Source organism: Rhamphochromis sp. 'chilingali', assembly GCF_963969265.1.
Source record: "Rhamphochromis sp. 'chilingali' genome assembly, chromosome: 13".
In the NCBI taxonomy this organism is placed as follows: Eukaryota; Metazoa; Chordata; class Actinopteri; order Cichliformes; family Cichlidae; genus Rhamphochromis; species Rhamphochromis sp. 'chilingali'.
The window spans coordinates 4,567,908-4,712,086 of record NC_137940.1 but is presented as its reverse complement, the minus strand read 5'-3'; the positions used below and the strand labels follow the sequence as shown (position 1 = coordinate 4,712,086).

Genomic DNA, 144,179 nt, shown 5'->3' with positions numbered 1-144,179 from the left:
TTCACAGCACGTGCTGGGCTCTCCAAATCACGGACAAACAGGATCCCACATTCTTGATTTTTAGTTCGCAAACACTTGTTGTAATGACTAACTGCTCCTGACATTTTGGAGATGTTAGCTCTTTATACAGTAAAGTTAGAGTGGGATACAAATAATATCAGGCTGATCCTGCCACGATTTGTTCCCCCTGTCTAAATCACGGACAAACAGTATCCCACAGCTGTTTATGTTTTTAAACCTATTTTGCACAGAGAGGCATTTTTTGAAATGGCATGTAAAATAATTATACCGTGACGCCTCTGCCTTTCTAAATAGGGGGACAGTAACTGCGTGTTTATCTGTAAGCGTGTAAAACCTGAAGATAGAGACAAAATACTGTTAATCTGACTATCTGCCATTCTGCAATTCCTCTCATGTAAACAATAACGTGGCGCACAGCTGACGTGAAAAAAGGCACATACCTTTGATGTTGAGTGATGAACTCTGTACTCCTCGTCCACACGTAAACGCAAAAAAAGAGTTTTGAAAAATCTCCGTTTTCAGTGATTCGAAACGCCGTTTACACGTGGACGAAACAGCTGCGTTTTCAAAAATACCCGTGTAGGTGCGGACGTAGCATAAAAGAGTTTATTTTCTTGCTACCTGCAGATTACTTGTATTTGCTTAATTGTTTACTAAATGTTTGAGGTGTGAAATGAACCGCAATTGAGCAAAATATGGGTGTGTGTGGTTGGAGGATGTGTTAGTGCGTGCGTGTGTGTTTTTGTTTGTCACGCTCAATTATATTTACAAACTAATCTGCATCACCAAGACAAACCAGTAGAAGCATGGCTACCGGCCAAAGGACTACAAAGTACTCAACCTTGGAACTTTCAGTAGAGGTGAATCACAAACTAGCCTGAATGATCAACTAGGAACCCACACTAATGAGCCTTGAAGTGATTTGGTATGAGAGCCATGGGATAAGATGGGGTGTGAGAGAACAGGTGTGTGTGTGGATGGCAGAGTATGACAGGCAGTGTGGGAAGTGAACGTTTTCCACCACACAACTGGTGATAGTTGCCATGAGAACCGACAGGGGCAGATGGTGCCCAAATGGTGCCTGGACCAGATTCACACACATGCAAGCATAGACGCATATATGATTGCCTGGGGTTCAATGTAAAGATGTCATTTATTTAACACTCATTTATATCTGTGTTGTGTGTTTTCTAATCATTTAAGCATAACATACTTGATGAGCCAGTGATGAGTTTAAACTCATGTACTCACATGTTCTCTTTAGTTTGATGCTTCTGGTTTAAACTCCAAAGAAAATACTCCGGCTTACTTCCACTAGCTTCTCCTTGGCACCAGCAGTTACAGGCATGATTTAAGTACACGCATGCATGCACATTTCCAGGCATTATGCAGATGCAGCTAAATGTAACTTTGCAGAGATGGATGCTTTCATGTTCATGTTGTCAGGGTCAATGTTCCCTATAATTTTTCATGTGTCTGAGCAAACACACAAACTCTCTGAGCGGTCGCTTGGACCACAGTGAGCAACATTAGACGTGTGCCCTGTCGTCACGCCAACATTGAATCCATCCAAGTTACATGTTTTATAAAAATAATCAAATTACAGCATTTACATTTACGTTAGACTACTTTTAATTAACTGCTTTAGCCCACTTACAATGAAAATTAAAAAAAAAATCATGTTCATGACCTGTGTAGCATGTTAACACTATTGGAAGTAAAAATAACTTGAACTCCAATTTTGAAAACACAACTTTCTTTCTTTTTTCTTTTTTTTTTAAATAAAGCTCTGACTTGTATTATGAGTCTGAGTCTGTGGTCTGGGAGAGAGTCTGTAACTCTCTGTCTGCAAAATACAGGATATAATGACCAGTGTTGGGTAATTAATTATATAGTTACTTCTTCAAAAAAGTAACTGAGTTTTGCAAACAACAAAGTATTTTGCAGCTGTTTACCTAAAAATGCAGCCAAGGCATTTCAAACTATTTCAAACTATTTACAGAACAATCAGCTGTTCTGCATCAAATCTGATGCCACACAAATTATTTGTGCCGCTCCACAAAATAATTTCTGTCCACTATGAGATGAAGGAGAACAACAGCCTGATACCTGCAGGCCTGACAACAGGAGATGTATCACTGCTGTAACACCTGTAACATTCAGCAGTCGCCTCATTGTTCTGACACACACAACAAAATTATTGACTACACTACACACTAACTACACAAGATTTGTGCTAAACGTCGCAAATCTCTCACATCTCAAAACACCGGCGTCACTCCTAAAACGTCCCCCCTCCCTAAACAACTAAATGCCATGTTTTGATTGGAAAGGGTGGGGATTTTTGGTTTTGTTTTTGCTCACAGGTGGGGAGTGCTTTTGAGCGTTTTCCTTATAAAACTCAGTTTTTACCGTTTCTTCCCGCAGTAAATATAAACAACGATAGTATTCAGGAAGAAAACCAAACATTGCAGATATTATCATAACTCTGGTTTTACGTGGCCGATCAACACAATTTAAAAACTGGTATAAAGTCCACACTTCTTCCGTCAATTGTTCTGTCTGTCCTGCTCACATCTCCAATGGTTGTAGTCGTTGTCATTAACGTGGCTTCACTCCTCATCAGCCGCTTTGCTAAAACACCGGTGTCGCACATAAGGACGCTGTCGTAGCCTGTCAACAACGTTGATTAGCTGCGTATATACGAATGTGAATTGCGTGATTGGCTGGACTATGGGATAAGGTGGCATCGTTTTAATCCCATACTGGAGCAGCCAGTCACTTACTGACTAACACTGCAAAACAATTGTTAACGTATTTACTTTCATTTCAATTCAGGTTAGATTTTTGGTTTTTGTGCGCAACGCAGATTTTTTTTCTGCGCAGAGACCGTGCCAGCAGTGCACAATTGCGCACTCACGCAGCTTAGAGGGAACATTGGTCAGTGTTACAAGCACCGTGCTCACTGATTTATGGGTTTCTCTGTTTTTGTACAGAAAACATTGGTGTGACTGTCGGCACATTTCCTATCACTAACCTTGGTGATATTTATGTTTTTCTTATTATTCAGAAATACATAAACAAGCTATGGTCCACATAGTTGCTCTGTAGTGTGTACACAGGGGGGCTAAGTGGGGTCTTTATTGTGATGCACTGCTAAGAATTCTTACAGAGACCAAGTGTGTTTAAAGTGTACTACTTATTAAAATGAAAGCGATAATTACACTGGAGGAATGAACGCAGACACGAATGTCAACAGAAATACTGGAGGACTACTTAGCCACTTTATTCCAACAAAGGTAAGTAAAAGTACACACTGTTTGTGTTAATTACCAGAAGTAGAAATAGACCAACATACCTTTATGTTCTCATGAGATTGACTGACTGTTAAAAACATAAATATATAGCTAACCTTCTACGTGCCTTACTGTATGTCACTTATAACTGTGGAAGTCTCATAAGGCTGGATCTTGAATTCCTCTTCCCCTCAGTGCAATCTCTCTCAGTCACTTTGAATCTGTGTATTTTTATCTTCGCACAGTAGAAGTCTCTGGCTTAATTAGAAATGACTCCTAGTAAAATATGTATTTCAGTAACTCCAAAGCTTTGCCTGTAAGCCCATTGCATAATTCTCTGTCTTTGCTTTTGATGTGTGAGAGAGTCCAGAGCCACAGCTGAGCCTCAGGGCTTTGGCTCCACAAGTGTGGCAATTGATTTGGCCCAATATGCAAGGTCAGGCTGTGAAATAACACACACATACACACACTCACAGAACTAGAAATGTCAAGAATGAGCAAAAAAGACACGAACAAGGAAGGGACACGAACTTTCTGTCTTTTTGCGGTTGTATGCAGACTGAAAAGAAAATAACAAACAGGATAAAATATTAGAATAAAAAGTAAACAGTCAGATTTTAACTGGAGGGAGGCTGCAACACTATTTTTATGGCTTTTGTTCCACCACAGTGAATTGAATCCAATTTTAATAAAATTGTCTTTCTTCTCTACTTATAGTGTTAACTAGTATCCATTTATTACAAGGGCAGATTTTTATCTGCATCTATACATAGCTCCAGGTTGGACTTTTCAAGTATGGTGACAATATAGTATGGCAATTTATATTAGGATGATTAGGGCATTTTTTTTCAAGTTTTATTATTTGTGTATGTCATGTTATGTTATTTTTTAAATTATTCATTTATTTTATGTTTTTTATTGATTTTATTTTATTTTTGCTTTTTGAACAGTGTGGAAGCAGACAAAGGAGGTATGAGAAAGAAAGAGAGAGATCCCAGAGGCTTGCCCCAGGATAACTTCATTATTACAACATCTGGATTTTTTTTTCTTTATCATTTTGTCTAGTTTGCTTAAAGCAAATGCTCATCTGGGAGGAAAGAAATTTGTGCCTTGTTAGAAATGATTGTCATTGAAACTGATGAGATGATGAGAAAAAACTCGTTCAAATTCAATTAAAATTCTTATCTTGTTTGCTTAAATGTGCCATATTCATCATATTCATATGAGAGTCTCTGTTGACTGTAGTAACTGTATGTGATCCATCTAAATTTCATTGAAATGTGTGCTTGTGTGTGTTTATGAGGAATGATCAAAAAGTTTGAACTTTCGAGCTTTAGTCAGCAGGAATCTGGTCTAGGTGTGAATTAGATAGTTCGCAGGTGTTTGCGTGTTTCCTTGTACACGTGAAACATGTACGTACACATAGGTTATTGTATATAACTAGTGTTGCATGTACACACAATCCCCCTCTCACTCTTGTGAGCACTGTTTCTTTGTTGCTTGCGCACACACACACTCACACTCAGTTGGGTTGCCATCTGTTCTCACCAGTCAAGCTGTCTTGGCAGCCCCTCAGGCCTGGGACGCCATCAATGACTCTTCCTCTTCATCTCTGCCTCTATTACATGTTCACACAGGCACACACAAACCATGTAGAGGCCAAAAGACCAAGAGGATGTTATCACTGAGCTAATAACCATCATTAAACCAAACTCATAATCAAACTCCTGAGTCATTAAAACTGGAAAAAGGGGGACGGATTCTAAACAAACAGGTACATTTCTGCAGAAGTGGTTCTTCTTGTTAATAGTGCTGCAGCCTCATTGCATGTGGCACAACATAGTGTGACTCAAATAAACAACAAATAAAGAAATCAGACAGCTTTGATTCCCTAGTAAACCTCACAAACATGGACCACCGAGCAGATAATCCATAAGCTGTAAAGGAAATGGAATTTAGAAGTACTTCATCTAACATGACACTAGGGCTACTTAGTATTTGTCACTGATGGAGAAGAATAGGAACAACCCCTTTTTTAATACTGTAGCCAGCTCACAGCAATCAAAGCTCTGTTGAGCCTTGTGCTACTTTAGTTCGCAGTAATCTGTTAATAAATGTATTTTTAAATAAAATTTAACCAATCTTTCTAGCACCTTGTTGAACCTATTAAGACAGAAGGTAAAAAGGTAGTAGCAAGGTGTTTTGTTAGGTCTAGATGAAAAAAACGTATGTAATCATTTGGACGGAGGACTTGCTGCTGCAGCTCAGACTTCAAAGTACACGGAGGATGATCAACAAGGGGCACGGAGAGGGTGCATGACAGTACAACGAGACAACGGACAGAGGAAAACACAGGGAATAACGGCTGGGACTAATCTGACATAACAAGACAAAGGAGAAGCAAAACTGAAAACAATGAACACAGGACGCAAGACTATCAAAGTAAAACAGGAAACGCAAGACAGGCACGGAGTACAAACTGCGACATAGTGACCCTATTGAGTGGGGAGACAGGGAACATAGAGACGTGGGACACGGGAAAGGCACAGAGTAGACATTGGAAATACACAAATATAGAAACCAGGATAACTAGATGTAACACAGAACACAGGGGAGGCACATTAACAAAAACCAGAAATACTAAAGGAGCTAAAAATCTAACAGATCAGACCACGAGAAACGGCTAGATCACAGAACACTAAATAATCAAAAACATAAACACTGGCTCGCTAGACCCAGGACCATGACAGGTATAGACATAAATATGGGAATTATAGTTCATTGCCCTACATTTTTTTATTAAAGAGTTGATTTATTTAATGGGACATATTCATGTACTCAACAGCCAACTAGGTCAACCTACCCGGGGCTAGGGTGTATGCCGGACCATTGTAAAGATTTAAAGAATAATTGTTTTGATTATCAGTGACTCCATTTAAGTCTGTTTTTCTCTTCCAGTGTTCATCGATGATTATAGAATTAATAACTGACCTGTATTACTTGGTAGAACTTTTCTCTTCACAAATCTCCATTAAAACACATGAATACTGGCAGCGTTGGTGCTCATAGAATGAAATTGAACAGCAATATCAAATTGTTAATAATAAGAACAAGTCGGCTAATTAGAGGCAGATGCTGCTTTAGTTTGGAGCTAATATATCATGATGTGAAACAAGTTCTCAGTGCTTCATTTATTTTTTGTTACATGAACATAATGCAGACAAAATGAGAGGCCGGGCGTCATTCATCATTTAGGTGCTGCCACAGATTAAAGCACAGGGGAACAGACAGACACACACGCAAAGTCAACTTCTCAAAAAGAAAGTGTGTGTGTGTGTGTGTGTGTGTGTGTGTGTGTGTGTGTGTGTGTGTGTGTGTGTGTGTGTGTGTGTGTGTGTGTGTGTGAGGGAGAGAAAGGAGGAGAGAAATCAAAGAGTATGCCTCGGTGTTTTGATGTTATTGTCATATAGAAGAGAGTCCCACGCTCTGTATGACACTCTGCATGAACCCAGAGCTTACAACACACACATAAAAACACACGCATACACACACACACACACACTTGTGCCCTCTTAGCAGCAATGCACACACAAGCTCAAGCACACACTTACTGCCAGCAGCACAGCACATTTCAGTGGCTAACACTGGGTTTTAAAGTGTGTTTTTGTATTCAGCAATAAAAGGCTGCAGAACTGTGACACACATGATTGATTAGTTGGACAGATTCCCACAGGTCAGACACCACCACAGTAAAGAGATTTCACGCCGTGGCTCTGTGGAAATTTTTTTTCCTTTGATTTTTATCATTATGATTGTATTTGCTCCCTCATGAATGTATTAAATTGGACCAGCGATAGCTCTGTTGAACAAGATTAGGCGGCAGAGGAGGGGAGAAGGTGAGAGGTGTGATGAGAATGTTTGTTCTGGGAAACCCACAAGAGTTCCTGTACAAATGCCAGATCTAAAATGTTTAGCTACAGCAAACAGGGTGTCACCTGTGTACAAGATGCATGTAAACTCTGAGCTCTGCGTGAGATTTTGTAGCGACAGTTTAGCAATTGTTTGTCTCATTGGCTGTGGAGTGATTTGCCCTTATCTGCTGCCGCTTTTCATTTTGCGCCTTATCTCACAACAGCAGCCATGAATAAAAGTAGTTGACAACATTTTTTCTTGGTTTTTTGCAGATTTTAATTAGCTGTATTGACTGGCAAGGAGGTAAAATTGGCCGTTGTTAAATGTAGATGTATTTGGTGTCTGTGTGTGATTTCTAGCAGTTTTTACACTCTGAGATGTTCTTCTTCTTCCTAGCGGTTTATATCCCGCGACGCAGGGTCCGCCATCTTGCATGCCTTCCTCCACTTCTTCCTATCAAGGACGTCTTCTGGTGTAACATTCACAGCCTTCATATCATAGCGTATGCTTCTTCCTGCTCCTTTTTGAACATGCAAGTTATTTGGAGTTGCGGTTGCTCGTTTTCCTTTTGTTTTGCTTTGTTCATTTGTCTCTTTTAATTCTATTTTGTTGTACTTTTTCAACATGTTCAAAATAAAGATTCAATCAATCAATCAATCATCCTTGATTCGGTCCATTACATTACATGTTACATAAACAAATTCACTATTAGCAACCACACAATTTCTGCTTTCACATTAATAAAAAAGTTTAAAGTGTTAACTAAACTTGAATAAAGATAAAGAAACAACTGCATTTCAAAGGGTAGGACTCGCATGTTAAAATAAGACCCTGTACATGTAAAGTAACGACTGCAACAATAAATGCAACATTTAAGATTGTGTTTTGTGATAGAGCCCTTAAGTAATCATTTCCTTTTTCTCACACTCTTCTTCCATCACTATTGTAACGCACATAAGATAATGATTCTTATCATCCTAATCCTCTCTGCCCTTCATGTCATTCTCTCCTCTCATGCCTGTGATGACTTTTCCGCTCCACCCGTTATTCATTTTCACCATTGTCCTTTTTTGTTCCATCACATTGCTTATCCTCTTTCTCTGCACCACCATCTTCCTGCCTGTTCCCGTCAGCACTCTTTGTGTTTTCTGTAATCCTCTTCTGCCTGAAAGTGGAAAGTGGCTGCAGGCCTTTTGATGGCCAATGGATAACTCCTACCTCGTGCATAAGATAAGCTGAAAATGTTTGTGCATGTAAAGTTTTCATTGTTAGGTGAGGAGAGTTTGTTTTTTAATTATTATTACTCTGCTGGTTCAATGTCACAATAATATTTCAATAATAAATACAATGTGGCACTTTTTATCTGTGTCAAGGTCAGGGTCATATATCCTTACCTCATCCCTTTTATTCATATTATCTTTCTCTTTTCTTCCATTTTTACTTTTATTCTGCTTAACAGACAACTTTGCTTCTATTCTATTCCTACAAGAAGAATGATGATATGCAGAGTTTTGGAGCACGGATTAGCCATATACACTCTAGATCTAAATAAGCTAAACCATAAATATGTTGAGCATTGTGAAAAGTTTTCCCATTAGTTTTGTGATCTTAGGTTATCCAGAAAATAACATGTCATGTCGTTTTGATATTAACAGCAAGAACAAAATAATCTGTTCTTGTTTGATTTTGAATGATTAGTGATTTCTAGCATTTTCTGTTTTCAAGTCATTGTCTAGCTTCGACCCTTAACTTAAGTTTATTTATGTATCTGTGGTTCCTGGTTCTAACTTCCTGTCTTATTTTGATAGTTACTTTTGTGTGTTCCTGTTTTGATTATGTGCACCTGTGTCTAGTTTCCCTGATTATCCTTTAGTGCGTCGTGTGTCCAAACAATGCTGACTTCCCTGTCTTGTTTTTTTGACTGGGTGTACCTTTAACACCCAGTCATTCTGCCTGAATTCTGTTGTTTCTTTTAGATTTTTATTTGTTTTTTTTGTTTGTTGGGTTATTTTCAACTTTCTAACAAAAAAGGTGTGTTTTTCTTTACACTCCCTTCCTACTGAGTCCTCATCCTATAGTTCTCTGACACAGCCAAGTGGCCGAATATCTGTTCCTGTCAATAAATTTGGACTTTTTCAGGGGGTTTTTTGATTTGTTTTTTTGTGATAAATGAATATTTTAGGAGAAAATAGGAAGAAAATTGTAAGGCAAAAGAAGCGCATTTAATGGAAATCATTTTTTCATGTAGTTATGCCAGTAAAACTCAGGTTGCAGGAAGGGCAACAAAATAAAACACTGAAATCATTTTTTCATTCAGTGGCTCTCACAATATCTCTCTACCAACCAGTGTCTGTTGTCTATAAAAGCATCATATATGCACTTGTTAAGTTTCCTAATAGTCTTCAAGTTGTTATTAAGAACTTATTTTAAGCATCTAAAATAAACACATTCATTTTGTAAAATATTTTCATCATACAAACTGTGTTGATATCTTGAGCTTGATCTGTAGTAACGCAATTAAGAAGAAACATAATCTTAATAATGAATAATACAGAGAGTAAGAATACACAGAGAATACAGAAAGTAATGTAGACAAGAAGCAGAATGTAGTATGATACAGAAAATCTAAAGTATAAGTACATTAAACCTGTACTTCAGTAATTTACTTATTGTAAAGTATATCCTTCTGGTCTTCTGAATTAATGTCTCCTCTGTGTGAGTGACTGAAAAACAGGTATCATCACTATAGGATGGGACAGAATTTGGCACCCTCAGCTGTCACCAAATTTCATGTTGTTTTCTGGATGTTCTCCAAGGATATAATATGATATGATATAGGATATATTCCAGGACTTGTATTGCTTACTGATAATCAAAATTGTATTTTTTCTCCTTCCTTTAAAAAAATAAAAGGACAGCCCAAATGGGAGACTTATAAGCTGCATTATAAGAAGCTACATGGATGAGTCTACAAGGTCTCGACTGAAAGAACAGGGAAAAGACGCAGAAGTTTTCTTAGACTGGGTTTTTGTTTGTTTTATGAGCATCTGCTCTTGACATGGCTGACCTCTCACTCTGTCCCTTTTTTTGTGGACCTCATTACTCTCTCTGTCTCACTCTCCAAACATACACAGCAGAGTCCAGGCTGGGTTTCTGGACCTCATTAGTTTTCCAATTAGCTGCTGTCATCTGTCAACTGTCCTCCTGGGCCCTGTTTCAGGAAGCCGGTTTAGTGGAAAAACTGAGTAAGTATACCCTGAGTTAACGAAAACTCTGGGTTTTCGGTTTCACAAAGCGAGTTCAGCTGCAGCCTGAGTGAGTCACTATGACGACACACTCCGTGAAGCTAACCTGCCCCCTAGCAGGTTTACTACAACTAACCCTGACTGTCTCCGCCCCTTTGTCGGAAACCTGACAGTAGGAAGTGTCGGACATGGCGTGCCACTTCCTTGAAGAGCCAGTAGATCGTGAAGCCCAAATTCTCCGCAGAGCTCTCCGCCGGGAGAGAGTGATCAGAGCGCGTTTGGACATTTTATCATTTCCTGATGATTTTCTGTGCGAACGTTACCGTTTCTCAGCACAATCTATAATTTATTTGGATAACATCCTCAGGCCATATATTACGCATGTGACACATCGCGGACATGCTCTCAGTTCATTGCATATTATTTGTATTGCACTTCGGTTTCTTGCAAACGGGAGCTTTCTGTATAATATTGGTGACGCTGAGCACGTTTCCAAGGCTACCGTCTGTCGGGCAGTCAGGAATGTTACAGTTGCACTGAAACGTCTCCTGTACTCGTCTGTGGTGTTCCCCGGTCATAGACCCACAAGATTTATCAAAGAGGGATGCCACAAAATTGCAGGTATCAGGATGACCAAAACTTAATGTATGATGTGGTGATACTTGGACTACTACTTAAATTGCACATTTATTTTCAGGGTTCCCAGGCGTGATTGGCTGTATAGATGGCACTCACATTCCAATCATTGCTCCTTCAGTAAATGAAGGAGACTATGTGAACAGGAAGTCTTTCCACAGCATTAATGTGCAGGTACATAGTTCCCTGTAGCATTTCAAACTAACAAATTATTTCATTATAGTAATGGATGCTAATTTGTGTTCTCTGCACTGTGAAGATCATATGTGATGCTGCCAACATTATCACAAATGTGGAAGCCAAGTGGCCAGGCTCTGTCCATGACTCACAAATATTCCGTGAATGTACACTGAGCACAAAATTTGGACATGGTGAGTTGAGAATACTTTAAAATATATAAAGACCAATTGCTTCAGGGACATTTGAACTGAAGTGTACCCTTCTGTCTTAGGAGAGTTCACTGGCTACTTGCTTGGTGATAGGGGGTATCCATGTTTACCCTATTTGCTTACCCCTTACCCTGACCCTGAACCGGGCCCACAGCAGCGATATAATCTGGCTAATTGCAGGACAAGAGCCAGAATTGAAATGACTATCGGAATGCTTAAGGCCCGGTTCCAGTGCCTGCAAAGACTCAGGGTCACCCCAGAAAGGGCATGTGACATTATTGTGGCATGTGTGATTCTTCACAACATTGCCACAATTAGAGGAGAACACTGTCCTTCTGAACCAAACATCAGCAGTGATCCAAACCATGAACATCCTGACCCTCCCACGGACATACAAGATGGAAGAGCAGTCAGAGACACCATATGTCACAATCATTTCCTTTGACCCATCACCTCAACATGTTGAAAGAAGAATAAACAGATTTTTTGTTCAACTGGCTTTATTGGTCGCCTGTATTTCCTGTACACAAAGTATTAAAAGATGTAAACCTCATAAAGTGTCTCTGTTGCTTCCTCCTCTGTAACAGCTGTCAATGTTTCTTCATTATTTTCCTGTAGTAAAGAAATAAACAACATTGCTGTTCTACTGTAAACTCATATAATCTGTGGAGTATTACTCACAACTGCATGTTGGTCTGGCTCAACAGGAGGCTGCACCAGATGCAGTACACCACCACCATCAACTGATAGAATATGAGGTTTATACAGGTCACTTATAACTTACAAGGGACCAAATGGCAATTAACAAACATACCAAGCACCTTACACTTCATTGTCATTATGCTCTCAAAGACAACCAAGACTGAGGGAAGGCAAAATCAGTCGGAAAATAACTTCACTACAAAATAATTCATTATGGTAAAAAGTTTATCAAATGAATGTGTCGCACTGCAAAGGTGACTGTGAAGAAAGGATGTATGCACATCATGTATTATTTTGAATTTACCCCTTATGTAGGCACTTGTGTCTTGCGGGGTTATTGACTCAGAGGATGTCCCCGCAGAGATGCCTTCAGCCACAGGGCGCCCACTGTTTTGGCTGAGGGCCAACTGCTCAGCCTCTGTGAGTGGTGGTGGTGGAGGACCCCCACCTGTTTTTCGGGCCTCCGCTTTTTTTCTGTTGGCTATAACGGGCCACATTTGAGCATACAGAGTAAGCAAATATGTACTTGTAATGTGCTCAGATAATTTCAATAAGTGCTTACAGAAAGAAAATTAATGTAGCCTCTAACTGCAATTGATTTACATGGGACAAACAGACCAAGCACTATGGCTCATAATACAATTACACCTTACCTGTTTGGACTATATTTTTATATTTCATTTTTACTTGCTGCCAGGCACGTTTGGGGCCTGTTGGGTTGCACCTGCGCTCACATCACATCACAAAATAAAATGTATAAAATAACAAATAAAATAACATATGATAAAATAACGTGTTAAATGGGTGGAAATCCCTAGATCAATGTTTATATTAACACTCATGCATTGACTCTGTCGGCTATATTTTGCCATGCATGCTCCCTTTCTTTTGCAGCTGTGGCTGTGTTACTTTTTTCCGCGGAATTTGCATGTTATCGGCATATGCTGCCATCAGAATTTCGGCCTCAAGCGCTGTGAAATACATTGACCGCGCCTTCTTTCCCTCCGTCTCCATGGTGACTCGCTTAATCTGTGCTCCGCTTATCAGGGCTTTATGTATCCTCGTCCGCGCGCTTCACTTGGGGTTAAAGCAGCTCCGCGTTGACTGAACTAATTGTTATCAGCCTTTCTGAAACGGAATATTCCGAGTTGGACAGTTCGGGGTTACTCAACCGTGAGTGTCGTTTTTCACTCTGAGTTTTCCAAACCGGCTTCCTGAAACAGGGCCCTGGTTACTTGGGGCTCCATGACACCACAGCCAATTCTCTGAATTCTCTGCCCTGATTCGTCTCACTGGGAACAGGTGGACTTCCTGCTTTTTCCTTTTTTTTTCTTTGTTTGTTTGTTTGTTTGTGTCTGTTTGTTTTAGAGAAAAGGAACGACCTTAAGTGCCAATGCTCCTCCTAAAGTTAGAAAACACACTAACGGAAAATAGAAGTGACACTAGTTTAACACAGCTTTGCAGCAAATAATCTATTAACCTAAAAAAGATTATTATTCATTTAAGTAAAATGACACTAAATTCAAAATAAACAAAAGCACAAAGCTGATATTCAGATTGCATGTCCACAGAGACACTTTTGATGTCCTTTTGAAGAGAAATGTTCAAAGCTTTATCCCCTCACTGTTTCAGTGCAAAACGATCAGACTGATATATTTGCTGTACAGCTGTATTTTGGATGGATGTCTTTAATGGAAAAGACTTTGCTGCTCTGTTACTTCCCAGTTCTTTTCTGCTCCTAATGACTGAATGTGGATCAAAGGGGAAATTTTGAACTCAAAACACTGTCATTAGTTTGAACAGGTTGTGTTATTACACTGCAGTTCAGATAAAACATGCACCAATGCCCACTTTATTAGGTACACATTTGACTTGAGGATTTGGGGACATATTGACATGACAGCATCATGCAGTTGCTGCAGATTTGTTGTGAAACATGATGTGAATTTGCTGTTCCCAAACATGCTCTACTGGTTTGAGCTAATAAGCTGCATTGACAAGCAGCTGAATTATCTATTTATCGCTCTAGTGAGGCTCCTGCTTAGTTGGAGGTTTGACTATAAGAAGTTTGTCTTCCTCATAAAAACTTTTCAGCACCACCTATACTAGAGGGAAGCCTTTTAAGCTAATGTTGCCACACCATTCTTTAAAATTCATCAATTAATTGGCGCTGGCCTGCTGCAAAACATCTTAGCCTTCCACAAGATGTTCTTCTGTTTTTGGGAGATCCAAACCCTGCTCTCTCTCTCTCTGTCTCACTATCCAGTATACTCCGGAACAGATGTAGACACACCTGCACCACAGCTTATTTCTCTCCTGATGCAAAACAAACCCTCCTCCGAGCTTACCCTTTGAGCTCCTAAACGTTCGTAGCCTCGGGACCTGCTGTTAAAGCTCCCAGATAAAAACACACACACACTCACACACCAGCTACTGAGCTGCTATAATATATGCACATGATAAATAATCTACAGTATATAGACAGGTTTCACTGGCACTGGAGGATTTGGTCTGTTAATGCTTCTTGTGTTTTATTTGAATGTTGATTTGTGGAGCACAGAGGTTTAGAGGTTAGCTCTGTTGTCTCACATTAAGGAGGTTCTTGTTTTGAGAACTTTGACTGTTCTAGGCAGACCAGCACACTGAGGGAAAAGACTATCACTCCCCCATCAATTTGTATTGATGAGAGGGGGGTAGCTAATCTTGTTAGACACACTAAAAGCAGGAGTCCTGGACCTGACAACATCTGTGGACAGGTACTGAGAACTTGAGCTGATCAGCTGAGTGGGATTTTTCACCATATCTTCTCACTTTCTTTAGAGCTACAGACAGTACCTGAGATTTGGAAACATGCGATCATTGTTCCTGTTGCTAAGGGCAGTTCTCCTAAGGTACTGAATGATTTTAGGCCTGTGGCTCGGACTTCTTTAGTGATGAAGTCATTTGAGAAGATAATTAAGAAGGAGATTTTAATGTATGTTGAACACCATCTTGACCCCTTCCAGTTCGCCTGTAGAGCAGGGAGAGGTGTGGAGGACGCTGTTGTCACACTCCTGCATCTCTTGTATAAGCATCTTGAGGCCCCCCACACCATTGAAAATGAAATTTATGATCTGCTGTGTTGCTGGAGCCTTACTTTGTTGAGATGTGCTTCCAGAGATCCAGCTTCCTTCCTCAATCCAAAACCATGCATATCTGGTCTATTTGTGCTTTAAAATAAATGTCAATGTAAATGGTTGACCGACTCTATCTGCACAGTTTGACTTGGTAATGCACTTCTTACTTACTTTGGATCAACATATATCGAAATGATTTCTTTCACATTTAAAATAACTTTCTTTTTGTGCTGTCATAATTATTATTTATCACTTATAACTCACTTATGTATCACTCGCAGTGTGTCAGTTTCACAGATATTGAAGGGAGCACAGAGAGGAGGAGAGCTGCAGAGTGTTAACATAAGTTAACAGCATGAAGTGAAATGACAGCTCTCTATCTCGCACTCTGTTTCTCTCCCCAGGGCGCTGCCATCTGGCCCTGCCGCCGCCACCAGTCACACACCCAGATTGCGTGTTCATTTCCATTTGTGCACAATATTACATTTTGTGAAAAAAAAATCCATTTTCATCAATGTTTTAAAAGCATCTCTACAGTGAAGTTATATTTATTTCAAAAAGGAAAGTTTGGGGGGGACCTTTTTTATTTTTACAGACAAAAATGTATATTTGCTCTTTGGTATATTTTTTTCCCTTTCCTGTATATAGTATATCAAATACAACATCAAGTCCAGTTTTCATGGTTTCTTTGTAGCTTAACTTTTGGCCCATCCTTAAGTTTTTTTGTTTGCTTGCTTGTTTTACTGTCGGGCTCTGTCCTTAATCACAGAAGCATGCATGTGTATCACATTACTGCTTCTCTATCAGCACAAAACAGACCTAATTATAGCAGTGTGTGGCAACGGCCCAGACAAAAGCCATTGTGTTATTTGTGTGTATGTGTGCATGTTTGAGCATGAATCTGTGCTGTGAAACCAGAGTAGATTACTTTTAATGCGTGCCAGTGGCAGAACCAGCGCTATGTTTCTGTCAGCAATGAAGCACCATGGTGTTTCTGGGTGTTTGTCTATAAATGCCAGAGGAAAGGTCAGCTAAAAGTTGTGACTATCTCATATGACCAGAATTAAATAAATATTTAAATGAAAGAAGCAAACACAGAGCTGGTTTTATAGAGGGGATGTCGGTGCACCATGTTTAATGCCTTGTATCAAAGTCCCAGAGTTTGGTGATGTGCTCGAGACTCATTCCCTTCCATTTTAGTGCCATTGTCATGTTTTCCTTTGTCTTTAAAATCTTGTTTAATGTTCACATAAGTTGCCATTTTGCTTATTTTCTTTTTTAGGCATTAATCATTTCTTTGCACTTGACAGCATCAGATTACTATGCAAGTCATTCACATACAGGAAACTGATTATAATAGTTCCTTATTTTAAATTAGGCACATGAAGAAGACTTTAAATCATCTGTTTTGTTTTTTTTATTTAATTTTATTGTGTTTTTATGATTTTATTTATTTATTTATTTATTTAGTTCACAGAATCCCAGGAACATTTATATTTTCTCAGAAAGTAAGATAGAGAAAGAAAATCATCACATGATAGATTATATTAAGCTACAGAAGCACAGGGAAGAGTGGTGAGCCCTTAAGCACCGTCACAAATTATTCATCCTTTTGCTAATATACACAAATACCCCATGCTGGAATGTTTACTCTTTAAGGATTTGAAGTGCAACAGCATGTCGAGCAAATTTTCCCAAAATGTTTTCGTTGACATCACAAGAAGGTTAGTCTCGTAGCATTTGCTCAGCACGTCAGTGTCATATCTAACCACCTCATTTCAAGTTGGATGATGAATTACATAACTGGTTCTCCGGCTCTTATAAGTGTTGTTATTCCATTAAGAGTCAGGCTGTTGTCACCACGTGGAAAGGGATTTATAGTTAAATGATGACACAAATCCCCACATTTATCTGCACTGCTTCTTCTAAAGTATTGCTTCATGGGGAGTTTTTTTCTGTTTGACTTCTACTCTTATCTTTTGTCGTGTGTTTTTATTATTTTTTTTCCTGGATGTTGAATGGCACAAAATCCACTAGGATTTATAAATGCAGATGAGGAAGCTGGGACAAGCACAGCCTGCAAAAGTGTTGCTGAGCTTCTGGTTTGGCGCCTGCCTGCCGACATCAGGTTGTTCTTTTAAAAAGTCAGGCTTGCAGTTTGGGGCCAGTAGAGGAAAAAAGTTTTTTTAAAAAGGATGTTTCAAAAATATAGGACTTGCTTTGTAGTCTATTGATGGATTACAGAGCAGCTGTCAAAGCCCATTCGAGACTCTTTCATTCATTCAAACTCAAACAGACAGCTCCATCTCCACCTTCATTTGCAGTATTTGTTTTGGATTATTTTTCAAGCTGTGCATACATACACATTTCCCCTGCACAGTTTGACCACACACTGTGTTTCTAATAGTCCGGAAAAGGAGTTTAAAAAAGCAGAACATGCCTGTAATTTTAGGCAAACCACAGAATGCGGGGAAAAAAGAAATATCTATCAAAATGCATCTGCCATGAATAGAGAATGATGACTTTCAGATGCTCTGTTTGGCCAGAGCTTTACATTTAATAATTCCACAGCTGTTTTTATTCTGTAAGAGATGTGAGAGCAAAGTAGAAATATGGTTGCTAAATAATTATTTACTGATTACTGTTATCATCATTCAAATAAATTTGGATCTTTTTGTCAGGTTAGTTTGAACTGCAGTTTTACATCATAATACATCATAATCTGATTTAACAGAATTATTATTAATGTGCAGAAGTATTGAGACAGCCTTCATTATTTTACATTTTGCACTAAAGGAGCCTGACTTTCTTGTAATTTTGTGAAGTGGTCTAAAGCAACAGTTCAGCAGGCTTTCTAAAGGCTTTTTCCAGTCCTTGTACGTGATCATTTTCAGGGGAGGATTTCTTTTTGTTTGTTAAGATTGTCATGGTCCTGGGTTTGTTTCCACAGCTTCCTGAGGTTTTTTTGGGCTTTCTAATTTAGTTAATCTCAATATTATGTGATTCCAGGTTTGTGTTGTATTTAGGTTGTTTCTTATTTTTGTACTACTTAGTGAATTTTGTCTTGTTCTTGGTCGTCGCCTTAGTTTTATTCCTTCCTTAATGTTTCTCTTTCCCTCGTGTCAGTTCCTTCTGCCTTTTGTACTTTCCCATTGATATTTCCCTTTCTGTTTCCTGTGTCTCTTCCCCGTCTTTGGTCCTTTTGTGAAATCAGTCTGTTGTTTCCCCCTCTGTCTTGCTAGTTGTGTCCCCACATCTGGGTGGTCTCAGTGTCCTGTCTCTATTTTCTGTTTAGTTCTGTCAAGTTAGTATGCCTTTTGGCCACTGTGTTAGTTACTTCCTGTTTTACTTTGTTAGGTCCTTGTCCTGTATATGCCACATTCAGTTTAACGTCACCTGTCTATTTAGTTAGATTCTGTTCACCTGTTGCGTTTTCTCGTGTCATCTCTTGTGTATATGTTGTCTCTGCCTCCATTTTTCCTTTGTAGCAATCTCCCTTGTTTTGCAGTGCTGTGTGTTGAATGTTTCCCGCAATGAGTGAAACCACACTGAATGCCACATTGCATTCTTTTGGTGAAGCTATGAAATAAAAAGCTTGTGCGATTCGTCCTTGAAGAAGAAACTGGAAAGAAAGAGGGCAAAAGAAGAAGTGGCTTTAACTGTCTGGAGAGCTATTCCTGGTGAAATTACTGATTTAATTTCTTTAATCACTTAAAGAAGTTAAAAGAAAGCTTGTCTGAGAAATTCTATGTTGAAGAACAAAGATATTTATACCAAATTTTGTTTTTCAAGCTTATTAGAAGCTTTTGTGTTGTGTATTTTCATGTTTGAGCGTTTCAGTAAATCACTGCATATATTTCCTATTTTCCAGCCAAAATATAAAGGAATGAGGGTGTGGCTCAAGACTTTTGCACAGTGCTATAGATCTTGAAAGGGCACCAAGGCTTGAGATGAGGTTCACTTTATTTCTCAGTTGTTTGTGTGTGATTATGTGTGCTGCATATACTTTTTGATAAGCTCTTTTGTTTCTACATCAAAACAAACCTGTCCGCTGTTATGCTTTGTGTGTGTGAGATGCATGGCTATTTTTCCATCTTTCACCTGTCTTTGTTTTCAGTCTCATTCATATTCTCCACTGATTCTCCACTTGTCTGTGATTTTTCTTTCTGGCATATTTCCGGTTTATTCTTTCTGGTAGTTTTTAATCGTCTTCAGTGTAGCCAAAGCAAATACATCCAGACAACCACAAGTCCCTTTTCACCTCTCAGTGGATTTTCTGTCTACCTCAGATTTTAATATATATTAAATGAAAGCCTGTTTTCCTAGCAGCAGGCGTTTTATTTTACTCCCTGTAATTTGACTTTAACTGATAGAAAATGAAGAAACTTTTTTGACTTGATTTAGATTAGACATTATTGTGATGGATGCAGGGAAATCCGGCCATTTAGACACTACGTGTTTCCTTTAGTTTATAACCAGGTACTGGAATCTTTCACTTACCGTACAGTCTTTGAATCTCCTCTTTACAATATTATTTTTATGTAATTTGGTGTTAATTGCCTCTGTCCTCAATTAAATGTTTTACTTTGATTTTTGTTCTGAGTGTCTTTGCATCATTGCTCATTTACTGACTATTTAATCATTACCAGAGGAAATGTTAATTCGAGGTTACAGCTGAGCACTGTGTGGTAGCTTGGGATACTAATTAACTAGACTCGTATGTTCCCTACAACTATACATCAAAGTACTTTGTTGGCTAAGAGGGCAAGCTCTACAGGATCGCAGCAAACTAACTGACAGTGCTTTGTTTTAAAAGGATGCTTCACATGAGCCGATGGGAATACAAACTGATGCTGGGCCCAGTGTAGCTTTAAATGATTAGTAATTAAGGTCTGGATGCTTTGAAGCAGGACGATTAGATTTCCAAGATCATTTGGTTCAAATAAGTAAAAAAAATAAAAATGTGGGGGGAAAAAACCCTGAACAAAGAAACTCTTAAAAATTGCCTTCGATTTAACACCTCTGTTTAATCTACAACGAGGCAATGAGCTTAAATGTTTCCTTTTTTCTCCCAAACTGGACATGACTGACTGACAGAGAATTGCAATTGATTCTGTGCGTTCTTTTGGATTAGATCACTTTCTTAACCAATTGACGTCGATAAACAATCAAGCTTTACAAGATGGTTTTCAAAGATTCCTCCTATCAGCTTTCAGGCAAACAGAATCTGGCTTTGATTAAAGCACAAAACAAAAAAAACTCATTCCTTTCAACTAAGTTTACAGCCGGTGTCTGCTTCTTTTTTTTTTTTTTTTTTTGCTTTTTTTGGGGGGGCACTTTGTGCATGTCTATGTATCACAAATGTATGTGACCAGACGTAACCAGAAAACTTTGATATTCACGCTCTTCTTTCCATCATTGCCCTTCCTTTAAAGGAGTCAGAACTCTGAGTCTCTGTCACTTTATTAGGTACACCTTCCTACTACCTTGTTGCCTTCAGAATGGCCTCAATTCTTCTTGGTATAAATTCAACAAGATGCTGACATTCCTCAGTGATTTTACTCAATATTGTCATGATGCATCATCCAGCTACTGGAGATTTGGGAGTTCTCCAGCCATCAGAAGGTGGATGCACTGTGGTCATAAAGGGATGAATGTGGTTTGGAGCAATGCTCTTGTAGGATGTGGCATTTAAATTTTGCAGTTGGTGCTAAGGGGCCACCACACCATTACACAGCTTTTGGTGAACCTATGTAGTTTCAGTTTCCTGTTCTTAGCAGACAGGAGTGACACCATGTGTGGTCTTCTACTGCTGTGGACCATCTGCTTCAAGTTTTGGCGTGTTGTATGGCCAGAGACACTCTAACGAGCGGTTATTTGACCTACTGTTGCCTTCCTATCAGCTTGAGGCACTCGTGTCATTTTCCTCTGACCTCGTCCTTGGATATCCAAAAGTTGATTCTGTTCATCTGGACGTAGCATTTTCAGTGGGAGAAACGTTTCGTCACTCATCCAAGTGACTTCTTGTGACGAAACGTTTCTCCCACTGAAAACGCTACGTCCAGATGAACAGAATCAACTTTTGGAGATTTACTTACCTGGATGATTGAGTATGCATCAAGACCTTGTGCTTGGATATTTTCCCTTTTTTTTAAGACCATTCGTTGTAACACCTAGCAATTGTTGTGTGGGAAAAATCCCAATTGGACCAGCCCATTGTATGAACAAATACACCACTTTAACCAATCGTCTGCCTAAATACAATATTTATCTCAACATATTTAACAATATTTTGCAATTTATCAAATATAAATCAAAAATCTAAAAAAGACCAATTTTTTTCTTGAATGACGTCTGTGAAATGAATCTCAGCACTTTTGTTTTCCACAACAACACATTTTATGGTCCAAAATACCTGATTTTGAAATAACTAAAGCAAAAAAAAGGTAGCTAAACCAATGACAAGCTTCAAGTTTCACGATGTGATAAGGAATGCTGTTTCCTTTTACCACTGTGATTGTTGACAAGACATCCTGACATGGAATGAGAAGGCGAATCACTAAAATAGAAAACATTTGTAGAAAAGACACTAACAAGGAGGAGGCGAAGGTCTGAGCAGACTGCCAAACGGCATGAGAAAAAATTTGTGGTATTTCCACTATAGTCGCTGCTGGAGGGGGTAAAGATGAGGACAGGCTCAGCACAGTGCACGTGAGCCTGCGTGGGGTGTGCTTAGAGATAATTGACACGTTTTCAGGCAATAATCTATAAGCAGCGTGTGCAGGCATGAACATGTGAGCTTGATGATCGTGCACACAAAGCTGAGATCTCCTGGGACTGAAGAGAAGCTAATAAATGTGGATGCGCATGAAGAAAGGATGGATGAAAGCGGCCCTGATCTACTTTCTGCTGGAGGAAAGGCGATAAGGCTCTTTATGCTAGAAATGCTACTAATATACCGTATGCGTGTGAATATATAAGCCAGATTTGAGCACTATTGAAATTTAATTTACTTCATTTAAAATACTACAATAACAGATTTTCACGCTGTAAAATCTTTTTGAAGCACAGGTGCCTCCAATTTGCTTTAATTTCCCCTGAGATATTTCTAAAACTTGTTTCAAATCCAGCTGCTTAACATGACTGAAAATAAATAATGACAGAGTGTTTGTCAAGTTTTGTTGTTCATCTGAGGATATATTTACCTCGAAAAATTTCAAGACCTAATAAGAATAGATGATTTTTATTTTGTCCTGTAAAACCTTGTGCAACCATGCTTAAGTGAGTGAAAAATTTAGAAGGTTTTGAATTTTCTGAGGAACGCAGTGGAGCACACATCATTATGATAATGGCCAATTTTTTTGAAATGCCAGGATATTTTCTGAAATCATGTGGGAAACACTGACAATGAAACACCTAAATGGCTCTGAGAGTAGAAGGAAAAAGAGTCTCTAGACTCGCAAACACACAGTTTTCACTTGTCTATTTTGTTGCCTATTGTAAGTGACCTTTACTGCACTATAAGTAAATACGTTATCTTTATTCTGCCTGGGGCAGATTAATAGATCTGTGCTCCACACGCACTGCACAAATTCACTATTACAAAGTAAATGACTCAGAAGACCTCTCTGGCATACAAAGTATCTGGTGTTGACAGATGCTTAGAGATACTATGGTAATGAGTGTTCGTCGTGTACGATTCTTAAGTCTTTTCAGGAATACTGCCCAAGAAAATGGCACGTTGCATAATTATTTCCTGAAGCATGGGCTTTTTGTTTAGAAATCTTAGTAAATAACTCCTTGCACGCAAGCATGTGCGTGCATGTCAAGTTGTTTCAGCAACAGGCAGTTAGAAGATACCCTTTGGCATTTGTTAACCCAATAGAGCTGATCTATTCAGATTTAGGTGAGTGCAAGGATAAGGACTAGTAAAAGACCTTAAATGGAAATGGCTTTTATAGTGTTTTCACCACAGTGACATTTTACAGTCAAATACATGTTTACTTGTAAGTCCATGAGTCACTGATTCTCTTTCTTCTTTTAGCTTAACATAATGATATATAGAAATGCACAAATGCATGTTTTGCACTAGCATTCAAAAACGTACCTGTGATTATTAAATATTTTACAGACGTTAAATTGCATGTTGCACTCATGCTCTTATATCTTGCACAGGTGTTTATGCCTCACTAAAATGTTCTTACTCTCCACTTACGTGAGACAAACAAAGAATTTCTGCATAGTGGAACTGTAATTAACTTAATTTCGTCACAGACACGCTAACTGCTGGGTGGAAATTTTCCACTGCCAACCACATCAAGTTTAAAGTATGAAAGTCAACTGTATTATCAACCTGACTACAAATGTGTGTTAAAGCCAGTGACTGGGCTTACCTTATATGTTTTCAACATTTTCTGCTTTATATCTCTAATACTGATTATATGAAAGTGATTCAGCAAATTTGAGCTTACAACATGAATTGCACAACTTTCAAAGTAAAAGATTTTGGAGAACTTATCAACACCCGTGCACCTGCCTGACTAACAGAGCGTGTGAAAACACCTTGCTCATCTCAGTTGAACTATGTCCTGAGGAACATGTAGGCTGCTGTGTGGAGGCATTTTTTGTCCAGTTAGGACATGCCATCATTATGAAGATATTCTAACTTAAGGAGTGTCTTGGTTTAGGCATGATTGTGTTTTTCCATGTTTGTTTTTTTCTTTGATAACGAATTGCATTTAACCAAGCAGATCTTCACAACAGGCCGTCTGGTTTCAGAGATCTGTGTGCATTTATCAAGCCGTGGAAGCAACATTTGACAACATTATTAAAGATATACTTTACTGTTAATGTCCCATTGTACTGCTTGTAGTTGCAGCTCACTGATTACTGACTGAGGGCATCTGTGTGAACGTATGGGCTGAATCTTGGTGCTCATATTCATACATTTATTTGTATTTCTTTTAAATAAAACTTTTGGCATTTAGAAACATTTTCATATTTTGCTTGAATTTGTCCCCGTGGGGAATTTTGTTTTGGGGAAAACATCAGCACTAAACATAATAAACAGCATACATAAAAGTGATTGTCCTCTTATTTTCAATGAAAAACTGTGGTACCATAAACAATACACTGAAAATATGAGGAAGAAGTATTCGTAGCTAACAAGTTCTAAATCAGTCCAAATGGCTGAAACCTTTTATTGCACTACCATTAAACAGTGAAATGCTCTAAAATAGTTGCACAAAGTGCCATATTCTCCAGGCATACACCAGCTGACATAAGAGCTCAGGCTGTGACGTACACCGTGTATGTAATTTTGAATTTGTGCATGTTTTCCCCCATCTCTCTGATGGGAAATGAAACCTCAGATCTCGTCACTAAGAGGATTACTTGAGAGGAAAAGACTGATATCTGCAAATCACTATTCAGGGAATGTACAGTGTGCTCATAAATCCTTCTTTTATTTTTCTCCTCTGGGCACAGGATGACTTTTGGATGTAAATTTTCTCAAGGTTTTTTTTTCTATTTAATTTTTTTTATTGCATTGAGTTTAAAGACCATAATTTGTAAATGTGCAGATTGCAAGTATGCACAGAGTATGCATAGAGTGCACAGGTGTCCAGCATGCACATCTTGTTTATGGGGTAAAACTGTATTTCTTTATTGTAGGTTAAAAAAGTAAGTAAATAAAAATCAATATTGTTCAAACTTTTTTTGGTTGGATGCATAAATGGCCACAGTAGTGGCTTGTTTTTAAAATACCATTCTGCTGCCATACATATCGACTAAGACATCATGTTGCTGTTAATCTGCGTCTAAAAGTTGCCCCTCAGCAAATCAGCTTTTTTCCTAAGGATTTATTTTTTTTAAATTTTTGCAAATTGGCTGGTGGTGGTTAAAATGTAGTCGGCCAAAATTATAAGAAACATTATCAATAATAGCTGTTAATGAAGACAGCAAATGTGCTACATGGCACTTTATGTATGTGACAACTTTGACTTCCAGTTGCTGTCTTCCATCTACTGCTGCTATATTTTATGCCTGAAGCTGGCACCAGATAAGCCAGCTAAGCTGTATTGTTTTGACTCACCCTAAACGCTCCACAATGAAGTTGCTGCTAATGGGATCTCAGATTTCTGTTTGGGTTTGTGTCAGTTTTCGGTTTTGCCATCTGGAGCCAGGCTGTCCTGGACTCTCCCGATAGTTTTAACAACCTCTTCTGACTCCCAGCTCATCACATACTGATGCTTGGTCAGGATCCATGGGCGTCAGACTGTGACAGACTGAGCACCTCTTTAGCATCATTTTTCAGCTTGCATGATAGTGCGGTAGAGTTTGGGTCTCTTGACAAGTCAAAAAATGTGAGGAGACTGTGGGCAAAACGGGCCCATAGGTGTTGTTACTGTCGCTGTAAAGATAACCATGCTAAACAAGGATATGTCACAGGTGCAAGAGTGTGTGTGTGTCTGTGTGTGTGTGTCTACCAAAGATTAGTCATGTAATTCCTTGCCTACTTTATTTTATTTGAAGAAATTAAACTATTACCTGCCTCCCAAGTGATACCTCTTCTAAGTTTTTTTCATTTTTCCTTTTCTTCATCATGTGGAAAATCAACACTGAATTAAGAACTGATTCTTATTCCGTGTGTTTGTGTTTCATTTGGTCACAGACGAAAGTTGAGCTTGCTGAGGTGGTTCTAGCATTTAAGTAAGCTGCCTTGCCGTGTTTGGAGTATTTTCAACAAGGAGATGGCCCTTCGTCAGATTCAGGACACACTGGAGAGGTTATGCTTCTCTGTTGCCTTGGGACCACCTTGAAGTTCCCCTGGAATAGCTGGAGGAGGTGGCTAAAGTAAGGGAGGTCTGAGAATGGACAGATGCATCCATTGATGCATGCTTGGATGCTCACATGACAGTCCAGAATAAATGGGGTCCTATGGAGCAATCCAAATATGTAACGCTGTGGGGGTAAATGTTTTTACTGGCAATTTTCATTGTGTTGTCAATAGAAAAGGTCGAGATAACAGGTGCCATTTTTAGATTGTTGGAGGTGTTACTGTGAATTGGCTCCATTCTCAGGAGAACAATGTGGAATTTGACCAGCAGTAAGCAGAAATTTACTTTGTCAAGCGATTTAAAAACATCTACTAGTATGGTTCATTAATAAGAAATAATCCTTTAAAACAAAAATACAGTAGAACTTTTGTGTCACAATATTAAATGATTACACAAATGCATAGTGTATAAACAGTGTAATGTCATTGTCACAGTCTGTCCATGCTTGTGTTTTCACAGATGCCTCAGAAAAGCACATTAGGTCTTGTCTGGCTCCAGCAGCAGCCCGTGGTGCCCTTTCATGGGACAGCAGCCCAGGATGGATCATGCTGTCGTCTCCCCAGTGTTTGAAGTCTTCTTTCACCTTGCCTCGTCTTCCCACAGGCGGTTGGGGTGTCTTTGAAATTAAGCAGTGATGCATCTAAGGTGCCTTCTGTTAGAATTCATGGTTTTTGAAACCACCATGTACAGTAGATGGATCAAACACAGAGATCGCACAGAGCAGAGGTATGGTGCGCAGTATAACACCAAAGAGGAAAACATGATGTATGACTGCATCCACAAGCATCAAAACTCTATTTACTTTGACCTTAGCCTCAAACCCTTTAAGGGGGTGTATCTCAGTACATGATAGGCAGATACACCTGCAGTTGTATCTGGTCAGGGCAGGACACCATTATGACACAGGAGGTTTTTTTCAGTTTTTCATCATTTCAACATTGAATTCAGTGGGTTGAAGCTGACCTGTATGTCCTGCTATAAAATTCGCATGCAAGAATCTTTGCAGAATTACTCAGAACCGCATGTTCGTGTGGGTCGAGTTCCTCAGCTTCCTGACGTGTCAGTTCCTCGAGTGTGCGTACAAATGTATGCAAAGATAAGATAGCAAATGACTCCAGTGGAAATAAAAACCCACGCAGTAAGCAGCTAAAAGTGTGCCTTGAAAAACTATGCGTGCCGAGTGGGTGTGAGACAATCCTGGCATACGTCAGTTGTTCTGAACAGTTGTCACGGGTGGAAATAAAAAGACGCTTTGTTCAACTTTGCATTATTTTCCAGCATGTCTGATGCCACATGAAAGCATCCGAGTGACGCAGATTTAGAGATTCATATTCAACTATTATAGCTATTCCAAAGAAGAAATACCAGAGCACTGACTCCACACAGAAGATAAATGTTTGGTGCTTCCTTCCCATTCTTCAGTCGTCTTTGTAGTTTTCTTTGCCCTCTAATGACTCATGAACAAACACGATTGTGAACGTCAGCGATGGAAGAAAACGCTGCATTGTTGTTGCTACTCTTGCTCATCAAATGTGCAGTGATGCAACTTATTCCTAACAATCTGCAGTGGGGCTGACATCCATCGGTATTCTTTGCAGCTCGTGGGTTCATATATGGGTTCAGCAAAGGAGTGTTTACATCAGGTGACATTTTAACCAGATGAAAATCTTTTATCTTACAAGACAGTGAAAATAATGCAACCTTGACACATTTTCAGTAAAAAACTAGTGATGTTCTTTGATTTATTTTATTCACTTAATCTTGGTTTACCTTCTACAATATAATTTCCCTGATGTTAAACCCACTTCTTCTCTGCTGTTTCTTGTGTTTTTCTACACATGTTCTTTTTATTCATCGTCTCTTTTTTCTTCTTTTTTTTTTACATCTGTGAAGTGAAGCCAACCAGTGGTGGGATAAGCGTAAATTTGTCCCTAGTGTTGAAAAATGTCCAACTCTTGGATGCATTTTCTACATAATTCACGCTGCCTGGAGTAAATCAGTGTCTGTTTACATCTCCTCAAAAGCTTGGATTTCAGAGGCAGCGTGTCAATGTGCAGAAGCGTACACAAGTGACAAGCGTTTTCTCTGGATGGCACAGAACTGGCAATCCATCCTATTCAGTTTAACATGCTTCAATTTGAGCAATATGTTTTCAGTCATTTCTAGACTTTTTAGCGTTACTGCAGGGACATTTGCAAAGAAAAAATGAAGGTTTGGGAATAAATAACGGTAACAGCTGGACTTCCTTGTGGAAATCAACCAGAGACTGAATGTGCACAAAGCATACACATTTTGCACGCACACTCGATCTCAGCGAGGGAGCTGAAGCTTAATTTATTTTTCTCTCATGTCTGTCAATCACTGATTTATTTTATTTTACAGTAATTGTTGTCAACAACTACACATTTCTTCCTGCTGGTGTTTCATGAAAAACAGTTTCACTCTTCACTAAAAGTGTAGCCTGCGATCTATCAGCCCCAATACAGGGAGTGCAGAATTATTAGGCAAGTTGTATTTTTGAGGAATAATGTTATTATTGAACAACAACCATGTTCTCAATGAACCCAAAAAACACATTAATATCAAAGCTGAATGTTTTTGGAAGTAGTTTTTAGTTTGTTTTTAGTTTTAGCTATTTTAGGGGGATATCTGTGTGTGCAGGTGACTATTACTGTGCATAATTATTAGGCAACTTAACAAAAAACAAATATACACCCATTTCAATTATTTATTTTTACCAGTGAAACCAATATAACATCTCCACATTCACAAATATACATTTCTGACATTCAAAAACAAAACAAAAACAAATCAGCGACCAATATAGCCACCTTTCTTTGCAAGGACACTCAAAAGCCTGCCATCCATGGATTCTGTCAGTGTTTTGATCTGTTCACCATCAACATTGCGTGCAGCAGCAACCACAGCCTCCCAGACACTGTTCAGAGAGGTGTACTGTTTTCCCTCCTTGTAAATCTCACATTTGATGATGGACCACAGGTTCTCAATGGGGTTCAGATCAGGTGAACAAGGAGGCCATGTCATTAGTTTTTCTTTTTTTATATCCTTTCTTGCCAGCCACGCTGTGGAGTACTTGGACGCGTGTGATGGAGCATTGTCCTGCATGAAAATCATGTTTTTCTTGAAGGATGCAGACTTCTTCCTGTACCACTGCTTGAAGAAGGTGTCTTCCAGAAACTGGCAGTAGGACTGGGAGTTGAGCTTGACTCCATCCTCAACCCGAAAAGGCCCCACAAGCTCATCTTTGATGATACCAGCCCAAACCAGTACTCCACCTCCACCTTGCTGGCGTCTGAGTCGGACTGGAGCTCTCTGCCCTTTACCAATCCAGCCACGGGCCCATCCATCTGGCCCATCAAGACTCACTCTCATTTCATCAGTCCATAAAACCTTAGAAAAACCAGTCTTGAGATATTTCTTGGCCCAGTCTTGACGTTTCAGCTTGTGTGTCTTGTTCAGTGGTGGTCGTCTTTCAGCCTTTCTTACCTTGGCCATGTCTCTGAGTATTGCACACCTTGTGCTTTTGGGCACTCCAGTGATGTTGCAGCTCTGAAATATGGCCAAACTGGTGGCAAGTGGCATCTTGGCAGCTGCACGCTTGACTTTTCTCAGTTCATGGGCAGTTATTTTGCGCCTTGGTTTTTCCACACGATTCTTGCGACCCTGTTGACTATTTTGAATGAAACGCTTGATTGTTCGATGATCACGCTTCAGAAGCTTTGCAATTTTGAGACTGCTGCATCCCTCTGCAAGATATCTCACTATTTTTGACTTTTCTGAGCCTGTCAAGTCCTTCTTTTGACCCATTTTGCCAAAGGAAAGGACGTTGCCTAATAATTATGCACACCTGATATAGGGTGTTGATGTCATTAGACCACACCCCTTCTCATTACAGAGATGCACATCACCTAATATGCTTAATTGACAGTAGGCTTTAGAGCCTATACAGCTTGGAGTAAGACAACATGCATGAAGAGGATGATGTGGACAAAATACTCATTTGCCTAATAATTCTGCACTCCCTGTACATGGATTCACCGGGGAAAATCGACCTGGTTGCAGATATTAGAAACAAGGCCAAATGATCTGGTTAAAGAGCAAACAGGACAGAGGGAAGAGCGTGTCAGTACATTTGTGTGTGTGTGTGTGTGTGTGTGTGTGTGTGTGTGTGTGTGTGTGTGTGTGTGTGTGTGTGTGTGTGTGTGTGTGTGTGTGTGTGTGTGTGTGTGTGTGTGTGTGTCACTGCCGGTAGCACTATTAGGCCAGTGGACATCTGCCTGGCCCGTGTTTGTAATCCCAAGTAGCCTGAGCCTAACAACTACATAATGAGGGTACAAAGCAGCTGGTCTCTGTGTTGATGCGTGAGTGCGCCCTTGCCTTAAAATGTGAACACAATCATTAGGTGTGTGTGTGTGTGTTTTAACAGATAGTCTGGACACAAAGCTGCTTTTATGGACTGGGGGAAAAAAGTGCCCCGTTCCCTGCTGAGAGGGCTCAGTCTCAGTACAAAAGTCTGTGTGTGTGCATTTGCACTTAAAGCATAGTGTCGGAAGAAACGCAACCATTTGGATGCTGTGGTGTTTGTAGCCAAGCCAGAGTGCTGATGACAGCATTTCTCATTTGAAGTGTTTAGAAGCAGTTTTGCTTGCATGTCTTAGATAAAAATTGTGTGCGTGTGTGTGTGTGTGTGTGTGTGTGTGTGTGTTAGAATTTGGCATTTCACTCACGAATAGTTTCCACTGCAGGTCAGCAGCAGTTGTTTGGATGCTGGTCAGGTTTGTGTGCCAGCTGACATGCATACTCTCACACACTGCGCTTAGGCTAAAGGTGGCTGTGTTTCGTAAAATTCTCAGCACAGCAAGCGGTGCTGGGGTTGCTGGAAAAGTCAAGTATGTATGTGAGCTGTATGCATGTCCATGGCTGTGTGTGCACATGCATTTCTCTGTTTCAGTGAATGAGTGATGTGTGTGAAGTGAGTGTGTGGGAGTTTTGCATCGTGTGTAACTACCACCTGCTGCTCAGTCCTGATGGAAAAGGCCATAGATTGCAATTTCCCTTGAAACAATATAGAATCAAAACTTGACCTTTACCTTTTTGCATACATAGATTTGCAAGTGGACAAGTACATAAATGTAATTGGAAGCAACTAGTAGGTTAAACCATAGTTTAAAACCCATCTGCTTGTCATTTTTATTGGTTATTTTCGGTATGTAACATGAATCATGCTAAACGGGATTTAGAACTTTTTCTCTTTGCACCACATTGTCTGCCTTCATCTCACCCTATCCCACCATCCTCATCTGTCACACCACCCTGCAGCATGTCCTCCTTCACTGCATCCATGTCTTGCTCTTTTCCTCATGCTTGGCAGCTCTATAATCAATATCCCTCCATTGCACCTTGAATCTCCAAATCACTTAACCAGAGCTTTCATTCTGATGTACTCATTTCTAATCCTCTCCATTCTGGTCACTCCCAGCGAAACTGAGCATTTCCAGCTATACCTTCTGTCTTTTTGTCAGTGCTACCATGTCCAAACCATACATCATAGCAGTTCTTACTACCATTTTGTAAACCTTCCCTTTTACCCATGCTACTATACATCTGTCACAAAGTGCCCAGACATTTGCCTTCACCATTTCACCTCCTCCTTTACCTCTCTTGTGCACTGTCCATTGCTCTGAATGATTGATTTCAGGTGTTTAAAGTCATCCACCTTCACTACCTCTCCTCCTCAGATCTTCATAGTTACACCTGTCTCCCTGTCATTTGCACATATGTATTCTGTTGTGCTTCTGAAAACTCTCATGTCTCTTCTTTCCACAGCATACCTCCACCTCTCTGGGTCGTCTTCCACCTGATCCCTACTCTCATCACCAGAGATGGGCAGTAACGCGTTACTTGTAACCCTAACCCTAAACCCTAACCCCCTGTTTGCTTGATGCATAAAGTTAAAAGATTAAAACTGATAAAACAAGTAAAAAAAAAAAGACTTTTCCATTTGATTACATTTTGTATGATGGATTATGCAGGAAAAAGTAGAATTGGGCTGAAAGATCTATTGTTTTATTACCTATTCAGGTTGTAAATCGTGTTTTTAAAAAGTAACTAAGTAACTAAGCAATTACTTTTGAAAATAAGTAATCAGTAAAGTAATGGGATTACTTTTGGGGGGAAGTAATCAGTAATTAGTTACTGATTACTTTTTTCAAGTAACTTGACCAACACTGCTCATCACAGATCACAAAGTCTTCTGCAAACATGATAGCCCATGGAGCCTGCTTCCTGACCTGATGTGTGAACCCCCACATTAAACCCATCTGTCAGTCCAATCACACACCTCCCCACTGTCTTGCTGTCATCATGCACGTCTGGTACCACCCTCGCATACTTCTCTGCCACACCTGACTTCCTCATTTCTCATTTGGTCAGGGTTTGTAGACACTGGGTGACTGGTCCTCACGTTCTCCAGACCTGAAACCAAGAGAGAACCTCTGAGATATTATGTATTGGTGCATCTGATGCTGCCAAATAATAGCACAAAATGTCTAGAATCTCACTGATGCCCTGATCCAGGTCTGGGAGGATATCTTTCAGGGCATTATCCACCATCAAATGACTATCAAGAATATTTTAATATTTTATTCATTATCTAATGTTTAAGTGTTGCATTATTTATTTTAATTAAAACAAAACCTGAAAGCTTCTGCTATAAAGTCTCTAATGTAGACACTGGATGATTTCAGCAAATAAAATTTGTTAATTCAACAAAAAATAAATAAATACATAAATAAATAAAACAACTAAGGAAATAACAGATGACACCATTTAAAGTGAGTGTAGTCTCTTCATAAAGTGAAATTAGACCCTCCACCCCACCTCCTGCTTTGTGTGCCCTGCTTTACTGGCCTGTGTGAACCAGTTCATTAATGGCGTTGCGTGAGTGGAAGGAGTTAAGTCATATAGACAAAAGCAGATACTGTAACTGTGTATCCTACCCGCCACTGCAGGCAACAACATTGCTTTCTTTTGTTGTCTGTGGCATTTCACCAAGTCCAGAGTTGAATTTGCGAGAAGCTGGATGACGGAGAGAATCACTCAGTTCCGGGAGAGACAAGAAGCTTATCTGTGGCTTAACACATTAAAAGGAAGGCTCAGGTGTCAGTGTACTTGTATCCCTCCATGAGTGAGTAAACTTACCTGCATGCTTTGTCTAAGCATATATGTGTGAGTTACACACGTGTTTGACAGGTCCTGAGTGAGATCATTGTGTGACGCATGCACCTTAAGATCACTATGATCAGATTCAACAAGAACAAACAGAAATTATTCATTGTTGATGAACAAAATGCAAATGCAGTCGCATGCAGCTTAGCCACAGAAGGCAAGCATTCGAAACAGGATCAGATATTTTCTGAGGCAGATTTGGAAGATGTTAGGAAATCACATAAAGAAAGTTTAGTCGTATAGAGACTTGGCACAGTTAAGTCCCATCCAGACAGGAGAAGAAAACAGTTCATGGCCTTGGTAGACTTTGTACCACATCAAAGTGCCTCCTTGTGAATTCTCCAAGTGAAAAAACACAGAGGAAGCTGCAGTGTGGTGAGATGAACTGACTACAGTGTAAAAAGACCCAGAAGTAAGTTTTTAAAAGCTGCCACACTGAAAAAAACGTAAGCATCAAATGAACTGAAGTCCAGTCCAAATATCCAGATGTTAATTAAGCTGCATTTTGACTTTATTTATTATAATGGAATGTGGATGGTTTAAAGAGTTGATCACAGCAGCTTACTAAAAAAGAAAGCTAACACAGGCCCTCTAACAGCTGAGTGGACATAGAGCTGAACTAATCATCTGTCTGAGTGAGATGTGATATTTTTAGCCAGATAAAGTTCATGTTTCAGCCCTCAGCTTCATATTGTGGTGTTTTTCCCTCAGTGGACATGACTTTCTGTGTAGGACCCATATGCCTCTGTCTGTTTGTTAAAGTTGCCAACTGAGCTCCCAGTGGCACCAGGAGATTGGCTGGCAACTGCCTGTCAACTACCAGTTGCTAGGGAAAAGGGAGTATTCCCCGACTGGGTGCAAGTGGTTGCTGGCAGCCACTGTGAAATTAATGGAAACCAGTCAGTCCCCTAAACACTGGTCAAAAAAATAAAAAATAAATGTGTACTCCCCGACCAGTGGTTGCTGGAGGATCCTTGCTGTTGCTGGGTAAAATTAGTTGCAGTGAGGTACACTTTGTTACACTGAAAACCTCCTTTTAATTGTTCTGGTTGCTAGCCCCGAAATCACCTGTAGTTTGTATGGAAGACACGGTCTTGCTGTCCCAACAACTACTGTGAAGAGTGCAACACAAACTGGAAACGGTGACCGTTGGTCTTCAAAGTAAAAGCTGAGCCTTTTGAAACATAACTTTTGAGAGTAAGTCACAGGTTTTACACTGAAGGCGAAAGTTCTCCGTTTTTGGAGTCGGCGTTTTACATACAACTACAATCGACTCATGCAATCTGCTCCCATGGAGGCAATCACAAGGAGATTTTTGGTGAACCACCCAGTAACAACCAGCAACCACTCACCAAGCAGTCAGGGAATAAGCATTTTTTGACCAGAAAATGCAAGCAGGGTCACTGCCCAGTATCTGAACGTGTAGGGCTAAGGCCCAGGTCGTTATGTGCAAGCCTTTTGTGTGGATATCTGGATAGTTTTTACTGATTACTAAAATATTATTACAAAGATATGAAAGATGTTTTTGTATCTTTTGTCTAAAGTTTACTCATTTATAAAGAAGCTTCATTTTAGCTTTTAAAGTTCATGTTGCTTAACATGAACTACAGATTCCCATAAATGGACACATTATTTCATTCCATTGTTACAAAGTTCATTGTTTTCTATTCTTTGTTCGTCATTAAAATTTCAAATTAAATAATTTTCAGAAAATACACGACAATCACATCTTAATGTTCTAACGTGGGTAATTGTATCCATGCCTTTACCAAGCTTTACCAACACCACAATGTATGTCCTTAAGCTCCAGAGCAAGTAGCTTTTCTTTGTGTGAGGTCTGTGGTGTCCCTTTACATGGCATGTGAATTATTCAGGAGTCTGGTCACGTTTCCAAGAGTGCCCCGCCTCATTTCGTGCCAGCATTAGCATGGTGACCTACATCATGGTCTCAGCCTTAATGTACAGCCTAGAATGAATATTAAATCTGCCAGTGTTGTTCACCTGTTGCACCACCAGCATGTTCTCAAATAGCACAAATCACAGGCCAAAATAAATAAACCAAACCACTGCAGAATTTGTTGGTTAAGAAGATATTTTTTATCTCTTGTTTTTACTTAACATACAGTATATGTCTGTGCATCTGGGGCAACTGGATTTTATTTTTTTGGGTATTAGTTTCCAGAAGGGATAACTAACTCTTGACAAAGCGCTTCCCTTTGTTTTTTAAATATCAGGAATATAACAAATTGTTGCAGATATCATTTCTGAGATGATACTATGTTATTTATAGCATAACTATGAGCTACTGTGAGTTATTTGCAACCAAATGGAGTCAGATTTTAAGTTAAGCACAATTTTCTTATAAAACTTTAAATACACCTCACTAGACTTATTTGCTCTTGTGGTAATAGCAGCTAGGTAATCAGATTAATCCTTAAAAAAGAGGCTGTATGCAGGATTATTGACATGTCAAAATCAGTGACTTCCTGGCGAAACCGCCCCTCACCAAGGCAAGAATGATCAATGATAGCTAAGATCAAGATCAACAATGGGAGGATACTAACGTGTCAACACAGCCAGTGAGGCCATTTCATAGAATCACTTTTACAGCTTAACTTCTCATATCAGCACATTTTAACAGCACATACATCCATTTAAAATGTAATTATCAACAATTACAATACAATAAATGCAACAACCAGATGGTTGTTTTGTCTCTCTGTGTTGGCCCTGTGATGGACCTGGAATAGGCTCCGTCGCCTGTGACTCTGATAAGGATACGTGGAAGAGACTGGATGAATGGATTGAAATACAGCAACTGTCCAGATTTTTTTTTAACTACTTAATGCTACATTTAAAAAGCTGTAATGATGTACATCTACATGACAGCTGTTTTTGTATCAGCAGACAATGCAAATGACCAAAAAACAAATTAGATTGACAATTTTTCTGTCTCAGTATAATAAATGCCTTAGTCTGGCCACTCCTGTCAGAACTGTCTGCCTCCACCACTGACAATCACACTTTTATTTCTTCTTTTTTCCCCGTTAATATACCACGAACCTGAAACAACCTTTTTTATTTCTCAGACTATAACCAAACACTGACATAGTTTGATATTCAGCTGAACTTCCTGGAAGCATTTTTAACAGAAGAAATGTTTGAGCTTGAGCTCAAAGCATTAGCTTCTGACGTATGACATTTAAGCTCCTCCAAAGGTAACAAGAGACTCTGGCATGTTTGGCTACAAGCATGAAATTGCTTGAAAATGCTTTCTTTGTCACTGAGGGGTCATTTTAAACACAGTCCCAGACACACCAAGACTTACACTCTCAGTTTTATTCCAGCATAGTCACATGGTGCTAAAACACTGGAGGATATTCGTTTCTCTGGATTACTTGATAATAAGTGGAGGGGGTAACTATTCCTCACATTACAAAATTATATAGTATGATCTGACTGAAAAAGTTCCTCATGCAAAACACCGTTTTATTCCTTGAGAAGGAATAGAGAGATTATGTTGTCTGGCAATTGCCAGTGATGGCTCTTTGGGGAGTTTTGAAAGAAACTGGAACTTTTGAGAACCTGAGGAGAACTTTGTGTCACAAATTCACCTACTTTACAGGTACATGGAGAGGAAATGGACCAGTAAAGAAAAAAAAAACCTCCAGTACTACCTTTCACTTACACTTAAGTAATGCATTTCAGCTTTTGGGCTTCATCGTGGTCATCGTAAAAATATATACATTTTAATTAAGATTGCTATTGGGTGGAAACAAGCATATCCAGTTGTGTGGCAAAATACACCAGGTGATTTAGTGTATGACGGTCATTTTGAATGTGATATGCTTCCTTTTGCCAGGCAGTCCGAGTATTTCAGGATGGGATTTTATCACACAACCACCTCTAGGGTTTACAAAGAATGGTCAAAAAGAGAGAAAATATCCACCTCACTGTGTCAAAGAATGGCAAGACTGCTTTAAGCTGATAGGAAGGCAACAATAACTTAAATACCCGTTCATTACCACTAAGAAATGCAGAAGAGAAGATCTGAACACACATGTTGAACCCTGACGCAGACAAAACAGCAGAAGACCACACCGGGTGTCATTGCTGTCAGCTAAGAACAAGAAACTGAGGCTATAACTCACCAAATTGGACAAGATGAGAAGAAACGCTGTGTGACATGCTGGTGGTGTAATGGTGTGAGCCATATTTTCTTAGCACACTTTACACCCCTTAGAATTACCTGGTGATCATTTAAATGCACCAACCTTCCTGTATAATTGATTTGATGACTATTTCAATCCCTTTATGACTAGAGTGTACCAATCTCCTGACGACTGCTTCCCGCAGGACAACATGCCACATCATAAAACTTAGATCATCTCATGCTGGTTTTTTGAACACGACAATGAGTTTAGTGTACTGAAATGGCTTCCACAGTCGCCAGATTGCAATCCAATAGAGCACCTCTGGGATGGGAGGGTCACATATTGGATATGGAGCCAACAAATCGGCAGTAATTGTGTGATGCTATGGACCAAAATCTCTTGCTGAATCTATGCCACAGGTTTAAAGCTGTTCTGAAGGCAAAAGTGGGTCAAACTGAGGAATAGTGAAATTTGCCTAGTGTTTTCTTTCCCCTTTGGGTACAAACAAGGACTTATTAATTAAGGAGTTTTTATAGTGACTGTTAAATTCTTAGTATTCCATTAGATTTTTTTTTCTTTTTATCATAATGTCTATTTTTTATGATGTATTTCATAAGGTGTTTCACTGCTTTTCCTTTTTTTGGCAGAAGACAAAAGACCCAGCCGTGTAGGTGTTTCCTTGGCTGATATGTTCATGGACTCTTTTGGTTAGTTCTTGGGGAAAAAACTGGACACAAACTCAGAGGAGCTTGGGAACGATGTGACCTTCAGCTTTCACACGGGAAGCTAACACAGCTGTTCTTCTGTGAGGTACACTGTGTAATGAGCACCTGGATATTATGATTTCCTGAGTCAGAGAAAATTTGAAGTAATTTTATTTGATTTTTTTTTACATAGCTGGGATTACCTCACCAAAATTACTTTCTAATCATGAATAATCATTGTGAATCATAAGTACAGGACATAGACACAGCCTAAAAAAGGAGCACCACAGCTCTCTGCTGATGGATATAATTCAGAAATTGGATCCAATAATGATGGACTTGAGCCACCATAAACCCCCATTATCATAGAACATATAAAATCATTTTCAAGTCAGATAGAAAAATAAGCAGTGATACTGTTCTACTGCAATTTGTATGCAAAAGTGTTTTTACATGAATATATGCATGTTGGAGAGAGGACAAAAGAGTAAAACAACTGTGAAGATTTATTACTTTCAGCCCTAGTTTCTGTTGTTATACATGGAGCATTATCCACAGGTTTTTCCCAAATGAATGTAATTTTAAGCAACTGAATTTGTACACATCTCAGTACTGGGGTTAGAAAATGACATTTGCACGCTTTCATATTTTTCTAATTATGTTGATGCACCTTCCTGCGGAGACCTGGTGGAGGATAATAAAAACCACGGGTCACTTATTGCCTTAATGTTCTCATGTACGAACGTGACATGACGAGCCAAACGGGGTCAATTAAATACGAGGGAGGAGGTGCAATAAACCTGTTGTGGTTTCACAAAGTATTTACATTTCTTCATTTCAGAGGACATTAGCGAAATTGCATCTCAATAACTACATTAGCATCAGACACTAACTGCTGTTTAGAGGAACTGGACTGCACACTGTGCTGGCCACATGTAGGCATCTTCAGGTGTGTGTGTGTTTTATCTCTGGAAGAAGTGTTGATAATCTCGAGACACATACAACCTAGATAACTGCTGCTGCTTCCCCGCAGGTTTCAGCCAGTTACATTTTTAGTTCTTTGATTTGTTCCTCTCTGTTTCTACCAGCATGATCTGAGTAGTTCCAGTCTGCATCAGCTCAGATAATTCTGATATCATTTTCACTGTGCAGCTTCTCCACAGTTATCAGCAGAAATTTCCAGTGGTTAGGGAGACATTTTTGTTTGCCTTATTATACAAAGATTTATACCTGAAGTTAGCACAAACTTTAGAAAAAAACATCCCTTCCAGCAAACTAAACACACAGAAGAATTTCTATCTTGCATGAACACAAAGTCAATAGGAAAACTAGTGAAAATCAGCCAAACAGCACTTTGTGATTCTACAATGTAAACAGACACTAAGGCTCTGCCTGCTTTCCTGAGGTCAACATACACTCAGCCTTAGCATCACTATGGATTCTTCACTTCTGGCTTTGTGTTAGTATGTTGTCTTTGCAGATACTTGCACAGGGTCCATGCCTTGTTATCAGCAGCTGTTCCTAGCCTGCCCACAGTTTGCACTTTATCATCATTCTTCACATTCTTGGCTTTTCAGGCAATAAAAACAAATTGCTCCACAATTTTTATCCTGTACATGGATTCATTTGACTAGAACAAATTAGCAGGGCTTTAAAGGGCTTGGAAGGAAAAGACAGTTTGAGTTTCTTGAAAACATTTCACCTCTCATCCAAGAAGTTTCTTCAGCTCTAAAACCAATCTGTGCAGAGTCCCAGATTTTAAGACCTAGTAGGAGTTGTCCCTTAAGAGGGTTGTTGAGCCACTATTGATCATGTGCCTTTTTCTTCTATTCACTCATCAAGCAGATTGTTCAAGAATGACTGTAACTCAAATAATGTCACAGTTGTATATCACCATGAGGCATGTTAAAGGCCAGTAACATAAACCCTAGATTGTCGTGTTTTTGCAAAATACAGGCTCAAGGAGCAGACTCGGGGCACATTTGGCAGGTTTTTAGTGTTTACTGACAAAGAAAGAATAGTGAAGGGATTTTATAGGATGGGTGTCAGCAGCACTGCAGCTTCACACTCCTGAGCTCTGTCAGGGGAGAAAATATGGAGTTAGCAATTGCCCAAGAGATGAGTATGAATTGTAAGAAGAATCCTGATGGTTCTCAATCATCTTATCAGTCTTATTCGTGTGCAGGGTTAAGAATCTTGGAGCGAGTTGGTGGGCAGCTGGTGGAATTCCAGGAGTTGATGCCGAGAGCAGGAAGGCAGGTGACCAGGTGAGTCCTTCCTTTGATAGGTTATGGAGAGCTGGTTTTGGAGTTGGTATGATTAACCTGATATTTCCACATGCAGCAGGTGAGTTGGTTTCCAGGAAAGCAAGGTTTTCCAGGAGGTACCTGAGTAGGCAACTATGAGTATCGAAGAGTGCACTAAGGAGCAAAAGCAAATGATTACTAGGAGCAGGTAACACAGGTGGCCTAATCTTCACCATACTGGCCATGAGAGTTTGGAAAAGAACTGCAACCTGAAGTCTGGATATCCTTCATACTTGATCATTCGATTACCAGATGTGAGACAGGTGTGAAATAGCTCAAAGGAGAAACTTAACGAAACAGAAAAGCATGCTTGTCCAATAGCTGAATACCTTCAGAAACTCTGACCACATTTTTCCAAGATAAGATTGGGGCAGGCGCTGTTTAACACCGTCACTGCTACTTTGAGCCTTGCTCTTCTTTCCAGCTTTCCTTCATTCACTAGACAATTTACATTTTAAAAAAACACTCCAGGTGCAACCTGAACATGTCAAAGAACCCATACTTGTGTCTTTTTTTGTGAAGACAGACAAATCAAAGCCTTTATTTAACATACAAACAATATCTCACCTCTCCACCTCTCTTTTGTACACCAGCCATCTTCTCGTTCAGCTTTGTCCGCAAAATCTTGTGGTTAAATTCAAACATGTTCTGTCTTATCCGCATTAAACAAGGTGGTGTATTGAAGTTATTCTTCATTCAAAACATATTTTTAATAGATTTTTAAACATGAAACCTCCTGACCAGGTGTTTTGACGAACAAAGTGGTTCATGTTAGGACAGCACAGGTTTCCCGTTGCACAGGGAACACATGGATAACATCTCTCCCACATTTGTTTATTGAACTGTCCTTCTGACTTGGAAACGGGAGGAGGGAGAAAAGGGAACACGAGAAAAAAAGTAAAGACATGAACAAGACAAGACATGAAGTAAACAGATATGTATTATATTATAAGGTGATTAAAGGTTTAGATTTTTATACAATGAATCTAAGCATATATATTGAAAAACCTTTATTTAACCAGTCTTGATACTCTAAGAAACTCTTTTGCAAGATAGGCACACTCTTCACTTCATTGTGATAATTACAGAGTTTTTCTATTTTCAGCAAGTAATTTTCCAAGAAGGATTTAACTGGGAAACAAATGGAAAACTCATTTCTTATTATATATGATGAATTAGATCCATTTCAATGATCTATGAGTCATTTGTTATTTTACACCTTTAATTTGGGTACAGGTTTTTGTGTAAATTTTTCGGGTAGGTTTGAAGTCCTCAGATATTTTCAGCTCTGAGGTATCCAAGGATTTCAGATTCTTATAGGTTAAATAACATGTTGTCAGCAGAGAAGTTATTGTTTCAGACAATTTGCTTGTCTTTAGACCCAGACTGCCTGTTTCTCAACACAGGAGGGTAGACAGTGAGGCGACACTGTCAGCAGAACCAAATAAGGCAGATACACTGTTTGGTAACACGATGAAGTAAAGTTTCATGCTCCCTTCGCTTGATGTAAAGTCGAGTTTAGTTCCAACTTCAAGATGAGTCATGATGGTTTTTTGTGGACTGGACATTTTCGCAAACACTGATTGTATTTTCTCCTTTGGCTGCAATCCTGTCACATTCATATCGGTACTGACGGTGTATAGTTACACTTTGCATTGAGTTGTTTTACAAGATTAGACCTTCAGATTTATATTATATCATCACACCAAGGCTGGTTGCGCTAAGATTAATCATTACCGTGGCTTAGATTCGAGGAGAAATTCTGCAGATTTTATGCATGATTACTTCAGTTGTCAGTGGCAGCACTGTGAGAACAGGTGTCTATGAGCCAGAGATTAGGAGAGAATGAGGTTAGACTTTATTAATATACATTTTAACAGAAAACCTGGTTTACAAATTGGAAAAAAAGAGGGGGGAAGAGAAAACAAGATATTTTGTATCTAAAAGTGTTACAGAGTTGCATAATGGAGATTATAGGATGTTGCAATTTTTGATCTTGAGCCATACTAAGGAATATCTTCCTGCCTCAGCAGGAAAAGCAAGTGGGGAGGTGGGGTGAACTACATCTACAATTAGCTTTAATTATTTTTGTTGTTTTTTGTTTTGTATTTTAAAGCAGCAAAGTCATATTGCTATATTTGGGGAGAATATAATTGGTATGAATATATTTATCTTCTTCTTGTTTATCTGTTTAACTCAGTCTCACACTGAGACTGGATTTATTTGTTAGACCGCTAAGATACTGTACTTAAAGCTAGTTTCAGTTCCCGTGATTATATCACATTAGAACTACAGATTCAGCTTACTCTGGTTTATGAAGGCTGAGCTTTGTCCGCTCAATGAAATATAACCCTGCTGCCTCACTCAGGATAAATCATTTTTCTGTTTTTATTTTATCTAGGGGTTTATGATTTGTTCCTTAGATTTATTTATCTGTTTTTGTTGGAAGTTTACACAGTTATGACAGAAACCTGGAAAACATCAAGCCTGGACAGGTTTGAAGCTGCAAGCCAAGAGATGAATTATTAGTGCTTGGGGTTTATAATGACTGTGTTAGAAATACCAAATCACATTACCCAGCGGTAGCCTCCTCCATTTGTTATGACTGCATGTGAGTGAATGAGTGAATGAAAGTAGGTTTTCCCTAGTTAGAAATCTGACTTTACAGCTGATGGCTGTCAGGTATAGACATTGAACATGTACACAAACTCATTGACTTGAGTAGTGGCGTACAAATGTGATTTACTGAAACATGTGTTGGTCAAACAGGAAAGCATTTTGTTAAACTTGATCAAGTGGAGTTCCAGACTGAATCTATGAAGGCTGAGATCACAGGCTATAAAACTGGGTTATGATTGGTGTAAAATCTAACTTTGATCTGAAAGTCTAGATTTGATGTCACTTTGTTTTGTACTGGTTACGTAGAGATATTGCAATTCAGCATATAGGTTTTAATTTTTACTGGCTAGAGGAGAAATATCACATTGCAGTTTTCAAAATAGCTTCAAAATGTAATTGATTTTTGTTTGGGGTTTTTTTTTTTTTGGGGGGGGGGGGGGGGGGGGGGGTTACATTCCCGCAATTTTTAATTGCTCTGCTTTTGTATCTGTGTATCTATGTCAATGTACATTTTTAATAGAAAGGTTAGCTATGGCATTGGTCATTTTGCCCCTGACGCCAGAGACAGTTAAAGTCTTGCATGATGTTTTGGGCATGTCAGAATTGCTATCCAGACCCAGATAATCAGCCCTGGATGGATGGATGGCTGGATGGATTGCTTTTACATATCAGTTGTATTTTTGTTTTGTTTTTGTAAAAGTAATCAGTATAGTATTATATAATCAGTATATTATCAGTATAATTAGTACAATATAAAAAAAAATAAGGATGGACGTAGCTGTTAAATGTGAAGCCAACTTGCAAATATTTGCATTATTTTTAATGGCCACAAGGGGGTGATACCTGTGACATCTGGTTCCATAGAAGTCTATAGGAAAATGGCCTGCTGACTTGAGCTCTGTAAGCACTTTACTATCAAGTTTATGGACTCTGTCACTAATTTGAATAAAAAAATAAATAATAATAAATAATCTTCATGCTCACCGGTCAACATAATATGACCAAGATTTATAAAATTAAATCTTGGTCATATTATGTTGACCGGTGAGCATGAAGATTCACAGTCAGATGCAAAATCAGTTTTAAAACAGAAAGATGGTGACAGCGAAAATGCCCATGTGGAGGCTTCAAAACAGGACTTCAGATACCAATGGTTAACACGGTAGCTACATCCATCTTTGATATTGACCGTGATTTTTTTGGTTGCTATGGCAACATCTCTACTCTGAGGAGTGTCAAAAATATAGGTGGTGCAAGATGGAAAAAAAATCTGCTAACTAAAATGCATTAAATTCAATGTCATGTTTGTAAAAAGAAAAAAATGGGGGGGGGGGCAAAATATGTCCATATACATCCTTAAGACTGGGCAGAATATCAGGAAATGAAATGTCTGTGACCCATGTAAGTACAATTGATTGATTGATTGATTGATTGATTGGTAATTTATTTCAACATGTGAACAATATACAAGTACATTTAGAAAAGAAAATAAGAGAGAAAAAAATACTATACAAATTACATACAAAAAAACATTCTGATTGATTTACATGTTGAAAGGGAGTTGGAAGAAGCACACACTTATTTAATCCCACCCCTTTGCCATAAATTATCAGTTAATATTTAGTCAGCTTCCTTACTGATATCATTTGTAATAAAAATGGTGAACAGATTTCTGATATACTATATACTATAATATCACAGCATGAGTTTTGTGTTTGTTTGTTTGTTTGTTTGTTTTTAAATAGAGACATTCACTTGTGAGTGATGTTTTAGAACTGACCTTGATATGATGTAACACCAACATAAGCCATGACCAGTGTCATTAAATACCTCATAATAGGACATGTCCTGGGAAAGAACATGTGATTTTTCCATGGTGAATTGAATACAAGTTCGAGCAAGTGCATGACAGTTTGGTTGAATTTTCCCACTCACCTACCATTCCTGTCACTGGGGACCTCAGTACATATTTAGCCTACACACCAAATTTGCATTATTACTGTCAGATAATTTTTTCATCCTTTCAAGTTCTATTTTTCTTTGTCTGTCTTTGTGATACAGAATTTCCACTAAAATACTTACTCCCACTGTGACCTCTCACGTACCCTCACCATTGTGGCTTCAGGCGAAAGATTTCGCTGCAGTACTCACATACTTCTCTGCAGAAATATGTCAAAACAGATGAGCAGTCTTTCTGTCTCTCTGCTATGCACTAATGGCCTAGTCTGTTTATGTGCCAAGTGACATTAATTTAAGCAATTCCAAATGCACTTTTATGGAAAGACAGTACACACCTGCTAGATGCTCTCCCAGCCCCTAAAAGAATTTACAGACTTTTATATTCGTGGAAGGCTTCTCTTGTAAAAGCCATGCAAATTCAAACAACCTGAAACAGATGGTGTGCTTGTCTTGCCTCTGTTCTTTTTCATGTCTCAGCAGGTCATTTTATGTCATTGAGGCATAAGCTATTCATAAAATTCACTTAAGCTTAGGACTGTATTAGGAAGGACAAACTCTACAAAAGCAATAATTCAGTTTGAGAATGTTTTGGAAATGTCTGCAGTGTTAGAGTTATTGAATAAGCTCGGGCTATTTTAGGTCAAGCCTCAAAGAGTGCAGATCGAGATTCACTTATGACTTCCACATTATATTAAGGGGACAGTCGGTGAATGGACTGCGCTTTACATTCATTTGTTTTGTTGCTGTGGTTGTTTTACTCCAAAGGATAATGTGAAATTTTTCATACACATTCACATGACTGGCTGCCATGTGGACACTGAGCAGCCAGTTGGATGCAACTTGATCCCTTCAGGTAAAGATTAGAAGATAATCCTTTATTTATCAAAGATCAGGGGAATTTTTTCACTTGGAACAGTATTTTCATTCAGTTACATTTTATTTATATAGCACCAAATCACAGTCTCCTCATGGTGCTTTGTATTGTAAGGTTAAGTCCCTATATTATAAACAATCATGGAACCCAGTTTGAGCAAACACTTGGCAACAATGGGAAGGAAAAACTCCCTTTTAAGACAGAGATTATTAATAACCAATAAAAGTACCACTTTTCACAGCTATGATGCATTTTTTTTGTTATGCAATTAAGGAGAAATCTACCAGATTGTTTTGTGCCTGAAACAGCAAGAATGTGCTTTTCATATAGTAGTAAAAGAGATGTATGTTTTCACATTTCTGTCAAAAACAGATACACGCTCTCATTTGTTCATTAACCAGCATGTTCATAAACCTAAGGGAGAGTCCAACCCTTCAGGCGAAGCTTGTATCAGTGATCTCATTCTTTCGGTCACTACCCACACCTCATGGCCATAGATGACCCAGAGGGGCCTTCCATCTTTTTCCAGCTGAGAAGCATGCCCTGAGACACGGACCTGACAGCTTTCATTCCTACTGCTTCTTGCTTGCCTGCAAACCACCCCACAGTGAGCTGGAGGACACCTGCTGATGAAGCCACAAGAACCACATCATCAAAAGCAGAGAGATGATCCTGAGGCCACAAGACCAGAAATCTTCAGCTGCTTGGCTGAGCCTAAAATCTCTGTGCATAAAAGTTATGTATCGAATCGGTGACAAAAAGCAGCCCTGGTGGAGCCCAGCTCTCATCAGGAACTGATCAGACCTATTGCAATATGAGTGAGTGAAACTCTCCCCACAGTTATACAGGTACATGTCCACCATTCTATAACAAGCACAACAGCTTATTACCTCATTTGTAGTGTGATAGGATGACAGCAAACAAAAAAAACACCCTGTACAGTTTAAAACACATGTTCCCAAGTTTTTAAACAGCTGTAGAGCTTAACAGCTGATACACAGGCAGATGTGCTGAACCTGAAAAGTTTCTGTGCTTTTTGGTTACAGACAGAAGCCTGCATTTAACTGAGACACTCAGCTCCCAACAACATAAACATATTCTGTGTCTGTGTCTCTGTCTACCTCTTTCTCTCCTTCTCCCTCTTTAACTACATATCATTCCAATCTAAACAGCTTCTACACTATATCCACCTTCTGCTATGTTTAATCTTTGGGTAAAACTTTACAGTTTTCCTGCGGATTAGCTCTGCATTTACAGCGCTGCCAGGTTCATTAAACGCCAATGGACACAGTGCAACTTAGTATCACAGACAAATGTTTACAATCTAGCAAGCAGTACAGTTCTGTGTAAATACATGTGGTCCTTCAGTCCAGTCCAAAGAACTGAAGAGAGGGCCACAGCTGCAGGCAGGCAGTGAAGCTGGAGGATTTTGACAGCCACTTTCAGAAAACAGCTGTCTTACTTGATCAAGTGAAGAAAAGTTTTCTCTACTCTGAAAACAAATGTCAGAATATGAAGTGTTTACTTCTAAAATGACACATGATTTTTTTTGCTGTCTTAAAGAAAACAGTTGATGCGATCATGAGAAGAAATACAACATATAAATGTTGAATTATTATGGGGTTTTTTTTCACAAATTTAGTCTTTTTTTAAAAAAAACGAATTTAACAGCAACGGTGTCCAGCTGGGGCTTTTCTGTTTAGAGTGTGAATTGCACTGATGTGGATGTGCTATGTAGCGTTCTTCTGATATTGCTGTGGAGCTACACCAGACAGAAGAAAGGCTGGCAACAACTGCTTGAAGGCTTTCCATAGTTTATTACTGTTTTTGTTTTGTTTTTTTGAGCCAACTGCTATGTAGCATCTGTGGAAAATTTGGTCCACTAATTACATTTTCTATTACCATGCTCTCTGCTTCACTGCCAATGCTGCCAGTGTTCATTTTATGTGAATACAAAGATCAAATGTTGATATATTGTCAGTGTTTTTAATTATGTTCTGGTTAGTAATCATTAGCTAAACTTCAAAACATATTTCTCCAAAGCATCATCAACATCAGCTTATTAAGGCTGACAAATGATGTTATTTTCTTTTTAAGACAGATTCAGTTTGGCTAAAGTCCTCCTGTATTTTTAACTGCTGCCTTCACTTCCTTTCTTTCTTTCTTGTAGCTAAAATGATCTAATGGATGAAGACAACTCATGTCCAAGTTATTTTCAGTCATTACAGCTGAAGACTGAAACAGACAGCTGACCATTGTCTTTTATCCTGAGATCAAAAAACGGGATAGATTCACACAGCTGTAGGGGTCACGTACATCCTAATCTGTCACAGTCCACTGAAAATGATAGCTGGCATCTTGTCCCGCTGCTGTTCGTGAAGGGAACAAAGAAGAAACTGTGGTAATATTAAGACAGGTTCACAGCTGATTTGCACACTGTTTTGGCGGTGCGCGCGTGTAATCCTGCAGCATGCGACAGATGTACATGCTGCGAGAACTCGTGTAGATACACACCCACAAATATGGTCATGCAGACATGAACAAATGCACGCACACAGGTACATCGTGCGGACAGACAGTTCATGGCTGCTGGTTTGAGTTATGACAGAATCTGATTGCATCAGTGCAAGGGGCAAAGAGGTGAGCACAAGTGGGAAGTGAGTATGGGAAACACGCACACACACACAAATCTTATTACGCTGGATGGTGATGAATGTGGTTTAATCCTGTGGTTAGAGTGTTCCAGGTGGGAGGGGTCAGACCTTCTTCTCAGGGCTATCTCTTACAGGCCAAAGGTTCAGCCTGATGGCATCCCCAGATACAATGAGTGCATTTATTCATATGCAGGGAACAGAATAAGCCCAAAAAGCATTCACAGAAACAATATCAGCTTTGAATTTCACTGAGTGACATCCAAAAAAACGCAAGAAGGACAGAAAATAATTTGACTTTTAGAAAGTGACAAATGTGATCAGACATGAGGTTGTAAGACTTTCATTACGTTTTCGTGACAATGGCTTTTGAAACGAATCAGTCCAGTTTTCTTTCTAGATGCTGACGTCAGGCGAGGGAAATCCAGCTTTTTTAATGTTTTCTCTAAACTGATCAATATTTATTATGTTATAGGTTATATCTGATTGAGGAAAAAATAATGAGAAAAATAATATACTCCACGATTTCAATGTGCGTGTATGCTTAAAAAAATTCACAGTCTTCTATCAGCAAATGAATTGAATCTCTTGAGCATATATATTCTTAAACATGTGATTTTTACCGGTCAGTTTTTAGCCAACAACACGGATTTTTTTTTTCTTCAATTTAAGTCTCTGATCCTTAAATGTTGCCTTCACTGACCCACAATGTGTGTTGGGTAACGTATTTTCGTACACGTCAGCCTTCAATTTCACTGTCCTGTCAGCGAGGAGGAACTTTTCCTTTGTCTTGGCTCTGTTGTTGCTGTCATTGTGGCGTTTTTCTTCATTCCACCAAGTTTTCTGTCTGTCAGCCTGAAATCAGGACAAGAGACGAACAGACCAGCAGACGTCATCCTTCCAGATTTTGGTGAACAATACGTGCACTTTTGGTTTTTTTTTCTGCCCTCCCTCCCTTTCCACGTTCTCCACTTCTCCCTCGCAGGACACAACAAGTGTTTGATTCGCTGTCTGGTCGTGCATATTAATGAGAATGGGATAGCGGGCAGCTTTTAAAAGAGCTGCTGCCTGCCTCTCCACAGCAAGCGACGGGGAGAGAGAGACCTAAACGAGTGATTGGAGATTCATCCAAGCGCTCGGGACGCACAGACGGAGTTGCACAATCAGTGCTCCAAAGGGACCCCAAAAAGCTGAAATCCCCATTGCTCTTCACGTCTGCCTCCCAGTAGTGGATGCTATCTACATATCGAAAGACTTTTTGTTGATATTTCAGTATTTACTGCTTTGCAAGGCTCGGGTTTTGAGGAACTTCTTTTTTTTTTTTTTAAATCTTTTTGGACTTGTGAAGACATGCGTGGGTGCACGACGGTGCTGCTTTTGTTAGTGGTGGCCTTATGCTGCCTGAGCGCAGAAGGTAAACACTTTTTTCCTGTTTATCTTAGTTAAAGTTTGTCATTTTTCAAAATGGGCTGTGCGGCGCTTAAGCTGTGATAACTGAACAATTATCGGTAGGTCGAAAATAGGTGGGAGGTGAAAGCAAACGCCTGGTGTGTTGTGTTGTGTTCGTGAAAGGAAAGATTGAGGAATCAACTCATGCTGTGCAGTTTGTTTGAAACCAGAGTCAACAGCTGAAATCAACTTTGCTGAAGGGACTCAGTGGTGCGTTTGCTTGCATGCCTGTGCTCCAAAAATGAATTTAGGTCGGCATAAACAGTGTGTTAGCAGTAGTGTGCACTCAATTAGGCACTTTGTTTGTTTCCTAGTATCCATAAACACTGAGATCTTGGAGCTGAACTGTAATAATGAATACCACTCTGGTGTAAGAAATCTGCTGTTATGATGAGCCTTATGTTGGCAAGCGTCCTTGCACCCTGAACAGCCCCCTGGGACATACAGCGTCTGGCAAGACAAGCGAAGCCACCCTTATGTAACTAAATTAACAGTAAAATATTCCAATTTTAGTTTTTACATAATTATTTAAAATGCATTTTTCTTTCTGTATCATAGTTTCATTCTCCTTTCGTGTCTGCAGCTGTCAAACTTTATGGGAAAACTTTGTCTGACTTTTTGTATAACGTCTTTCCCACCATATAGATATGAAAGTGAACATATACATCATTTGAGAACAGGTTTAACGGGCATCTCTTTCAGTTCAGTGTGTAAAGTGGTGAAGCTGTTTGCCTTTGACAATATAGTAACACCAGTGTTTGCCCATTTTTATTGGCCTTTGTTGTCTGATATGTTGGTGCTCAGTCGCGCTCCACTGTGGGGGCTTGTGACAGATTTAGTGCCTGGCGGTCTGGACAGATAGCAGATGATGGATGAGGGAAACCTTGGACTATCCAGGTCATCACCTCCCATCACAAATATACAGCCCAGCAAAACTAATTTCCTCTGTGTAATATATTCACTACTACAGCTAGAAAACTTGCCCTGAACAGGCATCATTTTAAGTTGATCAGAAGATGATGGACAGACATTATTAAATATATATGTATGCTTCAGAAGTAAGATGACATGTAGCTTTAATTAAAGAGGTGCATAGACTCTCCCTTAGTGCTTGTAGTGCAGGAATTTTATAAAATTAGTGTCTGATAGAGAAGCAACATGATAGTGAGATAAATACAGGATAGCTGAAGTCTCAAGTTCTTCGTGCAAGGCAGTAAGACCTTTAGGAACCCATGCATCGTCTGAGCTTAACGGGATAAATGCAGCATGTTTAATTTTGCTGATGTGCAGTGAACAATCAGCAATAGCATAAAACTCGTACAGTGTGGAATTCAAGCCAATTTCCTCTCTACACAGATGTTTCCATTTTAGTCATGCTTAATATAAAAAGGGGTCTAACTGCATGCCAAATTATATTTCTATTTTAATGTGCCTTTGACTGTGACTTAAGTAAAAGCATGGAATTTCAGCTGTGTGTTGCCAGATATAAATATAGAAACAGATAACACCCACTTGTCCTTTGAATTATAATTCAAAGATAAAGCGGGAATACTTCGTTGTGATTCCACGCCAGTTTGCCGTCAGATTGCAAAGAATTAACTTCCCTGTCAGTTAAATACCTGTCAGTCTGACTGGCAGTAATTGAGCTTGCATGACAAGTTTATTAGATTTGTGTCTTAGCAGTGTAATGTGTGCATTATATTTCTCAACAGCTTACAAGTGCAGGTGCACCAGAAAAGGGCCCAAGATCCGATACAAGGATGTACAGAAGCTGGAGATCAAACCCAAACACCCGTTCTGCCAGGAGAAGATGATATTGTGAGTCAGACTCTGATTCTCTTTCAGTGTGTCACTCTCCATATGTCATTTCTGCATTTTCTCGTTTCTCTCTCTGCTTTTTTCCTCAGTTCTTATTCCTACTTTACATTCTTCTTTTTGCTTAATCCCTTGACATTTTCCTACCTGCTTACCTGTGTTCCCTGTTTTTCCCCCTTTCCTCTGGTTATTCATCCCCTTTTTCTTCCAGCGTGTACTCTGCACATGCTTTGAATACAAATCATACAATTAGCAGATTACCAGCATATTTAAAGCCGTTCCTGAAGCATAATGATACTCCAACATACTGTTAACATATTCAGCTGCCGCGCTCACATTTTGAGAACACCCTTTCGTTGGTGCCTAAAACACTCTGAAAGATTTGCAGCGCGATAAACTGATAATTTAATTACTCCCTGTAGACAGGAGGTGGGGATGATTTATTACCTGAAAAGGAGGGGATGAAGAAAGCAGCGATTTCCAGGACATTCCACAATGTTCAATTACTCAAGCATGAACATTTCCAGACTTTTATTTGTAAATTCAGACATCATGGGCAGTGTGAGATGTAAGCATCACATAATGATGCAGTCCATTAATCTATCTATTAATCTATTAAAGTCTAGTTAATGTAAGAATAATGTAATGTTTCTGTGTTCAAAAGACTATTTGTACTTAAACAATAAAAAATGGGCTAAATCACAGATCAGTGCTTGATCTTTCTGCCTCTCTCTGCCATCAGACATTTAACCTTTCAGGTCAAAGTTCAAGCACACATACAGCTAATATGCTCATTTTGAGCTACTGAGGAATGCACCATGAACTGATTCTTCTCCTATGAATTATATTTCAAAAGAAGTAACCTGTAGCGCTTTAAGACAGACACTCTCACCTGAAATTTATAAATACATTCATATTATGCGTACAGTCTGTACTACATGATTTCAGTTGATGTGAATGAAGCCCCACACAAGCCAATAAAAAACTATAAAACGCTGTGTGCGTTTCATTTTTTTTAAGTTTTTGCTTCAAAGCTAAATGAAGGCACAGCAGATGGGGATGTTATGTCAGCCTCCTGGGACTCTGCTTGGTGTTCAATGCACAATCTCTGCTGCCACCTGCTGCCACATTACAATATAACACAGAGGACACAGGCTGTGTGATGTGTGGACAGATTTTTATGCTCAAAGTGTATTCTACTTTTTACAAAAGGTTTGAGATAATATCCAACCATTTAAGTCAGTTTATCATATCAATTGATTTTAAACAGAAAACTAGGTCCTCTTATCTCACAATTTGCTGCTTTTATAGCAATTTTAATTAAGTAAAATTGATTATTAAGTTTTAAGTTTGCTGTTGTTCTGTTTTTGTTTTATCATTAATAATTTATTTAAGCTCCAAGTACATTTATACTATTAAAATCATTCATCTTATTACAGATGCCCTTCCGAAATGAGTACTTTATGGTAATCGGTTGTTGTTGAGTACAGCAAAGAAATTATAATATTTGAAAATTTTAGTGTGTTAATCAGTGTTTCAAATTTCATTTGAAAATTTCACCTTTCAAGTGCTGAATAGTTACAAAATAGCTGTTAGATGTTGTCTCCATCTATCCGAACGTTATATTTTTATGAATGTGATGTGCTCTTGAACGCCTCAAGGGAATTTCTTAAAAATTGAGCCAAATGTTAGCTTAGCTGATTACATTTTGAGGGTCAGAGGTTATGGTCACTCTAACCTCACAAAAAACATTTTGGGGCTTAACTCAAGAATTTACACTGTAAATACTAATAAATTTAACACTCTGTAAAAGTCATCACTCATGATAAAGGCTGAAAAGGGCTATTTGAATTCATGACTCCTACCTTACATATTTTATACATGAACTGCAACGTAACTGGCTGGCGGAGGAATACAGCTGCAAAGCGGAGGGATGATGTATAGTCACACATCAAGTCAGTCAAGAAATAAATTGTGTGTGCATTCCAAAAGAACAAACCTGTCAGAAGCATTATATTGTATTTGGTCTGCATCACCTCACAGGTCTGTTTTTCTGTGAGGGTGTTACGCGCCACACAGTCATCATTCAAGGTTGCTCTATTAGCATGAGATGGGGCCCACCAGCCGTTAGTGCCTGGTGAAAAATGAGTCTCAGCAGGCTCCGGAAAGCAACAGAAAGAAAGAGAGTGGGAGAGAAATGAGCAAGAGAGTCCCCACTTTGGTCGTTTGGCTTACAGCGCTTAGTTTGGCATTCTCAGCAGCCACTCCTAACCACAAACATGCACAACCTAGGAGCCCCATATACCATCTCCCTATTCCTACCTGTCCTCTCAATTTTCTGTCTTTTCCCTGGACTTCATTCATCTTCACCTTCCTTTTTCTAATGTCCTTATAACTCACGGAAGTTTTCAGTCAGTGGCTGTGCTTCAGCTACCTAGGTGAATGATAATGAGTCGGAACCAAAGCTCAAACGATCACGGTAATTAGGTTAAATGCAATATACACAGGAAGTTTCATGTTCTATCCATCAAACACACTCAGAACTCAGTTCTTCCAAAAGAAAGAACACAGAGCTATCTAACTAAGGCATCAATTGTGAAACAAAGGGACAACCAAATGGGCAGGAAAATAGAGGCAAAACTCTTTAATCTAATCTTTATAACCACTGAATACAGCCTTCGAATCAAAAGTCAAGTTCCTTTGCAGTCAAGTCATTTAGCATTCATGGTTTGCTGAGCCTTTGAGTGTGTCACTGGATAGTGAGGCCCCCTAGCATGGTGGGTCTTTTGTTTTTTTATATTTACCACGCTCGCTTCTTTCATCTGAATACGCCACATACAGGCAGTCTGTCTCTGTCGTTGCCAAAAGCAGAGCATAACAGACAGATGAACTGATTCAATGAGCTTAGATGTCACATTTTTAAGTGGCAGCTCCATAATATTGCTTCATTGCCAAAAAAGCTGGCAAAGCTGTGCAAGCGGATCTTTTGAATTCGGAGGGCATTCAGCTGTGGAAATGTTATTGGAGGCAGCTTAGAATAGCCACTAAAATTTGGGGCAAAAACATGTCAGATGTCTTACTCCTTAACCAGTCTCTATTCAGCAGACTCAGACTGGCTTTCAGATGGTTTGACTTGCTCACAACAGTGTTTTTACTCCAATGAAGTTGTGCCTTGAGTTCTTAAGCTGAACTTAACCCTCCAAGTCAAACTGAAAACTTTCATTGTGAAATGTTCTTATTTTACTCACTAGCCATTTTTGTTGTCATGATATGATAGCAGTCAGATTCCGGTAAGTGCTTGGCCTTTAGGGCCACTATATTATTTTTTTCATAAGTGATGTAGTCATTGAAATGTTAAAAGCGATCTTACTGAATAGCTGGCAGCCACATGTGCAAAAATAACTTTTTGCACATTTTAAAAATCTTTTTTAATTTTTATAGGAATAAATAAGAGTGTTCAAGAGTACATGTGTACTTGATACAGACTGGAAAACCTACATGTCATGTTTTGTGTTTTTTAAAATCAGTATTTAACCTTTGCTTCTTCTCGGCTCCTGTTCTCAGTGTGACAATGGAGAATGTGTCTCGGTTCAAGGGGCAGGAGTACTGTCTTCATCCCAAACTTCAGAGCACTAAGAACCTGGTCAAATGGTTCCGCATCTGGAAGGACAAGCACAGGTAATAGCCTAACACCAAAATAAATAAATAAATAAAAATCAGGTGATGTTAGTTAAAAGTACAGTCAGTCGTGTTGTTAGGTTATTTAATGTGTAATTATATATTTCAGCAAATTGATTTTCACAAACCGAAACATCTAAACATTTTACAAACTTAGAATCAATTAATTCATAGTACACAGAACAAACACGTGGCCTAGATAAATAAATAAATAAATAAGACTAGATAAAATGTCATCCTCTTCCTGTATCTGAACGAAACCGTGCATGAACACATTTATTTATTCCAAATACTGTCACATTTACTTATGGTAGCAGAGTAGACACGTGACCTTCCCATCCCTGGACAGATGATAACAACCTGAATAAAAAAAACAACAGCAGCTGGGTATAAGCTAACATTATGCCAGCTAATGTTAGGCTCGAGTGCCCTGAAAATCACATTTCCTTCTGTTTATCAGAGACAAAGTGTCGCTAAGAGTCCCAGTCCAAAAATGTTAGATCCATGTTGTCAGCTGAGGTGAAAGCAGAATGACAGCCTACACTCACTACAGATAAACAGCAGCTAGAATTGTTTGTCCTATGGAGGCCACCATAGCAAGGATTTTACTCTTGCATTGGTAGGCGTAACAAAACAGAATTAAGTTGAGCGTGATCTGCATTCTACTGACATCTAGTGGTCATCTATCAGGTTCACATGAGAAAAAATTATATAAATACGTAAGTCAGACAGAGTTAGCTTAGTCAAACCCATAAACTATCGGTGTTACAGTTAAGGTCCACAAGTGTACTTTTTTTAGCTTCTATGTCCAATTTGCTGCCTTTCATGGGAGATAGAGTTTGTGCAGTTACATAAATGTACCAGTTTATATACCTAAACATAAAACACTGACGTAACAGAGATAACATATGCTGTTATGGAAACTTAACCCCTTTTAGAGATTTGTTAAAGTAAATAAAAGTAAGAATCTGAAGAACATTTCATGTATTTACAATATCGCACAGCTCCATAACTTATATATATTGTCAAATGTTTACAAAACTTCACAAACAACATTTGATGTAACTAATGGTTATTTGACTTACTTCTGCATTGCTATCATCTAAAAGCAGTCAGGCTATTCTTTTCTGACAAGCCAGTATTTCCTAGAGAACTGTTACTGAATGTTTCCCTTTGGATTAGCCTCTACAGACCCTGAGATGGTTTTGTGGGAAAATCCCAGTAGATCAGCAGTTTCTGAGCTAGTTAAACCAGCCCGCACCAGCACTAACAATTATCTTCCCCATTTTAATGCTCAGTTTGAGCATTATAAGGTTATTTTGGACATGTCTACATGCCTAAATTCAGTGAATTGCTGCCATGTGATTGGCTGATTAGATATTATTAGATATGCATTAACAATCACCTAAACAGGCGTACCTAATAAAGCATTATCACCATTATTATTACCATGTTATATATCTTCTTTGTCATTTCATTAAGAAGCAATGCATAAACCACTCATAAACATATGCACATAAAGTTTTTCAAGTTTTATCCCTGACTCCGGGCTGAAACCATATCCAGTGGCTATCAATAAAGATGTGATGCTTTATTGATTTGTTTTGTTAAAACTAGTCTTTTTAACTTCAGAGGTCAGAGTCAGGTCTTAGACAAAAGTCCTCTGGACGTATTTTTTCAAAAACAGCATTTCTAAGGGACACTGTTGGTTACAGAAGCATTAAAGTCATGTTCGTACTACATGTAAACATTTGATCGCTACTCAAACAGAGACACCTTTTTTAGGAGGCTGAAAAAAAACCTACATTGTTTGCAACCAAAGGAGCAAATCTCGTAAGAGATATATGTTTGTTTTCCACAGGGTGTATGAAGCATAACACCGTCGCTCTCAACACAAGGATCGTGTGAGACAAACAAAGGACACCAACTCCACCAGGACTACATTTGTGAAGTACAAGATGTAATCTGCATTGAAGCTGTACTTCTACTTCTTCTGCCTGAGATCTGTCAAGCGCATCAAGAGATATCTACAATTTGTACATAGGCTGGTGGGCTCGCTTTAGTTGGCCATCAGTGTAGTTACAGTCACTCACCACTCCAGTCTTTGCCACTGTAGTTATATTTGTCAAATTGTGGACAACGCCATCTGTGTTCAAACAGTTGTATGGTTGTTATTCAAAGGGGCTTCTGTTTTGTTTTGGCTTTGGTGAAAAATGTGCAAGAAAAAGAAATTCTGAGGAAAGGCAAATATTTCTCTTAAAAATACAGTGTATTGGTGTTTAATCATTGCAGTTTCCACTTTTCCGTATCCTATTCAGTATGACAGGTATATTTATATAATCAGCGTATAAGGTTTGGCTACAAGGGCGCAGTTGAAATAATGGGATAAAGGTTCTCCATAAATTAGATTCTCTGTATCTGTAGAGGAGAGTCAGTCAGTGTGTGATTATATTTTATACAGAAGTTGTTTTTATTCAGACAGATTATGGAGGTCCGACAGTCAGTGTGTGTGTGTGTGTGTGTGTGTGTGTGTGTGTGTGTGTGTGTGTGTGTGTGTGTGTGTGTGTGTGTGTGTGTGTGTGTGTGAGTGTTTTAACTGTTTCCATCTTAATAAAAATTCATCTTCAGAGGGACAACTGAATCAATTTTTTTGCAAACTGTTCTCATACTTAACCTGCAGAGTGCACATTCAATAAATATAAAAAAATCAAACAGGTCATCTGTGCCATCACTGCTACAGTCTGTTTATTGGAAATTGTCCAAATAAGTCATTACTAAGGACACTAAGAATATAAGAATCCTAGCTGTTTATGACGAATGACTATATGTTTCCATATTTTCACACTGGTTGAAATATTTTTTTAACTGACCTACATATCGTGGCATCCATAAAAATATGAGGCAGGCCGGCGATAGCACCAGTAGACAGCATCTTGATTTTAAAACCTATTTAAACTCTTTAACGCCTGCTGAAAATATAAAATAATAATAATTAGAATAATTTTAGGAAATATTTGTCAGACAGAAGTAAAATGTGCTCTGGGCTTTACTGCACCTACAACAGTAAAGCAAAAGGAAATTACAGTGACATTATCAATAGTTTCAAACTCTGCCCAGTGAAATAGTCTGGCTTACTGGTGTGTTTTTTACTAGTTTATGGACAATAAGGAAGCTCAGTGGCACAAAAGAATGATCTATAGCAAGATTTGGTTACATAGAAAAAAGTTTCTTTTGTATGTCTTCTTTTTGTTGTATGATTTATATATATATATATATATATATATATATATATATATATATATATATATATATATATATATATATATATATATATATATTGATGGAGGAAATGTTGGCTGTTATCAGAATTGTCATTTATGATGGAGTTTGTGTTATTTTGATGTTAGAAAGGCATTGGAAAAGTAATGCTTTGCTAGGGACGATTTGGCTGAATCTTCCAAGAGTCTGAATTACAATTACTGCCCACACAGAAGACAACACTCACAACAATTTAAGCTGTATGGCCATTATGGGTTTTTTTTCATTGGTTTTCTTTTTCCTATAGTCCTATATGGATGACTTCAGTATCTCCTAACCAATTCTTTCATTCTTCCTTTTGAATATTATTATTCCTATTATTATTATTATTCCTTTTGCACATTATATATATATATATATATATATATATATATATATATATATATATATATATATATATATATATATATATATATATATACACACATATACACACATACACACACATACATTCGTAAAGAAGCATTTTGGAAGTGGAAACATATAGCCTATACGTTACTGAGAATAAAGAATAAATTCATCTTAAGACTTTATAGCATCATGTATGTTGTATTACTGCATTATAGCTGTTTTTTGCTATTTAAATCTTGTTTTGGTAACAGATTCTTGGAGGGTGTGTGTTTGAAGCCCGCCAAGCTCACTGTTAGACCTTCCTTAGATTGTTAAACAATAAACACAGCAATAAAGTGTCTATAGAGTGTCTATAGAGCTTGTGTCAGCTTGTGTTTGTATTTAATTCATTTAATTGAATTATTGAATCGTAGTTCAACTGAAACAGCAAAGAAACCTTTTTTTCTTACAACTATTCCACCAGGTGGCGGTAAATACCCATTCAGTCACATTTAATATCCTGAAAGTGACTTTGCTCCACTGTATTTATACATAAAATACATTTATGTTAAGTAATATAATGCATAACTAATATAGTACATTTATTTATCATGTCACTATGTGCAGTATAGGCAGGCTGGATATCAAATACGTGTAATGCTCTTTTATTCACTTTAACAAATCTCTAAAAGTGGTTACGTTTTCATAACAGCATATGTTATCTCTATTACTTCAGTGTTTTATTTTTAGGCACATAAACTATTCATTTAATGATTAATTAACTTGCAACTATCTTTATGTAACTGCACAAACTCTATCTGCCATGAAAGGCAGCAAATTGAAGATAAAAGCTCGAGAAAAAAAAGCACACTTGTGGACCTTAAGGTTACAATTGTTACACATATAGTTTATGGGGTGGACTTTGTTGTAAAGGCTCAGGTTTATTATGCTGCCAGCATATGAAAAAAGGGGTGCTTATTAAAGTATATGTAGTTAAAGGTTTTAGTTTATACATTTATTCATTAGTTTTATTTGTAAGAAGCAATGTACAAAAACACTGGAAGAGAAAAAACAAACAAAACAAACACATATCTAACATGCAAGTAATAATAAAAGAATCTTTGCATTATTAAGCATACAATAGCAATAGTACTTTATTATTTCTAAAATATAAAAAAGAGATTATTAGACTGAACTTACAGCACTGTGCAAAAGTCTCTTGCCACTCCTTTCTTTTGCTTCCAAGGAGCCAGACTTCCATGTAATATTTTAAAGTGAGCAGCAGTTCTCCAGGCTTTCTGAAATTATTTCACAATCTTTCTTTAGACATTGGCTGCTTTTTCTTTAATTTTCAGTCCATTCCTTGTACCAGAGCATTTTTTACATTTTCTACTGTTTGTGAAGCCATTCAAGTATAAAAAAGCCACACAACTCAGGGGAAAAACCAGTCTTGCACAATAGTGTAATATAGCCAAAACCAAATTTGAAATCTATTTTTAGTCACTTTGTTACTAGCAGAATGTTGTAAAAACACATTTGGTTATACAAAAAAAGTGAAACACAACATAGTTTGCCACAAATAAAATGTTTTTGCGCTAGCAAGGTGCCTCCTAAAGAGAAATAAGCCCAAGTGTGTTTTTGCCTTACATACTGTACTTACTTTTACTGTACTGTACTGTACTGTACTTACTTTTACGTTTACACATTCACATTTGTGCGTAAATCGCTGCACCTATTTCCTATCGTCTATATATATATATATATATATATATATATATATATATATATATATATATATATATATAGACGATAGGAATATATATATATATATATATATATATATATATATATATATATATATATATATATATATATAGAGGATAGGAAATATATATATATATATATATATATATATATATATATATATATATATATATATATATATATATATATATATATATATATAAAATAACATATACTTGACACTGGATTATTACTGTTATAAGTAGATAAAGAAATCAGCCACAGATGCGTTTTAAGATGTCTCTGCTAGTCTACAGCTGTCTGCAAGGCGGGGTCAGTATTTGGCAGCTGTCTCCTGCTGCGCTCACAGTAAAGGAGGCGGGGCCAGTATTTGGCAGGTTCGTCCCTGGAGGGTGTGTGTGTGTGTATGTGTGCGAGTCTCTCCAAGCAACGACCTGCGAACGGGCATCCGAGCCAGTCTGAGCAAAAAAACAGGAACCACATTAATTTCGAGTGTCTTTGCAATGTTCCCGACGATATTTCTACATTATTTGCTTTGATCTCGTCAAAGTTACCGTCTCACCAGAAGTCGGCTTCAGAAACGAAACAAGAAATTAATGCATCTCGCTCCGCTTTCCTGTTTGTTTTGACCTGGTAAGGTACCCCGGAGCGTCTGATTAGCTTTCCTTGCTAACAGCTCTTCTTCTGGTTCTCTCAGCATCTTAAACGCTAACTAATGCTAGCCTGCTAAGCTAACTCTGTCTGACCATTTCTATTATGTGTTTATATCATTTTTTTCTCATGTATACCTGATATGATATATCTGCTCTATATGTGTCTTTACGTAGAGGCTAATATTAAAGCGCACAGCGGGGCTTAAACCCGTTTGCGACTACATTTGTGGTCACTGTGAGCTAGTGGCTAACGGATAGCACCGAATAGCAGTTCCATCACATCTGTGGCTCCTCCGCAGGCACGGCAAGCTAATTCGGAGACAGAAAAAGAAACTCCTAAATAATTGAGTGTTTGTTGGCTTTTATCAGTACCGCAAGATAAAAAAAAAAAAACACTCAATGGATTTAAAAAAAAAAAAAAGTTTTGTGTACATTTGATAATATATATAAATTATGGAGTTGTGTGATATTGCTTGTGCATCAAGAATATGAGACGCAGTAGGTAGGATAGTTTAAAATCATCCGGTTATGACGGGTTTTTTATACAGGATTATACGGAAACCGTTTTGAAATCTGTGTTCCTGGAATTCGTGTTCTCCCGAGTTGTAGATGGTTTCGTTTTCTGTTCTGTTTATTTCTGGAAAGCTTCATCACTGACACAGATGCTTCCTGCTCGGATTCATTTAACTGTGTGTGCTGGAATGTTCGCCAATGCTTAGGTTCACATGATTTGATACGAAGCTGTGCTGATCCAGATGAGGATATGTATATGTGCAATAATTGCGTCAGCAATGGCGTTACATTGAAATGAGAGGCTGACGTTTATTTCTGAGCTTTTTGAAGTCTTGGTGATTGCATAATGGCATCCGGCAACATGTCAAGAAGCATGACGGGTTGGTCTTCTGCATACGCTGTATAGTGTGCATAAGTAAAAGAACTTCCATGTGTATGAAAACTAGACTGTAATTCACAATTATTCATAAATATTTGGCCAATTTAGGTCATAAATAAGGCATTAGTTAAGAGGAATTTACCAGTATATCCAGGTATGTTGTTAGTAATATTATTTCTGTGCCTACCATATAGGTTCAAATAATAAATATAAAATAACAAATAATTTTTTCACTTCATGACTTGTAGGAGTTAATTCTATAAAACCCTTTTAGTTCGAATACATTTCAAACTACAGCGCACCTAAATAATACACATTCACAATTATTAGTTATACCTCTTAAAGTGCTCATTAACACAAATACCTAATTAGGAAGTCACATGGCAGCAACTCAATGGATTCAGGCATGCAGACTTTGTCAAGTCAACCCGCTGAAGTTTAAACTTAGCATCAGAATGAGGAAGAAAAGTGGTTTCAATAACTTTGAACTTGGTTTGACTGTTGGTGCCAGATGGGCTAGTCTGAGTATTTTCCTACACACCTCTCTGTACTGTGCACAAGTAAAACAAGTGCTCTCACAATCTAGTTTGAAGTTCAGTCTGGTCTGGAAAAGGGAAAATATCAAGTGAGCAAAAGCTCTTTGGATAAAAAGCCTTGTTTGTGCCAGAGGTCAGAGAAGAAAGCTGCTTTGAGTTGATAGGCAATCAACAGGGGCTTGAATATCAGCAGTTGGGCTCAACTGTCTTAAAACTGTGTTTAAATGGTACATAATAAATTCAAAATAAAATGTTTGCTGCAATGCTACCTTTGCCCCTGTTTTTAAATAAAGTCAATATATAGCAAGTCTTTGTTGTAAAGCTTTGATACGAACTCCATTTGGACTTGTCACGATAAACAGTGTTTTAGCCTTGAGGAATTACCCAGTATGCTGTTAAGCGGCATAATTGTGTAAATATGAAGTTATTAATTAAATAGTTTGTTTGACAACTTGTGTCCTAGGATTGTTCCCAGTTGAAGAGATTTGCAGATTTGTAATGGCTGTCCTTATAATGTGTATGATTCATAGGACAGGAACTATGAGTGAGAAGACTGTACAGTCATAAAAGCCCCCTTCTCATGCGCTTCAGCAGTATCCATGGCAGTAATAAGATAAATAATAATATAAGCTATTTGAAAGGACACGGTGGGCGTTGTATCTTTTAACTGGTACAGCATTTATGAAAGACTGGTACACTGCTCAGCACTGCGTAATTTGCAGTCATAAATACCATTTATGACTTCGAGATTTTTAATTGCAATAAAAAGCTTTGTTTTATTTTGGTAGTAAATGATACATTTCTGTTGTTTGTCAGACAAAACAAGTTAACTAGATTTCAAATTATGCTATGAAAAGCTTTTTATGAAATTTACATTAGAAAATATATGTGATTAAGTTGATTGGGAATTAAAATGAGTTGTTCTGTGACATCATCAGCTAACCAAATGATGGGGATGGCATTTTGATAACTAGAGATATACTAATATATCAACAGAACATTTGCATTGGTCTTGATCAGTTGCAGAAGTCAATGTTATCAATTTTATAATGGGTAAATATATATCAGGATTGTTACAAAGGGCTGAAAGACTTCTAACAGTTATGTTACAAGCTGTCCAGACGATATCTTTGTTTTTGATACTAGTTTATTAAAAAACTAAAAGCTTGAAAAAATTAGATTATATGTTATTTATGTCACAAAACTGTCCTGGCAGTAATTTAATACAGAAGCAACCTCTGATTTGTTTCCAATCTGTTCTGATTGGATAATCTTTATTGTGTTGAGCTCTTCAGATATAAAATAAGAATTATTTTTATCTACTTTAGTCTTAGGCCTTCTCAGTACAGTATAACCTGTTACCAAAACACTAGTGTCTAAGAAACAACAGGTGGATCTATACAGGTCAGTGGAAAAAATAAAAGTAGTTCTAAAGTTAGCTGCTGTAAAAACACCTTGGATTTAATCTGACAGTACTTTACAAGTGGTCTTATACAACAGTCCTCCAATACAGTCTACCTTAATAAAGGTTATAATTGTCCATGTTTGATGAAACTGTTTAAGCAAAGTGTTGATTCAGCTTTATGGTCATTCTAGAGTTGAGTTCTGGAGTTGTTGGTGTAAATGAGCTAGATAATGGGAGCGCAAACATCTCTCTAATAAAAACTGATCAGTATGATTTTATTGTGATTGATTTGAAATGGGCTGCATTAACTTTAACTTAATGTGGAACTGCAGTTAAAATCTATTTTAAATTTTTATTACTCCTCCAGTGATTTTATCAATTTTATCAATTTTAATAACCGGTTTCCTCTCACAGTGCATATACATGCATGTTAGGTTAACTGGTGATTCTAAATTGGCTATAAGTGTGTATGTGAGTATGAAGGGATGACTTTCCATTTATGCTAGACCTGCAAAAGACAGGCCGCCTGCCTAGGGAGTACTTTACCTCTCACTACATGAAAACTGTTCCAGCCCTAAGTTGGGTAAGATGGATGGATGAAACTGTACATTTTCCAAAAATGGTGACAATGGCTCTTACTCTTAGAGGCTCTTAGAGTGGAGTGTAACATATTAAGCCCTAAATACAGGAGAAAAAGCAGTAATTTGTCATATTGTGACAGGAATCGGTATGAATTTCAAATATTCAAGTTGTCATCCACTAATAAGAATGAGTAGTGACTGGGTGGTGGCGTAGCTCACTGGGTTGAGTAGAGGATCCATATGCCACATTCAAGAATAATTGGATAAGTTAGTATTTTTTTTTTCATGAGATGCCTAGATGTTAACAGCTGGAAATTTAATAATTACAGTAATTATTTTACCTCTAGTCACCTACTATACCTACTTATAACTAACTATTAATACTGAAATCAAATAAAAATTAAATTCTCATTAAGTGTACTTAAACTGAACCTGCAGCCCTTTATGTGGAGTCTCTCACGTATGCACATACCAACAAAGTCAGAAATCTCCAGCCTCCTACAGTGTCAGATAAGACATACATGTAAGACGACCCATAGTTTTTATATGGAAGGAAAAACACACGCACACACAGCAGTGTCAAAATCACACAGCTGCCTGGAGTGTGAAACTATTGTTGCCTAGTCATTGAATGTTTTTTTTTTTTAAATGCTGTGTATAGGGCCCCAAGCCAAACTAAATATGCCCCAAAGTTTGCTAAAGCTGGAGCAATACCAGAAAGCTACAAAATTAAATCTCATTTGGTTTATGTTAGCACGTATATAGCAAATATGCTTTGTAACTTATAACTAGTAGAATTGGTGAAAACACCATTTGTATGTTTGTATGTCATGTGTAAGCACAAGGCTAAGTACTCAGTGATGGACAACAACAAACTCCCATGAAAAGGAGTAGCAATATCAAAGTATGTAGCTACAAGCTGAGGAAATCCAAAGCACTGCCCTCTGTTGTAAATTAAACCAAAACTGCCCGAAGGCAGTGTCATGCTGTGTGTCACTGACCTGGCTCAAAGACTGTGTAAATGGAGATGGTTCACTGGGTGGCTATAGAAACGAAAGCTTCTACATGAGGGGAAAAAAACCCTCATAGAAGCTTTTTTCCTCATATTTTGTCATTTACCTTGAATAACAAAGAATATCAGAACTTTAACTGTACATAGAGAATAGATGGAAATGATGAAAATCACCCTTTGGTTTGATAAATACCATGTGTACATGCTTTAGGACTTCCATCAACAGGTATGACTAGTATGATCCTTTTGGCATGTATGTATTTAATTGCTAAGTGCTCTCAAACATGGAGCTATCGCTGTTTCCTCAATGACAGTAAACAGCTCAGTAAAAATCGCTGTGTCAGGCAATTATGAAATCAGGAAGTCATGTGAAAGTACAGTTTGTCACTACTTCTAAAAAACTGACACAAAATGCATTAAGTTATCAAGCTCCTTGTGGTATGAAATAACACTTTGCAGAAGTGGTCAGCAAGGAGAGTGGTGAGGGGGATAGATGGCACTTGGGTCTGGTATAAACTAAATGTCCCACGTATAAACTGATCTCTGGAGAATGCTAGAGAATCAGTCTTGTGTAAAGATCTGACTGATCATCTTTAAAAGATCAGTGATGAGTGCCATGAAGGGAAAAACTATGAAAAAGAGAGATGGAGTTGGGGGGGGGGAAGTAAAACAAGGTCCTCATTGCACTTTGAAGGACTTGACTGATCTTTTTGCTCATGTCTGAGTGCGAAATACCTTAAAAGGCCTTGCAGCCTCCAGGCTTTGTGGGTCAGAACTGTTTGGGCAGCAACAATGAGCCAATAGAGAGTGGTTACAATCTTTTGACAATTTGTATTTACGTTTGAAAATTCCAAATCAGAAATTGATAATTACATTTATAAGTTTAAAACAATTCACTTTGTTTAGTCTGTTAGTAGATAAACAGTATACTTCTCACGGGTTTTGATCTCGTTTCTATTTGCTGTAGTTATTTGATGAAAGCAGTTCTTAATTTTAGTTTGGAGTTCATTTGAAAAGCAGAGGGCTACAGTATTCAATTAGGCAGATGGAGAAATCCTGTACTGAGCAGCTGGTTGGGGTTAAGTAATCTGGGGCTGACACCGTGTTCTCAGTAGGTTTAAGGACAGTGCCCTAGCCGTACAGTATCTGCTGAGTGTCGAGCAACCACAGAGATTGCCTGGTGAGCAAGGTCATATAACTGTAAATACAGCATGACAAACGACCATAAAATATATTTGTAACTCTTAGCACTATTTTCTACAGTATTTGCAGACCTTTGTACATTAAGCCTGTGGTTTTCTTCCTGCTTTGGAAAGCCCCAGTCGCTAAATATCTTTAAGTGTATTGGTTTCTATATCTATTTTCAGCTTTGGTTTGCATAATTAGTTGCCACCCTGTCTATAATATGTATGTATGTATGTATGTGTGATGTGTGTGTGTGTGTGTGTATATATATATATATATATATATATATATATATATACATATACGAAACTAAAGACTGAATTGGTTTAGTTGCCCAAGTTTCCTTGTTTTTTTATTTGTAGAAAGAAATAGTGACTCACTTTTGTTGATAATTTATTCTTTATAATGTATGAAAGTGACTTATCACAACTGGGGTGGGTGATCAGTAAAAATTGTTTTAAGTCCCGTTTAAGCCAAATTGGAATCAGTAAAGCCAACAGTCAGTCAGCTATTACTGCATGCTTTCAAACCTCTTGAATTATACTTGTGATAGCTAGAGCAAGGCTTTGCAAATGGCTAATGCATTAATTTGACCTTGACCTCAGAGGTGAGTTTTCCTCTCTTGATTTGGCAGTAGTGCTGTTTGGCTTGGATTGAAGGGTAAAGTTAGTTTGCTGGCATCAAACTCAGCTATTAAAACCTCTCAACACTGCTCTGGAGCCATTTCAGGTCAAGTCATTGCTTACCTAGATCTGGGATCAGCTGTGCTCACTTGTTCAGCATTGGCTTTTGCACGGAAACTCATTTAATGGAATGTACTTTGGTTTATTTTCATCTGGGCACATTAAGGGTTTATGTTACAATGTTACATGAATATGATGGATACTCTCTACTACTGTTCATATAAATCAGTAAAATTAAGGAAATATTTTTAAAGATTTATAAAAATCATAGCAAACACAGAACTGTTTAAAGTTGTACACAAAGGCCATGCATTATATAAAACTAGACATGCATGGGAAACTGCATTATAATAATTATTTATATTAGTTTTTAAATATCAGTATCATTAGGTTGAACAACAATTAAGTGATTATAATATCATGAAACTGTTCCCTTGAAGTCTACAAACAATGATATGAACTGTTTCCCACTCTTAATATTTTGTTTACATTACACTTTAATAAGTACACAGTCTTGCTAGATTCTGTTGTGCGTTTCCGTTTTCCCAGATGGGTTTCTACTTACAAAAAGAAAATTACATCATTACTCTGGATACTTTTGTACATGCTCTTCCTTTTTCCACACGTGGAATTAGTTGGGTAAAAAAATGGTGCTTTTTCAATTACATTTTTTGTCATTTGCCTTGACTTAAATTATCTATTATACCTCTGTTCTTATCATAGTAAAAATGGCAAACAAAATTTAGCAAGTGCATCTTGAAGAGAAAAGCAACTCTTTTGTGTGTTCGATGCATGTGGAGAACAAGCATTGACTCGTGGCCACAGAGCAATAATTGAGAAGCAAATCCTCATTGATCTAAACTCATTTCTCTGCCCTTTTTGGTGAGAATGCAAAACTGCCTAAACGTAATGGCTAAAATATCCCTCTTAATTAACCTAACTACTTACCACAATGTAGATTTGTTCACTTAAAAAAAGTTCAAAATATAAAAAGATGCAGTTAAAGGAAGTAAAAGACAGCAGCAAAAGCTATAATTAAAATGTCACTTCCTCTATTCTCTGTGAAACTATAGCTTGAACTCGTATCAGATTTTGCTTGGTCACTGTTGTTCATTTGTCAGCTTATGCTCACAGCTGGTGTTTTGATCTATTGTTTACACACAGGAACTCACACACAGATGGGAATGACAAGACTTGTACTATCCTGTGTAGACTACTCTGTTAATTGAGCCTCATTCAGTCTTTGTATAGTAATGCAAAGGATATTCATTCTGTGATACTGGACAACAGGCTTCCTCATTGTTTGGGTTTGACTTTCCCATTGCACTGTCACTGCTTTCACAGAGATGCCAGACATACACAATGTACAAAGGCAACAGTGAAGTAAAATACCGGCAGAGTATTGGCCCAAAGTTGGAGTGCAGACATTTGGAAATTTCCATCAATGTGAGAACGAGTGAGAGAAAGAGGTGATACAGATCGATGCTAAATCAAAAAAGCTCAAAGTCACTGCCTCAAAGGAGGCTGGGCCCAGTAACTCCTCCAAGCTCTGCTAAGGTCGGGCTACCACCTAATCTGTAATGCTTTGATGGTGAACTGAAATGAGTGTGTTGAGGTATATGGAAGCTCTGGAAACAAAACATTTACTTTCAAATTTGTAGGTCGTGTATATCAGTAGGAAGTGTACTTCACACCAGTGGTGCATATTTTGTCACCATGGCAACTAAGAAAAAAGAAAGACATAGCAATCGAATTTACTATGTATTTAATAGATATCAGTACCATCAAAAAAAATAACCGATTACTTACATAATATGCATACAAGACATGAGATATATATCACCATACAAAACCTATCCGCAGATTATACACCTGCTGAATTTAGTGTGAACCACACCTGAATGTTAAAATGACTACTGCAGTTACTTTACAGTACAAGTTTGAAATAGATCTGTTGACTTAAAACCCCATTTTTACAGTAATTAATGTTCTTGTTCATAATCTTTTGCATAATTTTCTTGATAGAGGGTAATTACTTTAGATGTGCCAGCTCCACATGACTTTGTTGCTGTAGATGCTATCGTTTGATCAAAAACCACTGGTTTATTATTACTTAGTTTTCTAAGGATATATTAGTGTGAGCTCTAGGGGGACAATTTAAAGTACAGTCTTCACCTCTGAAGGCCTGAGGGAAATAATTAAACGTTTATGATTATAAGGCCTCTAAACAAAAAAATCTTCAACTACTTAATAGCTCTATTGGGATTGGCTTGATAAAGAGGCTGCACTAAAAGTTGATAATACACTATCAAAAGTCCCATTTATCTTTTATGCAACATTGCTGAATGTTAGTGATGGCCTACTGTCATCCAGACATAATTCATGACAGTAAAGCCACAGTATATAGCCAATGCTTAGACAGTAATATATACTATGTATACTGTATAATAGACTTCTTTGGGAGATTGCACAGTCTGTGTGCAAATGACCTTTTTTAAGATGGTTATATTTAATAAAATGTGACCATAACCATTTCTTTAGTTTAAGAAAAATCTGATTTGGGTTATTGGTAAAGTGTTAAAAAAATAAATTCTGTATGTCTGTTTACCCAGATGGCAACCAATCAAACTTTATGCAAATGTCCCAAACAAAATGCTGCTTTCCCTCCACTCCCACATTGGCTGCACAGAGCTGCACTTGTGTTTCCACTGTAGGCGTTAGAGCTTTTTTCAATGTCAAAGCCCTTCTGGGAAGCAAAGAAAGGTTGTTTTTTTTTGTTTTTTGTTTTTACCGTTTCCCTTGAAAGGCACATGAGTCCTATGAAATTTTAAGACAAATTAATTCAAAGGCCTTCATAAATCAGATGGTTGTTTATCCATAAAATATCAGTATAAAGTATCAGAAAATTGCTGTTACAGTTTCCAAAAATGTCTGTAGGTTGCATTTTCTAAACGACTGTCCAGAATGATATGATGCGTGCTGCATAGGCTGGTTACATGAAACAAGATTTAGCTCTGTTCACCCCCTTGAGCTGTCATATTCATCAGATTCTCTAGCTTCAAAGAAAATCAAGCTAACCAACATTTGACAGCCTATTGTACTAGTTTTTAAAGTACATGTTGCATGAAATAGTATAAAAATATGTGTTGAAATGGTTATTTTTATTAGATGTCCCCTGCATCTTCAAAATAGTTAACAGGAAGATTGTGAATGTTCCTCGAGGGAAAGAGATAACAAGGCCTGAAAAGAAGATGTCCCCCAAAGACATGTGCTTATTAATTTATCACAGAAGGAGCAGCTAAACTAGGCTAGGGCAGTGAGCTGTTGCTGCTGATTCAAGGGCAAACACCAGCTTTACTGCCTTTTTCCCCTCCTCCTTACCTCACTTGCCCTTTCTTCTGTGACTTCATTAGTGTTTCTGCACGCAAACTGGATTCTGTTTGAGCAAGATAATTGCCAGTTTTCCTCATTTGGCATAAGAAAAATAAAAAACAAACAAATTGTAAAAATGATGCGCCATCTTTGTGTGGATACACTACTCAATTTTTCCCGTGTGCTTTTCCTCTTCTTATTCTTTCAGCCATTCTGTTTAGCCATTCTCTTTATGATGCTCTTTTATTCTCTATAACTCTACTCCTTTATTCCCCCATCTGTCTGTATCTTAGACTCTCAGCCTGACTTGACCTGCTGCTGTCTGCCTCCAAGAAATAGACTATAATTTCAAAGTTGTAAAATAAAAAAAAACTTTAACGTAAAATTAAAAATGTTAACTATCCGCAAAATATTTGATTTTGTACTAATAAATGACTGAATGCTAAATAATACTCTTCAACTCTAAAACTAATCTACAGATTAAGCTAGATAGAGTATAGTAGTATCTACTTGAGTCTTAGTAGGAAAATGTATTTATTTATATTAACATCTATTTATATGTAATCCTTCTATTCTGTTGCTTTATACACTTGCCATGAACAGTCTATGTAATAATTAGATGCTATTCAACCTTCAGGCTTTTTAACACAAAGGATAGTGCTATCTATGTATATATTGTTTTAAATTACTTAATATTTTTCTTAAATTGTACAAATTGAGAATAAAACAAATAATAATAATATTAAGTATCAAATTTGTAATTCTAGCAGCGAGAATCTAAATGACAGAGTATTTATTTCTCACCAAAATCCCTGCTCTCTGTTGTTGCCATTCATGCATTTTGCCCATTTAGAAGTAAGTCTGGTGGATAGTGAACATTATCTGCTAACAGCATGTCACTAAAATGTACAGATGAAGAAGAAGAAAACAAGTAAGTTATTACAACATTACAACAACATCCTTTTGCTGGGACAGGGTGTATTGTTAGGGTGGCTTAGTGCTACAAGGCAAATGAAAAGACTTGGCACTAATACCAGACAGCTTAAAATGTGCACATACAGGTTTTAGGTCAGCTTTCACACCACCTATATGTTTTTGATTTATATATGTTTTAATAGCTGTTGTATTTCCTGTCTTTGTGTTCGTGCTTTCTTTTACGGGCTCTCCCATGCAAACTGTTTATTTTTCGAAGCCCTATCTATTAATGTTTTGTATACTGAGACTGATACAGCTGTGTGTAATGTAAAAACACCTTAGCTGCTGGGATCAGCATAATCACTAGCTGTGCTTAGCAGGTTTTTGATATGCTTCGTGTTATGCAGGTTCTTGCAAATTAGTTAAACATTACGAATGGCTAACTGGGCTCAAGGTAGCAGAAAATTAAAACTATTTCTGTGAGGTGACATGTTGTAAGTAGTGTCTGAGTAAACGAGTCTCAATTTAAAAGCCGCCACTTTGTGCTCAGTAACTCAGATTGCAAATCAGATGGCACAGAAAATGTTTAAGTATACACACCCTGAATGATAAATACCAATGTCTGATATATTTGATGAGTGCTTAAAGTGACGTGTCATCTTCATTCCTTCAGTGACAGACCTTTTTTTGGGGGTTGGGGTTGGTCATTCCAACACTATCGACTTAACAATCAATGGATACATGTAAGAAATGACTTGAGTCCAACGCACCTAACACAGTAGGTGTGTGTGGAAATATGAGGCCATAATAATGGTTTTATGGCAGACCATAAAAGTTGATAAAGTTTAGGGGATTCATGTTTCTTCTCACGTTTACCTTTTAAGACTTTCAGGAAGGAGAATGAAAATCTCTTTCCTGAAGATTTTTTTTCTTTGCATGTATGTATCGCATGTGTATTTTACATAGTTTTCTGTTATTTACCTTTTGTCTTATGTTATGTCTTAGGTCTTATGTTTCACTAAGTTTTAAGACTGGGTTTTTATTCTATCAAAATATTTACTTTAGTTTCTTTTTTTTTCTTTAATGGGATTAAGTAATATACTTGGCAAGAATTGTTCAGCGGCAAGGTTCAAGAAATTCGGAATTGATTTGTGAGGCAGTTGAGTCACGTAGACACCCAAGTTCCAATAAACTATTACACGAATTCACAGGAAATTTGTATCATTACCTTGAAAGGGAGACAGAAGCAAAGGCTGTTGTTGAACTTGGGGCACTGCAGTAAGGCCTACTGATCCTTAATGCAAGGTGCAGTTACTCTACCAGGTGGGCCACCAGGGCACAACAAAGGGCTTCTCTCTTTTTTAGTTTTTGGTTTAATATAAATGCTAAAAAAAACTCCCAGGCACTTTGTTTTAAGTGACAATTAAAACACTCTATTTCTTATACCACTATTATGTTTAATTGAGAGAATAGAGTTGGGGTTTTTTGTTTTTTAGATTGAGTATATGTTTTGTATGAGAATGAAGCCTTTTTAATTCTTCAGATTTTGACAAAGTCTATATATAATCTTCTGAAGAGCAAACAAAACCATTTTGAATCCAGGAAGCCAATCTGTGCAAGTATTTTTTTAAGCTCAGAAATTTAAGACAGTACATCATTGAGAATGAAAAACAGAACTACTGAAATGCAGGAAACAGGAGCAGTTTCTGGGTTTGTTCTTATGAAGAGAATTCCTGGCCCAGCTACTTCCTCCAACCTTCTTTTTGTCACCTTGTCCTTCCCTCATTTAGTTGGACCATGATAGTTTGGCACCTAATCACAGACTGCAGAATTGAACCACTTTGATCTCTTTTATTCAGTAGATTTCACACCATGGTGCGCGTTGGGGAGAATTTGCTGATTTATTTATAATGCCCTGTGAATATTTTATTTTCATTGTGGTCATGGACTCTGTTTTAATGGAAAAGACACTGTTTTGCACATCAGAGGTTCAACTTAACAAGTCTTTTGTTCTCATAGTTCTTTCCTCTTTTTTTTGCTGCTGTTATCACTTGGACCATGTCAGTGAACTGTGTGGTCATAGTCATATTGTGGAACCTCTGATCTTTCTGTTCAGGTTTCATATCTATGTGAACACAGGTGCTGGCATACTGAAATGTGATACAAGTCACATGGCAAGGATAGAGTCACGATCCAGAATCTGATTCTCCCGGCAGGTGTAGTTGAACTGACTCAAATCACATGATTAGTTGTGAATATAGTCCCTGGAAAAAAAAATCTTGCCACCTTAACTCAGTTTCTGCAAACTCGTATTTTACTTCGAAAGTTCTGATCATAAGTGATTCATTTCAAATTTGTTTCTGTTCCTTCTGCACCTTAAGCTCAAAAACCAGAAATCCTCATAGTCAAACATTAACCAAGTCTTTTCGTTAGCAGTGTTTGACTTTCAGAGGGTGAAACAGTTAATTTAGCTTATCTTCTGTGCTTTCTTTAGCACATCAACTGACCGTGTTTATTCTAGTGAGACAATAAAGTACAATTGGAAAATGCCAGAAGACTAGCAGAGCCATAGCCATACGTCTGGAGGTTTATTAGATGCCAAAACAGTATGATGTTTTGGCATCTAATAAGCAAATGTGAAACAAACGATTCCAGTCATTTCATCCTCTATCGCAGCTGATGCGAGGGAAACAATAAGAATATGCCTGTTCCCAAATGACATGCATTCCGGTTCTTTACTGGACCACACGGTCCCTCCCAATTGAAATGTGTGAGCTCATGGCTTTTTACCGTCTTATTGTTTAGCCGTGTGTCTCTGTGTACACCTTTCTGGGTGTGTGTCTTTTTCTTTGAACACCTTCCTTCCTCGTTCTTATTCAGGTTTATTTTTCTCTCCTCAAACACTTTAAAATTTATCATGTTCAACAATGCCCCTTAATGTTTAGAAGGACGTTGTAAAATGTATATGGGTTTAAGACAATCAGATAGAAGCATACAAATCAGTTCTATTGCTGACCAAACACTGCAGAGATCTTTTAAAGTAAATTTTCATAGCAGGCAAGGCTTTGGTTTAGTTGGTTGTCTAATCTCTTGATTAGAGATTGTCCTCATCTGTCTGTTTCCTCTGTCTGACATTGCTCAAGTGTTTTGAACCTGCCTGTTAATGTCAAGCTTTTGGTTCTGCTATTGAAGCTTTCAGCCTGGTGAATTAATAATCATCTAACAATATTCAGAAACGGTAGTTAGGGATTGCATAATGACTTTGTTTTCCGGGAACAAAGCTGTGTAGCTTGCGGGCTCTGACCCAGTACAAAGAGTTTTAGCTGCAACAGTGGGATTTTCTCTGGCTTTTAAAGAGGCTTAGCAATGCCAGTTCAGTTGGCCTTAGAAAAACTGGAGGCTGAAGAATCTCTTTATTAGTAATAACTGTGAGCAAACACAAGGGTACTGAAAGGTCAGTTTGATGAACTTAAGTAAAATATCCTATGTAGTCATTGGGAAAGCTTTGATATTAAATATCACTCTCTTAGTTTTTGCGGACAACAGTTCAGTAAGATGGGAACACTGGTACTCAAACAAAATGGCAGATAGGAGAGTAAGTAAAACTTGAGTCCCCAAACAGACCATATGGTACAAGAGACAATAATTATGTGTGCTGCCTTAAAAACCAATCTTGAAAACAGTTGTTTCTATGTTTATTGCAGTTCTTTTCTTCATCACAAGGAAACATGGCTGTGCCTGACAATTATAATATGCAAACTCTGTTTCAGCTGAGTCCCACAAAACCCAGAAATACGATTCCAAGTAATCTGATGGTCGATTTAGGTTTTATATTAACCAAAAATGGCAAAGAGCTCATTTTATCGTTAGTGCTTAAGTCAGTGCACTGGAGTTTTTTCATGGTTTTCCTGATTTGAGATTGTAGCTTTCATAACATGGCACAGGGCTTTATTTCCATATGGTTGTTGCCAAGGCTCTTAAAAAGGTTTGTAACTGGCTCCGTTTGATGGTCTTACTTACATGATCCAGATGACTGTTTATGAGATTTAGGTACTTTTGTAATTTTGAAATCTTACTGTTTTTGCAAAGAGAGGCAAATCTTTTATCTGTCAGTATTTTCCTGTCATGCCAATTTCTGTTCCTGTTTATCTCTACTACTGCGCTTCTCTTATTGTAGAACTGTTGAATCCAAGTAGGCCAGGTGGGTTGTGTAACACACAGCCAAAACTGTGAATAAGATAGGGAAGAAAGGAGTGAAATGGAAAAGTGCATTTATACACTGTTTTATTGAGTCTGGAGCCTAAATGGGTCTACCTGCCTTTCCTTTGCTTCATCAACATAAAATACAGTTTGTGGTACATATTTCCATACTGACCAGTTAAGCAAAAGTAAACTTTTCCTCCTAATATACTTTCAGACACGTACACTCATCAGCTAGATCTCATTTTGCACGTATTCTAACATGCAACCATGTCCTGTCTGGGCAAATAATAGTTCACATTCATACAATGGCAGTATTGAGACACACATGCACACTCTAAAGGGGCAGGAAGTCAATAGGAACACACCTAATATAGACACATTAAATGGGACTCTTTGTGCATACGGGCAGGCACAGGTCTGTAAGACACTATGGCACAGCTTTCCAGAACAATCTTTATTGGTTTAATTATTGTATTCAGCTCTCCAGCTGACTTTTAGACAGCCTGATATCTCAAACCTTGAAGATTTCATTAGCGAGCAAGAAGAGCAGAAAAACAGAATGGGGAGTGAAGAAACAGGAAAGAAAGGATTTTAATGAAAAAAGATGAAAAGAAAATGGGCTTGGAGCATAGAAAAACTAGAAGAAGAGAAGGGAAAACTGAAACTCGCTGTTGTGGGTTTTTATTGCTGCGATTCCAGCTTTGGTATTGGGCCCAATGCATCTTTCATCACTAAATAACCATGAACATGCAATGTATGGATATAAAGCCTGAGAATAGAAACTGGAAGTGGAAAACTATAGCCCACATGAAACCCATTGTTACTACATGAAGTAGCTAATTGTGTTTTTCAACACACCTGCGATTGGTTAATTAAAACGTTCCATCTTTTTTGTCTCCATCCTTATCCTGTCTTCTTCTGCCATTATCTCCTGTTCTTTTCCCCTCCATCTTTTTTCTCTTCCTGGTTCTCTTCTCAGTGCAGCTAGAAGGGAATCCTGTTCGAGGGATTAGCGGTCTGTCAATGAGGAACTACCGGCTCATCTTCTGCCACAACCTGAAGCAGCCATAGATGATTCAGTGGTTTACTGGCCAGGGGAGGAGAGGATAGAACACACTTTCACTGCTACACGGTGAGTGCACACAAACACACAACACTTACCGAGCCACATCCGTAATTGAAGGGGAAAATAGACTCGGTGCATTTCTAAGCCATGATCACAGATCAGATGCACAGATGCACATCTGGGGTTTTTTAAGCAGTTTGGAACTTATGTAATACAGTCAACAGTGTGGTAAACTTGCCAAAGCGAGTTTATCATAATGTCTCATTGTCACACTTCCTTATAAACTATTTCTTAGATTTCATTTTATTATCTTTATGATTCTTGGTGCTATAAAGAGCCCAGATGTGAGGATACAAAGAGCACATCATCCTACAGCCAAGAATTAATTAGCTACAACCGATGAACTCTGCCAAGGGCTGTAAAATAAGCAGTCATTGGTACATGAAGGTATCCACTTAGTAATGCGAACAATCTGTTAAAGTAGGGTTAAACATAGTAGCTGTTGATATTGTAAAACAAACTGGATATCAAGAGAGTAAAAGAGAAGCACACTGAATATATGTAGCTTTATCTACTCATTACAAAGAATGCATTGAACGTATTTTAAATTATTAGTGCTGATATTTTTCTATTTTCACCTGAAAATCAAAATGTTTTAACATTGATGTTTGAAACTATTAAAATATGTACTCATATTGTATGTCATTTATATTTATATTGCATTGTATGTCATTATTGTTAACAAGGCCAGATTACTTGCTTACATTTAAAAGACCGCTATCATTAGTTACATAATACTGTAAGATTAGTTTCACTGGAACAAATTGAGATTACATTTCTGATAAACTGATGTTCCTCCCCCAGTGATGAGTGGACTGGACACCATCTGTCGATGTTTGCATTTAGATTACTCACCAAACAACCAACGTCAATATCAGACTTTTCATTTGCTTATTTTGCATTGATTTTCATCCCATCCTGAATGTCATCACCTCTAAAGAAGCTACAGAGGACCACAGAACACATAATATAAGACTGCAGGAAGCAAACAAAGCAATTTGTCATGCAACATTTGTTATAGGATAAAAACACTGGTACAGTATTACAAACTGAAAACCAGACAATTAGTCAGTAGCTATTTTGAATATTGACTACACATTTTAGTCAAAGAAAATTGGAATCTGAATGTTTGCAGGGTAAAGCTTCTCAGAAATGATTGTTTCTTTATTTATTGGTAAATTGATTATGCAGTCTTTGGAAGACTGTAAACAAAACTGACATGAGATGTCCTACTCCCCCACCTACCCTCTTTTTACAAAATCCCTTTGCAGGTCACTACCCTGTAGCTGTGGCCCTGCCCCCTCCCACTCACTGGCACTTAACAGTTAGTAAAGCCAGACAGTCCTGTATGTCCTGCATGACTGTTTACTGGCGCCTTTAAATAATTATTCTTGGTATCTATAAGCCCGCATGATCAGGGATGAAGATTTTATTTTTTTTAAGCCAGGCTGCATTCTGTCTTTCTCTCACATTATGTCTGATCTCACCCATTTCTTCCTTTATAAGACGTGAGGTCTTGGCGGGGTTGTGGTGAGGAGGAGGAGGAGCAGGCCATGAGGAAGAGCGTGTCTCCGTTGCCAGGCAACGAGGGCGGGAGCTCAGCCAGCACCACACGGGTTTTTGGTGTTCCTCTGGAGGATGTGACCCACACACACACAATCAGCGGCCATGAGGTTCCTGCACTAGTAAAAGATATTGTCGACTACATTGAGGAGCACGGTGAGTGACTGAGACGCAGTTCAGTTCAGTTTAATTCAATAATAATAATAATAATAATAATAATGGATTGGATTTATATAGCGCTTTTCAAGGCACCCAAAGCGCTTTACAATACCACTATTCATTCACTCTCACATTCATACACTGGTGGAGGCAGCTACAGTTGTAGCCACAGCTGCCCTGGGGCAGACTGACAGAAGCGAGGCTGCCATATCGCGCCATCAGCCCCTCTGGCCAACACCAGTAGGCAAGTAGGGTAAAGTGTCTTGCCCAAGGACACAATGACCAGGACAGAGAGCCCAGGGATCGAACCAGCGACCTTCCGGTTACAGATGCGATTCCCAACCCCCTGAGCCACGGTCACCCTAAATTCAGTCCTACATATTTGTTTAATATGCACATTGAAATGCATATCCTAGTCAAAAACGGGTCCAAGATTCCTCACAGTGTTACTGGAGGCTAAAGTAATGCCATCCAGACTTAAGTATCTGGTTAGATACCATATTTCTAAGATTTGAAGGGACAAGTACAATAATATCACTTTCTATCTGAATTTAGGAGCCGGAAATTGGAGGTCATCCAGGTCTTTATGTCTTTAATAAAACCTTGCAGTTTTGTGCGGTTTAACTGATTAGTGTGTCATCTGGCTTCAGGGAAAGATAGAGCTTGGTATCATCTGCATAGCAGGGAAAGTGTATACTATACATGTATAACGTAAACAGAACTGGTCCTAGCAAAGAAACCTGTGGAACTCCATAATTAACCTTAGTGTGTGAAGAATAGGGATGGGTATCGTTTAGGTTTTATCCGATACCAGTACCAAACCGATACTTTTGAAACGGTGCCGGTGCTTAAACAGTGCTCGATCCGGTGCTTAAAGAATGGAGAACACAAACTTTGTGCAAAAACCTCTTATGTTTTGCTGTTTTTTTGTAAAAAGATAACAATGTTAGCCTTTTCTGCAGCTATGGGGCATATATGGTATCACTCTTGGCTGGAAGCAGTGCTTAAACAATGGAAAAAACACCAATTTTGTCCAAAAACCTCTCATGTTTAGTTGTTTCCCACTTTTTCTTTTCTTTGGTTATTTTAGTATCTGCCATCAAACAAGAAGACAGCCGCATGTAACTACGACGGTGTTTGCTAGTTCACCTTACGTGCATTAATTTATTAACGTGGTTAGCCTACTCAACGTAAATTATCATCATCATCCGTCATCATTTCTGCTACACTGGCAGGGCTAGGGGCCAGGACTCTCCTCTTCGGGTTTTTGGGGGAATGTTGCTAACTCTGGTCCCATAACAGGCACCACACCCGCAGTAGATGTGCACGGTGTGAGGTCTCGCAGCAAGCTATCAAATACGGTGCATTTCTCGGCTTTTAACAAAATGTTATACGTCGCCAGGTGTTTCATCAGATTCGAGGTGCTACCTCCTTTGCACAGTATCACCTTAAAGCACTTGCTGAGTTTGCATCTTTTGCTGTGAAGTACAGCCAGACTTTGACCGCTTCGCCTTGGGCATTTTTAATCTGTAGCTCTGCTCTAAAAGAATGTACGTACCTGGGCCCGCCTACTACGCTTGCAAAGGTAAAGTGATTGGCTAGAATCCAAAGTGTGTGACATCTTAGGGAAAAAAAAGCACCGAAATGTGCGCTGCTTTTCGGTCTGGTTACTACTCTTTATGTCAGAACCGATACCGGTACCCGTCCCTAGTGAAGAAGACTCTCCATTAACATTAACAAATTGAAGTTTATTAGAGAGACTCAAATCACTGCAGTACCTTTAACATGCTCTAATTGCTAATAATTAATAATCGAATGCTGCACTGAGGTCTAGCAGGACAAGCACAGAGATGAGCCCACTGTCATCGACCATAAGAAGATCATTTGTAATCTTCACTAATTCTGTTTCTGTACCTCTACAAATAAACAATTCTTCTTCCGATGATCTGTTAGCTGTTTTAAAACTACGCGTTCTAGAATTTTTGAGATAACAATAAGGTTGGTGATTATTAGCCTTTAATATAGCCTATAATTAGCTAAGACAGCTAGGTTAAGTGACAGCTTTTTAAGTAATGGTTTAATCACTGCCACCTTAAAGGCCTCTGGTACATAGCCCAGTAATAGGGAAATGATTTGGAGGAAGTAATTATTGAAATTAAATCAGAGGGAAAGAGTCTAAATAATTATTAATAGTACTGAAAGTAGCTTAATTCTTAAATGAACTTAAAATAGCCAGAGGAAGGTAGCCTAGTTACAGACATTCAGTGTGTACAAAAGAAGCAGAGAAGTTCTTGTAGGGATAAAGCTCCTCTCTAAATCTTCTGTGATTAAATTATAAGAGGTTCCTTAAATTTTGCATGTGGCTGAAGCAGATCTTTCACCTCATTTCTTTTTGGTAAGGATCAGCTGCATCTCCCTCAGTTAAAGTTATGAGTCATATTTACATGGAACGTTTAATTTGTAGCAGGATACAGGCATTACATAATCTTACATAATTACCACTAATGTTAGTTTACTTAATGTAGAAAGAACTCTGCGGCTGATGTCAAAATCCTTTTATTCCGTTTTAGCTGTAGTTTGACTCGAGGGGTTGCACCTGTAGGTCATTCCGCTTATTTAACTAAACACGTCGAGCCAAAGATTTAAACAATTTCTCAGTACAAAATGTTGGATGTTCAGCTAAATCAGATTCTGTGATGTTTCAGTCCTGCTTTTGTTGAGCTACAGTATCTTACATCATGATAAAACCAAAATATGTTGTTTGTGGGATCCAGTTTTTGATAAGATAAATTCTGAAGGCCCTGGCAGACAGCTCCACGGCTGGCTTCCTTCTGTTACATAACACTTCTGTCAACTTCAGCCTCACTTGTGAAAACAGAAGAGAGTGAGGAGAGTAACCTACCAAGCGCTCGCCCTGGATTTTCCTACAACTCCCTAGAACATTTCTGTATGAGCATCACAGAACAGCAACTTCAGTCTTCTGTCATGTTCTTACAAAAAGGAAGTTGGCAGTTAAGACAGCTCAGTCTGAAAGATGAGAAGTAAAATGCCTGACTGTTTCACTAGCCAGATCCAAGTTTTGTTTTTTGTTTTTTTAAACTATCCAAATCTGAATTGGGCTTGTATATTGGTTCTGATTAGATTACACTATCAGTACTTGTTTTATAGCTCTTTAAAACCTCAGCCAGATAGTCTTATGTATGCTAAAGATATGTTGTTGGTTTGACCCTTGTTATATCAATTAGACACTTGTATGTCGTTACCCTTACTGTGTGCAAAATTACTTCACATGAGATAAAAAATTGCAGAGCATGTAAAGATCAGTTGATGTACTTTGTATCATTAGAGATTGAAAAGCAATTCCACAGCTGTAAATATATCCCACATAAAATGAAGGAATTGCCTGAGAAGACAATAAATGGTTTAAAGTAATAAAAAAAAAAGATTATCAGGAAGCATCCTGATCATTTAAGTAGGATTCATCTTTGATAGAGATCTTACAAAGCAGGTCAATGGGACGCTGGACACGCTGGATACATTTTCACGTTAAAGTAAATAAGTGTTGAATAAATACGCTTTTTCTGGATCCCCAAAAGTTGTCACTGAACTTTTTTTAAACACTGCTGAAATGAAGTACCACTTCAAATTGTTTCCAGTGAAGCAGGTTGGTGATTTGTGTAACTTGGGGGCTCTTTGACTACATGAGGTTATGCAATAAGTCTCCAGGGTCTCTGCTGGTGCAATAATTAGAGCGGTGCTGCCTGTCAGGAAGTTACTAAGACAGTGAAAAGGCCTCCGTCTCTCTGGGATGCCTGGTAGTAGTTGAAGCAGGAAAATGACGTGAAATGTCAATTTGATAGAAGACAGTTGCCAAAAGCTGAAAACATTAGAGGCATGTCTGAGCAAATGCCCAGTGTTTTAATGGATCAGCAAAGACAGAGAGACCGTTTTATTTTATTTTAGTGTAACTCTGCTGTCACTCGGTGTACCTCTGGTGTTCTTCATGTAGACGGCTTTGTGGAGATATAAAAGGGAGCAGGTCCCACGGGATTCCTGTCATCATTTGGACTTAGTTGATTATCTTGCTTGTTAACAGATAAGAAACTGGAGAGTGAGGCTATAATCAAATGTAATCCACACATCAAACCATTACCACTTAAATATAGTTTGAAGCATTTCGTGTGTTTTTTTTGTTTTTTTTCTCCACACCATATATTTGTTGTGTTGTCAAAAACGGATCATTTTCGCACATTTGTGATAGCGATAAGTCATCAGATCTAGAACACTCACCACTAAACAGATGTTTTCAGGTGAAAATGCATGCAGTCAATGTACAGTGGGGCAAAAAAGTATTTAGTCAGCCACCGATTGTGCAAGTTCCCTCACTTAAAATGATGACAGAGGTCAGTAATTTGCACCAGAGGTACACTTCAACTGTGAGAGACAGAATGTGAAAGAAAAATCCATGAATCCACATGGTAGGATTTGTAAAGAATTTATTCGTAAATTAGGGTGGAAAATAAGTATTTGGTCAATAACAAAAATACAACTCAATACTTTGTAACATAACCTTTGTTGGCAATAACAGAGGTCAAACATTTACTATAGGTCTTTACCAGGTTTGCACACACAGTAGCTGGTATTTTGGCCCATTCCTCCATGCAGATCTTCTCGAGAGCAGTGATGTTTTGGGGCTGTCGCCGAGCAACACGGACTTTCAACTCCCGCCACAGATTTTCTATGGGGTTGAGGTCTGGAGACTGGCCAGGCCACTCCAGGACTTTCAAATGCTTCTTACAGAGCCACTCCTTTGTTGCCCGGGCGGTGTGTTTTGGATCATTGTCATGTTGGAAGACCCAGCCTCGTTTCATCTTCAAAGTTCTCACTGATGGAAGGAGGTTTTGGCTCAAAATCTCACGATACATGGCCCCATTCATTCTGTCCTTAACACGGATCAGTCGTCCTGTCCCCTTGGCAGAAAAACAGCCCCATAGCATGATGTTTCCACCCCCATGCTTCACAGTAGGTATGGTGTTCTTGGGATGCAACTCAGTATTCTTCTTCCTCCAAACACGACGAGTTGAGTTTATACCAAAAAGTTCTACTTTGGTTTCATCTGACCACATGACATTCTCCCAATCCTCTGCTGTATCATCCATGTGCTCTCTGGCAAACTTCAGACGGGCCTGGACATGCACTGGCTTCAGCAGCGGAACACGTCTGGCACTGCGGGATTTGATTCCCTGCCGTTGTAGTGTGTTACTGATGGTGACCTTTGTTACTTTGGTCCCAGCTCTCTGCAGGTCATTCACCAGGTCCCCCCGTGTGGTTCTGGGATCTTTGCTCACCGTTCTCATGATCATTTTGACCCCACGGGATGAGATCTTGCGTGGAGCCCCAGATCGAGGGAGATTATCAGTGGTCTTGTATGTCTTCCATTTTCTGATGATTGCTCCCACAGTTGATTTTTTCACACCAAGCTGCTTGCCTATTGTAGATTCACTCTTCCCAGTCTGGTGCAGGTCTACAATACTTTTCCTGGTGTCCTTCGAAAGCTCTTTGGTCTTGGCCATGGCGGAGTTTGGAGTCTGACTGTTTGAGGCTGTGGACAGGTGTCTTTTATACAGATGATGAGTTCAAACAGGTGCCATTCATACAGGTAACGAGTGGGGGACAGAAAAGCTTCTTACAGAAGACGTTACAGGTCTGTGAGAGCCAGAGATTTTCCTTGTTTGAGGTGACCAAATACTTATTTTCCACCCTAATTTACGAATAAATTCTTTACAAATCCTACCATGTGAATTCATGGATTTTTTTTTCACATTCTGTCTCTCACAGTTGAAGTGTACCTCTGGTGCAAATTACTGACCTCTGTCATCATTTTAAGTGGGGGAACTTGCACAATCGTGGCTGACTAAATACTTTTTTGCCCCACTGTATTTCTTTGGAGCTTTGCTTTTAATGCATTTATCAAATATTCCCCTTTTCTTTTGTTTGTATATGTTTCAGTACATTTTTTGGCAAATTTGTATAAACAACTTACAACTTACACGCTACTTCAACAACTTACAAGTGGTTGGTCAGGTAGCTGCAACCAAGTAGTTGTTACACATCCAGAAAAAGAACCAAAAATCTTTTGCAGCAGATTCATGTGACATCGCAGTGCATAACATCAGGATATTGTTTTACAAGATCAACTGATATGTTTGGTAAACAAGGGGGAAAAATGTTGGTTATTCTAAAAATGTCCTCTAAAAAGCCTTGACAAGATTTACAGATTGGTTTATCTTTTCTGTCACAAACACATGTGATGCTGCCTCACATGCGAATGATATTACAGTATGGTCATGCTTTTTCTGATAGATAAGGGAAGAATCCACATAACCAAATGTTTTTGCACACACACACACACACACACACACACACACACACACACACACACACACACACACACACACACATCACTGTACTTTCTTTTGTTCATCTTATATAAGTTGTGTAACAGTGAAGGATCTGAATCATTCTGCATCAGCAAAATTACAGTACTCGGTTAGTTTTGACTTCCCTTACAGGTTGGTAATTTTCAATTCCTAATTTGGAAACTCTAACATGACCAAGCTGTATTTTGTTGCATCTTTATGAGTTATTATTGTCAGAAAAACATGCCCTGTGGGGGGGGGGGAAGCATATAAATCTTCACTGTTTTAAAACACCAATGACAATATAATAGTATTCCTGGTGCTAAACCTGGTTGTTACACTTTACAAGGTGACAATAAGCATGTTATTACAACATCGGTTTTGGACTCTGTAATGCCTGATTTTGTTAAAGAGTTCTCTGACAGACATGAGCTTGTGAATGGGCTCATTGATTGGATCCAGTGTCTCTGTTTCTCTCTGCTTTTGATATCAACTACTAAAAAATTTACTTACATGCAAAATTAATCCAAAGCAAGCAAACCAAACTACAGAAAGCAAGACTGTCACCTAGTAGGTATTATAACTTGCAAAACTACTGTAATGCCTGGCATACCTTCCTGATCACCTCTACAAGAGGACTTAATTTGACAAACCTTTAGCTGCAAAAAAGTGTGCCACACCTAAGCTACTGCCAAGACCTCTAAAGACCTAAGCATGCAAGCAAACACCTGTTTGTGAACCACAGTAGGGCTTTGATGAGGTTATCTTAACAATTATGCAAATATGAGAAAGGTGTGATTGTTATATAATAAATATAATTTTAAAAAATCCTGGTAAAAATGAATAAGCAAACCAAGTTAACCAAATACTGAAAATTGAACTGTATATTAACATGAATGGTTTTGAAGTAGTTTGAGTTGATAATTAACATATTCATAACTGCTGCTATGTGTGTCTTTAGGTCACCTGGACTTTGAGGGGCTCTTCCTGGTTAATGGCAATGCAGAGCGAGTGGATTGGTTGCGTCAGCGCTATGACAGTGGTGAGGAGGTGAAGCTAGAGAAGGAGGCCGATCTGGCGTCCGCTGTCAGTTTGCTCCGACTGTTCCTGCAGGAGCTTCCTGAGCCCGTTATCCCAACGGCTATACAGGGACGTATACTACAGCTCTATCAAGGTGTGTGACCGTGGCTGTGTTTCCTCTTCTCATGCTATTTTACGAATTTCTTCTACACTCAACCACAGTCTGTTTTTATCCAGTACAATGCAGTTAACCTCCTTTTTCACCCTGTCCTCCTAAAGTCCGGTTGGAGCTTTGAGTTTGTTCTGCTCAGTCCGTAAATGTACTTCCTATGAAAAGAGTGTTGACCATAGCTGTTATAAAAACAAGCGCACACTCTTCTGCATCATTTCTGGGTCTTCATCCAAGTTGATTTTGTTTTAAGCTGTTAAGGCTGTGCCCATGTAGGCTGATGCTGGTTATATAAGCTGTGAGTACACAGTACGGTGGTCTGCATGTAAGGAAAACTGGCTGAAACAAACTCTTTCATAACGAGAACCTGAATTATCTCTATGTTTGCATATCTGCTACGCTGATGCACAGCCTTTATCTTTTCCTTTCTTCATTCTTTCTGCCTCTGCTTGTCCACACTCTTCTCAAATTCAAAATCTAAGGTTGTGTTAACAATGTCCCAGAGAGAACTGCTGTCTTATTAATTCTTCATTTTTGAGGGATTTTTGTGTATTTGGGTAAAAAATGATTGAAAGGCATGGGTTTCATTTCCCTTTTTTGTTTCGGCTCTTTGGCCTGTCCTCTTTCCCCTCTGTTTTTATCACAGATAATCTGCTCTAATCCCCTTGTCACAATGATGGTTGTTCCGGTTGCTGTCATCCAGATTATAGTAGAAGACTGGCTGTGTGTTTGTCGAGACTCCTTGTCATGCCATTTATTTCTCAGTGTGTTATATTCTGTAATGGCACCACTGCACTTGAAAAAGGATTGCCTTTTTTGCACATTTTCCTCTCTGTCGCCCTCCGTCTCACCTAGTTTCACCTCTCCCAGAGGTGAAACTGAGCATAATGTTATCTGTGTGTGCAGTTTCTCTTGATTAGATTTTTTTAAGGCTATCTGTGAAGGACCAAGAAGGACCCGATAACCCATAATTCACCCCACATTATCATTAGTTTTGAGAACAAGCTCTAAAAGCAACACAGACTACAACAGAAATTCTAATAGTGATTCTGAAATAAGAGCTTACACCCTTTTCAACTAAAAATAAAATAATTACATAAGAGATCCTGTCTGTGGGGTCGAGCTCTCGCCAGCTGTGCTTCATAGCAAGTACGACCTGCTGGTTCTCCCGGGAGCTGGTTTGCACAGTCCATCAAAAACCTAACATTGTTTGATGATTTTAAATTGGCCATAGGTGTAAATACTCTTAGCCTTGTTAGACCTGTTGAGCTGTCCAGGGTGTCCCCTGCCTCTCGCCTAATGAGAGCTCCAGCCCCGGTGACGGTGAAGCGGAAGTGGTTAAGCAAAGAAATGAATGTATATTGGCTTAAGTAATGATATCCGGTTTTTCGTCTTCACATTGCTAGATTACGACAACGAAGAAGAGGTGTGTAGAAATTTGAAGTATCTGCTTCAGGATCTTCCCCAGTTGAACTACGGTCTGTTGCGTTTCCTGTGCCGCTTCCTGGCTAGCGTGGCGTCACTTCAGCAAAAGAGCTGGAACGTCGGAGCGCTGGCCGCCGTCTTTGGACCCGACATCTTCCAGTAAGATTCTTCTGCAGTTATTTAAGAATTTCGAATCGTAATTTTGATCATTGTACACAGCTACCGTCTCCATCTTACAGATGTTTACTTTTAACTTAATGAGGATGGTGTGGATATGTCACTAGTATATATTCAGTACTACATTACTTGTTTTAGAACTCCTGCTGCTTGTAGGGATGCACCAATACCACTTTTTTGGAAACGAGTATGAGTACGAGTACTTGCATTTCAGTACTCGCCGATACCGATACCGAGTACTTAATAAAAACATGATTTAAATTTGCAGGGAACAGCTTTAGTCCTATAATTTAACAAAAAACAAACAAACAAGGGACTAGTTTGGAATTAAGAACATTTATTTAAAATGAAAAGCATGTTGTATGCAACATATTACAGAATAAATAATTATAAAAAAACAAAATTTAATTTTAAATTTGTTCGTCTGTTTCTCTGTTTAGAAGTCTCACTAGCACAGTCACAGCTGGGATGACATCAGAGGCTAGTGCGTCGTAGCTGCTCACTTTTTTAGTTAGTTCCTCAAAGGGGGCGAGGATGGCAACAGTCGTCTCCATATGAGCCCATTGGTGAGCGGTGAGATAGTCAGGGAGTTCGTGCTCGGACACGCCCAGCACTCGCTTTTGCTAAATGATGGACTGGAGCATGTAATACGTGCTGTTCCAGCGCGTCTGTACGTCCTGCTGCAGTCTCTTTATTGGTTGGTTGAGCTGTCCCTGAATGTCCTCGAGGCGGGAGTAGGCTAAGGCGGAATGTTTAAAATGCCCAACTATTTTCCGTCCCACTGCTATAGCATCAGCTATGCTCCTCTGTGCTAATAAGCGTGGGTAAACTCTTTGTACTCGTTGTCGTGTTGGGATTTTAGGTGCTTGATTAAATTACTTGTGTTAAATGCGCTACCTTTAGAGCCTCCTCTGGACAATTTCGCTGAGCACAATTTGCAGTCCGCCTTTGTTTTCGCGTCTTCGTTCACTTTGAAATAGTTCCACACAGCTGACATGTCTCGCCTCGCTTTCTCCCCGCTCTGAGCTGCAGCTGGGGCCTGGGGGCGGGCACTCGGCGCCTGTGATTAACCCCTTACATGCCGCTCAAACATAGACAGGTCTCAGACCGTGGTATCGGTCCTCGGTATCGGGGGACTTTTAACAAGTAGGAGTACTTTAGAAAATGTGGTATCGAGGCCGATACCGGTATCGGTGCATCCCTAGCTGCTTGTATTCAAAAGCTTCATTGTTACATCTTCAGTGGAAATGATTAATCAAGTGCAAATTATCAGATTATAAAGCTGTAAAGTCCGTGGAAGGAAACTCTTGAAGCCATATACCACATCACATTTAATGAAGCCACAGAATGGAGTGACAGCTGAATATCTATTTTTTTTAAAAGAGTGAAAGAAGTTTTTATTTTTGGCACTTGCAGGAACACGTTTACACAGAAGTTAAAAAAAGAGGGGTGTTTATTCTCATGGGAGTATTATTAATCTCATGGGAAGCAGTGTGCAGCCAACTCAAACTTTTCTGTCATTTTCCATCTGCAGTCTGTCAACAGAAGGAGAGGACCTTCGGGACCAGGAGTCTGTCAGCAGAGTCCTGGCAGAGCTGCTGGACAATCAGGAGGGCTTGTTTGACTCAGAGGACGATGATGTCTCCACCACCAATGACTACAGCTCCATCAATGAACAGGTTCGACCCATCTCTCTTACACCACGCCTCTCAGTATTGTTGTTTCTGCCTTGCGTACTGTCGGTGTCCAATAATATGACAATAATTAGCATAGCAAACTTTCTACACTTGATTTTGCAAATGCTTTTGAATTTATTAATGACTGTGAATGGTGAAGATATTGTAAATATAGCTTGTGCTGTCGTAGCAAAACATTTTATCACAGTCCACAGAGAGGTCGTCTATTTTCAAGCTTACTCGTTAATGCAGTTTTTGGTGTTTCCAGCCCACACATGTCTTCCCTCCTGCTGTAACAGATTATTTTCCCCCTGGGATCAATAAAGTCTTCTTCATCTATTTTTTGTTCACCCCGGTCATTCTCCCATAGGGGTCTTTGTAGCTTTTCTTTTATCCTCAAACAAACACAGTCTCTAAATCTAGAGAGTGATGGTAAATGCCTTCTTAACCTGATATAATAATTAGAAATCTGCAAACAAAAACAAAGTACAAAACAATCAAATGGAAAAACAAGACAAATTTAAAATTTCTTGCCAAGTTATTTGCAGAAAATAAAACTTTTGTAAAAAAGTTAATTTATTGGCATCAATCGTTACATATGAACAAAAGCGTGCTTTCACAAAAGCTGTTAGATTCCTCTTTGTCTTCCTCCTCTTTGTGTTTTCTTCGTCCTCTCTGGTGGCATTTGGCTGTAAAATGTGGCATTTAACCGTGCCAGGGTCAGAGGGGAAGTTTTTCAGCGCTGACGCACAGAGATAGCAGTCAAATCTTATGAAAAGCGAAAGATGAAATTTATAAATGTCACCCAACAGCATAAAAGAATTTAAAAAGGCTTGAAGTGATTGTTCCATCTAACAAGCATGTTCTGTCTTGCGCTGGGGTCTTTTTTTTTTTTTTTATAAATAATTAAATTTTGTTGTTGGCATCAGCAGCAGTAAGTTAGATGTAATAAATGATCAACCTTAAAGGCTAACGTGAGAATAACAATTCTGCTTTATTTTGACTCCAGTATTAGAAATCTAGAAGACATCACATTAACTGATTCAAACCTGTTATGTACAAAAACTACAGTGTGTCTAACTGGAGTTATTAATTAGCTAGAAGATCAGGCTGAAGTTTTGCTGTAAGGAAATGTAAATAACACTGATACCAGCTGTACCCACTTCCTCTTGGTAATGTTGAAATGTAAGCAGTGGCGTTTAAGGAAAACAATACAGCATTTTTCTGTAAACAAAATTTTTCTCCGAATGATCTTGGTGTTCCCGCCCAAGGACAATGGCACACCCCTGCATACTTTACACAGAGCATTACAAGAATGTAGTTTTATAGAAACACCTGAGCCTAAACCAAACATTTTCCTCCGCTTTCTAACAGCTCGTTCTCTTTGCTGTCGTGCACAGTACAAAGAAAGGCGTAGTTAACTTTTAACTTTACAGTGCCCTTGTGCTTTTGTGCGATAACAAAAATACAACAATAAAGAGGCAACCCTTGATCAGTATCTCAAATGCTGTGCTACTTTAATTTAAGAGTACGTTGTTTGCCACAGCAGGGACTCTTTAAAGATAGCCTAAAAATGTTGGAGTGAAAGGGCAGCCTGTCATTGTGAAAGTATGACCACAAAAAGAAAAAGAGAAACTTTGCTATATATCTACATTGTGTCACCTATTCAAAACCTTTCAGCTGCTTGCTTTGTTTGCTCCCCTCTCCTTATCTTTTATTCTTCGCTTCACACAGTTAGTGTGCTCTTAACCGAACCACTGCAGACTTTGCTTCCACTTGCCTCGTAATATTGAGTCCTTGGAGTTATTATCTGCCAAATCCTTCCTTTTATTCAAGGAAAAGTTTAAAGCCTTTGCCTTGCGAAAGACAACTAATTAGATTGTAATTGCGCTCTAAACAACAACAACATAAAGCACAAGTTCTTTCAAGCAACGTCATATCATTCCCTCTGTTAGCTGTTGACCTCGGTTTTATTGTCTGATTTGTCAGATGAATGAGACTATAATCTAAGAGAGGAGGTGAGAGCAGATGAAGAATGAGAAGACAGAAGCAAATCTGTAAAGACATTTCTGTGCACTGATCCATGTGTCTTATGTAATAGAGAGGGCAAAAAAGTGGGTGGTTTGAAGAAGGAGGGGGAGAGAAAGCAGCCAGGAAGATAGGGGAGAAATGACAAGAGTGCAGAGACAAAAGAGGAATAACTGAAGGGAAGGAGAGAGGGAGGGAGGTAGAGATGGTGAGACAGGGGAGGAGGATGATGTAACCATGTAACTCACACCTCCAGTCCCTGCTCTACACCGGGGATGACTCTCATGAAGGGGATTATCTCCCACACACACCTGCTTTCACACAGGAGACCTTGAATCAAGCCTGGTTACAAACTAAAGAGTAAGTTGAAAATGCTTGGTCGAGCCTAGCTAGCACACATAAAAGGAGCCAATTCATCCTAAGAAATGGAGAGACATTGTAAAAGCAGCGTAACAGAGAAGTACATGAACGATAATGAGCGGAGAAAGGTGGAAGGCAGGTGTTGTTTTTATGGTGTGTTTGTGCTCACCTTTGGAGCACAACAAGGCGGGAATAGGTCTGACAAAGATGAATATAAAGATGGATTTTAGCTTGTTTATCACACAATCGGAGTCAGTTGAATTTCTGCTTGGGTGACAACAAGAGTACGCTGATGCTTGTTGCTGTTGCGAGGATAATAAAAGGTTTGTTTTTTAGTTCACACTTCTTCGTTTCAGGGTTTCTGCTTGGAATATGAAAGAAAAATATTCTGGATTCTCTACTGAGATGGCTTGTGACATTTTTGGTGCAGCTTAGCTTGGCTTGGCTGGACTGTCTGATAGTGTGTTTTGATTCCTTAGCCCACATTTTTCTTTGGATACACACCAGCTTGAAAATATATTATTGCTCTAATCAACCACAATCCTGTGGCACTAAAATGCTGCTCTGTTGTGACTCATAGCTTTTAGACAGACAGCGACACTGCAGTACCAATATTACAAACATAAAAAGTGTGCACACTGTCCCATTGGAATAATAATATCTGTGATGCACAGTGCCTTGCGTACTGGGGCCACAGTTGATATTTCTGCAGATTAAATGAGGCTTGTAGGCTTGAAGTTAATTTGACTGCTGAACCTCAGACCTTTTCCGCTTGAGCTCTTTTCTTGTTACATAATTGTTCTGTTTCATGTCTCAATAAGACCTCAGATCCCTTTGTACATCCCCTGTGCCCGAAGTGGACATAAGTTAAGGCTTCAGCAACAGATGTTTTATAATGCATTTGTTAGGCAGCTTGTGAGAAGACTTCGTATGTGGGTAGTTGTTTCTGTTATTACTTTTCTGCTCCCTGCTGCGTTGCTGTATGACCCTTTAATTGCACCAGGTGTCATTTCTGTTTAATGCAGAGCTGCAACGATTCATGGAGTAATTCATATAATTCTCTTACAAAAAATTCTCGATACAAATTCCTTTCTTTGACTGCTTTTGTGCCGTTGTCACCGTAGGAACGTGAGCGCTTTGCGACTTAAAGCAGACCTGCAGTACCAACAGATTTAGGAGCAGAATAAAAAGTTTAACAACATTAAGCCCACACAGTTTTAAACAAAAACCCTGATGACACAACAGCAGCAGCAGTGATGATGATGCTGGCACAGTTTAACGTGTAGTGCGGACGCTGTTTACACACCGCGAAAAGAAAAGAGGAGGAGCCATTACCGAGATTTGCATCCAAAACAGCAGCGCTGTTCCTGTGATCACCATTTAAACCTTTACTGGAAAAATGCTGGCAGAGTCCAACAAACGCTGACATGAGGAAAATTGAACTCTGAAGCTGCTCCATCCACCACTGTTTGTTTTAAGACAGCAAAAAAATCTTCACTAACGTATATTAAAATGTGCAGATGAACTGTTGACTATCAAAATCGTCACTACTCGATCCATACCGGAAACCCGATCGGTACCCCGCATGCGCGAAAGGTGTCTACTTCCGGTCGTAGCATTTTACGATAGTTATGGGTCAGAGTATCTGTTAAGATGTTAAGAATAATAAGTATATCTTAAAATGTTTGCAATAATGAAGCATTTCAGAACAATGTAGACAAAAACGAAAAATAAAAAGATAGTTACGGATCGGGACCTGCTGACCGAGCGAATGAACCCTATTGTAAACTGAATTGGCGTCATTACAAACGTGTGTTAAATTTGATTTAGTGATAGTCAAGTGTGTTTATGCTTGTCTGTGTGGAGAGGATTGACTGGAATAGTGATGATGATGATGTCCGCTATCACTGTCAGTTGTCAGTAAACACTTAATCCGGCTGATGAATCTTCACGTGACACATTGCTAAGTCAATATTATTAAGTCTGTAATTAGGCGCCATTCTTCGTATTTTACGGCGCTGTTGTTCAATCGGGGGACGCTCTCTGTGGAGGAGAAAAGCATGAATTTGTTTGTATACGGAGGTGTCCATTGTTTAAATGTCCCGGGCAGTCGAAAAGGAGGCAGAGCTGTTGAGAAATGCTAGGAGCTAACTGGGCGCTAACCGTATCATTCAAATATATTGAATGTCGCAATCCGGTTGTTCAGTCTGACGTCACTAGCCGTGTCTGGACCTAAACTCCGCTGCAGGTCCATATATCAAACGATCACTATGGCATTACTGAGAGTTGAAAAACTGTCTAAAGTCTTCCATCTTTAATAAAATGATCAGCGTTCTGCTCTACCAGGTGTAATGAAGACAGAAAACTAAACAGCAGGGACGTTTGTAGGGTTACTGAAGTTTGGCTAGCTGGTATATAATGATGTGCTACGTGACCGCTAGTGACACAGCTATGTTAGCATAATATAAACAAGCTAACTTTTTTTCCACTCGATAAAAGTCAACGTGAGTGTTCTCGGTGGTCAGGAACAAATGTAATCGCATGGCAGGATGCTGTAAAAGGACCAAACTTCAGCCAGGAGAACAACTGAGATAATCCATCCACAATACGAGGTTAGTCATTCATATACTGCTGCATGGGCTGGGCTGTAGTTACATCCTAAGGTTTTAAAAACTGAGCTTAAATAAATGATTAGCGGTAATAAAAGCTGAGGGAGGTCAACAGTGATCACTGACTGTTTTAGGAGCTTTTTGAGATCAAATAGAAGAAAATACAAAACATTAAACATGTTATCAACACAAAAGCCATATTAAACGCAGACTACTTTTTTTTCTTTTTTTCTTTTTTTAAATATTAAACTTTATTAAGAAACAATATACAGAACATGTATACAATCAGAACAAAATTAACATATGCCAGGGGGTGTAATACAAAGAATTACAAACATTCAAATAATTTGTAATTACTACAAATAGTAATAGTTTTCATAGCCTTTTTGTTAAGTGATCCACTAATCAATTTTATGTAACATAAAACATCATTATAGTAATGTTTAAAATTAGGTTTTTTGTTACTGTATTTGCATTTGTGAAAATAAAATTTAGCTAAGATAACTAACAAGTTTATTATAAAGTAAACATCTTCTTTTTTTGCCTTTGAAAGAAACAAAATACAGCATTTTCCCATTTCACAGTAAAGTCTTTATAGAGATGTCCAGCAATGAATCTACTGAAGTCTTTCCAAAATGTTCTAGCGTATGAACAGATCCAGAAGAGGTGTTGCACAGTCTCAGGATGGCTTCCACAAAATCCACAGTTCACATTTATGTCCCTTTTGAACTTTGTCATGTAATGATTAGCAGGATAAAATTTATGCAGCATTTTAAATGAGACTTCCTTCACTTTATTCGTTACCAGATACTTGTTAGGAATTGTCCATACTCTTTTCCAGTTAATGTCACTGACAAAGAAATTCCAATAAGAGACCACATGTGGGATATAAACGCAGACTACTTTAGGCCCGGAAGTAGGATTCGTCGTGTCATCACTGAACAACTGGATGTTGACAAAGAGAGGAAGTGACGTAAGATTTGCGCATGCGGGGTACCGATCGGGTTTCCAGTACGGATCGGGTAGTGACACCAACAGAATCAGAATCAGAATCAGAATCAGAATGGGTTTATTGCCAGATGTTGAGGTTTACAACATTAGGAAATTGCTGCGGTTTCCAACAATGGCGGCAGCTAGTTAGTTTTAATATTACTCTTGTTATTCTTTCTGGGTCACAAAATAAACGTTTAACATATTTTCAGGCGAGAATGTAGCTGTGTAAACCTCAAATATCTGCTCAGTTTATCAAGACACCACATATTTTCAAAAGCGCTCTGTCGTTTTCGGAGACGTCTGTTACCCACTAGCTCGATAGCTAGCCGGGGGCTAGGTCACTAGCACGGTGAGAACACCGGACTCCCGGCAAATCGTTTTCAAATCCACCGCCGTCTTTTGCTACTCAGGTTAAACATATATAAGTCACTTAGATAACTTAAAAATGTTATTGTTTGGCTTTTTTTTTTTTTTTTGTATTTTATTTGTTCCTGAGTAAATCTGTTTGGCTGAGATTAAAGTTATAGTTTTTACACAGCTGAATAAACTTCAAGCAGACAGCTGATTATCAGAAGTGTGAGATGCTGGAGAATATACTCCGGTGTCCCGTTATATTTTAGATAGCAAGGAGTTTATTAAACTTCACCGAAACAATCTGCAAATTTCATTAAAATTTAATAAACTATCATCTTGTCTTTATTTTTAGTTAGCACAGACCTGAAACACTTAAAGCTGTAAGCTAATGATCGTTATATAAGAGCAGATGCTGCTGGTGCAATAAGCTGTGCGTTTTACGTCCAATGGATGATGATCTGATTAGTCGACTAATCGCAAAAATAATCGGTGACTAGTCGACTATCAAAATAATCGTTTGTGGCAGCCCTAGCTGAAAGCAGCCGTCCTGTTTTACATTGGAGCAATACCTGTAGCAAACAGGGGTGAGTCTAAAGGGGGGTGTTGGGTGTACTAGACCATATATTATCACAAGTATTTCTTATCTGATTACTCGATTAATTGATGCATTAATCAATAGATTATCCATCAATGGCTGCACCTCCCTGAACCTGTTTCTTCCTGTTAAAAAGGGAGTTTCTCCTTCCCACTGTCGCCAAAGTGCTTGCTCATAGGGGGTCATATGATTGTTGGGTTTTTCTCTGTATGTATTATTGTAGGGTCTACCTTACAATATAAAGCTCTTTGTGGTGACTGTTGTTGTGATTTAGTGCTGTATAAGTAAAATGGAATGGAAGAGATTACTCTATTACTAAAATAATCAATAGCTGCATTGTAGTGCAGCTGCAATGTGTATACATGCAGTTGAGTGAATGAAAGGTTATAATTTTAAAACCTAGGAAAATCTAGGATTATGTGTTCCATGCATGAAAGACTTGTCTGTCTACTTAATTACTGTCTTAATGAAAGCACAGGTGTGGTCAGAACTGTGAACAGTAACTCCAACTGGGTGGATGTAGTAAATTCATAAATATCAAGGTGTTCAGCAGCAGTGAACAGCCTGCTTAGGATGGAGGACACACACTTGCTTGGACCTCTGACACGAGTGATAAATTATTGAGTGGTAGCCTATTTAAGTTTGAATGTGGAGTTATTTAAGGAGGATCTGTTGGCCTAGTTGGACAGTAGAGGAGATGTATAATAGCTGTGGAGAGATATATAGTATGAACACACAAAGATCTACGGATTTTTCAATAACGTCTTATGAATACACAGCTACATTCTTGATTTATTTACTTTGACTAAGATCTAGATCACACTGCCCACTCACTGCAGGAACATTAGGCCAGAGGGCTGTTCTCCAGTGGTACTGCTGGAAGTAAACAGTGCAGTCTTGCAAGCAAGAATGAGCAATAAAGCACTGAGAGGAGATTCAGTTGAACAGTTTGGACCTTTACACTTCCAGCACCTTAAAAAAAGTCCACTTCACAGTTCAGCTTCCACTCTGCAGTAGATAAATCTGAAAATGAGAAAGAACTGCTTCTCGTCTTTGTTCTCTTTAGTCTCATACCGCTCTGAACGTACAAATGACCCCTTGGAAACCGCAAATGTAGGCCACAGTTTGAGATCGGTAATGCCCATCCCAATCAGTTGTTCTGTGATTGTTCTGTGTTCTTGGCCCACAGACAGTTTGACAGCCAAGCTAGTGATGTCAGTGCAGCTTGTTCCTTGTTCTCCATCCTGAAACTCTGGATTAGACTGCTAAATAAGGGCCAATGTCGTGACCTTTTGTTCTAGAGTGTTCTCTCCCATCGTTTCACCCACTCGACCACACACACACCACACAGAGGCGCACTTGTCTATCATCACTGGGACTTGATGTCTAAAAGCACTGCATCTTCTGTTTTTAAACATTAATTTGATAAGTTAGCCCGATTAAAGATTTCCACAGCCCTAAATGGGGGTGGGGCGGGGGGTTATAACTGTTTAACCAACCCAATGAATGACCAAGCAAGGTCATCTTGACAGGGGGATTTAACCTCTCTTATCCTCTAATATTGTTACAACCCCTCAAATGCTTTCTGATAACTTACTCAGCACATTGTTGACCATATTCATAACTCCATTTATACCATTTGAATGAACACATCTAGCCCAGGGGGAAGTTATACAATCAAGATTCATTGTTCATGATGTCAACCGCTAATGTGGATACACAGGGGCTTTTGTATTTAAAGCTTATCCACACCAATTTTTCCATGTCACTGACCAGCAGCCTGGATAGAATATGCTTCTGTTAAATCTTTAATCCCAGTTCATGTTCATTGAATTCAATATTAATTTTTCGTGCAGAGAATTTTTCATGAGTTTTGCATAATTTTAATGTTTAACCCGTCTTTCTGTGATTTCCTGCTGTGTGTGTTTGTATCTGTTTGTGGCAATCACATAATCTGAAATTATTTTACACTCAAAATATTCTGATTTGGATTATAACATCAGGAAGGTGTTTACTAAATGACAGTTTCTATATTTATTGTTTCAGCTCTCTGGTTGATAATTATGTGTATGTCCGGGTCAGCGGAGAACGTTTTAATGAAAAGCAGCTGAAAGAAGCAAGCCTGGAAAGTTGGGTTCTTATATATAAATGTCTAAGATAAGAGATGAATTTTCTGCATTCATATATAAACATCCAAAACTGGAGTTTTAATAAATCAAAACAATATTTCCTGATGGTAGCATGGTTTCCATCCATTCTCTTCCACGTATCCAATTCAGGGTCGCTTCTAGAAAAGTCCAAGTATGATTGTGATGTGATGTGAAGGCAGAAATGAACAGAGTCCTCTCTTAACATCACCATGAGCTGAGCTGCTGCTTATTTTTCCAGCTCCTGTGAAACTTTAGCATCACTTGTATTTTTTATGTGTTAATAGCAAAGGATGGTCAGGAGATTAATAATTGTCTGTCAGGCTTCCATATAATTTAATCAGTATTTCACACACCTACACGTAAAGATAAGCTGAGCTACGGGGTGATAATTAACTGCATGCTGGGATAAAGGATATTTTCACTTCTCAATTGAAGCTCTGTCATAAAAACTGAGACTGAAGCTGTTTAAAAGTCTACGTTCTGCACTTGGTCTCACTTAGACACACACACGCTCTCTTACTTCAGGGAATCTTGTGAGTCATCCTCCTAGGTCTGCACATGTGACGATGCAAGAATTTCCCAACAGCCAATCAGGGCTTTTTTTAACAGAGGTGTTTCCATAGTGACAGTACAGTGACAGCAGCAGATGCTGAGAAGACCAAAGGAGAGAGGCACAGGAAAGGGCAAACAGGGTGATGTTGTTTCCTCATGACAGTGAATCTGATTTAACCTTTTAGTCCACGTTCCTTTCTGGGTTTTTGTAGTTGAGGTCAAACTTGTGTCTAATGCAATGTGAGCATAAGGTGTAGCCTGAAGACATAGCTGATGATTTTACACAGGAAAAAATATCTGTTTATAAAAGTCATGTTTTACTAAATCAACAAAAGAAATCCTTGAGCTGGAGCATAAAGTACAGCTTGTTCACATGCTGTCACCTACCAGAATGATGATGAGTTATTTCTGTCAACATATTTATTCCCCCTCCCACCTTCTCTCCTACATCCATCTCCTTCCCGTCTCCCTTTCTTTCTTTTTACTGGCAGATTCATTATCACTCTTCTTCTTTCCCTTCGGCTCGCTCGCTTGACCTTTTCCTCATCGTATTCACACCTTCTTACATGATCTTAGCCTTAAAACCGGAGCTGCGGCAAAAGAAACTCAATAGTTTGTTGTCGAGTTTAGGTTGCACTAGAAACACGCAGCATCAGCTCGTCTTTTTCCATCACCCTGTTTCCTTCTCTGTAAAAGCTTTGAATATGTGGCTCGTGCAGGCCAATCAAAGGATTTTCCTGCACCTACAATAGGACATGTGCTCTCTGTGAGTCAAAGGAAAAACAAGACGGTGATTTTTCCTTCTGGTGTGTGTGTTGCGTGTTCAGTTTTTCACAGAGTTTGTGTGATATGGTTGAGTTAACATCCAGAAACCTCCGCAATTAAATAAAATGTCTTCTGGTGGTTATTTTTCTATATTAATAATCAATTTTTGACCCATTTCTGTGACCTTTCTATATTTGCAGAGTACACAGACCCACACGTATCATACATGTCAACTATGTGCTCAGTGTGTTTACAGCTGTGGATGCAGTCTGACATTTAAAAAAGGTTGAGTATCTGCCATTTAGAAGAAAAATGCATTCACTTGTTAATTTTTAATTTATTTTATATCAAACAGCAAAGCTCCACGTGCTGCATACCTTGTGGTCTGGTTTCTCCTTATTACAGTCTTGGAATGTGACTATCATGCATCGGGACATTGCTACGTCAACGAGAAAATGATACATCCTCAAGCCCGAATTTAAACCCTCGTTCCCGTCCTTCTCCCTCCTTCTCGTTTCTCTTGTCCACTCATCGCCCCCTCCATCTGTCCGTCAAAGAAATGTTTTTTCCCTCCCTCCTGAAGACTACATCTGTGCTGTCAATGTGTTACTCATTAGCGTCGTCTATATTTGGATATCTAATTGAACAAACGGTAACATCTTGGTTCTGCCTTGCAAACACAGAGTATATACAGCTTTATATGAAATGATTTTATCTCTGCAATCACTGGAAGTCCCTGAAAAATAAAAATATAGGATATGTTCACATGCTATTCTTATAACTGTAAACCTAACAGTGAAGTTGGCCGTCTTCATTGGACTCCATCGTGAGGCTGGTTAATGTCAGCGTGTATATTTCCACTCAGCATGAGATACAGATAAATAAAGTTTCACGTTACTACCCGAAATCTTTATTGCAAAATAAACATGCATCGCATTACCCTTTAAGAAACCGCTTTGATAAACATTTCTGGATTATGCTACACCCGCAGTACAGGTGGTTACCTGTGCTGTAACCTTTGTTGTTCCGTAATGTAATCCTGTTTTTAAATCTAATTGTTTTAGTGCTTGTAGTGCTCCTCATTTACATCCTTTTATATTTCTGTCTGCAGATCACAGAGCTGTTGGATGATGAGAAGTGTGAGGCAGAATGTGAAGAGCTGCCTCAGGACGGGGAGGACGGCCCTGCCTCAGATTCACCGCAACGCACGCACACCGATGACAACCCCGCAGTCAGGTGCGGTCACACATCTCTGTCTTTGTTATTAGATCACATGATGTGTCAGAGTCATATTAGGCAGAGGATATGACATGTGATAAAGGGCATGACATGTCTTGGATTAAAAACCAAGACGTTCCAGTTCTGTGTTATTTTTCGACAGCCCTTCAGGCCAACTAGCAATGTGGTCATTTTATCAGCTGCTCGTCTCAGTCTGATTAAGAGAGATTTTGTTTGGTCTGTAATGGACTCTCAGTGTAGGAACAATAGCTCATTCACTCATCGAGTTATTTCATTTTATGATGCCCTAGAAATAGTGATTTTTAAAAAGACAAATATTTTAATCCCAAGGCGCACCAAAAGACAAGCCAAACTTTCAAGGCACACCTGCATGCCTACATGTGGAAAATAGCTTCTTTCATGTGAAATATCAGTTCCTCTTTTATTTATATATTAGCAGAAATGGGCATCTTTTACAGCACATTTGTAGCATCTGGATCGTAACGCCTACAGATTAGTTACTTCTAGTTTGCTCCACACAAGAAAGCAGTCTGTTTTATGTTCTCAGTCAGACCCTTTTGATGTGTACTAATATAGACAATTTAGTGTTTTTGCAGTTGCAATGTATTTAGGTCAGTGTATGCTTCTGAAGTTAACTGGATGATATCTTGTTTGTGCTGTGGTCCCATTTTAGCCCACTGTGAACATATTTAACTGTGTTATAGTATAAAAGGTCAGCAATGACAGCAGGGATCAAGTTGGAGTATGAGTGTGTGTATCTTTGGTATTAGCAGTTAATTTTTTGTTTGTGGTTCAATACAAAATGTTTTCCGTGACTGTGTTTATATTTATGTGAGCTTTATTAGAGGAAGATTTAAGGTTGCAGCTATTGTACCACAGTGCACAGACTGCCAGTGAAAACAAAGGGGGGATTACATGCAGTAAATTCTTTAAATTAAACAATGCACATCAGATGGTTTTGATCCTGAAGTCACATGGGATTGATTTTAGTTGGTATTAAATCTCGGTTAGCCGTGGCTAGCCTGCAGCCATCATCCCTTTGACCTCGACTAACCTCTTGTCTGGTCTGGGGGGGATTACTGTGGTATTTGTAGACCATGGAGCATCCAGGGTACTCCGCAGAGCCATTTCAATAATGCACAGATTTAGAGATTGGTTTTTTTTCTTTTTTTTTTAAATTCCTAGTCCTATTTAGTCCTCTCGAGTCTGGTTATGTGAAAAAAAAAATATTTTTGTGTTTTCAGAGTTGACATTTTCATAGGCTTGTTAAATTAAATGCATAAATGTTTAGAATTTGAGCATTAAGGATGGTACTGGTTATGATTGGATGGGTTTGTTTTTTGTTTTCTACGATTATAACCACCACGTTTTTGGAAGCAAGCTGGAAACACTTACAGTCGAGTCTATTAATTTAACCCACGTGCTTGATCCAGAGCCAGTCCTGACCTCTCTGGGGCCTTAGCAAAGTTCTGCCAAAGGATCTTCCTGACAGATCCATGAGCCATTTTAACTATTTATCATTGCCACATAATTACACCAGTGATCCCACTACAAACCTAACTCCCTAAACCATTTAAGGATAAGCACTGCTAGGTAGAACACAACGAGATGTGGACGATAAACAGTGTCGTTTCTATAGAACTACATGAAGTTTTAACATCAGATTTGGAGACTTGTCTAATTTTCTGTTAAAATACACAGAAATGTTTTTGTTGAAAATCAGGTTGGGCTGTTTTTTTGTCCTCAAACCTTTTTTTGAGTTGAGCTTGCTGTTCCATATATGTATATGCCATATGCTTTGACAAGGCTCCAAAAAGGTAAGTTCCCATCTAGTGATTCAGCGTTAACGGTGGCTCAGTTGTTTGTCTAGACTTGACAGACAGGGAAGGCTGTCCTCTGTGGCTGTTGCTGTGCCCTCTTAATAGACTCTGACAGCCAACACACACACACACACCTTAGATTCCAACAGCCTCTACTCATTTCAGATCTATATATATATATTCCCTGGAATTTCTCTTCTGATCTCTCTTCTTACCCCATCACTACTTCCCTCCCTCTCTGCCCTTGCTTATGTTCTCTCTCCATGTGTGGAAAGTATTTTTCATGGGATCACTGAAATACCCTGGCAGCATGAGAAGCATCACCCTTAGAAAGCACGTCTATGGCTAAAGGCGGGAGGAGAGCGATGGATTAATGGAGGGAATGGAGATTCAGGCAGCTAAAAGCGCCACAGTGAGATAAGAACTGGGAAATGTCCCTACTTGTGAACGATTTATTGATTTTCAATCTAAGTGATAATGCAATACTAGACCTCAGGAGGAAAAATGTCAGCCTGACAGTAGATTTTAAAAAGATTAGCAAACGTTTGTCTTCAATTTTACCTTTGAAGACAAGTTGGCCTCAATTTTTTACTTTTTAGAGCGTCGTACCAGTCTAGCGTGACTGACCTGTGTAGCTCTTCGTGAAGCAGATTACATCTGTGTACATAAAAATCACGCGTGAGATTATTTTGTGTGACTGTGGAAATGATTCGTATATCTCACTGGGACACCATACCAGGCTGGAGAGCCTTGTTCTGTCCATTTGTGCCAACAATTTTCATGTGCACGCACACATATATGTCTGACCTCGTCCCTTCTGGGTCACCTACACTGGCTTTGACCAAACTGTCAATGGTCACAACAATTTGGATATTAATAATCATGAAACTGATCTGTGTTGGTCTGGTCCTAGTTTTGGGCAATGTGCAAAGGAACTGTTTATATGTTTGGGAAACCTGCAGTGAGCTGAGACTGAAGAAGTCACTTGGATGAGTGATGAACTGTTTCTCCAACTGAAAACCCATCGTTCAGATGAACAGAATCAGCTTTTGGGGATTTCCTTACCTGGATGATTGAGCATGCATCGAGACAAACAGTCACTTACTTTTTTACCTGTGTGAATTGGATGTTGAAAGCTTGGTTGTGTATTCTGTATCGTTTTATGCCATATTGCACTGGTCCAAAATGATCTCCAAACTGACCGCTGGAGTCCTTATCAGGTGTAATTCATAGCCACTGTTTTGGATTAACAGGCACAAATTGTACCACAGTCCCCTTACAATTCTTCCCTCGAGTTTGCACAGTGTAAAAGGGCCTTTAAACTCTCTGCACATGAGGAACAGAAAGAGACAGAAACCATGGTTAGTTTTATATCCTCATCCAGAGCTGAAAGCTTGTGATAGCACGATCTATCACAAATGCTGAAAGAATCCCATCATGTATAAAAAGGAGAGAAAATGTCCCAATTCAAACCACCCTGTCTTGTTTTTCAAAAGCGAAAAAAATAATTGCGGATTTTTGTGTTCAAATCCAACACATAATTAGCTCTGCTTCCCAGGGCTTTGCTGCTTCCTGGTACAAATTGATAAGGTAAACCTGTTCTGGGCTGTCTCTGCTCTGCAGTCTGCTTCCAGAAATTTTATAAATAACAACCCTTCAGTAAGTATTGACATGTGTTGATGCTGTTCTCCGTTAGGTTTTCCTTACTTGCACCCTGCCCATGCTTAAGGTAACCATTACTCGAATATGTTGGCTATAAGATCTCTGCGTGACCTGTACATGGACTGTATATGGATAGGTCATGTTTGCTTTATTTTCAAAAGCTGACACCAAAAGAAAAAAGGTAGATATGCACACAGACCAAGTTGTTTTTAGATTCTTTTCTTTCTTTAGCATTTTTAAATTGTGATGTATGTTTCTATAGCAAAAGGAGTGTAATGCACACAGGAAGTGAGGGATCAGTACATAATCAAAACATTTAAAAGGATACACAGAACTAGTCAACACTGTCATAGTGTGTTTTCTTCAGCACGAGAGGATTACTCTAACAAAGAGGTCTGGAACATGGAGGGGGCTGGATCAGCAGGTCAAGGCAGTGGGAAAGTAATAGGAGACATAAAAAAAAATGTACAACTCAATCAAATAGAGCTAAACAAAACTGTCATTGCAGTTAATTTAATGACAGAAAGCTGTTGCACAGCTGTTGTCAGCTCCACTCTCCATGCATCTATATCACTGTGACACTCATGGAACAGAGATTAGAGTGAGCTGGAAACGATAACACAAGCCTTCAGCTTGAAACACCTAAAGGAGAAAACACACAGCCACAGCAGCACTGCAACATGGCATATGATGTGCATCAAGTGACACGAACAACGGCCAAGTGTGACTCGGACCACGTTAAATAACCTGTCTGTGAGGGACAACAAAATCCCATGTGCATCCACCATTTGAACTTTGATTTCTTAGTTGTAGAGCCAGTCTGCAGAGCCACACCTTACCAAGTTTATAAGTGTAGGTGAAGGGTTATTGCAGTTGTGTGAAATGTCACACACATCATTGTGTGACTAGTCACAGCAGGGTTTCTAATTATACATAGAAAACATTAGAAGCTGCTGTTTTGACACATGCCATTCAGCAGCAGTGTGTTTCTGGCTTTAATTATATGTTTCTATATCACTGCATTAAGTTGATGGGACTGGTTTCTTATGGCTTGGTGAATTGTTGTCAGTACAACCCAGTGAACCCATTAATAATGTTCAAACAGGTCTCCTGGTCCTTTCGCCCTTTGTTTCTAGACTGTGGCCTTGGCAGTAGCTTCGGGCACAGTGTGTAAAATGATATACCAGCTGACCCAGATTGTACCGCTCATTGACGTGCTATCAGTGCTCATCCACAGTTCGGGGACAGCTGTTCTATCTTTCCAAAGAGTGCTCACGTTTCTAAATCACAATAGATAAAACAGTTATTCTGATTGGCTCTGAAGCTTCTTTGTCAACATGCTGCCCCTGTTGTGTCTGTATCTTATAAATAGAAGATAAAGTTTTAGTTTAGGCGTCACCAAAGTCAGCGGTAATACCAGGCAGGCTGAAAGTCAAAGTAGTGTTAATGATTCATGAAGAACGCTTCATAACATTTACACATTCTCCTCGTCTGTTTCTTCCCTTGAGAGATTCCTGGAACGTTGTGTGTAGACAGGTGTATCCCACATGGAAATAACAGAATCTAAAGTTGGGTCCTTTAGGAAGTTTGGAACTAGCAGGATTTGTACACCACTGAGCGGATTTGGTGTATTGCACATTTCTTATCTATGATGGTCATGAAAAAGTTTTTTAAATTTTTGTAGTCTGTCAATAATCTGCAAGTCCATGGTCTTCAAATTGACGGCGGTTAGAGTTATATATAATAATACCCAGTCGTCAAGTTTAAAGTGAAGTTTTTAAAGAATTTATCCAAACTGTAATCATTGAAGTTGTGCTAACTAATTGAAGGATCAGTTGAATCATAAGCACAGAACACAAAGTGTCAATACAGATCTAATATGTCGAAACTTCCTTTTAAAAAATCATACAGAAAACAAAAATTTGGATCAAACTTCTCCTAGTTGCTGTATGTGAGGGTTAAATTTTGCTTGTGCAACTGTAAAATCATCAACTTTTAACTTTCACTGTTCTTTATGGAAACTTCCAGAAGCTTCACCTTACAGTTTGTCCAGAACAGAAGAACAGAGGCACACTGTCTGATATAAACACACTGTGTTCATAGTCACACTGAAGCTCCCAAATGGAAAATGCTTATTTTTTAAGTGTAGTTACTTTTGTAGGTACGTTTTGCTTAAACAGACAAAATCAGTATTTGGTTTTCTTTTTTGTAAAATATGTACCTAGTCTTGTATTTAGTATTTAGTATTGCCTTTTACCCAGCAGCTGTTTGCTCAGGATGATTCATGATTTTTGTCTTTCTGCTGAGGTCATGCTTAGTGAGCGCTGTGCCTCTAAATCTCAGGGGCTATAATGGTTTTAGTCTATTGTTTTCCTTCTCCGCTCTTACTACGAGACTCGAAAGTTCTCTAAAACTTCAATATACATCTTTTAAAAAAGCTTAATAACTTAATATATACAACCATGGTAATTATAGATAACAAAAATATTAACAAAATAAGGAAAAAACACATTTTAGTTAACTGAACTAAAAAATAGACTAAAAGAAAGAAAACTAAAACCGATAAAGCCATCCAGGAAAATTCTTAGATTTTTGACTTTGTCAGTTTAGTTTGGCTGATCGGCGAGTGGATATTTTTGTCTTTATTACTTCTCTTTTGAGGGAACCCACAGAAGTTTCTTTAGGATTTCTGATCGAAGCGGTTCCCATTCAGTTTTACTTGCTTTGTCTGAGTCATGATTATCAGGGATATTTGTAGGCAATGAATCAGCACACTGATAGGAGTCTTCACCTTTAGTCCATTTGTGTCATACTTGTTCTCTCTTTTGTTCCTTTTTAACTCTTCCTTCTTTGACTGGTATAAATATTTTGGCCTCTTTGTTCCTTCACACCCTTTTTCTTTCTTACACTGTTTCTGTGCCTTCTTAGTCTGTATTTTCTAAATGTTTTAATTCTTCTCTTTTGGAAAAAGCTCACACAGGGTGTTTTAAAAGACACAGGCATCTGTTAGTTTGTGTGCATCTTGTCTGTGCGTGCGCGCCATTACACAGCCCACGGGGCTGACTGTAAACTGCTGAGTTCATACTCGGCACTGAGTGGACAAAAAAAATCAACCCTCTTCCCAGTTTCTGCCGTAAGATTGGCCCACATAGCTTTCCCTCCCTCTTCCCTCTTTACAATTGGGTCTCAAATTCAGCCCCTCCCATCCCATTGGTCCTCCTGGGGTTGTTGCCTGGTTACATCAGAAGCTCATATATTTGAGCAGAGCTCTGGATATTTACTGCAGCACTTTTGGAGACAGAGTGCAGAGTGAGGCAACCTCACTCACTCACACACACACACATCCACACTTGTTCATAAATTCAAGACACACACCGTTTTAGAGGACGCTACAGCATGCACCCTGCTGACACCGTGGCTCTGTTGCTAGACCTGCTTGTACTGACGCTGACACCTCAAAGTGCTCAATTGGGATAACCTCTGAATACAAGGTTGATCTACAGACCTGCCAGGTACTCGAAGAAGGAAGGAAAAACTGAGGGTTCAGGAAGAACAAGCTTAACAGCTGGATACTGCTGCTACAGGAGATGTGTCAATTGGTTAACAGGCAAAAAGAAGAGAAACACAGAGATCGTGCAGAGTTTGGCTAAAAGTCAAGCTCGCTTCTCACACTGGACTTCAATAACCTACAGGTTGGCTTGCTGAGTACAGTGGAAAGACGAGAAAGAAGATACTCAACAGAGAAACTGACAGAAACTGAACCGCCTACCGGCTTGATCCAGTGGCATAAAAACCCCAAAGCTAAACAAAAAGAGTAGATCACAGTGAGAGGAAACACAGCTGGGAAAATGAGAATGGCCTGTGACATTCTGCTGCAGAGGTAAACATCAGGGGTTATGTAACTCCTGTAGTCTGACTGGAATGAAAGATTTCATGGATGAATAGATGGATGAAGGAGAAAGCAAATATGTGGTTGGATGATTGATGAAGTGAATAAAGAGAAGAGGTGGGGAAAAGTGGATCGTTGTGGATTGTTTGAGGGAAAATGACTGTAAGAAGCAGCAGGAAGAATAGTTGAAGTTTTGATTTAGGTATGAATTGGTGGAAATGTTAGGAATTTAAAACATCATTGTACATGGAAAACTGGAGGGGAAGGAAGATAGTTTGTGCTTGTTGCTCAGTCTTTATTTACCAGAGAGAAGAAAGAGGAGCTGTATAGGAGTCCAGAGGAAGTATATACTTGACAGCAGATTTTTTTAAGTTATGTAATCTGAATATAAATGACACAAGAGTGCATGATGACAGTGTGTCAGCACTTTTTGCACCATAGAAGGAAAGAAAAGGCAAGTTAGTAGGGAGTAATTAGGCGTGTGGAAGTTTATCGACAGAAATTTTGCTAACTGATTAAAGTAAAACAAGTCTTGATGTGCCAAATGCCAAACCCCTGTTTCCTTCTGCTCAGATGTAAGGATTTTGATGCCATTCAGCTAATGATTAGCAATTAGAAGATGTGACCTTGAGCTTTTTCTTTTTAATGCTGTTACCTCACATTTTACAAGCAAATCTATTTAGCAAGAAAATAATCATTGATTCATTTTTGGCTTTTTCTGACATGGAAAAGAATGTGAATTAAACCATCAATATGGAAAAATATATATAATGCATAGTTAGATGTAAAATAATCAAAACAGTGAGGGTATCTGTAAATGTGCAAGCTCTCAACAATGTTGCATCAGTTCCTCGTGACTGGTGAATGGTGGAATGAGGAGGATTTGTTGGGCCAACTTAACCAAAATCAAATCAGTATTCTCTGATGGCCAAACTGCTGCGGGACAATTAAGAGAAAATGAATGAATCTGAGCTGCGCAAAGCAAATGATGGAAGGAAACAAATGAGCATCATGGAGGCAGTGAAACAAACAGATGTTACATCTTTGACCTGGTCTGTGTTTAGGTTGCGATCTGAATACAAACATCTGTGACGGATTTTTGGCGCTTCCACGAAGGACTATAAATGTTTACAGTTTCAGACGCAGCCAGGAGAGCTGTTTATGAGATGTAAGATGATGCTTATGAAGAAGAGTGGGCAAGTGAGTGTGTGTTTCAGGTTGTGCTAAGGAAGGAAAGGCTTATGCAGGCAAGGTGTATTTATGTCCGAAGTGGGTAACGAGCTTAAGCAGTGAGCTATGTTTTGTTGAACATGCTGGTTTATATATATATATATATGTGTGTGTGTGTGTGTGTGTGTGTGTGTGTGCGTGCGTGCGTGCGTGCGTGCGTGCGTGCGTGCGTGCGTGCGTGCGTGCGTGCGTGCGTGCGTGCGGGGGCTGCTGCAGTCACTATTACCTCCCAGCCAGAGCAGAGCCGAGTCAGGTTTGCTGACAACAGCACATCTTTAAAATCATATCTCACCTCTAACTTACCTTACGCGCGCACACACTCGTATATTCTTGCCTTTGCATCAGAAGAACCATTGAAAATAATAAAAGTGGGTAATTGATTAGTTATTTTATTCTTTAGTGTCATCACTGATAATACAAAGTCCCTCTGCTCTACTTTGCAGTAACCCACAATCTTTTAGCTGTTTAGTCACCAGTCAGCTGACTTGATGGCGCTAATACACAGCACAGTGGTTCACCTCTGCAGTTCATGCTCTTATCTGTACAAAACTGATACCGGTGTCCTAAATTTGTGATACACACAGGGTACTGTAATGTTTTAGATTTCAGATAATTGCACAAACTCAAAATAGAGTCGAGTAAATACTGCACATTTCATCCACATTTCTCAATGATTTTATCTCCTAATACCTGAAGGTCACGCCCTGTGCTGCAAGTATAAAATGTGTGATTGCGAGATAATATTAAATCTTACAAGTTTTTCTCCATTACTGAAAGCCAATAGGAGATATTTTTTAAAACAGCTTTGTTGAATAATGATTGAATTACCTCAGCAGCACGCACAGCAGCAAATGGAAGGATAGCTTTCAACACAGATGGAAATAACAGTCGTGTTTAGACCGTGGCAGTGCTGACTGAGATAATCCTTTGGTGGTAAATCAGCAGTAAATATGTTATGAATGTATAAATATTGCTCTTCACAAATGGAAACCCATGTAATCCAACTGGAGAAAAATGGCCAAACGTACATGATAGTTTTTTATTTATATTGATTTATTGATATTGATTTATATCAAGTTAAGAGCTGAGTTGTGATGATTACTATAACCAAGACTACAAAGTTTACACAAGAGTGCTAATTGTGGTGGTGTGTAAGTTGGACTGTGTCCACTGACCCTGCTGCGGGAGAGATGTTTCTAGCAGAGGGATCCAGGGAGGAGGCAGCAGATTAACCTGATGCGATCTGAGTGATTCTGGCAAGCATCCCTTTTACTCTGACGCGCTCATCTCTGCACCTTTAAGACGTAGATAATAATGCAGTTAGTAAAATCAAAAAAATCTGTCATAATCTGTTTGAATAATACAAAGTTTAGTGGTCATCATATATGTAGAGACTAAATGTAAGTTGAACTATTTATACTTTGGTCACTAACAAAGGGTTTAGAGTATTAATGCCAACAAATAGCCGTAAAAGGTGTGGTTCCTTAAAATGTTATTAAGGGCTTATCTGTGTCTGCCGTCGAGGCTTTAGGAGCTGCTCTAATCCAACTACTTGAAGCAAAGCTGTGTGTGTGTGTGTGTGTGTGTGTGTGTGTGTGTGTGTGTGTGTGTGTGTGTGTGTGTGTGTGTGTGTGTGTGTGTGTGTGTGTGTGTGTGTGTGTGTGTGTGTGTGTGTGTGTGTGTTCTGGTTGACTCATTGTTAGGTCTCTGCAATACGAGCGCCTTCCTTTTTGTCTGTCCTGCCTTCACACTCACTCATGATCAAGGCTACATTCTCAGGAAGGGAATGTCGGATGTTTGCTGCCTTCATAGTCAGTAAGATGGAAAAAAAAAGAAGCAAAGCGGAAGAGAAAGGAGAGCTCGAGATGCAGTAATGAAACTAAAAAGGCTTTTTGGGGTTGAGTGAGCATGAATGAAAAGAAACAATAGAGTGATAAACAGAAGCAGATTTGATTTAAAACATAGCTAATGGAAGACAAACACCCCAGAGAAAGAAAAGAGAGAGAAAGTAGCAAGAAGGAGAAGAATAAAGAGAGGGCATTATGGTTTCCTATCTGCCATTAATAATTCAGTCATTATCGATCAACCTGAGCACTTCTTGTAGCGTTAAAAGTGCATGTGTGTGTGTGTGTGTGTGTGTGTGTGTGTGTTTGTGTGTGTGTGTGTGTGTGTGTGTGTGAGAGACAGACCCAGAACACACATACACATGAAAGGCTTGCATAACGTCAGCTGTTGTTTTTCTAATGAGTCGAGTTTGCCCCCTTGACTGACACACACACACACACACACACACACACACACACACACACACACACACACACACACACACACACACACACACAGCAGAAGGTCGTTCGCATTAAGTCCAAGAGCACCGACACGTCTTAGGTAGGTGTGTGTGTGTGTGTTAGTTATATAAATCCTGGCGTGCCTGTCAGTGGGTGTGTTTGTGAATCAAGTGATGAGACACATCACAGCCAACTTCTTGTTTCATGCCGTGTACACATGCACACGCACACACTTCCCTGCTTATGGAAGAACAAGTATGACATTACATACACAACTGTCTATCTGATCAGCAGGGTCAAGCAGAGCTCTGTAGCCTAAATAACAATCTGCCCACTCAGAGTGGCGCCACTGACTAAAACTGTGCGCGTGATACATTTGCTGAAATTGTCATTTCAGGGCATCTCAGACATCACTGTGCTAATTTTTACATGTTTTTCATTGATTTCACCTCTACTACCTCAGTGCTCGATCCCTGCTCTGTCTCACTAATGCACGTATAGAATACACAGACATACTCATTGTTAACAGCATTGCTAACATTCTTCTTCCCTGTTTTGACTCTTGCGGCTCGACACCCGCCTCCTCCAAGGTCAGTGCGGGACAGGAGTCGAGGAGTGCGTGATGTTCTAACCTTGTTGTGCTTTTCCTCTCTCTGGCTCTACAGCTCCCACCTCTCCCCTATATCCATCCTGCCTGCTGACTCTGCTGAGTAAGTCTCCACATATTCACACACACTCTCAATGGCATACTTAGACATAAACTCACGCTAACATACGCATTATATCACAACAACTTATCATAAACATCATAAGCTGTAATAAAATATGTACTCAATAATTCTTAATATTATATCCCGCAAAGGCATTTCATGTTAGAATATAATATTAATGAAACTGCAAATAATCAATAAGAGAAAGACAGAGCCATATTATATGTTAAGCGTGATGAGGCAGTCAAATAGCGTTTTCTCAAGAGGCGAATAAAATAATAGAAATCGAGATTGATGTGCAGCCGCTGCTGAGACAAGTGAGTTTTAAAAACTGTACAAGGTTTAGAGGAAGAGACGAGCAGGAAGGAGGAGAGCCGGCCTTGTGTTTTGATTAGGAAGCTAAAGTAAAGCGTTTTGCATGGCGTGGCACTTTGACGGTCTCAAGGACACGAACTGCAATCACATGACAGTCAGGCCGTCTCTTCGACGCTGCTCAGCATGGACGCAGAATACAATTATTTCTCTTTGTACAGCGCTTTAATGTGGGTTTACTTATTAGACTTAAACAATGAGGAATTAAACATAAAAGCTGGAATTCACTACCAGCAGTCAAAGGAGTTTAAATTGTCACATGTTCAGCTGCCCACCAATTTGACAGAAAATAGTAAAGATGGTTTTAAAAGAAGAAGAAACACATGATGATGGAGATGGGGAGACAGTTTTTTGCTGTGCAGATTTTAAAAAAGCAGTTTAATCTATTTTCATAACGCACATGCCAATAAAAAAAGTTTCCCTTAAATTTAAAAAGAGGGACCCTGCAGGTCCCACCGAGTTTCCCTGTTGGGAGGTAAAAATTTGGACGCTGTGTGAGTGTAAGTGCTTCTTTCTGTGTCTATGTAAGTAGGAAAGAGTGCAAGTGCATCATCTTTTACTGCTTATGTGTTTATTTCTGGAAGTGGCTGTTTGTGTGTGATGTGCAGTGTAGTTATTATTGTAGAGCTTCCTGGAGGTGGAGGCGAAGTTTGAGTGTATGTGTTCATATATTGACACCTACATTTCATTTATCTCAGCTCAGTAGCTTTATGAGTTTCTGCCTTAAATGGACATAGCAGAAAATCCCCTACAGCTATTTTTCCAGCATCAGGTACTCGATGTGTTAAATTCATGCGTATCTACAGTACCTGGGACAACTTGGTGTCACTGTCTGGACATTTACTTTGAGGATCAGCTTAAGGAGCAGAAGTTATATGATAGAAAAATAGAGGAAAAGTTGGAATAACACGTGATGAAAGCAGATGAAGTGAGTGAACAGTTGGTATGGGGGAGTTGGGTCTTTTCCCATTCAACTTAGGCTCTGCTGCCGTCTAAGCTGGAACAGTGACAAAACTCACAGACTGCATGAAGCCAGAGTAAATGAGGGAGGAATACATTATGATCAAACAAACATGGTCCAGTAATTGAAGCCAGATAGATGGAATCTCAGTAGAGCCGGTGGATCAGGCGTTGCATGTCGGTGCAGAAAAGGTCAGCGTGTGACTGCCGATGTTACCTTTTATAGGCTCTAACATCCCCTCTTTTTTTCTCCCTGACTCCATATTAATCCTTTTAGACCAGGGCCGCACCATTGGCTTAATAAGGACTTGTTAAATAGCTCAGAAGGGGGGAAAAAGCACTGAGTGAAAATGATGAATATTATTCACTCTTAAACTTCAATAAATGTCTCTTATATGTACCTAATTACTATATAAAGATGAACATATAAATGCCATTTATCTGTTAATTGATCAGCAGAGGTTCCAGACACAGAGGTAGTGCTAAAAACAAACATCTTAATTAAATCTGGAAAAACAGCCCTCTAACCTCGTCAGTGTAACTGAACTAAGGATGTCATGTTGATGTCAACAGTTTTAGGCATTATGTGAGCGTTTTTAAAGCATGTATACTAATCACTAAAAAAAACATGTTTAACTGAAGGATTAAAAAAATAGTGATGGTAGTGCTGTAATGTTGGGTAGTTGTTACTCTGCAAATCAGTTTTTATCTTTTTAGGTTTTTGATACATCGTGTCCTACTGCAGTTCAGAAATAAATACATACACAAGCCTAAATAGTGCGCATGATTCTGGCAGGTGGACGACAGATGGAACTTATCGGTCTCCAGCTTTGACTATTTGCAACATGGTTGAAGTATTTTCGTTTTGGTTATCAAAACAGTTGTTGACGTCACAGACTTTTTCTCTGCTCGATAGAAGTCAGAGAAACATGCCCAGCATCTTGGGTGTTTGGATTATTGCTGTGGCTCGTTTTATGTGGATACTTCAGGTGGATAATGTTATTTTCAGGTTATCTATTTTTGTTTTTCTGTGGAGTTGTTGCACTGAATGAACAGGAAAAAAACATGGTCACTGGATCTCATGCAAATTAGTTATGTAAACCTTGGAAACTCTGCTTATCCTCTTTAAAGGTAGTCTGAACTCTTTGGACAGTGGTTAGTGTTAAACATCATTTTAACTTGTATTTCTGCTTTGTTTCCCAGTATTATTCAGCGGACCATCAGGGCTGCAGTGGAGCAGCACTTCTTTGATCTGAAAAACTCCATCGACCAAGACCTCAGCAGGTACGACAGCCAGGGGTGAGAGTGCAACACAGGCAGACCTGAAACCACAAAGTTTCTATGCACGCATGAATTAAATGTCTGTTGCACTTTGTAGTTGCACCTGTTGGTACAAACATGATTGCTCAGTGTTTTAAAGTGGCATCAGATGACTCTAAAGAAGCATTTCCAAGATAGCAAATCTCATGTACAAAGGCACAAAGCCAGCCAGATGGTTCACGTTACAGATAAACACATTTAGAGGTTACTTTAGCATTATGCTACTTTGCATAGCATTCCCCTGGATACAAGTTATGAATTTATATTTAAATAAGGGTACTTTCATTGCTTTATTAATCTTTCCATTGTGATATGTTAGGGAGAGTCCCAGTGAGCCTGCAGACCAGGGCTGTGATGGAGACGAGGAGCAACAAACTGACCCTGAAGACAGTGCCTGCGACACAGAAGGGGGTACCCCACTCACACAGCCTGAGCAGCACATCCAACAAAATCAGCGAGAAGCGCAGGTCAGTGGGGGGACGTCATGACGTGATAACCAGAAAGGGAATCTTTGTTTTAGTTGCGCGCGCTGCCTGTTACTGTAACATTGGCCGAACAGCAGCTCCCCTGTGTTCAAACAGAAAGTGACATCAGATGATAAGACACAAAAGAAAATCGTAGCAAGCTGCTGTGTGGGCTCAGAGCATGCTTCCCATAGCTAACCTCCTTCCCATCTCAGTGTGTCGCTTCATTCCAAGGCGAAATGTGTTTGATATTATCAGCACAGGCCCATCTTTGTTCTGCTCTGATCGCTACAATAGCTGGAAATTTACTGGGAAAGCGAGAAACAAGAGGGTTGTTTAACAAATACAAACACGCAGACACATTTAGTCATAACTAAATGTTAATAAGGTCATTTTGTACTTGGAAAAAGTGCTGAGTAGCTTCTTTCTCAAGGTTTGGCGAACGCATTTGCCACTTTTTATACCTATCATATGCCAGGATGCTATATTAAAAAACAAGGAGCTACTTTCAAGGGCTTTGGAAATTCTTGACCTTGCTTTCTTCACATTTTGGTAAGAATAGATACGAACTGATAAAATTATTATCCAGATGATGATGCTTTGAGATGCATTATCTGTTTAACACATTCTGAAGAGTAGTAATGTTTCTCTTTATTTTCAATATCTAGTTTTAGGCAGACATACACGGCACATATTCTTTGTATTCCTGTGCACATCACATACATTTTTATTGAAGCTGTCTCATTGGAAATCAAAACCCTGTTACTAGTGCCCCCCATTCAGCCTTACTGGCTTTTATCCCAAGAACCATGTTAGCTTCCAGATGGAGGGGTGAGGAGGAGACAACATGGTAGGCAGGGAGATGAGAGCCACGGCTGGAGGAGAAGCTGTCACAGAAACAATAATCTTGATCCAAGTCCTTAAATAGATCAGCCAAGAGCCAAAGAATGACAGCTGCTCCACTGTACTACATCATCACAGACATGCATGTATTTACACTGGTTTTATGTTTAAAAAGTTGTATAGTTGTGCCATGTGCTATTAACAATGAGTTCAATATGTGTATGTCCACATAACATACACGCTGTGAAATGTCTTCTCATTTATGATGAGGACTTTTGTGTTCCTACAGAGTCGTCTGTATAGGTTCTCAGTCATTCAGGTGATGCTAGTCTTAGGAACTTGAGGGGGGGAAACAGAAGGTATCTGGACGTTTTTAAGCTTGTGAAGACATTTCATTCTCATCCAAAACTCCCAAACTCTCTTTCAACGATGCCAATGTTCACATTCTGGACTGAAAAGACAGATGGCTTGAAAGAGGAGTAAATGAAAAAGATCTATGAACAGAAATGGTAGCTTTTTCTTCCTTTTCCTGTAGCGCCTACTCAGCTTGACTTGACTCTACTTGGTTTCAGTCATTTTCCATTACAATTGATTACCAACTTATGTGCATGAGGTTGTTATAGCAACGTCCTGTGACATCTTCTGTATCTGACACAAAAATGCATGTCGCTCTCATGACTCATCGAGTGATGCCACTGACTAGCCAATCGGTGGCATGCGGTCTGTTAATGTCACGTTTTCGCCTCAGACTGCTCGGAAGCTGAGTAGGTACTAAAGAAGTGGTACCCGTTATTACCAGCTAGTGGAAAACCCTAAAAAACGTATTTAGCTGAGCCAAAAGCCAACCTGCCTTGAGAACCCTTCCCAGGTTTTTCAAATCTCACTCACAACTTACCTCAGATGTGAGTCAGTAGGTCACATGATAGGGTGGGGCAAGGTTTCACAGTAGTTTCACCCTTAACTTCCCTGATGGTATTAAGCCACACCTTTTTTCCCACCTTGGCTCGTGACAATGCACATGACGTGATTAATACTGGGTCAACGACTCTCCAAACCACCTCCAAAGAGAACAACCCCCATGTTAAATACGTGGGACTCTCCACCTTTTGTTTTCAGGACTGAAAAGCCTCACAAACTTCAAGAAGTCCAGTAACTTTTTCAAGGTTTACAGAGTTGTTGAAGATGAGCAGAGGCATTTTTAACCTCTAATTTTTAAGGAGCATTAAATTCTTAACTATTTAAGGTGAAAGAGCTTTATTTAATGCATTTATGATTACCTCACTGTATTCTGGGTATTTTGTGAACATTTGATCTGTTGGAGTGCTACATCTCTGTGTTGTCTCATTAACTGAGGAAGTGAAGCATTACAGTGTTTTACTTATTTCTGTTAGACTCCAGTGTGTAGCTCAGTTTGTGTTCTTGCCCATTCCTGTCTCTTGCTCTGCTTATTCCTGTTTAAGTTAAACAGAACATCTTGCTGTCCTGTCTTTTTTCCTCCAGAATTCACTGGACTCTGTCCCCACCCTGGAGGAGAGCTCAGGAATGGACCTGGATGCAGAGTCTGTCACCGATGCAAAGAACAACTTAAACACTGCCAGGTGAGCTGTTTACTTCACAAACACCAGCTGCCTGGATTTACCCTCAGAGTTTAGTTTCGATGCAAAGCAAACGAGAGGCAGCAGTGTTGCCGTGCTGATCAGACACTTGCCTTCTGCAAATTGCTTTGACACGCTGTTTCAACCAGAGCTCACATTTTATGCTGCATCTGAAACGCATCTTTATCTCAGTCTCTCTCATTCACTTTTGCTTCCTTCTTGTGTATCTTTACATGTCATATGATGATATTACACCGCCATCAATGTGGCATGCAGTGTTAAAACTGACAAATGCTGCTTCACACCTATTTATTTAAAACAGGCAAAATACTGACTACACAAAGCACTGATTTTGGTTACAGCTTTGTGAGTTTTTTTCCTCGTCGAATTATTCGTGCAGCGGAAAGATTTCTTTGTTGTGTGACTGTGGTGTGACTCTTCGTCAGCTGTTATCCAGGCAAGGTTTCAGGAAGACTAAATATGGTGAGAGTGATATGATTGGACAGCTTTTATAAAAGTACACTTATCCAGATGAGTCTGTACAGGGGTACCATATTAGTACTTCTTGTTATTGGACCAAAGAGTACTGAAAATGTACATCCCCTGGTGGAGTGTTAATGTGTTTATCTCCTTTATGGTTTAATTTTGAGTGTTTATCTAATTTTATTTCATTCTAATCTTCATTTTCAGGCAGGACAATCAGCCTCTTGTGACGATGGAGCACACTGTCACCATAAGCTGTGTAAGTGACAGGATGTGGAAATGTACACCTTTCATAGACTGTATATAAACAATGGCTACAGCCATGGTTATGTCATCCACTGGCTTGGACCTTCACAGTAAAGCTTTTAAGTATCTGTTAAGGCCTTAATTACACGGGCCTACAGAGCAGTCAGTGACCCCATGGAAACCAGCAGATGCTGGGGGGAAATGTTTATTCCCTGATTTGTTGGCAAGTGGTTGCTGGAAGTTGCTAGGTGAAATTGGTTACAAAGGTGCTGGTCTGAAAAACACCTTAGGCCAACATTCCTTCAAACACTTGCAAATTTACCTTCAGTTATTTGGTCCATTTTCCTTATTTCTTTTATCTCTTATTGATTTTATTTTTTTTTACTCCTCCAGGACTCCAGTTCATGTTGCTGTGATCACAACGCCAACACCAGCCAGCCCAACAGGAACCACCTGTCACCATGCCAACCAGACTCCTCCCACCTCCAGCTTTTTCCCAACAACCAATGGGAAGGTGAGTTCCATCATATCCTGGGAATTCCAGCTTGCTCAGTGCAGCATAAATATTCATAGAAAATTAAAGTGGCATTGGAGAAGTTATGCAGAGGAACAGACTTTTAAAACTTTAAATTAATTTATTTTATCTAATAAAAGTGACATAATGGGAAAAGTTAATTTCATTTAGATTGTTGTATGAATTACTCTTACTTAAATATAAAAATTATGGAATATTTTTACTCTAAGCTTAAATATGTCGCTGAGATCTCAATTCAAACCTGCTCAGTTGGATAAATTCTCTCATATAAGTGATGAAAAACTGACGTTGGTGGCATTTGTTTGCAATTAAACACAACACACATTGGATGAATGCTGGTGAGTGAAGTTATGAATGACCTCACTGCTCCTCTTCTGTGCTATCTCTCTCCCTGTCCCTCTTCCTCCTCGTCCTTCTACTTCTCCTCCGTCCATCCAAACAGCGTCACCCCCCTCCCATCTCCACCTCCCTCCCATCGACTTCTCATTGATGCATCTGCAAAAGGAAGGCCAAGGTAAGTCATTTCATAAGCGCCCATTCACCAGTCTACCCCTCCCTCCTTTCACTCGTCCTTGTTATTGTTTTTAATGGTGGTCACGGGTGACAACAATAAAAGAAACTATATTAAAATATAATTAAAATAGCCTCGGCTTTTCAAATGTGCGCGTGGTGACGCTGATCGTGATAAATCCTTCCCTGTAACATTCTTCCCTCCATCAGATTTCATGAGATAGCAGGCGAACTTGTTTTTTCTTTCTTCACTCTTCCCTCTTACTTTTTTAATTTACACTTTGATTCTGCTGCTCTTATTGGTCACGACCCCTCCTACACTCTCTCTTCCTCCTCGATTCAACTTGGCAGCATAGCACTGACTGTAAATACACCGGTAATCAGGCTTAGCGTGAGTCAGCAGGTATGGAAGTAAACAAAATAAAATGTTGCTGTACATATCTGTCCATCATGATATGTATAACACCTCTCTCTCTCTCATGCACTTGCTAGAGAGGGATTAATCATCTGGCCTCTCCCTTCCTTCTTGTCCTCTTTTTACTTGGCTTGATTCCTCTCTTTATTTCTTTCCGTCTTCTCCAGACCCCGTCCCAGCTTTTAAATCCTGGCAGGATGACAACGAGAGCGGAGAGGCACAGCTCTCCCCGCTGGCCGGTCGCATGGTTCCTCTCCCTCCGCTCCCCCTGGAGGAGGGTGGTGAAGAGGAACAGGGAGAGGGAGGGCAGGATGACTCCCCTTCCTCTTCCCGCTCCCACCCTCACCTGCTGGCACGGCGCTTTCTTGATTTTGGTGTGCACGGTGCCCAGAGATTTCTCCAGCAGGATCTGGACGCCACTTCACCCACCAAAGTACATAGGTATGATGTGTAGCTTATTCACTGTAAGACTGGTGTTTTGGGAGGGTTTAATGGTTATAATGACACCCACAAATCGTTATCTTTGGTCTGAGACCCGAAGGGTTTTTTTGGGTTGTTTTTCTTTTTTGGTAGTTCTGTCATGCTGGGGGGGGTCGCTGTGGCTCAGGGGCTAGAGTGTGTGTGAAAGTGGCTTGTAGTAAAAAGCCCTTTAAGGGCTGAGCTGGAGTCAAAAAGAGCCATCAAGTACCAGTCTACTATTTATCCTCAGGCCCAGGCGAGCATCGTTTGGTTCCAAAGAGGCGATGAGAGGAGGAGATTCGGTGATGCACCAGCTCACCAAAAAGCTTCAGCATCTGAAGAAGAAAATCAAACAGTTTGAAGAGCAGTTTGAGAAGGAGAGAAACTACAAGGTAAAATCAGAACTTTAATGGTTTTTTAGGTAGTAATTAAAAAAAAAGAAGAAGAAAAAAACTGCAGGAGCCAGTCAGTTATTGCTTTCTTCAGGCTGTTATAGCAAACAGTCATCTTCCTCTGCATCAGAAACACCAACACATTGTTTAATTGCTTACACTGTCACACATTCTGAAAATGTAATTTTGTATTTGTGTCTTAGCTGTTGTTGATGTTTTCGGTGAAATGCCAACTCTTGGTCTCTGTGTGTCCCCCCTCTTCTCTCTGCAGCCTTCTCATGCAGATAAGGCAGCTAACCCCAAGGTCCTCAAATGGATGACTGACTTGACCAAGATCCGCAGGCAGATTAAAGGTACAACTACGTTTTGCTGTCGGCATGCATTCATGTGTGCTTGACGGGGTTAGAGTGTCTGTATGCCATCCTGTTCTGTGCTGGACATTTTGACCCCACTTTCAACCTTTGACCTTTTGTGACAACATGGCATGTATGCTGGTCTGACAGACATACGCAGACATGCACGTGCTCAGGGTCAACGTGGCTCTCACATGCGTGGCTCCCACCCTACAGTGTGCTGGTGCGTCCTTGTGAACCCACATTCATTACCTGCAGGGTGAGTTCAGTCAGGTGAAGCAGCGGAAAACACACAAAGGAAGTATTTGAAAATATTTGGTCAGAAATCCCAAACTGTGGTTGCAGAAGCTTTTGGTTTGGCTGCCAGTCAGCATGTCCAAAATCAGATATTAAAATATAAAATGTATAGAAATTCTTTTCTGCCGGCGGATGTTTCTCCTCCCGTTGTTTCACCACACTGAACGAACCCTGCAGGACGCCCGTCCACCTCCTTCCTGTGAGGTGCCGGCTCTCCTTTATGGAGTAACGCAGCGGCCAAAACATTTGTCACTGTTTCAAATCAAAACTGAAATCAATAATGTGAGAATCCGCTCTTCACTTTCCTCCTTCCTCCTACTGCCCAACGACCCATTGATTGATTGATTGACTGATCGGCCAACCAGGACGCCAGCACCACCTTTTGCCCAGAAGCACGTTGAGGCACCAGGCTTTGATCCATTCACACAGATGCCACCATGCTCCCTCCTCCCCTTCCTCCTCCTCCTCCTCCTCCTCTATCTGCTCACCTCCCCATCACATACTCACCCCCCCGCTCCACCCCTACTCAGGCCTACTCAGCTCTAGACCGTTTCACCTCAGTAAGTACAAACCCCTCAGTAAGTAGACATCTCAAACACTACTGACAGTCACAGCGAGGCGGCTTTGTGAGAGCATCTTGCTTCCTTGTTTCGGTGTCTGCTGAAACAGCTTGTTGGCATGGGATAATTAACGGAGAGGTGGTGAGAAGTGTGAAGCATCATGATGAAATTACACATTTATGGTTCTGATTTCAAAATACAAAACAAGCTCTCTTTTTTGCCAGACATTTTGGGTCTCTGACATGTTAAAAATGTTGGCAAACTGCAAAAAAACATGTCTAACTGCTGGTATCAGTTCTTTAAACAAGAATGCTGCGGTGCTGAAGGTGCAGAAGTGTTTCACCTTTACAGCCATCAGGGCCTTTTGAATTTAGTGATTTTACTGTCTGGCAGTGTTACAAAAAATAGTCTGGAAAAAGTTTGCTCTCTGTCTTTGGCTTTGTATGTTGTGTGGTGGTGTGTTTGTGTGTTGTCACACTGTCTTCTTTCTCCTTATTTCTGATGGGTTAATTGTAATCGTGACGGATAAATTCCTGCATGCCTTAACTGACTTTCTCTGTTTTCTACGTCTCTCCCTCTCTCTCTATCCCTGCCCTTATTTCTTTCCTCTCTCCTCAACCTCATGTGTTCATCCTTCCCCAGATGCCAAACACCGTGCAGAGACCGAGCTCGGCCCTCAGACTCGGCCCCGCAGCAACACCTTGCCCAAGAGCTTTGGATCCACACTGGATCACAGTGCTCATGACGCAGCAGGGGAGCTCAAAGGCCCGCGGCCTACAAGGGAGGAAACACTGGAGCTGATCCAATGCAGAGTCAAAGACAAGAGGGAGGAGGACGGCTGGCCGGATGATATCAAGGTAAGGACCAGATATTTTCCAGCAGAGCCACTGCACTTATCCAGGGCTCCAGCAACAGGACAAATAAAAAGGATGTGGATCAGATATATAGTTGTCAAGATGGGGAAAAAGAACAGAATATAACCTATAGAGTTTTTTGGGGTTTATGAAATCCTTTAGAAAAGGTCTGGTGTAGGTTTACATACCTAGCAGAACTAAACATGTCCAGTTTTATTGACAAAAACGTTATTTTTACATTTCAATTCATGCTTTTAAGTTCTACAGGAAGAGAAGAAATCTTTTTGATGGACATGCACAAAATTTATAGACTACAACTTACAAACTGCTGGTATATTGTTTGACTATAACTTTAAGGGTAATTTAAATAGTTTGATTGTGAACTTCTCCCATCACCAGTTTAAATACTAGTTAGTTAAATGTATTACTTTTGTTTTATTAACATACAATGGCAGTTACCTGCTGGTTCAGAGGTGTTGCAAGGCCATCAGCCACTAACAGGGCTCTGCACTGCGACAGGAAGTTACAAGCAAGTAAACAAGCAAGATGGAAAGTAAGCAGTGACGACGCAAGATTCTGCAGCACTTTGATGCAGAAAATTAGCAAATGTATGAAAGCTGTTTCAGAATAAACTGACCCACAAGCGCGCGGCAGGTCACCTCAGCTCGGTGATGTGCAAGCACATTGTGCTCGGGCATGTGGACGCGGGCCTGTGCTCTGATTGTGAGGCCCTACATTTCAGCAAAAAATTCTTATGTTTTTAACTACACGTACATTATTTCTACGTCTCTGTGTTTTAAACTAGTCGATCTTTTTTTCCCCTTCCTCACATTTAATGACTAGTAATATTAAAACCAGGAAAGACACTGTTGAGTGTTAAATATCTGTGCATCTCTGTAGAAGATGACAAAAGAGCAATTAACCTGTGAGAAGACTGTCCTGCAGAAGAATCTGCTGCACTACGAAGGGCTGCACGGTCGACCGGTACGTTCAAAAACCTAAATTCTGCAAAGATTTGTCTTTGCCTTAAAAAGCAAAAAAGAAACCCCTTCTAACCAGGTCTGTCGCTTCACCTGTCCTTCTAGGTGACCAGAGAGGAGCGGCTGGTAGTGAAACCTCTGTACGACCGCTACAGGCTGGTCAAACAGATGCTCACCAGAGTCAGCATTACACCTGTTGCAGTAAGTTCACAATCTCCACCAGAGACACAAAGTTAGCAGCACTCATGCAGCAGACAACGGATCAACTGCATCTACCTTCCTTTCCCTCCTCTAGGTATCTCCATCTAGTAAGAGGCGGAGTAAAACCCTGCAGCCAATCATTGAGGGTGAAACTGCTCACTTTTGGGAGGAAATTAAAGAGGAAGAGGAGGAGGAGCAAGAGCAGAAAAGTGGAGGAGAAGAGGAGAGGGATGAGGAGGAAGAAGAAGAGGAGGAGGAGGAGGAAGAGGGAGAGAGCAGCGGTGGTGAGATGCAGAGCCCCGAGGTTATCATGGCCATCGACCCAATGACCTCGAGTGACGGGCCCGTGAGCAGCCAGAACCAGTCTGACCGACAGAGCGACTGTTCAATGAGAGAAAAGATGGAGGAGGGATCGGGGAGGCTGGCGCTCGACCTGCGTCTGTCCAGCTCGAACGCCTCATCCATGTGAGAGCAAAACACACGCAGACGCATTCATGCGACATTAGGGCCTAAAAACTGATGTGTTGTTACGCTGAAATTTTGCTCAGCTGTTTATCATTTTAGAAATACTGAATTTGGGTGATATTGTGAATTTGAATACATATTTGTTGCAAATGTAAAGGTCTACAGTTGTTCCTCTCAGTGTAGCTGCAAGTTCACTGAGCCTCTGCCTTCATCTCAAAGACAGGAGAAGTGTAGCCTGCTGTGTTCATTACTAAACCCTGGAGAGGAAATGTTCACGTATCCTTCTGCTTTGCAAACTGTGCAGATACAAGCAGGAAGTGTGACACAGTTTTCACACAGGTTTCAGCAGCTGAGGTGTAATCTGTTTAACGTGTCACAGGATAATGCCTGGCATTAACATACATAGACTCACACCTCTGATCAGCTCAGGTTCCTGAGTCCAACTGTGATGTGTTTCTTATAGGTTGTGACTCCTGTTTAGGTCACTTCCTGCTCACACTGGTCACCTTCTCTCTCTGAATTCAAGTTTTAATTTCTGGTTTATAAGCTAAGTGATTATTAGTGTTAAAGAGAGCAAATGTTGCTGAGAATAAAGCTGTTCTCATGTCTCCACACCACTGTAGTGTTACGTGTGGTTACAGCATCCTCTTCTATCCCATCATCCTCCAGGCCAGAGCTGCTGGAACAGCTGTGGAAGGCCAGAGCAGAGAAGAAGAAACTGAGGAAGACCATCAGAGAGTTTGAAGAAGATTTCTATCAGCATAATGGAAGGTAGGTGGGACACACGTTTATTTAAGGAATGAAGTCCAGCTACATCACATATGTTCAATGATTTCAGCTTTGTCTTTTTAAACTCAGCAGAGATTGTTTATTCACTGAATCAGGACAACCTTTATGTAGGATGTATACATTTGTGACGGACTCCCTTTTCTGTATTCCATGCAGCTCTTTTCTGGTCTCTCACAGCTTCTCTATTGTGAAAAAATAAATACCACACCTTCTGACAGGCAAGTCTTTGTGTTAGAGCTTTGTCTGTCTGGATAGATCAGCGAAAAACAGTCTCAGCCTGTGTGTGGCAGGTAATTTGGCCAAGCTGTGAAAATGAAAGCCAGGCGGGGTGTGAGAACCATATAGCGAGGCAAAAAAAGTTTTTTTTACCTTCATGATATGTTCGAGATGTCACATCCTCTCACTGTCGATACAGTGATCCACTGACTAGAAAGAGCAGAAGTTTCTCCGAGATCAGTTTTTAGTCAAGAAAAATATCCTTATTGAAGCTCCACCTGCTTGGCAATAAACACACTGCATTTCCTGCCAAAACAAATTAGCTGAAGTGAAGGAGCAGCTGGATCAGGTTCACCATGCTCAGCAGTAACTTAACAGGTCCGACATGGCTGAAAGCGACCAGCAAACTGAAGGGAACGGCAGGGAAATTCAACTAATAAAAAGTCTGCGTTTCAGATGGAAGCTGCAAAAGTGCTGAGAGCTGAAAAATAAAAACATAAAACCTCACAACAGAAACCTCACAACTCTGTCTGCTCTCGTTCCCCTTTTAGAAATGTTCAGAAGGAGGACCGGGTGCCGATGCTGGAGGCGTATAGAGAGTACAAGAGGATCAAGGCCAAACTCCGCCTGCTGGAGGTCCTCATCAGCAAGCAAGATTCCTCCAAATCCATCTAGACCCCTTCCTCAAATATCCGCTGTCCCCGCACACATCAGCTGTCATCACTGCAGCGACGCTACGCCCAGGACGTCTAGCCTGTCATCACGCCTGGAGAGTTTAACAAAGACTGCAGCCAACAGTCCAACACACAACAAATGACCTCCTGTTGGTACCCTGCAGCCACATCATGGGGAAATTAAGTCAGCTCTGACTGCTTTTATTAAAAAGTAAAAAAATAAAAAATAAAAGTGCCACCGAAATCGTAAATACGACATATGGTGTAGCTAAGCTACAAATAGCCTCACAAAAATTAAAATGGTACGGAAACACCCAAAATATTCACAAAGAGAAACACATAACTGACTCTGCCACATATCAAACAGAAGAATATTTTAGGGCGGCTTCAAGTGTCATTTCCTCAAATTAAAAAATGGAATGACATCTCAAATGTTTTTTTTAAACTTGTTAGTGATCCAATCTGCCAAATGCCTGCAAGTGTGTGAGGACAAACACTGGAAAAGTAAAGCCGTCATTTAATGTGTGGCCAAACCGAGGTGCTTTGCCAAATATCTGAAACCTAGGTTTTAGTTGAGCATTTTAAAGTTAAATGTGCGTTCTTACAACTTTTTCCCCCTGATGTGAATGCAGCACGGCCGCTGGTCAAACTTAAAGCAACTTCCATCATCCATCCCCGCTGCCTCAGTCTGCATATCATCTGAAAACAAACAGCAGTTTAAATAAAAAAGACAAAGAGAAACTAATCACTGTGTGTATCATCATCATCATCATCATCATCATCTCACCAATTTGACTCAAGACTCTGCACTCGTCTCTCACCTCCTGGTTTTCTGACCAGGAAGAAAAAGGCAAAAGCATTTTGACTTTTTGATTTCAAGAACATTACTGTTGTCGTCGATCTTTGCGTTTCTGAGGAATCTCATCGGACAGCTCGAGGACTGGCATTTTAGACACTCTTCACTCAACACACTTCGGATTCATCTGGAACGTCTCGCACTGCGCTTCAACCTCTTTCACTTGTCATTTTAATAATAATAGTCTAACATCCTTACATCCTGGATGCCTCACCTTCTGACTGATTTTAAATATTCATCCACAAGATTTCAAAGCCGCTTTGTTTTAAAAAGATGATGTACACCGTACAAGATTTATTCCAACAAAAGTATTAATTCTTTTCGTTATTTTCTATTCTTAGGCGTTTTCTTCTACTTTTTGTTTGCATTTCAAAAAACAGTGATGTGGGAGCATCTTGCAAAAAGAAAAAAAGAAATGCTGCTTTAAGTCTTTCGACAGTTCCCAAGGCCTCATTAAACAGAAGATGCTCACAGGAAACAGCTGTGACTTGGCTCCTTGTGTTTCATCCGTCTCCTGTTCAGTTTGCCACATTGTAGTTCCTGAGTTATGGGTGATAAATAGGTCTGTGTTGTTTTTCATCTGAGAATCCAAAAGCATGTTGGCAGCGGGCATTAGTAGTCTTGTGACTAATCTGGAGGTTTTAATTGAAATTTGAAGCTGAGCAGATCATTTGTATGTTAGCATGATGTCCTCAATACTGAGAGAGCTGAGGGTGTTTTTAACGAGTGAACGGTCTTTAGGTGTGCCTCTGACCTCCGGTCTGCAGTTTGATTTCCTGCTGGCAGGTCAAAGTAGGGCAGGTGAGGGGAACAAAGTCTGATTTGAGCTCTTCTTTTATTGTTTCCAGTAAGAGTCGAGGCGTCACAGCGTGCTTTAAAGTGTGGGACAAAAGTTTCCGACAGTCACTGAATTTTGGTTTTAAGCTGCGAGCTCGTCAGTCAGCTGTTTGTCGTTTTTCTTCAATCTGCACTTGCATGTTTTAGGCGCACAGGACAAAGCTGACGCACAATTCTCTGCCTGGTTCAGAGGTGGCTGCAAGTCTGTCTGTCGGTGGGCATTCAAAGCTATGAATGAGGTGAACCTTTTATGTTGTGTGAAGATTATTAGGAGTGTGAGAAGTTGGGACAGTTGAAGTTAAAAAGTTTGATGTAAAAAGATGTTATTTGCACAGCATTCACAGAATGCAGCCCTTTTGTGTTTTATAATTTTTTTTTTTTCCATTTGTATTTCTAGAAATGAAGCACTACTTCTATACAGAAATTATACTGTACATTTAATAAAAATAAAAAAAAAAGAAATACCCGAAGGAATGAATGTCAAAAGAAATGTTTAAATTATTTCAAACATTAAGTTTGGCCCCCTTTGGTTTATTATTGTTTGTGATGCCCTGAGAATGTGTTTTTTATTATTATTATTAATATTATGAATACTGCTTGTAGTATCATAACCATTATTTTGTGTGGTAACGACAATAATAATCCTTTTGTATGTACTCACTAACTGTAAAACCAGCTGTAGACGTTAGTCTGGCACTGTGGCGAGACGCACATGAACCTGCTCTGTTTTCTGAATTACTTTGTTGCTCTGTGTAATATAAGCTAATATAGAAGCTGTACTGTAGTGAGCTTGCATGGCAAACAAGAACATAATCATATGAAAAAAAAGTCAAATTGTTTCCATTATTTGTGCCATGAAGAAGCAGCAATAATATGTTTGTGTTCTCTTTAACACAAAAAAGCATTGTGGGTTTGATCCCGAGTGAACATTTGAGGTACGATGTTTTCGGGGTTGGACAGTGTGTTTTTACCTCTGCGTCACGCCGGCACTGCTGAAATCCAACGTATCAATAAGTCTGTGAAACTAGCAGGGATTGAAAAGCCAATGACAGATGTATCATCTGAAAACATTCCAGTTTTTATCGTCATCAAAAAAGTGAAGAAAAGCGATCCACCGTCAATATCTGAAGGGCTTTTATTTCTGTCGACTTGTTTTTCATTGTGCCTGTAGCAGAGTGGTAAAATTCACAAATGTAAATGTATTCTGTCGGTGTACAGTATGCTTCATCTCACACTTACCCATCTGACGTGCATGGTTGTTTTACACACCAGGAATTCAGAGCAAAACTCCTCTTCAAAGACGTCTCCTAGGTCCTCCTGGAGATACTTTAGAGATTGGACACATTTTTACTAACTGATTATTTAAAGTGATTTAAATAAAAGTTGTCATGAAGTTAGTTTAAAAGACAGAAATTATGTTTTTCCTTTAACTACAAACAGTCTGAAGTCAAGAAGAAAACCTCAGGACATCCTTGAGATGGGATTTTGCTATAAATTCCTTCAGTCGAGATTTCAGGAGGGATGTGGCATCAGACGCTCCCTCCCATTTCCTCCAGTCGACCTACACGTGACGCGTTTTAACGCATTAATATATCGTATGCATCTGTAACTGTTTTCTTACTTTGTGAATGCTTTTTCAGTTGTTCCTTCATTGACGAAAATGAGAAAATACAATCAGTAACAAACATTTACACATGAAAATAAAATTTACAAGCTTGCCACACCACTTCTCCCGACTGTTTTATTTTTTAAATGAAATATACTGGGACCAGGATGTCCCCTGCAAACTTGCCCTGAATATTAAATAACTTATGTCCATTTTTAACAAATCCTTAAGATGACTCATTTACCACTTTTAGCATTAAAACCCATCCAGGTTACAGACTGGTTTTGTACTAGGTTAAATTAGAATTTAACCAGCTCTGCAGCCATTTTTCATCAATCTATGCTAATTTTTTAAATTACTTTAATAAGTATTTAATTTGTCTTATTATCACGCAAATATGATTTATAGCGTAAACAGATGCATAGACATAATGTCACTTGTCTCTGATAATTTTTCTTCTTCAACATTATGTGTGATGTTCTCCAATTGCAGGCTGTAGTTCCCATAAAAGTAGTTCTATGCTCTATACATCTACAAATGGATAGCGTAGTAGTAAGACCACGCTCCTTTGGAGCAGGAGTTGCAAGTTCGATTCCCACCCGTTCCATTCTATATACAGTAAGGGAATCTTATAACCTTAGACCTATGAAATCTTCAATACCCAACATCCACAGTTGATGGCAAAACAACTAATAGCTCTCAGTGTTCGTTTGGAAGAAGGGACTGCTCCCACTGCTAGAGACTGACGAGGTACAAAACACATGCTACGGCAAGGGGGAGCCAGGACGCCAGGTCAGGGGGAGAGATCATCACCCCCACCCGAGATTGGGTACCAATTAAACAAAGAATTACATTTGTTGAGCTCAGGCATCAAAGGTACATTTTTTATTTCAAAATGTCAGTGATAATATTAGTGTTTTCTCAAAACATCAAATAGATGCGAGTAAACTAGTAATCTGATTACTGAAAAATCTGACCAACCCTTTATCACAGAAACCTTTTAACCTGATTAGGTGAACTACAAATTAGTAATCAGTGACCTCTAGTGGAAGCTAGAGAACACATATGCTGCACAAATACACTCTTCCTTCCCTTTTTCCTGCAAACTACAAGTCAAACATACCAGTTAAGATAAGTTATATACCGCCCTTTGTTCTAATTTTGTTGAGACGTCTCACACAGTCAACCATTATTGTTTTTAAAACATGTTTTAAAAGTACAACAAGTGTCCTCCAAGTTTCACAGCCTATGAGATCCCACAACTCGCACCTATTTGAGAAAACACTAATATTATCACTGACATTTTGAAATAAAAAATGTACCTTTGATGCCTGAGCTCAACAAATGTAATTCGTTGCTTAATTATTTGATTTATACATAACAGCGTTATAACATTAAGTGACATTTAATATAATTTTCAATATTTTTAAGCTTAAATTGTCCTCCAATTGTAAAAAAAAAAAAACACCGTGAATCCATCCTACCTGGAAAAACATCCTACCCAATGTTTCTGCGCAGACGCGGCGCATGCGCACAACACCAACGCCAAATTAACTTCTTTTTCTCTCACCCATTCTTTATGGTTAGGTTTAGTCGCAAGTCACCGTCAAACTATAATACGGGTAGGACCGTTTTGTCAGAGTAGGATGGTTTCTCAGAACACCGCCATTAGCGCTAGCTTAGCAGGTTTGGCTTACAAACTACTAAAACGAGTACTTAACAAGTCTGTTTATTTATTCCAGTATGCAACAATACGGCGCCTCTCTGCATCCCACCTGGTGTGGTCATTTAAAGTTAAAAGCATGGTAGAGAAGGAAACAAGTGACGGGAACGAAAATTAATTCAAACTCACCTCCCGCTAGGCTCTTCTTGCGGCACACACGTTTCCTGATAAATCCTTTTTCTTAATTATATTATTATTAAAATAGTTCAATGGCTAACTGTTAATAGCAACTGCTACATTCGGCACCGTAGCTAATTAGGCTCGTTGCACCTGTCAACAAAACCAAGACCACGCCCACATGGACCCTTTTCTTTTTTCATCCGAACTCATTCAACTGCTTTTAAAACGCACACCTTTAAAAGAAATTAAGACATTAAGAATGTCTTTTCTCCTTAAAGGTTTGCTTCTTTATAAAAGGAAATAATTTCCCTTAAAATAGATCATGGTTTTGTTTTATATGCTGCTTTGTCAAGAGGAAGATGGCATCATGCAAAGAGCACAAAGAGATGTAATGATGGAGACATAGAGAAGGCCAGAAGGAGCTGCACAGTCTTTGTGGATTAGACAAAATCATATAATATTCAATTCAATAAAACTTTATTGATCCTGAAGGTTGACCCCGAAGGAAAGGAAGGAGGGTATCTGCATGAAGTGATGGTGCTTTTTACTTTAGTGCGAACAACTCATGAATTTCAAAGCTGTTCTAACAGTCCAACACTGGTCTCTCAATCTCCCGTTGGAGAGCCGTGAGCTTTCTATGATGTTATCCAAACTTACGTTCTGTGATGTTGTCGTTCTTTTTGCTCAAAGAGCAGGTTCTGAGAACTCACGACCGCAGTGCACTTCCCCAAGATGTGATTGAATTTGCGCTCAAAGGTGTTGTTCGAGCGAGCCCCTCCAGATGTAATCCAGTTTTTCACTCAGAGGTCTTGTTCTGAGTGTTCACGGCAGCCGTGCGTTCTCCAAGATCTTCTCCGTGCTGCACTCAATGAGCCCATTTTGAGAAACTCACGCCTCGTCCCATCATTTCAATCCCAGCGGGCAGCCTTGTGGGGGTTTGAACAGCCGGTTCCGCTTCCTTAATTCCTTAATAAGTCAGGGCCAAGCCAGCTCCGATCCGCCAGAACCCTGTTACCATGGTTCCGAATAGGTAGATATCTTCAGCAGTCAGGCTCACCCGAGCCCAGACTTCTCGTTGAGAAGGGGTGTCAATTGCATTCAGAGACCAGTTGATCAAATCCATAATTCTCTTTTAGGTTTTAGAGAGCAGACTGTGAGAGACTGTTCAGGGAAAAGTAATACAAAAAACACGAGACTAGACAAGGACATAAGAGGCTAAGCAGGGAAGCTAAGGGAGAGGAGGAGAGGAGAAAAGTGCGACCGCCTTCGTCAAGAGCAAGAGCAGACAGGTAATAGGTTGCAAATAGAGGATCTTAGAAAGCCCGGAGTGGCAGAGAATATGAGAGCGTGGTGCAGGAGATTTAAGAAGACAATGAGATAGTGGCGAGCAGTGACAGACGGGTTCAAGGTTGGGGTGGGATCATGGAATCTCCCTGGCCTATGAGTTTTGCAGATGGCAACTGCAACCTGTTGTGAGAGTAGAGAGCCTGGAGAGGTGGGGGGAGCCAGCAGAAGAAGGTTGAGCGATTTGGAGACAAACTTAGTGATGCAAGGCTGGAATGTTTGGACACGTGCAGAGGTGGGAAAGTGGATATATTGGACTAAGGATGTTAAACATGGAGCTGCCAGGAAGGAGGAAGTTCTCCGAAAAGATTCTGTTAGTGAAGGAGGTGTGCAGAGGGTTGGTGTGACAGACAGGACACCATCAACTGTGGCAATAAATGTTATGCATTTGGGCTGATTAGAAACCACCACTGTGCACTTGCTCACTCAATACCAGCTGCTTACTACTTTTCCATAGAAGGCAAAGTCCACTTCATACAAAACATCCTTAAATTTCCACACAGAGTCAGTTTTAAGCTCCTCTTGCACATTAGCTCAGCTTCATTTCATGAACACATTGAACAGTTAACAAACTCACAACAGCAGCCGTTTCAGTCACAACATCCACAGTTTATATTAAAAAATATAACATCTGCTGTAAGAACATCATTATAACCTGAAGCTTCGATAAAAATCGCCATAATCATGACCAAATGGGTTTAATTTGCCATCTACATGAAACTGCATATTGTTATCATAGCTTTGTTTTTTTAGAAAAAAAAAAAAAAAAAATCCCAATGCTTCTGGTAGAGCAATGTGAACGTCCGCTAATAAACACTTAGATTTGCTCGAGACAGATGCAAGTGTGAGTAGGTTTTATTTTTTAGGTGAAGAAAAGATCTAAGAAAGCAAAAATACTTGGTGATGCGTTCAAGTGCTGATGGGAGGCTCTGAAATCACCTCTTATTGCTGCCAAGTGCATGTCTCTAAAGTTTCACCCATTTTAGTTAAGTGTCTAAAACTCGGCGTGCGATCTGTGCTTTAAGTAGTGCCCTGAAAAATAAGAAGAAATTTACACACATTTCATCTAATCAGCGTTGAGGATCTATAACATAGGAAGTGGTGAATGCTTTCAAACACAGCAGAGGACATGAAGGAATAAAGAGCCTCTAACCTCACTGAGTGACATGGACTCCTAAATGCACCACGTGGCTCGAGCCACTTGCGATACTACACAGTGTAGAGGTTAAAGTGTTAAAGGCTGTCCTGATGCTGAACTCTAGCTCTTCAGATCACTACCCCAAACTGGAATAGTCACAGTGATCCATTCATATATCTCGAGCAAATTCAAGTCACTCCAAGTCTGAAATTTTAAGAACTATGTAGTATTTATAGTTCTCTGTGAGACTGCTTTGAAAGGTTAACCATTATGTCATGATTTTAGGGAAATCAAAAACAGAAATTACAAAAGTCGACGTTACATAAAACTTTTTTTTTTTTATAAAACTCTCTTCAGATCAAAAGCCATGGCACCAGTCAGTCATCTACATCTAAAAGACACCCACCATCATCCAGACGGGGGCACAAAGTGACATTATGATGCTAAGACTTGGATGCGGATGAATGCTGTGTGATAAAAGTCAACCAAATAATAATAATAATAATAATAATAATAAATAAAATGTTAAATCTGCATGTTTTACACATTACAGCTGAATTACTACAGTGCATTTTTGACACGATCGATTCTTAATTTACTTAAGCGGTAAAAACATCTCCAGCATTTTTTTGATTACGATTCAAACTGGCATACAGTTGTTGTTGTTTTTTTACAATTATTGGCCTTTAAGAAGTGAATGTAAAAGCTCCTGTGAGTGCGATCAGAAACAGCTGAGCGATCAAGTTCGTTGGTCAGTCAGAGAGAGGTCGGTCGGTGTGTCCGCTCCGCCGCTCTGCGTCAGTCAGTGCAAGTGATCAGTGCTTCAGTAGTGTGTCGACAACAGCAAAGTCCCATCAACCGGCCTAGGTCAGAGCCCCTAAAAATATTAAATATCACTCTTAATTTGCATATTTTATACATTCTTTACACTAACTGTGCAGCTCTCCGGGTCCAGGATTCTTGGAGGCGAACCAGCTCAACTCCTCAGAATAAAGTTGAGCAGAGTTGCTGGGTGAGTCCTATAATTTAAAAAAGGAAGAAGAAGAAAGGTCTCAACTGCTCACCCAGATTACAATAATCTTGTGAATGATGTTCCTGCAGCAGCCAATCACAGGCCAGCATTGGAGCGTCGAGATTATCGCCTCAACGATGTTGTGAGCAGTCTGAAACCTTCGTGCAGTCCATCGAGTCAAGTTGTTTCTTTTTTCCTTCCTCAGCTGATGTTTCAAAGCTTTAATTCTCCAGGAAATTCTCCAAAAAAGAAAACCGTACGTCTCCATTTGGTCCACTAGGATCACTTCCTTCCTTTGAGTCTTATTACAGCTGCTGGTTGTGTGCTTAGCATTTGAAAAAGCCCACTCTCCTGTGGCTGCTGCTTCTTATCCAGTGCAACACTGCCCTCAAACAGGATCTGACACAGCTTGAATTGAAATGACAAGAAAAACAAAACAGATGTACCCCCCTAAAAAAAAATATATATAATAATAAAATCATTTCCGATCACGTTAGCTGAAGACTGAGGGCGTCTCGTGTTTGTTCCGCTTTCCCGATTGCTTGCTGAGCTTCAGTTCGCTGATGCGGAGCAGATGCCGTCATAACAGCTTGTCAATCACTGCGACTCCTGAAACAACGAGACGACCAATCAGAGAAAGCAGATTTGCAAACAGGTAATACGTGTTCAGCCCGTCACGTTCATTTCTCCCGGTACTGTAGAAATACTGCCTGCAAGGAGACCTACCAGCATAACTTCGTCCATTGCTCATGTTGGTGGGAATGAGGCTCCACTTGTCTGTGGCTGGGTTGTAAAACTCTACAGAGGACAGATTGCAGGACCCGTCATCTCCACCGATCACATACAGCAGCCCGTTAATGGCACAAACACCTGGGGGGGAGCAATGTAACATGTTTATTTTAAAGATCAGCACAGGAAATTTGTCCCATTTATCATTAAATGACCCAATTTACAAAATAATCAGCGTACACCACGTTTACGTATGTTTTATTAGCAATACAGGAGAATAAAGGTTTTTAGTCATCTCTTACAGATCGAATATCTTTAAAGCACAGGCCAGTAGAGTACATGAACATCTTAAAGCCAATCTGAACATCATGCAAGAAAATATTGTAAATATTTGTACATGTAAATCTAACAAATGGCTCTCTTACCCATAAACGGCAGCTGAATAGTTATTTATTAGTAACAATTTAAATAACTCAAGGACCAAAAAGAAAGGCAGTCATCAGCTTTTCAGAGGGAGAAATAAAGCTTTAGCCAGAGCGTACGATGAATAGATCGATAGATGCTGTGACCGCAGTCTGACCTGCGTTTCGTCGACACATGTTCATGTCGCAGACCAGCCTCCAGGTGTTGGTCTGTGGGTCATACACCTCCACACTCTTTCTCACCAGAGGACCGTCATGGCCTCCTGCTGCATACAGCTGACCACCCAACACACCCACACCTGGACAGAAATGTTTTTTAAATAAATATCAGGAGACTGTGAAATCCTCCAAAACCCCAAATATAGTGCAAATTCACCACAAATGAAGAGCTTTAACAAAACAAGTTCTGATTTTGTTCAGATTATTTTTACAAAGCAGTTAGCGTCCACCAGGGGGTGCTGTTTCTACCAGTTAAATGGTTAGAAAAAGGCCAATTCACCATCATAGAGCGGGATGATTAGATGCTTCTAATACTGATATTACACAACACATTATGATCAGAGCATGTGAGCATTCGCTTGGATCCCACTGATGGAAATTTCTATTTTTCCTGAATACTAAGGGTTGAGCTGTGATGCTGCTCCCTGTGTGGATGTACAGTAGGCAGGATACAGTGTGTGGTACCTGCTCCACTTCGCCGTGTGCCCATCTCAGCTACATAGCACCACTGATTAGAGACTGGGTCATATTCTTCCACTGTACTGAGACACTGGCGTGATGCACCATCATAACCCCCTACTGCGTACAGTTTACCTACAGATAAACACAAACCGGTTAAAAACAGCATATACATATTTAAAGCTTGGATTTTCATTCTGATGGCATAAAAGGTAGCTGACACACAAGTCATTCTTACCATCAACCACCCCTACACCCACGCTGCTGCGTCTGGTGTTCATGGAGGCGACGTACGTCCACTCGTTGGTTTTATAGTTGTAAACCTCGACTGTTGACAAACCTGAGACACAGATGCAAAGAAAGAAGGGAGAGATGTAGAAATGGGAAAGACTGGAAGCGAAGGTCTGCGGTAAAGGGTTACCGAGTGCGTTATCACATCAGTCTGTGAGCCTTCTACACCCAGCTGGTAGATGTGTTGTGAGAAGAAAATAGATCTCCTGCCTCCTGTGTTTTAATGGGGTTTAATAGAGCATAAGAGCGCTGTGCCACTACAAGCAAATGTATCAAATGAGAAGAACAGTCAGATGATGATACCAAGGAAAAACAACTTTTTTTCTAAAGGGAAAATATTTTTCTTCACTTGCATAGAAATTTACCTTAATTTCCTTCAGTATAAACAGTTCATAATCAGTATTTTTATATTAATTGAAGGCAGTGCAATGAGATCCCTGTGAGCAGCAACTGGATGTGTGATAGTTCTCAAACTGCAATAATGTGACAAATGTATCTATTCCGACTGAAATTTACTAAACTTAAAAATGTGTTTATTTGAGTTACCAACAGGCACATTATGCATAAACCCACTGCTATTAATAGCTACATGCATTATGTGTACCTATGCTTCCATTAAAGCCTCCCACAGCATACAGTAAATCGCCCAGCACAGCGGCTCCCAGCGTGCTGCGTCTCTCCTGCATGCTCGACACCGCACTCCACTGGTCTCTTGTGCCGTCGTACACGTCCACCGTACGCTCCCGCAGCGAACTGTTGAAACCTCCAACCGCAAACACTCGGCCCGCCATGGAAACCACACCTGGGAAACAAGACAAAGAATTTGGGGATGAGATCATAGCTTGTTAAATTCCAAAAGTCATTGCTTCTATGAGGAAACCACAAGAATGTTTAGAAACCAACATGTCAGAAATGCACAAAGTCTGTCTTGAATCCTTGTATCTTTAACAGTCTTTGTTACACCCTTGCTGAACCTCCTTCATAGGACTCTACTAGACCACAGCTGGTCTGCTGCATTGTTCTACTGATTGTTTCTCCTTTTTTCAGTGCTTTTGGAGTAGGGCTGTGCGATATGACCAAAATCTCATATCCTGATATAACCCCGCTTTATTGTGAAAGGTTTATGTGGAACATAAACAAGCAGACACGCGAAGGTGTTACCGTCATTGTTGCTAACCACAACGCATAAAAACAGGCGCTTGTAGTGTGGTTATATTAAATATAAGAGAAAGAGAGAACTTTAAGAAATTAATACAGCCACTACAGTGACCATCAAAATGATGAAAAATATCGCCGTGAACAGTTTAGTTTATTTTGCGACATCACGAAACAAACGATAGCGTAAAATGAAACGACAGATGTTTTTATATCGTCATATCGAACAGCCCTATTTTGGAGTGCAGGAACCAAAACCATAATAAGTTTACAGAACTTTTTGGGGCCGTTTTATCTGCTACTACAGAGTCAGTAGTTTTGGTCCATACATATATGTAGGCTTGAGTAATCTGGATAAAGCAAAACTAGTACAGGTATACATGTATATAGATTAGTCATTGAACATAAATGCAGCACAAGCCACCAGCATTGCAAAAATATACATGTAAACCTTAAAAAGTGGATAAATAAGGAAATATTAATGCACCGTAAATTGATCCTATATAATATACATTTTAACCTGGTATATAAGACCATATATTCCTGTCAACATAGTACAGGGCATCCAACACACTGCAAACAAATGTAGAAATAAGAGGTGAGAAATAAGGTTTGGGCGGTACACAATTCCCTGGGAACAGTGCAGACAGTCCCCAAAACTGATTGAAATGCAGCCATTATTTCTATTTTTCCATCAGAAGTGCATTTGCAGCAGTGTTATCCAACCCGCTGTTTTCAGATGTCACTAGACACACCAAGTAATGAACTAACCTGCCCGGCAGCGTCTAGAGGGCAGATCGGCCACTTGGTACCAACGATCTTCCTGGAAGTCGTAACACTCCACGCTGCGGATGGCTTTGGGAGCCTGACCACCCACTACAATCATCACCTGCACGTCCACACAGACCCACAGTAAGAAAATACAAGCGCACACGTGTATTTTATGTTAAAAACCTTCAGCTTTGGCACATTTCTGCGTGTACCTTTGGGATGCTGATCGGAGTTCGTGGTCGCGTCCTATCAGTCTTTATGAGGTGACGCTGGTCAGCAGGCAACAGGTGATACTTCATTGCTTCTATGAGGAAATCTTTACAAGTGTTGTTGTTCTTTATCAAAGCTTCTTCCTCTACAATCTGAAACAAGGATCAGATTTCATTCAAGATGAAGACACAGTAGATTTCTGTTGAGTACTCAGCCTTTCAGTCTCTGGAGGCATTTCTAAATGTAATAACTCCTTTCATCAAGTCCCTCTGTTGTTGCAATACCTGTTTAAAATGTGGCAACAGTGGCAGAGACATGAACACTACAGGTGGGAGGCGAGAGAAAAAAAAAAAATTACGTGGGAAACCGGTTTCTTGTGTGTGACTTGAGCAAAAAAAAAAAAAAAAAAATCAGTGCTGCTGAAAGATTTGCATGTAGGCACACTAATTGTAGCAGCTGGCCCACAAACACGATGACTAATGTACTCCACAAAGACGAACAAACAGTGATTTATTTCAGCATCAACTCTTCTTAACATACTGTGATGAAAACCATTTGTAGCTGTGGGAGTGACTTTGTTATCCAACCTAAAGGCCAGAAACTAGTCTAACATCTTAGTAGAGCAGCGATTCCCAACTGGGACGAGCCATCAAGGTACGGCAAACAAAGCTATGAGCTGAATTTATTGTATATCACATTAACAGTGGGGCTCTCAAATGTAAAGCGGATTGAGAAACTAAACAAGCAAATCATTAACAATCAAATCAAGGACAACATAATGAAGGAAATGCTTGATACACTGGTGTGATGGTCAAAGTTGTGGGTTGGCCAGAGGAGATTTTTAGCTCACATAATGAGCGATAGCAGTCTTAGGTTTGAAAAAGCTCTTTTGAATATTCAATTATATCTGATGGCACGGCTGACTGAAAGCCATGATTAACCCCCGTCCCCTGTTGGTCAAAGACCGATAATGTTTAAACAGAATTCGTTTTACCTGTACCAGGTAATCTCTGGAAAGCAGTGGAAGTCTCACATGCTCCATTAGTTTGGGCATGTATTCCAGACGAGCTGGTTTATCATGTTTGATCCACGATATCATTGCCTCGAACACCTAAGAACAAGGAAAAATATGAAGGATATGGAGAAACTGCTCCGAGGTAGAAGCGACCACAGCAGTTTATTACATAGACTCTCAGTTACTTTGTTTGGCCCCACTTTGTATTTACAGGTGCTTATCTACATCAGTACTCCACATTTTCAGGGGTGTGTGAAAGTTTGAAAACTTTTGGGATCAAAAATTTTAAAACTGGGAACAAAACCTGTTGACACAAGCCCAATTTTATCCCATCCCCTTGAAGTTAAGAGGGCGTGACAGATTTTTCTTGGAAGCTGCTGGATGTTAGAAATGTGCAGGCTGAGACTGAAACAGTGAGACTACCAGTGTATAAATACACGACACCTCATAATCCCAACGACTTTCCTGTTTTGTAGATGCCGTGAAGTTTCAAGACTGATCGCTCCAGGGAGCAATCGACAGAACAGAGGCTGCAGACACTAGTTTCATGCCACACCACATTCATATTCATTGTGCCACTTCAGTCCCATTTATCTCTTGATTGCCTGTAGGGCAGCTCCACAAGAGCAAAGGGGGGGCTGCGTGCCCCTCACATTGTGCACAAAGGACTCCAGCGATGGTAGCATAAAAAGACTCACCCAACTCAAGGGATGCACCAGTTTTTCTCTAAACATAACAAACAACCTAGCAAAAAAAACTGTTTTAAATCGCATCTTTACACAATTCATTACTAGAAAGCCTGTCAGAAATGCAAACACAATTTGTTCCCATTTCTTTAGCTGAATCTTTGAAAGAAAAAAAAAAAAAAACAAAAAAAAAACACCAAAGATAACAGTTTGACGTGCATAGAAATCGTGTTTTTCCACCAGTAGGGCAAATACCAAAGTGCTATTAGGTGGAAACCTAACTTATTGTGGCAGTATGCACTTCCAAGATTAGAGGAAACTAGTCAAATAGCAGAAATGGGCAACTGGGAGCTAAAAACTACCAGCAAATAAATCACTATCTGAAAGTTACGTCCTTAACAAATGAGACAAAATCCAGCAAAAACCCAACTGGCCCTTTTGTTGAGCCAGTTGTTTGTTAAAGCCTCGTCAGAAATGGTGTGAGGGGAAGGGTGGCTGTTAAGAAGCCATTCTCATGGAAGAGAAGTGGACTGAAAACCAGTGGCAGCGGTTTTGATGAAGTGATGAATCCAAATTTAAATTTGGACTGGATTAACCAGAGCCCAAACCTCAACATTACTGAAGCAGTGCGGGATCATCTTGACACAACAGAACAAAAGGCAGCCACCAACATCCAAAGCCTGGAGAACTACTCCTGAAGACAACTCAGACAAGCTTTCTAGTAATTTCTTTAAGAGTCCGGCTGTTTAAGAATAAAGGTGATCATAGCAAATACAGACTGTCAAGCTCCTTTGTGTTTATACCAGTTCTGTTTTTGCCTTATATGCTGTATTTTTATATAGGATTGCACATTTCAATCCATCACTGCACCCATTTTCAATTTTCCTTGCAAAATATAAAGAAATAACGGCTGATGCAAGACTTTTGCACAATGTAAAGCAATAAAAACTGCAATTTGGGTTATTCTCCTCTCAACTAAGAGGTTAATAGAGGGGGAACCCTGTTTCAATGATGCATGAACACTCACATGATGGAAGAACAAAGTCAATGACCTCAAGAAGTTAATCCACTCACTTCATTTAATCCACTCACAAAACAGCTGCAGCAGGTAAATCAGAGCTAAATGACTGTGTCTGCTGATGCAGTTTGTTTGGCGCTTCATGGTTAGCGTGACAGCGTCCAACTCCCCGTGTTTATGTTTGAATCAACCTTTGCTGTCAGTGCTCTGACAGCAGCATGTCACACAGCTGCTACATCAAACTCTTGCTGTTTGACAGGTTAACTGCAGACAGATGCGCCATCCCCAGGAATATACGTCTGCTGTCAGATTCAGCCCATCATACACAGCAAGTGTGGGATGACTCTTTTTTACTGTCCCTTTTTCTGAAGTCTGCTTTACTTCAGAGATTTTGTGATCACTGAAGTGAAAATCTGTTATGGATTTCATTTTCACTCAAGCATCTTTAAAAAAAAAAAAAAAAAAAAAAGAATAAAAATCTCTATCTTTATGGTGACGCCTGACCTTTTCCTCTGTTGACACGGTGAGTTTGTCGCTGGAGATGAGGCTGCACACCTGCTGCAGAGAAAGGCTCAGAAACTCCTCGCCCTGCACCACATCAGTAAAATGCTGCTCTGAGAGACACAAACATCCACAGCACACATTAAACACTGTCCCAGCAAGCGAAGCTTAAATGAAAACATGTTCGTTGTCTTTGCTGTCCAAGACACCTAATGTATTCCCTAGACTCGTGTCAGATTTTAAACACCTCATAAATCAGCCAACTCACAAAGTGACAGATTATGTGGCGCGAATAGAGAAAGAAAAAACAAAAATCTTACCAGCGTAAGCATGAGCCTGGTTGAGAAGCTGTGTGCATGTATGCAGGTCAGCAAAGGCTCTGATGCCCAAGCAGTTGGTGGGATGAAGCTGAGATTGCAGGAATTCGCAACAAACCTGACGCACATCCATCAGCTGGAGGAGGCTGGCTGCAGGCAGCAGTACCTAATATTTGTTTTTTTTAAAAAGTCACAAAAAGTTGAGTTAGCAGTTTACCTCCACAGCCATTCCCTGTGTACACAACTCAAGACTTCATCAGCACAGCAGGTCTGTTATTCAGTGAGCTAATCAAACAAACTCAAACGCATCATTCAGGTTAGGAAGCAA

The 144,179-nt window shown here is 39.3% G+C and overlaps 3 protein-coding genes across 9 annotated transcripts in view; 2 read left to right on the top strand and 1 right to left on the bottom strand.

The window, feature by feature from the left end:
* Positions 1-49,446: 49,446 nt before the first annotated feature.
* Positions 49,447-58,867, top strand: cxcl14 (chemokine (C-X-C motif) ligand 14). The gene is made up of 4 exons (XM_080900392.1): positions 49,447-50,084; positions 51,832-51,937; positions 55,499-55,612; positions 57,474-58,867. Exons 1-4 carry the CDS (start codon positions 50,021-50,023, stop codon positions 57,487-57,489), a joined length of 300 nt encoding a protein of 99 aa, XP_080756518.1. The 5' UTR covers positions 49,447-50,020; the 3' UTR covers positions 57,490-58,867.
* Positions 58,868-61,414: 2,547 nt separating this feature from the next.
* Positions 61,415-130,508, top strand: fam13b (family with sequence similarity 13 member B). Of its 6 annotated transcripts, none has more exons than XM_080900180.1 (24): positions 61,416-61,657; positions 77,441-77,593; positions 79,094-79,306; positions 86,690-86,902; positions 88,324-88,501; positions 90,054-90,198; positions 101,713-101,837; positions 113,395-113,439; positions 115,975-116,055; positions 116,411-116,558; positions 118,899-118,996; positions 119,684-119,735; positions 120,116-120,236; positions 120,700-120,771; positions 121,350-121,623; positions 121,892-122,033; positions 122,305-122,386; positions 123,049-123,243; positions 123,886-124,100; positions 124,998-125,081; positions 125,183-125,278; positions 125,373-125,743; positions 126,413-126,514; positions 127,300-130,508. In XM_080900180.1, the coding sequence occupies exons 3-24, from the start codon at positions 79,141-79,143 to the stop codon at positions 127,421-127,423; spliced, it is 3,129 nt and encodes a 1,042-aa protein (XP_080756306.1). In that variant the 5' UTR covers positions 61,416-61,657; positions 77,441-77,593; positions 79,094-79,140; the 3' UTR covers positions 127,424-130,508. The 6 variants fall into 6 exon arrangements, with proteins under 6 accessions (XP_080756307.1, XP_080756306.1, XP_080756305.1 ...); XM_080900179.1 differs by having other exon boundaries at positions 115,975-116,070; XM_080900181.1 differs by lacking the exon at positions 113,395-113,439 and having other exon boundaries at positions 61,415-61,657; positions 115,975-116,070.
* Positions 130,509-135,143: 4,635 nt separating this feature from the next.
* Positions 135,144-144,179, bottom strand: part of klhl3 (kelch-like family member 3) — a 15,304-nt gene continuing 6,268 nt past the window's right edge. The window contains exons 5-16 of one of the 2 annotated variants that reach the window (XR_013973813.1): positions 143,855-144,017; positions 143,538-143,647; positions 141,309-141,425; positions 140,317-140,466; positions 140,105-140,222; positions 138,783-138,980; positions 138,126-138,227; positions 137,894-138,022; positions 137,368-137,508; positions 136,785-136,928; positions 136,111-136,667; positions 135,144-135,923 (exon numbers count right to left, since the gene is read on the bottom strand). Coding sequence is in view for 1 of the 2 variants with exons in the window: in XM_080900925.1 (XP_080757051.1) it covers positions 136,639-136,667; positions 136,785-136,928; positions 137,368-137,508; positions 137,894-138,022; positions 138,126-138,227; positions 138,783-138,980; positions 140,105-140,222; positions 140,317-140,466; positions 141,309-141,425; positions 143,538-143,647; positions 143,855-144,017 (1,401 nt within the window). In the remaining variant the exon portion in view is untranslated. Of the gene's footprint in view, positions 136,668-136,784; positions 136,929-137,367; positions 137,509-137,893; positions 138,023-138,125; positions 138,228-138,782; positions 138,981-140,104; positions 140,223-140,316; positions 140,467-141,308; positions 141,426-143,537; positions 143,648-143,854; positions 144,018-144,179 lie in introns of both variants that reach the window. The other variant, XM_080900925.1, reaches the window with a different exon arrangement.

Excerpts from the sequence above, each read along its gene's own strand:
- cxcl14 (XM_080900392.1), top strand. The coding sequence starts at position 50,021 with ATGCGTGGGTGCACGACGGTGCTGCTTTTGTTAGTGGTGGCCTTATGC. Across the intron at positions 50,085-51,831 it reads ATGCTGCCTGAGCGCAGAAG|CTTACAAGTGCAGGTGCACC; the intron begins GTAAACACTTTT and ends ATTTCTCAACAG. Across the intron at positions 51,938-55,498 it reads TGCCAGGAGAAGATGATATT|TGTGACAATGGAGAATGTGT; the intron begins GTGAGTCAGACT and ends TCCTGTTCTCAG.
- fam13b (XM_080900179.1), top strand. The coding sequence starts at position 79,141 with ATGAGGAAGAGCGTGTCTCCGTTGCCAGGCAACGAGGGCGGGAGCTCA. Across the intron at positions 86,903-88,323 it reads TATACTACAGCTCTATCAAG|ATTACGACAACGAAGAAGAG; the intron begins GTGTGTGACCGT and ends TCACATTGCTAG. Across the intron at positions 125,082-125,182 it reads AAGGGCTGCACGGTCGACCG|GTGACCAGAGAGGAGCGGCT; the intron begins GTACGTTCAAAA and ends CTGTCCTTCTAG.